This window comes from Epinephelus fuscoguttatus, linkage group LG5 (assembly GCF_011397635.1).
Source record: "Epinephelus fuscoguttatus linkage group LG5, E.fuscoguttatus.final_Chr_v1".
NCBI lineage: Eukaryota > Metazoa > Chordata > Actinopteri > Perciformes > Serranidae > Epinephelus > Epinephelus fuscoguttatus.
The window spans coordinates 36,859,278-36,992,444 of record NC_064756.1 but is presented as its reverse complement, the minus strand read 5'-3'; the positions used below and the strand labels follow the sequence as shown (position 1 = coordinate 36,992,444).

Below are 133,167 nucleotides of genomic sequence, written 5' to 3'. Positions count from 1 at the left end.
TTTGCAAAACGTTGCATTTTCAGGCACCCAAAACGCCACTGTTGTGTAAACGATCAGCCAAAACGCAACTAAAGTTTACCATTTACAGTTGAAATCATTGTCGTATAAACGGGACCTTAAAGTGAGAGTCGGCACAGCCAGACCTTTCTTTTCTTGAGAAAGGTCTGGTGAGCGAGACTAATGCTAAGCCTATGCTGAAGGTGTCAATTCAACACAGTAGTAACTCCTGCATAAGCTGTATGAAGATGTGATTGTCTTTGAGGTCACAGGTCAAGGAGGAAGATTTCTGTGTTTATCCGATGAACAGCAGGGTTAGGATAAGTTGGTGTTGTGGGTATGATGGCCTGTTGTCTGTCAACACCTTTTTGGACAGGATGAGGGGCTGGAGACCCTGAGGAGTCCTTAGGTAGACTGATCCTTTCAGATAGTACAGCCCAAACAGGATTTTAAAAAGTCAACTTCATGCTAAGTCCTTGTGTCATGTTTCGAGTGCATTTCATGAGTTATGTTGCAATAGCAACCACTCTACTGGAAAAAAAAATGCAGCCTCACATCACAATGTTTACAGTCCACCAGTTATGCATATGAATTAAACAAAATGACAAGCCAAACTGTAGGTCCATACTGATGTGTAAAGCAACCGCTGAAGGGGGAAGGCTTCTGGATACACTAACTATGAATTGGTCCTTAGGCTTTTAAAATACCTTCAACTTTGTGTCATTCAGACAATAATATATGCCCATGGTATGAAAGAAATCTAATATGATTGTGTAAATGTTCTGTTGGTCTAATATTCAATTAGCCCAGATTATTATGGGATGGATTCAAATGTGGCAGATCTATCATCGAAATGTGGTAGGGGGCACGAGTGCATCGGCCTGCTGCACACCCCTGCAGCAAGACGCTTAACTTTTACATGCTTTTGTAATTGCTGACCCTGAGCCTGTTATGGCACTTATGTTGGCTTCATCATTGAAGTTCACCTGTAGTCATTCTTGGAACCCATCGACTGTATTCAGAGTCTGACTTCCGGCAGATGGCGATACAGCCTCTGGGGGCAGACCCCCGATTTTTTGGAATTCCGGTTTGATTTGGACAGAGGAGGCAAATTTCTGTTTACGACTTCCGTTCATATATATAAGTAAATATGCTGAACCATTGCGATGGATTCAGAGTTTGCAGTGACGCCAATTATATTCCGCCTCGTTAGTTCACTGCATGGAACATTTAACCTGGCAACAACTGCAGCCGGCTCAAACGTGATTGGTCAATATCACGAGGACTACAAACAGCCTAGTCTGTAGAGTCTATATATAGAGACTAACCTGTAGTTAAATCAAAGTTTAGTCAGGTGTCACATAAACATTCATTCTGTGAACTCTACTCCAGCATAGTATAGCAAAAATGGGTTAAAGATTAATAAAGCTGTTTATGCCAAATTCCCACCCTACTTATGGTTTCAGAATGATGAAGACAGTTGGAGAACAATTAGATACAAAACAGGATGCAATCCCCTGAGGATGATTATTTTTTCTAAGCGCCTGTCATGTTTTCTGCTGTGAATGGCGGAATAAATCAAAGCAACTTTTTAGAGGTAACAGCACACAAAGTCAATGGAAAGACACAAGTGGACGCAACAGATCGGCTCTCTGCAGTCTGAGTTCAGGTAAAGACTCATCCACATGAGCTGAAAATGTTTCAACCTATTTTTGTCATCCAATCTACTTGATATTGTATAGACTTCCATGGGAACAGCTTTTCAATTTCCTTCTGTATGTTCTCCCAGAATAAGTTTACTTGCTATATACAGCAAGAAATAAACAAGGATTTGTCTCGGTAGCTTTTGTGAGCATTACAGGACATACTGACAACATAACAAGAAAGAAAGGACTTCCCATACAGTGCAAAGGAAGAGCGCGAGACATATGATACCCTAAACTTTAACACAATAAACATCGACCTTTAAGAACAGGGTGACACAGAGGACAAGGAGGAAAAACGCGAGCACTAAGGCTTCCTAGGACGACACTAAGCCTTGTCAAATATGGTAGACAACTGTATTACTAGTGTTTTGGCATTTAGAGGGTAATTATGGTTTGCCTTATCTCTCTCCTAAGGGGCAGGGGCATGCGCAGTGCAAGGAGTAACTGGGCATTATGGGCTCAGGAGCTTATTCTGGATCCCCATCCACTTTCCAGCCTTCTTCACACTACAATTATCCCACCTGACAAGGTGTTTACTGTGTGTTTACTCATTAGGTTCTGTGTCAACAATGAAAGTGCTGCACTTAGTATCACATGTCTATGGAAAATGTACAAGTTTGCAGTTTTGCACACCGCATGATATCTATACACACCGGGTCTGGTGCAAATTATCGATGTTGTCATGTCCCATTTTCATCAAGGAAAAAAGAGCGTCCAATCTATGTAACAAAAAGCTATCTAGACAGAAAATGGTATCCCAAAAACGAACTCCAATTGTTCTTAAGTCCTGTTTCAGTTTGAGTTTATTTTATTTAAGAAGGGACTGTGCAAATGAATAAATACACATGGTATGAAAATGTCTGAATTAGCCAAAAGACTATTTTTCATCTGCAGTCCCTTGGTCAAGGGGTTACACAAGGCTTCCTAAAATGCAACAAAAAAACAGGACATGCAAAAAGCTGGAATAGGACATACAATTTCCAAGAGCACCAGAAGCAGAAGTGACAGCTGTAGGCTATATAGGAATCTTAAAATGTCATCTTGTTGTGTTATTGAGGACCAGAATAGAAGGAGTCATGGTTCAAAACTCACATTTCATCAAATACCAGCCACCACTGCCTGTCAACAAAAACAAAGACAACCATAGTAAAATGTGATAAGACGAAAATACTGGACAGAGGTGATTATTAAAAATGCCCATGTGTCATATCAGGTTAAGGAAAAAGTATTTACTGTTGTAAGAAATTGGGGAAGTATTAAGAGGGATATTGGATTTCTCCATAACGCTTACTTTTTAGCGCATTAGCTAAAATCACCTTCGATAGCAAAACAAACCGGAGGAAACTGTTCAAGTGTTGTCTCCTTTGTAAGGTTGGCATAGTAACCGACCACTAAGCCGGCTATCCCACCCTCAGCAATCCTGTCAAATCATGCATCCAGTGAGAGCATACAGGTTGGCCAGTCTAGTCCTGTTGGTCAGTGTTTACTTATTCAAGTAACATTTGCTGTCCAGGAGAGTGAGTGACCTGATATGGTGCATTCATAAATGCAGTCTAATGCTCTACACTAAAATTAGTCCTGTTGGTTGAAGAAACCAAGAGCGTCATATTTCTACATTCATTAACGAACAGTTAAGTTTATCACACATTCACTCTGCTCTGTGCTCTGCTGCTCTATTTCCCAGACAGAGTGCCCAGAGTGCATTCTGCCACTCCAAGATTGCGGTGCTCTGGATTACTGAATGGTACATTCAGTGCTATAAACTCATGAACAGCCCAGTTTGTGCTCCGGCACTCAGAATGAATATTTCTGAATGCACGACTCGCATCATCTTTCTCCATTAGCTGTGTCAGTGTTTGTGTCTGTGTTTGAAGGACGTGGCCTTTGCAGTCCATGTTGGCCACATCCTTTGAAGGCTGCATCAGCCAAACCAAACAGTCTCTGAAATGAGGCGGTCTGGTCTGCGGAGGATTTCCTGGTTGCAACATCAGTTGTTCTTGCCCTGACCCATTGGTGCTCCTGTTACCTACAATAGCAACCAGCTGCGCTTGATGGAAGAAGGGGTAAGCTAGTAGTTGGCCCTAAATCATGGATTCGGAGATTGTTATTATATACATATGTATTTTATTTAATACTTGAGGAGATGATTCACTGCCAGAGACAACGCCATTTGATATATTTCAGGCTGATGGAGGACCGTTTTCAGGTAAACTTATTAAATGAGATTGTTAAAGCTGTGTGCCTGTAGCTAACTGTAATGTTAACAACAGTTAACATTAATTAGTTTATGGTTTACCACTGTTAGTTCACGTAATTTAATATATAATCATCACCAGCGCGCAATGCCTCTTGGGATAGGATGGGCCACGAAGGATTCATCCATTGCATCTTCCAAATTCTGGCAAAGAAGGCTGCATTTCTTGGCCACATTTGACGGAGCCTTTGAAATGGGACAGCCTTGGTCATGCCGATGTGAAGCAAGCGGTCTTAAAATGCAGCCATCGAAGGCTGCAGCCTCTCAATTGAGACACAGCTACTGTCTAAAACAAGCCAACAGAACTTGCTAGCGAGCACTAGCTAATGTCTGTGGAGAATTGTTTTGCCTCCAGCTAAGCCATGCCCACCAAAAAACATCATAGTGTTTACTAACAACAGCAAAAAATATGTTAGTGTTTACATGTGTTTATATTATCATCCATTGTTTTAATTGGCTACTGAAAGATCTGGCCAGCTTGTTATACAGTAATTCAGATAAGTGAAAATTATAGAGTGTAGAAACATCCTGGCAGCCTCTGTGGACATGTGCTTTCTGTTGAATTGAAAATTTGCAAGATTGAATTGGATATGACTTGTTCAGCTGGAGGCAGCACGTCATGCCACGTCATGACCTGAGCCACTGAACTGGTGAGCTTAGCCACAACATCTGCTTTGGTTTTGTCACATACAAATAAAACTGTGTCGTCTGCATACATTAGGGTTTCAACTTCAGGACAAGCCAAGGAAGGTCGTTAATGGGTTCATCTTCGTATCCCTCCTTGACTCCTTTATCCTTTATGCTTGATTAGATCACTTGACCTAGAAAACGATCAAGAAGGATGTCCCAGTTCCTTAAATGTGCTCAGAGGAGTGGAGGAGTTGAGGAGAAAGGAGGCTCTCAGAGGAGAGGGAAGTGAGGGTACATGAGTACAGCCTTTGTGGAAGCCTCCTACTGACCCACCTGCCTTCTTATTGCATATCAGTTGTTGGTTGGACACTGCAGCTGATGAGACTGATCTAATATATCACAGCATCAGTGGACTTTCATACCAGAGGGGAGAAAGATATGAGATTAAACTCAAATGTATCACTTTAATTTTTTGATTTTTTGATTTATTATATGTTCCTCCCCCCCATCAGCATTCACTATGGATACTATTAAAGTCAGAGACAGTCTGTCTGTCGGGAAGACACACTTTTTCCATCACTGATTCAGTCACAGATGAGGCTGATAATTCCTGGGCATCAGGTTGGTTAAGTCCTACCAGAAACATTTAGCCTAATAAATAATTTCCAGTGTTCAAAAGACACAATAACCATATTCTGGGTTATCAAATAATGAATTCACATTCAGAATATAGAGACAGATTCAAATAAGAGGCCTGAGTCAAATTCACATCCTGTGACCCTGAACGGGACACAGTACTGTATAAATACAGAACACAGCTCGTTATTCATGTGCAGGTGTTTGTGGAACAGAGAAAACTGCTGCTCTGCATACAGTAGAGAGATGACAGGGGATGAGGGGAGAGAAAGATGGGAATAACACACTACAGAGGTCACCATCTCCGGAACTCTCTTATGGATCTAAAATTCAAAAGATATTTGATAACCCACTTTTATTCATAAGCTTGTGAATTTGAGTAAAAGTGAAGGAACTGTACTTAAGTATCTTTTTACATGATGCGATATACTGATCAAAGTACAGAGATGTCAGTATGAATAAGGTAGTTGACTGAGTTAAAAACAGTTTCTCAGAAGTAACCATGCACTCCCTAACAAGCATTTAATTTGTGTGTGTGTGTGTGTGTGTGTGTGTGTGTGTGTGTGTGTGTGTCTCAGTACACACTGTGGCAGTGGGAGCATCAGAAGGAGTGCGAGTCATCATAAAGAAGGTTCTGCCCTGCTTTGTGTCTTTCTGTCATTTTCCATTACCATTACCATGTTACTATTCTTTTCGTTACTCACATGATCCTGCTGTGTGTGTGTGTGTGTGTGTGTGTGTGTGTGTGTGTGTGTGTGTGTGTGTGTGTGTGTTGTTTCTGCTCCTTTCTGCAGGAGAAACCGGTGCAGAACAATCAGAAGGCAGCAGAGGAAAAATTGGAGTTAGTCAACAGGGACAAACTGCAGACCATGAACTGGGAACTTTGGAAGATGGTTGGCAGTGACCAAGTAAAACCTCAACTTTAAACAAAGCAGTACAAAGCTTGATAATATTCTTGCTTGTGGACAGTGCCGTGCATTTTGTTCCACCAGCTGCCTTTCAGGCTTGATGTTCCATTGGTGGTGTTCCTGTGCACTGGCTACTTTTCAGCTAGACACAAGCAAGCCCAAAGAATGGATCGATCAAAAAGAGAAGCCTAACCAGCATCCTACCTTTAGTTTCAAGCATATTTCCAGCAAAGCACACCTACATTTACTCACACTAGACAAACATAACAACTCTGGTTTCCTCTGACTGGCACCCAAGATTTCCAAGATGAAGCCTAGGAGAATCCTGCCATTACTTTTAGTAAAATGGTCTACTTTACAATTTAGGGCTGCAACTGACTGATAGTTTCCTTGAAATATTCCATAGTATTGGCATCATTACATTTTTCAGTAACATACATACTAATAAACCCATTCCCAGCTTTCCATCTACTCCTAATACTTGACCTTCTTCTCACACATTTATGCTAGCGTTGCAGTGTAGCGTAAGCCTTTCAGAAATTTTGAGATATTCCACAGTATTGGTATTATTCTACTATTCAATAATTTGTATACATATTTATGCCAGCATTATAGTGTAGTGTCAGCTTTTCAAAAAATTACATCATTCATACATTCATGGCGTCATTCATTGTTTAGAGCCAGCATTGCAGTTTAGCAACAGCTTTTTAGCAACCCTTGAAATATTCCACAGTATTGGTTTAATTCAGCTATTCAGTGACATTCATACACATTTACACCAGCATTGCAGTATAGTGACAGCTGTTCAGCATGCAGCATTCACACCTGCAGCTTCTTCAGAAATTGCATTCTCTAGTTGTGTTTGTATTGCTGTATCCAACACCATGCCGTTAAATGGTCCCAGCAAACTCACACTGAGTTCACACTTCCGTTTTTAAGTACACTTTGCCATTATGGTTTTAAGCCTGTTTTACGCTAGCAAAAATTAACATTAATCGTAGGCTGTAAATGCACTATGCTGACCAAGCCAGCAGCTAGTGTTAGGGTTAGCTCCACCCTCTTATCCAAATATGGCCAAATATGAGCCCCAAAGTCCAACTTGGCAACGACCAAAATGCCAAGCTTCAAAACAGAGGTTCACAAACCAATGGGTGCTGTCACTCATTTGTGACTATGAGGTGTATGAACATATGTGAATCTTTTTGTGTCTGTCCACTTGTATACTGCATGCCATTATAAATATCTGTTTGTTTGCATCCAGGGCAGATAGTCCCAGAATTTCAGGAGATGAGAGGAGCAGGGGGAGATCAGACGGCTGAAAATGATTCTGTAAAGATTGAGGCCCTCAAGAAAGAGATTGGCTTCCACTCTCTCTCCTTGATGTACTGTTTATTGGGACTAGGAAATTGAAATGAATGATTCAAAATTTCTGTTATTTGAAGCATAATTAAAAAAAACAATCTGATTGTAATTCCCATCTTTGCTGAGCAACAGTTTTGTGTAAAAGGAATTAAAGGCCTGTCCCAAAGATACGCTGGTTGAGTTCAGGGATTTAAGCAAATAAAAGCCTGTGTTATGAAGTTTTACTGTAAGTGACAAAACATTCCAGCACAGTTTTCCCTCAGGAACCACTGGGGACTGAGAGACTGGAGCCACATGAAGGCTACTGTCTATGTTGACAGTCCCATACTGTAGATGGTGACAATATCATGGTGTGGATGCAATTTAGCAGCAGATGAAAGAAATCTGTACTTTGTGCCAAACGCTAAAGAAGTGGACTAAAGCAGTGAAGTGGATTTAATGCAAATCAAGCAAGACATGGGCTTGAATTTATTGATCTTTTCTGATAGAGAGCAGTCTGTTCTGGTTGCCACTTATTTCTTAACTGGGACAACAGGAAGATGGAGTAGGCTTCTTATTAGAGGAGATTAATGCAGTCATACTGTTCATTTTCCCCTGCTGGGACCAAAAGAGCAACAATATATTTGACATTAATCAGCTCAGTGGAGGAGAGCAGACCGACACCTAAGATCCCTTTGGAAAGTATTGATCCAAAAAACTATGAGATGAATAGATGTCAGATTTGCCACTTTGAAATGGTCAATTCTCATTACAAAAGGGCTTTATGTCATTTATATTGTGTTGGAGATGCTTGCTCATTGAGGGGAAAAAATGCAGAGGTGACTTAGTAAAACACATAAAAAGACGAAAGCGCTGTGGATTTGTGTTCTGTTTTTTTTTTGGGGGGGGGGGGGGTTGTCTGATGGGAGACGAATTGTGAGAACAGAAAACAAAGAGCTGTTCTCAGAGACACTTAATCAAATAACACTGGATGGAATTTTGTGACAGTCTGGGGTCTCAACCACAAAATGTACAACCCTGAGGCTGCCACACACACACACACACACACACACACACACACACACACACACACACACACACTTTTATTATTCTGGGACTGAAACAATGAAAAGACACATGCTGAAAGTGTTTCCCACCAGTCTGCTCTGGTACCACTACTTTGTCACAGTCCTCGGTGTGTGAAAACAACGCGAAAGGCAACCTTTGGCATCTTTATGAGATGCACCACAGTTTTAACCAACTCCAATGTATCTAATCCATGGCAGTATTTGATGCTGACATAGTATAAAGAGCAAGAATACTGACATTGTTTCGGGAGAGGGATTTCAGGATCTTTTGATGAAACTCCAAAATTCCAAGTTGAACTGCAGAATGAACAAACCATATGACATCACATGGGAAAACATAAAAACTACACTTGAAGGATAAGACACTTGCTCTCATCACACTTGGATGGACATAACTGGCCACACATGCTTATGAGACTGTCACAGCTCACTGTGTTTCAGACTCTTGGGAACTTGATAATTTTGTTCTGTGTGCTAAGGAGCTGAGAGGAGGCCACACAGCTGTCCACACTGCAGAAACTGCACGCTAGATTAATTTATTATCTCTGATGAAGAGCTTGTAGTTGTCGCCACAGACAATGCTGTGAACCATGTGAAGGCCATAAGTATGAAAAAAGGGTAATGTAAAGTTAATGAACTGTTTTCAGTCCAGGAGGGTCAGGACTGGTTGTACATATACATTTTTTTAGATAATCAAATCAATTACCACACCATAAATAACAATATGATAATTATGACCTTTCCATTTGTTTGCACTGGCTTTCATGCATGACATACTCTTTAGTGAGTGGTTTATGTAAACTGCAAATATTCTGTTTCTTCACTTGTAGGATAAAAAAAGGACGGAGGATCGTCCACTGTGTGCTTCTGTAGCAACATACCCCTGCTCTGCTCTTAACACCCAAGCCTGCTGTTTTTTGTGCTGAAAATGTTGAGCAACCCTGTTCTGCAGAGGAGCAAGGAGCAGACCTTCCTCTGCATCACTGGTGAAGAGGAACTACACTGAGAACTGGATGGAGCAGTGATGCAGCTATTACCATCTGGTAACAACCCCACACGTAAGATAAGTGTCTGCAGTGGAAACACAAATCAGATCTATGGTTAAGGTACATGTCTATATTGGTTATGTATGTAAGTGCATCAAACAGGACTGATCTGCAGAAGAATCTGACAAAGTTATGTGTCAAAGATTTCTAATCATCATCAGAGGTATTGGTGAGGACATCTTACTGGAGGGATCTGATCTGGGGATTAAATTGTGTGTATATCCAAGATCCAAATGCAAATGACTCCATCAAAAATTATTTGAATTGATATGATTAAGCATTTAAAGAATAAAATTCCACTCATGCTCTTAGTTATAACATCATAAATTGTTTAATATACACAATAGGAGGATTTTAGTACCAAATGTCATATCCTGCTTTAGGGGAAGTTTATTAGCAGCTCATACACAGAACTTTTGCATTGCACAACAGTTTATCATCTGTGCTTGTGTTGCAGTTTAGTTAATACACCACAGCCTCTGCCAAGATGTTGTGTTTGGAATAATGCAAACATCGATTAATATTCCAGACACAGTTTCATAACAATATCAGGCACAGAAAGAGAGCGAGAGAGTGAGCGAGAGTCAAAGGAGCATTAAATGAAAATGAGTTTAAAAAACAACCCGCTCTCACTTCCAACTTGTCAGAAAACAACACTTGGTCAGTGGCCTTAGCATCAGAAACCAATGCACTGAGGCATCCTTTAGTGGCGGTATGAGAGGCACCAGGTGGTGGCAACTCTCAAGTCTGTGGTTTCAGTAATCCACCCCCAAGACAGAGAATGTACTGTATTACATATCACCTCTTACAGCCCAAGACAAATTTCCCACATGTGGGACAATAAAGTTAATCTTATCTTATCTTAGTGATGTGTGTCACATGACGTAAGTCATGTGATGTTATATTGTTAGTAACGAACAATGCTTACATTAAGCCAAACCATTAAGTTTTCTTTTAAACCTAACCATCTGCTTTTCTTGCCTAAATGTATGGAAGTAAATCTAAAATAAAAGTTATTTTTCCCATGTTGTATGAGTATTTTAAAAAAGAGACTGTGGCTATTTAATGAGGGGAAACTGTACATTTCCTGCAAAAAAGGAAGTTAATTTTGAAAACACATAATGCATGTAATGAGTGTTATTTGATGCCACCCCTGAATGTCCAAATACAGAGTGTCATAGTTTGACTTGTAGGACCACTGACCATGTGTCGATAGGCTATTTGATGAGCTGGGGTGAGAATGTGTTGTAACACATGATGGTTTACCTGATACCTAACATTCATTTTCGCCCATAAGGTTCTTATCTTAGCCAGAAAGCTAACATTATGCTAGCAAGATACAAAGTCAGTAACACTGTGTAGCCTACAGCTGACAAACAGTAAATGTAATCTGACAGTGTATTGAAAAAGAAGACTAGCTAGCTATTTGCCATGTCATTGCCCCTAAATCAATACCAAGATTTTCACAAACGATATGCCAGGTGTCATGTTTCTGTTGGCTGCAGCCTGAAGCAGTGAGGGTGTGCTGCAGTCTGCCTTCTGTGGTGTTCAGAGGATGAGGCGTGTTGTAAATTAACTGTGAACAGATTACAGGTACTGATACTATTATTTAACAGACAGTTTCACTGAAACTACTTAGTAGGTGCCCATTATCAGTTTTTACCAGTCACCCTACAGCCATTAAGAGTCAAGTACTCACCCAGAAGAAATGTATCGAAAACAATTATTTTATGTACACGTTGGGTAAATTACAGTCGTTTTAAGTATACCATGTAAAATATCCTATTTTTTATAGAGACTGTCCTCCCAAGAATAATGACAGAATCAACCATTCCAAACAGACAACTGTTTATGACAAAGGCTACAGACGGAGGAGATCCAAATGAACACATGAGTCTTCAAAACATCAGACTTTAACACGGGAGACTGGTTGGCCAAATCCACAAGGTCATTTTTGTAACCATGACAACGAAGTCCCCCTAACCAAAGTATTGATTTTGACTCAACCAGGATGTTTCCCTAAACATAACCAAGTCATTTTTGTATCTACACCTAATCACATCATAGGAAATAGGACAAGTGACAACTGAATACAAAAAATACACCTTCACTATCTTCACTGTAGAATCTCAGCATCAACAGCACTTCCTCCTCATTATTTTGATGTGAGAGATGAGGAACCTCATAAGTGTAATAGTTCAGTGAGTTAAGAAGCAGATTTGGCAATAGCGAGGTTGTATATTGCATCCTTGTGTGTATTCTTTGGTATCATATTGTTCTTTCGGTATTGTTTTAAATACAAGCTTTAACAGTGTTGGGATGCATGGTCAAATATTGAGGATAATCTGGAGTGCAGAAGTTGTAGTGTTTGCAAACACAAGAGTGTTAATTTCACTCTGCAACATTCACAGAAACATTAAGCCTCGACTTATAAACCAGACTGTGATGCTTCGTGCAACTGCACTCTGTGTGTAAAGTTTACAGATGATTATGGATGTTTTTCTTTGTGAAAAGGGTCGAGAAAGAGAGCAGAAAAAAAAACACAGAAAGATGGAGACAGCTGAGGGAATGGAATAAAAAGACAGAAAGAGGGAGGGTAGGAGAGGAAGAGCTCAGGGAGAAGGTCAAGAATGCAGATTGTGTCTAACAGTCTATTCTCTGTACCACCAGGGTGTCTGAGCTGCTGCCGATGGCCTGTTGAGCAACGTGTTGATGTATGGGGCGTTGCTGAATAACAGCGGTTTGTCTGCTGGTCGTCCTGCAGAGCGGAAAAAAACCTGCATAAGAACCATTTTAATGTACAGCAGGTTCCCTCTGGCTGCTGTTACAAAAGCACATCAGAGTAAAAGAGCACATGTCCTCCGGCATAACTGCTGTGTAAGCACGTACAGCTGCAGACACAGATCACATTTGCAGTCTTTAAAGTTAGACTCACTTGCAGAACAAACAGGAAAAAAGTTTAGAACTTTTTCACACATGAAAGACAAACAGCAGAAGCGCAGGTGCCTTAAATGATTCAAAGAAATCCAGCTGCAAAACACGTCTTTCAACATGATGCATTATGTTAGTCAAGGCAGCAGTTTGTCTCTAATGACTCCAGGAGGTCAGACCTCCTTGAACTTGAGCAGTGTGAACCTAAACAAACTAAACACAAAAATACAACACAGTAAACTTCTCCAGTAAACTGTATGCACCCACATAGCTTCACACAGTGGCACTGATTTAAACAAAACTGAGTCTGCAATCTGTAAAAAGCTTTCTGAGGCTATATTTAGATACAGAGGTTTAAAGTACCATCATGTAGATGTTGAGATATCTAATTGCTTAAGGGAAAACACTGACCTGCTGTTTTCACTAGATGAAAAGGCAGGGGATCACCAACATCATTAGAATCCATGCTGCAGAGACCATGAATGTCTTCCAAACTTTAAAAAACAGCTCATTTGGAGGAAAGTGAGTGAGGCGGTTGGATTATCTGGTAAGTTGTGAACAGTGTTGGGTAAGGGTTACTTTAAAAGTAATCAAAGTACGTTACTGCGTTACTTTTTTAAAAAGTAACCAGTTACTTTACTGCGTTACTCCCTGAGTAAAGTAACTCGATTACTTTAAAAGTACTTCCAACGTTACTCCCTGAGTAAAGTAACTCAAGCACTTTTAAAGTAGGCTACTTTTGAGTATTCTACATTTCCTATTGGGCAATGGACCACAGGGCGCTAAGCCTACATTTTTTGTCTCCAAAATTAAAGTTATGGACCACTTGCCCTTCACTGAGATCCAATTCTCCCATCACAGCCGTCACTTTGACCAGTAGAAACACACAACGATCTGCTGCCGTAGACAGCTGCATGACAACAGCACCCCAGCATTTTTAATATTTCCTCTAGGGATGTTACCACACAGAGTAAAAGGGGGAAATGATGGTGTGAAACAGCAGAGGTACTTTGTCAATCCGCTGAGTTAACGTTACTGTCATTAGCATCAAGCTAGCAAACAATGGTACATCCTCACGGTCGGACATAAAGTAATAACATTAACAAATAGCGGCAGGGCTTTTACTCACCACAACTGCAGAGGCTCCCAGCTTCATTTGAAACAAACTACATTATAGACGCTCCGTTATTTATTAATCCCTCTGTGTGTTTATATATCTACTTTTTATCCGCTCCATTGTCTTTGTAAAGTTAACATATTGCACCATTATTTCAAACTCAACACTTGTTTCAAATTAAAAGCCCCTTATAACCTCGGCTAGAGAATCCCTCCATTTTCTAAACAGGCTTTTATTCTGAAACATTTGTCAGAACTTCCTGTGGAAGATACAGTAGCTTGATAGTTTACTTATGGCGCTTCAAATGTAGCTCCTGCCATCTGCTGATGCTTTTAGGTGACTACAACATGTCGGCTGGCACATGAACAGACACAGTTCTGGCAGTGACTCAAGTAATAGTGAAAGTGATAAAAATAGGACAAGAATAACCCGATGACATCACACATGCCGTGAAAGACGACCGGGGATAATTGGTGAGTACCAGCGTGTAGCGTGTACCAGGCATAATGCAAGTCCTGAGTCTGAAATATGTCTATCAGCGAGTCCTACTCCACCTATTTAGACTCCACTGTAGACAACGGCAGCATTTCTCCGACCACGTAGCGAGCCACAAGCTCCGTGGCTTCTTTCAGACTGATAGGTTTAACGTTATCTCCGTTATTAGAACCAAACGACAGTTGTTGCTTTTTCGGAGCTGAAGGACCAGCGTTCTAAAAGTAACGAAAGTAACTGATGTCTTGTTTGAAAATGTACTTAAGTATTTGATTACTCAGACAGCAAACTAACGCGTTAGGTTACTCGTTACTGCAAAAAGTAATCAAAGTACTCTAAGTAATGCGTTGTACCCAACTCTGGTTGTAAAAACATTTGTCTCTTAGGGCCTTTTCACACCTAGGTTGTTTGGACTTCCAGTTTGGTCCACAGGTGTGAAAACTAACCCTGGACCACGGTCCGGACCAAACGGATGAAATTTGGTCCGGCCAAAAGAGGTGGTATATCGGTAATATAAGGTGACGCAACACACGTAGATGAACGTAACTATGTCATGTAAAGTTCTTTAGTCCGCTCACAGAATTGCAATGTGAATGCAAGATGCAAGAATCCTTTATAAACTATCATACCCAAGGCCTGCCACATCGGTGCCCCCCCATCGCCACCCAGCAAAAATCTCACTTTGAACTGAGACCAAAACTCAAAACTCACATAACAGGAACAGGACGTGAAACGGACGCAAAAATTTGCAGTGCGTTTGGTGTGAACACATTACAGTGATCTTCTATGGATAACCTTCGACAATAACACGTAACATAAGAGCAAATTCATTTCCAAAATGCATTGTTGTGGGGTTTTTTTTGTTTTTTTTTATCATAATGTACATTTCTTAATTTTTTCCTGTGTTCTGTCAAGCTGATTATTATGTTTGAATAGAATTTAAATCTGATATGTATGAAAAATAATGTTCTAACGGTGTGATTTAACATGCAGAGTCAGTTTCCATACCTATGCTCCACTACTCTTAAACTGTACCGCATCCCAGGGGGTTCAGTTTGTCGGTTTGAAGGTACAGAGCATTCTCCTTATTTTATTTATTTTATTTTTTTCGCAAATTACAGCTCTGTTTTTGTTGTAGGTTTTGAATGTTCATGAAAAATGTATTATGGGTCCTTGAAAAGTTTAGTGTGTTGGGTCTGGAACCACACTTGTCCTGGGCTGCAGATGAATATGCTGCATTTCAGAGTATTTTTCCAGGCTCACCCACCTCACAGACAGTCTACCTGGTTGTCCTGAAAAAGTAAAAGAAAAATGCTGTGTGAAGCCCAACAAGCGTCATCTTTCATCTCTGCATGGTGCTGATTCTTGGATCCATTCAGTGTTTGCTCCACCTGTCTCAACAGAGTTGTTACAGGGTGATGGGTGTGGATACATGTTTACAGACACACTGAAGTGAGCACACTATTTAAAACAATGTCACATTCACTGCGAAGAGATTAAGTAGACTGAAGGCCAAAGTATTTAACAGTTATTTTAATTGTTGTCTTCATTGTGCACCATACAGTGGCATGCAAAGTTTAGGCACCCCTGGTCAAAATTTCTTTTATTGTGAACAGTCAAGTGAGTAGAAGATGAAGTGATCTTCAAAAGGCATGAAGTTAACGATGAAACATGCTTTTCAACATTTCGAGATTAGTGTATTATTTTTGTTTTCTACAATTTTAGAGTATAAAAAATTGAAGGAACACCATGCAAAAGTTTGGGCACCCCAAGACATTTGAGCGTTCAGAAAACCTTTACCAGGGTCTCAGATCATAATTATTTTGTCAGGACTTGCCAGGACTGGCTTGTTCACAGTCATCGTTAGGAAAGGCCAGGTGATGCAAATTTCAAAGCTTTATAAATATTCTGACTCCTGAAACCTTGTCACAACAGTCAGCAGCCATGGGCTTCTCTAAACAGCTGCCTAGCTCTCTGTAAACTAAAATAATTGATGCCCACAACGCAGAAAAAGACTATAAGGAGATAACCAAAGTATTTCCTCAGTTCGTAATTTAATAAAGAAATGGCAGTTAACAGGAACTGTGGACATTAAGTTGAGAAAGAAAACATCTAAACAAGCCTGATGCTTTTTGGAAACAAGTCCTGTGGACTGATGAAGTTGAAATAAGACTTTTTGGACACATTAAGTAAAGATATGTTTGGAGATACAAGGATGCAGAATTTCATGAAAAGAAAACCTGTCCAGCTGTTAAACACTTGGGTGGATAGATCATGCTTTGGGCTTGTGTTGCAGCCAGTGGCACAGGGAACATTTCACAGGTAGAGGGAAGAATGGATTCAGTTAAATTCCAGCAAAGCCTGAAAGCAAACATCACAGCATCTGTGGAAAAGCTCAAGATGAAGGCTTCTGATGATGGCTTCTACAACAGATCTCTGTTCCACAACAGAGAGGAGACGCAACCTTAAGGTTTTGCCATGGCCCTCACAGTCCCCTGACCTAAACATCATTAAAAATCTGTGGATAGACCTCCAAAGAGCAGTGCATTCAAGATGGCCCAAGAATCTAACAGAGCTAGAATCCTTTTGCAGGAAGAATGGCTGAAAATCCCCCAAACAAGAACTGAGAGACTCTTGGTTGGTTGGTTACAAGTGTTAGAAGCTGTGATACTTGCCAAAGGGGGCGCTGCTGAGCACTGACCATGCAGTGTGCCCAAACATTTGCTTCAGGCCCTTCTCATTCTTTGTTATTTTGAAACAAAATATTGAAATAAAAAAGTAGTCTTGCTGAAAATATTAAAGAAATGCGTTAACATTTTTGCCTTTTGGAAATCAGGTCATCTTTTACTTGCTTTGTAATTCACTGTGAATGTCATTTTGACCACGGGTGCCCAAACTTTTGCATGCAACTATATAGACAACCCCCTGTGAAATATTTTGAGTCTGCTGTACTTTGTGACTTTACAATGACCACCCTTACTGCAGTTTGAATTTCTTTTTTCCCCTTTCCATTGTGTCACTACAATATATATTCCTGATATTTTTGTCATGTTTTTAGTGTGTCATTATGCCTTGATGGTAATGCCCACCCAGTCTTTTCTAAAACAAGATCATTTAAAAGGTTTGGGAGCATCTTGAAACACTTACAGGGGGAGAGATCCACCTGAGGAAAAAGCAATAGGCTCAGCCACTTAAATAAACTAAAATAGAATAAACTACTTCAGAGGCAGATTGTCTGCTGTAAGTCTAAATCTCTCAGTGGCTCTGCACTCCTCGATTTCAGTAAAATCCCTGAGTGAATGAGCTGGGTGGTGTTTTTATGTGTTTTAAGGGGACATAATAGGTTCACTGCTGTGAGATGTTTCACACCAGCAAACTTGGCTTTTACTTGAGTGCTTTTTAGATATCACTCCCACTGGAAGCTGAAAGAACGCTGTGCTGACTTCCTGGAGGCTCACCCTATCCAACCACAACTCTTTCTCCAACTTCACTGTGTTCCTACCTTAAAGCTGCTCATATATTTTTCTGTATTAACAATGGATCAAATGAATACAATGAACCCATAGACAATTATCATTCCTCATTTCATCGTCCTCAGGAGGTTAAATTAAATCGTAATCAGCAGCTCAATCAGTCAGTAATATTAGTAAACATGTCAACTCTTACACAGGTTCAGTCTGGAGGACTACATTAAGATTGGGATCCCACGGGTCCCGTCAAACACATAAGTTAATGGTTACACACTTTAAGAGATACTTTGGCAGCCCCCAACCAGCTTTGCATCATCATAACAATGTGTGTAGTATGTGTAAATGAACTGGGGTAAACTTCCCTCCATCTTATCAGTGCCCAGATCTCCCAGCTCATTTCTCAGCTGAAATCCTCATACATTCATTTTTGCTGGCTCTAGGGCCGTTGCTTGAAGAACAGATTGTACTTTGGCATTTCTGTATGCCTGACGTCAGTGTACAAAGAGTGCAGAAGCAGATTGAGAGACAGACTGGCCCTTTTCTCCCTCAAACACAGATCAAACTGTAAAACTAAGCAGTGTTGATCAAATATATAACCAAGATTCTGTTACTGTATTTTCTATGTCTCACCTAAAATGTCTTTAGAAACATATTTCAGTGCACTGTTTGGCTGTAATACAAGAATTTGTGAATCGGAAATGGGCGCCATGCTGTTTCCTGTATTGTAAAAATGGAGGCTGAAAAAAAATGAAATCAATAAAACTAAGCAGCGCTGATCAAATATGAACCAAGATTCTACTGTATTGCCTCAAATGTTTCCAGAAACATATTAAAGCTTGCCGTTAAGCAGTTATACTGTTCCTGTCTTAAAACGACCAAGCTAAAATGACCTCGATTACACAGCGCATTCTGGTAGTTGAGTAAAAGTGAATGCTACAGCTCTTTCCTCTGTTTTCTCTAGTCACAAAGCACCAAATTTAAAACTAATTGCACTTTTCTACTGCATGGACAGTCTGGTTTCATGACAAGACCACTTTTCTGCAGTGAAAATCTTCTTTAACAGTCATTTAACAGACAACACAGCAGAAAGAGTGAAGCTGCAGACAGACAGCCTCCTCCAGGTTTCACACAGTGTGTTTATCTACTGCAAAACACATGGAGCCCATTCTGAGAAATGCAGAAACACGTCCACATCAGTTTCTGATTCTCCACAAAAACGACACCATTGCCTCCCACCTCCAGATTCCAGATGGGCCGGGGAGAAGTCTGTCGCCAGAGAACTGCATGTGCTGTCCAGACGACACTTGGAGCACACCAGTGCTGATATTCTGCTGTCTTGTATCGCATGAAAAGAAGCTGTCTAGATGTTCCACAAAATGACCCATTTAATACATCTGTAATCCTGACTGGACAGAAGACTTCAGGACCCTACTAGTAGTTTGTATCTTTTAGCCCACTGAATATTGTATATGTTTTGGTCCTGATACTAAGCATTAATTAAAAGCAGACATAATTACAGGAAGGGATTTTTGTAGTTCATGTTCAGAAAGAATGAAAAAAAAAAGTCAAGATTTGGCCATGTTCATCACTTTGTTCCTCACATTGTCCATATTATTATTATTATTATTATTTGCCTAAGATATTTTTCGGGCATTTTAGCCTTTAATTGATATGACAGCTTAAGTGTGAAGGGGGGAGAGAAAGAGGGAAGGACATGCAGCAAAGGGCCACAGGCTGGAGTCGAGCCCGGGCCGCTGCGGTAACAGTCTTGTACATGGGGCGCCTGCTCTATCCACTAAGCCACCGATGCCCCACATTGTCCATATAATTTTAAACCATAATGAGAAGGTATGTTACAGCAGATACAGGCACAGAATTTAAAACTTGGTCAAGACTGTTGAAATCAATCCAATAAATCCAATGTTTTAATAAAACATTTTTTCTTGAAGGGGGCAACACATTTTTCACTCTGACCTCGTCACATATTGACGCTTTGGTCATGGACTTTCCACGTCCACATACGACGTGCCCTGGGTGCATTGGCTGTTAATGTTCTGGGACACCTTGTCAAGTTCTGTCTGTTACTGTACATGCATTGCCTTCTCTCAAGATACACTTCTGATTTCACAGGAAATAAAGGCAATATGTCGGTACAACACCGTGAATTCATATTTTCTTTCCTTCAGCAACAAACACACATGGTAAGGTTTAGGCAACAAAAACACGTGGTTAGGTTTAGGGAAAAAAAAACAGTGCTGGCTTTAGAATATTACAGGACGCCAACACTACTCTCTCGGGTGAAGGTTGATGTTTGTTGGACCCCTCCACCATCACTCTCGCCCACCCCATTCGGACTTTCACCACCATAACTTTGGTCCTTGTTCTGCCACGTTTACCCCTGATGCTGCTGGGTGCCGTTTAACTATAACAGCAACCAGCTGCAAATTAAGCCAACGTTAAAGGATGCCTTTTTTCATTGGCTACTGACGCCTTCTTCCCAATTGATTAATTACACTGAAACAATTTTTTTTTGTGTCACAAGCCCCCCTAATATAATGGTAGGGGAAACACTGATACTTATTTGTACTTAATTTTCATGGAGAGAGAGAGAGAGCCACATCAACACACACACACACACACACACACACACTAGAGGTGGAGGAAATAAATCCACACAGCAATAGTATCTGTATTTTTTGTGCGGTCATATTGCGTCAAAACATGGATGCCAAGTATCATTCTTTTAGTATTATATAATACTAGATTTTTTTTTTTATATATACATTTACTTTTCCAGTCCACTAGATGGTGCTGATATTTTTTTTCCTGGTGAGGTCAGCAGAGGTCTCAGTCAGCAGCATTACATGCGAGTTGCAAGCAGTGTCATATGAGAATAGAATACTCTGGGAATACTACGAACATGAGGGCTCACCTCGCACTCCACCATCCAGAGATAGCGTTAGCCGCTGACGGACAAGCTAATGCTAAACCCGCTCTGCTGAAAAATCAACCAACACTGGACATACTTAGCTTGACAAAACTACAATCCAACTCTGAGACTGCGAATAAAATAACAGCCCATTACCTACTTCATGTGCAAAGATCTATAAACACTGAAACCCAGGTATGTGAGTCTGTCCAGATGTTTTTTCACCCACACAGCTGTACCCAAGCTGTACAGAGAAGTGAAGCATTAAGATGAGGAACCTTTGAGTACAGCAGGAAGGGTGGCATTAGCTTCTGACGCCTGAACTTCAAGGTCAGTGAATTCATGTGTGACTTTAACGACACATTATCTCACAGAGAACTGATGACGACAGTTCTCCAAACTAGAGCAGTACACTAAAACCATACTGGAAGAAACACTGCAGTACCCCTGCACAATCAGCAGAAGAATGAGGGACTGACGACAAAAACTTTTTTGTTGTAACAGACAATACTTCTAACATGGGTGTTGCCATTCAGTTAGCAGTATACCTGCATGAGAAATGTTTTGCTCATGCACTTAGTCTGGCCTCACAGAGGGCGTCAAATCTGCCCATAATTCAATCTGTCAGGTTTATGCAGCATTTCTGACTGGTTTTATGATGGTGTTGGTCAATGTGTCTGCTTTGCATCACATTCTGCTGCAATAAAAATGATTAGTCAGATGATCAGACAGAAAACTTTATGTTATGATGTCAGATGGGTGTTGACAAAGTTTTCCTTTGGGGAAATAAATTGCAGTTGGAAAAAGAGGTAATACATTGCAATATGTCACAATATATTCTATCACAATACTCAGCATTGTAGTATCACAATAATATCGTATTGTGACTTAAGTACCCACCCCTAACACACACACACACACACACACACACACACACACACACACACACACAGACATACACACTTTTTTTTTTTTACACTTAATACCTATGATTTTGTATAAATATACTGTTTTTAATTGATTCTTTATTGACCCTAAACAAACTTAAATTACTTTTATAGCAGATTTATTACACACACAGACACAACAACAACAACAACAACAACAACAACAACACATAAAAGCTGTAGTTCATCTTCTCACAGCTCAGACTGCCTTTCTCTTTACTATTTTATTCCATGTTTTTTTTTCCACACACAAACACACAAAACGTGTATGAACATATATGAGATTTATGAGATATGTATGTTCATATGTATGTCTATATATGTACTGTATATATATAATTCTCTTTTGTTTATTCATTTAATTTAATTACCTTTTTACTGACTAATACTGCTGTTCTTGTGATTAGTTGTTGATTTCATAATTGTCTTTTTAATGTAATTGTGCTTTAGCAACACATGTCAAATATCATGCCAATAAAGCCTGTTGAATTAAAATGAATTCAATTGAGAAAGAGAAGAGAGAGAGAGAGAGAGGGAGAGAGAGAGAGAGAGGGCGGAACAGTTACCAAGTCATGCAGAATGCTGCCTCTCTCTCTCTCCCTCTCTCTCTCTGTGTATGTGTGTGCGTGTCTCAGTCTGCCGGCTGCTGCCACTCTGTTCACACTGTACTGCGCTGTGGATCCTGTTTAAACTGACCATCACTACTGTTACTGAGCTTTTTTTGTGGAGGCTGAATGAAACAAAATTACTTTGTTTCTCTGGATGGATACACACTGTTTTTGGAGGTGACAGTGGAGACTTTGGAAGCTGAATGTGAGTACAGCCTTGTGCCTTTATTACTCAGCTGCTGTGTCTTTACTGTCTAGCATGCTCATTTCTTTGTACAGAGAGGGAGAAGTGAAACCCGCACCTGCCACAGGAAGCTATAATTCAGCTTTGTATGTTATGGGGACGAATTAAGTCTGGTGTTAACCTCTATATATGTAAACATGTATATGTGGGCTATGTGAGTTGTGTGTACCTAGACAGGAGTAATATGGATTACAATAAATAGTTTTACTAACAAAATGTAATTATGGCACATTATAGCCTACATATAATATGGGCTCTATCTATCTATCTATCTATCTATCTATCTATCTATCTATCTTTACTTATTTATCTTTATTCCTGGGCGTTGGATCACTAGGTCAGTATGTCAGCGTATTCACATCCCATAACATTCAGTCACACATTGCTTCAGTGTTTATAATCTGGATGAAACACTCCACAGTAAGTGAACATGCTGCTCTTACTGCACATGTTAAACTGTCAGAGGAGTCTTAAGCCATCAAAGAAAAAAAAAAACATTCAGAAGCTTCTGTACATGAACGTCTCCTCTGCTCTTTCCCCTGACTTTGAACTCAGCTTGTTTTCTACATCTGACATAACTTCCACTCTTCACACAGCAGGCTGGTTTTTGCCCCCATTAACTTGTTGCAAAAGCAAGTCAAATTGCATTTGTAAACGGATAAAGGATGAGCTGGAAGCACTGATGTTACAGTACAGCAGGCACTTGTGTTTCTGCCACAGCTCCAGGGGTTTTTGACTGCAGACAGAATTAATAAATCATGAGACTGAACAACTAAATCAGCCGTTTGTGACACTGAACCTCTCTGACTTTATCCCACACTGCGCAGGGAGCAGAAAATTGTTCTTTTATATGAGACCCTTTAAAATGTTGTTTATTATGTGTTAAACCAAGCTGCAGGGCTCTACACCGAGTCTTTGCCAACTTTTTAAGGAGATTATTATTTGTGGCAATTGAGTTGTAGCTCATTTACTGCCTATATCTAGTTGTAATTTTGTCATTTTGAAAAGTAGTCTGTAGATCTAAGATCTTTCACTCTGCCAGTGAAGTGAGGCAGGTTCAGTTTTCTGTCTGTCAGTTTGACATATCAGAAAAGTTAGTGAACAGATTGCATTTGGCTGACAAATTGATTGAAGAGAATTTGGTGGTGATCCAGATTCTTTTTTCACCATAGCAGTTGTGCTGCATTAATTTGCAGATGGAGCAGTCAGATTAAGGTCCGCCTCTTGATTCTGGAGACAGTGTTGTGTTCATGTCTTTTTCCATCACAAAGGGTAAACAAACATAAACCATAACAGTGGACAGGCTGCAGGTTTGCATGTAGACCAAGCATTAAAGGTTCAGTGTGTAAGATTCAGGGGGATTTAGTGACATCTAGTGGTGAGGACTGCAGATTGCCACCAGCTGAAACTTCTCCCAGTGAGAATACCTTCAGTGTTCAGGAGGTTTTTAGTGGGAGCTGAATTATCTGCAAAGGGTCTCTTCCTCTCCAAATGAAACGGACTTGGTAATTTAAACCAGTACAAACAGTGGCTGGTAGCAGAGTGTACAACTATAATAGCCGACGCAAAAATGCAAAAACGCGTCTGGCGCTGTCTAGAGCCAGTATTTGGTTTGTCAATTCTGGGCTACTGTAGAAACAACATGGTGGACTTTATGTAAGGGGACCTGCTCCCTATGTAGATATAAATGGCTCATTCTCAGGTAACAAAAGCACAACAATTCTTATTTTCAGATGATTATACACTAAAGAACATTATATTATATTCAATTTCTGCCAATACATCCCCCTAAATCCTACACAATGGACCTTTAATGGTGAAGACAGTGTTGTGTTCATTTCTTCTTCTGTCACAAATGATTAACAAACGTAAACCACAACAGTGAGGAGGCTGCATGTTTGCACGTACATCAAGTGTTGATTGTTAAGTCAAGCACCTTGTACTATAGTTTCATCTTGGATTGTTTTGTGTTGTAGCTTCAGTACTCTTTGGACTGCTACATACACTCTACATTAAAAGATGTGGATGTGAAAGTCAAGTTTACATGTCTTTGAAGGATTATCTCCTGGCAAGAGTCTTCCCTTTTTTAATGTCGGGCAGAAACAGAGAGAAAGAAAATACAGCACAGATATGAAACCCACAGCTTTAAGAAGGACAGATTGAGTTTGACCAAATCGAATCATTTTTGCAGGGATGGATTCTCTCGACCTATGGAAGTGGATTTTCATGCAGTACAATCATGAATGGCAGCCACTTGCCTCTCTTTGAAATGTTAAGAAGGCTTAGGAACAGCATTCAGTTTTTATTATGATTAGGCAATTTCCAGGGTTTTGATGCATATACTGCACAAATGAGTACATACCTTATATTGCTGTTAAGTGGTTGAGCAGATGAGCGACCTCCAGCAGAGAGAGAGACAGAGAGACTGTGATCTGTGCTTCATTGAGCTGCGGGGAAATGTTTCAACAGACCTTAATGGTCTTTTTAGTAAGCAGTCAGCACAATGAATCCTCTGTTCCTCCTACAGGATTCCAGCTTTCAACTCCAACAGTTGTAATATTAAAACGTATTCTCTTCTACTCTATGTCAGCGCTCTGTCCTCTCATTCCTTCCTTTCTCCTCCCCCCTCACTCTCTCTCTACTGTGAAGATCTTCCAGTTTGTCCACTTTCCTCTTTTATCTCATCACTCCCTTTCTTTTCTGTCAAACCCCCTCCTCCCTCCTACTTCTGTATTATGTCTCTCGTGTGATTACAGTAGCTTGTTTGCAATTACGTGACTATTACGATGCTCAATATTCAGATTGGGGCAAGAAGTGTACATCCATTCATAGCGTGTGCTGGAAATGGAGGAAAGAGACTACATGAAAAGGTTGAGTGAACAGTGATTTTCCCACAACCTGACCAGCTCACCAGGTGCGGACACGATCGTCCTCCAGACCTCCTAACATTACTTAGTTACACACCAAGCTGATGAAAGTGTACATGAGTCTATTTGAGTGCGGTTGGGTCCACGACTGAAACGACTGCTGTCTTGTTTTTGGCCAAATGAGTGAATGTGTTGTCAGGTTAATGTTACTAGCTAACATTAGCCTCCTTCAGCTACTATTTTCGACTTAATAGGTCAACTGTTCCCAGAGGTCTGGTGGAATGGCGTTAAAAATCTCAGTTGTAGCTTAAAACATGGTGAAGTTGTCACAGCACATTATAATTCCATCCAACTCTTGGCATATTTAAAACAACACTGTGTGTTAACCTTTGACATGAGCTGACTCTGCTCCCCCAGACTTAAGATGGAGGTTTTTGATCCACTTTTGCTACTGTTTCTTAGTGACTATTTTTGCCTTCTCCCCTGCATATCCTACTATTTTCAGGACTTAAATTGCTGTTGTTTTTCCCCAACTTGGTCAATGGAAATAACTGAATCATAAACAGCGCAAATTGCAGGCATTTGTGCAGTGTTGGTAGTCCTCATCTCCAGTTGCCTGCCCTCCATCTATACAGCGTACCGATGTGTGACTTCATATGCAGAGAAGCTATTGTCAGCTTTGAACTTGGTTTGTTGGCTGCAAAAAGAATATATCTAAAATGGCATGGTATATGAGTTAAATTTATGATAAAATATGCAGAATTTACCAAAAATACTGACTTTCTATCAGTTTTATTTCTGTATTTCATTGCATCATTTATAAAAACATGTAGGTAAACCCCCTTCTCCCCAACCTCCCCCTCTCCCTCCATCCCTTGTACTGAACTCTTTCTAACTTCTTTGGCAAGATAATCTGTGCTTTTTTTTGCTCTGACCTTGGGGGAAAAGGATGACTGTGGTTAGAAAAGAGCCCCAGCTTTACTTACCTACCGGTTCCTTTTACCACTCCCCAACCAATAACACACACACACACACACACACACACCACCATTTCCTTCTCACTCCCAACCCAGATAGATCTTTCTCCTCCCTCATGGTTCACCGTCTCACTCAGACGGTGGTGTGTCCTTTAGAAAAATGTGTTCACCCTTGGGTTTGGGAGACAAACACATTTTCAGCTTACTTTTCAACACAGTGCACTGTACCATCAGTCTCTCAGAACAACATACAGCACTACACTATCTGTTGACACAGGATGTGATAATATTAACGAAAGTACACAAACGTTAGTATGGACCAAACCAGTGATTTGAGAAACATTGTTCTCATCGTTTTTGTATTTTATCTATGAAATAGTTTTATTTCATTATTTGAAGCAGCTGGCTCTGGGGATGGCAGTGTCAGGCAGTCCATAACTTAGGTTCAAACTGAAATATCTCAACAACCATTGGATGGACTTCCAGTACATTTAGAACAGATATCTGTGGTGCTCAGAGGATGAATACCAATGACTTTGGTGATCCCATTACTTTTCTTCTTGTGCCACCATCCTGTGAAAAATCTAATAGATCAATAAGAGACAAAAAAAAGTGGATTAGGAAAAGAAATCCAAGGACAGGAGATGAGATTAGACCAGCTGGAAAGACGAGAAGACAAGACACTGCATTTTTTAAGGACAGTAAAAAAGAGAAGTGAGCTGAGCAAAAAGTAGCGGAGCAGAGGAGAAAGGAGAGGATAAGAGGAAAAGGGGATATTGAGAGACAGGCTAGAGATGAGAGAAGGTGGATGGATGAGGGGAGCGGGGAGGAGGATAAAAACAGAAGCTTCAGATGAGGCTAAATGTGAAAGAGAGAGCACTGATGGTGTAATTGCTCTCTAGAGGAGTTCTGATAAGCAGCACTTAAGAGCCTCTGTGGTTAAGTAATCACTGTGATAAAGGGCCAGAAGGGCTACAGCGGGAGAGAACTATGATAATGCCACACTAGCCTGACTAGAGGATTGACACCCACTGTGTTGTATTCTGACAGCTGTAGTGTAGCATAACATACTACATCAACACTCTGCACTGGTAATCTGTGAACTGCTGTGAAAAAAATTGACCTTATCTACTTTGCTTCCCATGTTGGGAGTTGTGCAGTTTGGATATTGCTTTTAAAAATGTACAGACACACAGCAGTTGTGTCATCATGTCTGCATGCAAAATTTGATATTGGAAAACAATTTATCTAGTGGTAAAATTATTCTCATTCATTTGAACAGTGAACAGTTGGTAAAATTACAAAATGGTCCTGTTTTTTGTTTCTTCATGCAAGCCACAGTTTATATTTACATATCAAGTGCCTTTTTTAATGCAACAGGTATTGAAATATTGCACACTTAAAGGGACAGTGTGTAGGATTAAGTGGCATCTAGAGGTGAGGGTTGCAGATAGCAACTGGCTGAAACTTCTCCCATTTGCCAAGTGTGAACTTGTGATTAGAATCTGCAGAAGTCTCTTCCTGTCCTGAACAAATGGACCAACTGATTTAAATTGGTAAAAACACTGAATGAAGCAGTTACAAATCAGTTTTCCTCCTACACTGTTCAGCTTGTCGCAGCAGGGCTGCTAACTACAGTGGCTGATGCAAAAACATGATGACTGTATCTAGAGCCAGTGTTTGGTTTGTCCTTTCTGGGCTACTGTGGAAATATATGTGTATATATAAATATTTACTTATTACATTATATTATATTCCATATCTGCGAGTATATGCCCCCAAAGTGTGTCTGATTTAGTTGTATTTATCGGGAAGGACTGCATATTGCAACTAGTTTTCAACAAACGTGAGCTCCCGGTTATGATTCCCTCAGTGTTTATTTTTTGGGAGGTTTTTACCGGGAGCTGAATTACACACAGAGATCTCCTCCTCTCCAAAACAGACCAGGTGATTAAACCTGGTAAAAACACTGAATAAAGAAGTTTTATGTTACATATTGTTTGTTTTTTTTACACTCATTGCAGATAGGTTGTTAGCCCAGCACCTGCTAATATTTGCTCAGTCTATTTCTCTGACAACTTAAGATCCAGACGTTCAGAAGGTTTATACTGGGAGCAGAATTATCCACAGAGGTCTTTTTCTCTCAAAAACAAACAGACCCAGTTATTTAAACTGGTAAAAACATTGAATAAAGCAGTTTCATGTTAAAAATCTGTGTTTTACGACAGTGTTTGGCTCGTCTGGGAGGGGCTGCAAACAACAATGGCTGACACGTAACGTAAATGGCCCTATCAGTGTTTGGTTTGCCCTTTCTGGGCCACGTTAAAAACATTTTGGACTCTGTGGATGAGGACCCCCTCCCTATATAGATACAAACGACTCATTCTAAGGTAACAAAAACACAACAATTCATTTTTTCAGGTAATTAAATACTAAATAAAACATACTAAATATATTATATTCCATTTCTGCCAATATATCCCCCTATGTGGGACCTTTGAAACTATAATTATTGATTACTAGAACTTTAATTTCTTAAAAGTTGACATAGAAGAGATGCATGGTTTTCTCTTCATAACAAAGGTGTGCAATATGCTCGACACTAACACTTAACCCTAACAACTAAATCAAGGTTATTGTAGTGCCTGTAGAAAGAGAAAACAATTAAGTCACTAAACAACAGTACAATCAGACAAAGTTAGTACAACATTTTGTAACTGTTTAGAAGTCGAACAAAGGAAGCACTTCGCACATCTATAAAACAAGACAGGTGCGTTGGAGAAAAAAGACCAAAAAGTAGAAGTGAAAGTTAAAATGTTAGCATGAAGTGCTGGAGTAATTGATCTACCAGGGAAGCTCTCAACACTTAATTGGCAAGGTCACCCTTCCTTAAGCCAAATGCACACACACATTGGAGTGATGGATGGACTAATAGATTACTTTTGTCCAGTTTTAAATAAGAAAAGTCATCCTGCTCACAGCTCGCCTAATTGAATAATTGTTCTGGAAACACAGAGAGGTGTGATGACCATGATTCTGGTCTCCTAATTAGAGGAATGACTCATAAGTGAAGGTGACAGTGGTTTGAGTCACACCCACCTCTCCACACACACACACACACACACACACACACACTCACACACACACACACACACACACACACACACACACACACACACACACACACACACACACAGAACAGTCCAGTGGTGAGCTTCATGCTTAATTGGAGGTCTCTGAGCTGAGTGGTGTTGGTGGGCGACTGTGCATCTATTTTTGAGTGTTGAGCGCTCATTTGCATTGGCAACAATACCTCCTGTCAGCCTCTGTTTTGTTTGTTGTCATGGCAATAAGACAATTAAATGTTTTACCGAAAATCCGTTTTCTTCACAGCTCGTCAGAGATAACAATTAAATATAAACGTATCCACTTGACTTTGAAGCTCTGCTGTGTGTTTTTTTTTACCTCACTGCCCTCATTCTACTGTTACCCTCTGTTCTGTTCTGTTCTTTTCTATTCTTGTTTTAATCGTTAAGTGGCCTGACATCAGTAAGGTGACATTTTACTGCTCCATCACTTCATTCATTAACTGACCAATGATAAGAAAAGGATTAGTGACTTCTAATTCATCACAGTGATAGGGGCAGGAATCATAACTATTTAATTAGCATCATTAGCTCATTAGGTTTTCAGGTCAGACAGAATTAATGTAGGTGTGTCTGTGAGTGTCAGACACTTTCACCATCTCAGAAATCAATGAAAAACAATCAGTGTTTTCATTTATTTTCAGATAAAACTCATTAAATTGTGTCTTTAATTCATTCATTCGAACTATTTTTCTTTTCGGTAATACCCCAAATTTAAAACTGGATTCTCATTATTGGGAGGAAATTAGTGGTTAATCAAATCTGGAAAGATGGGACCAGCATTTCATGACTGTCAAAAATGTTTTTCTATCACAGTTCCATGTGGTTGGTTTAGCTTAACTTAAAGGGAAATTTTGCTGATTTTGTCGCAGCAATTTTTAGCCGATCTGTTTGGAGAGTCAGCAAACAAGACTGAATAGCTTCATGCACAAGAGTTTATTCTCTATAGGAAAGGTGCAACATCAGGCTCAGAGGTCAGAGTTTGTGCCCAGAACAGTGAATACAGGGCATCTTTATACCTACACTCAGACGGCAAGATGTTGAGAAATCAACTGTAGCTTTCTTGGGCTTTCCTGATTTAATTATGTTCTCGTGACTACATCAGAGGAGCATACCTGATGACATCTAGTATATAACATGTTAAGTAATCGGCTGCATCTGTTTGATAGTCAATGGACTGTCTTTGAAGACGAGATTACAGTGAATGTAAATCTCTTGATGATGTCAAGTAATGACAGATGTTTACAAAAGGGGAATGCAAAGGCAACACACTAACAAACATGAAACAATAAAAGAATATGCATAAAAAAGACAACATTTCCAAGACACAACCAACTCTGTGTCATTGCTGTATGTGCAGTGTCTGAAGATGAACCCAGAGCTCCCTGCTCATTTGCCAGAGGACTTTAATGACACATTTTGTGTCACCTGGTAGATGGGCAGGGAGCTCTGGGTTACATGAAACAAAACCCCACAGCCCTTTCCTGCATTTGAATGGAGTTAGTCTATCAAGAGAGTGGCTGTGCAAATGCAGGGGACTCTAGCAAAACAGCGCATGTTCATCCAGCATAATATTTAAATCAGGCTAAACTTTTGCTTCAACATGACGTCACTGGCAAGTGCTGCAGCATTAGCCTCTTTATTTATTTATGTCAAATGGACGGTAGGCAACTGGAGACAAAGATGACCAACACTGCACAAATGTCTGTGATTTGTGCTGTTGACAGCTGTTCCATTGATCAAATTGGGGAAAAAAGGTCACTCTAAGTCCTGCAAATAGTATATCTTTAGAGAATATGTGTTCAGTCTGGAGGAGTGGACTCAACTAATGTCAAATGTCAACATTAAAGTACTGTGTTAAACATGCCTCAAGTTGGATGTGGTTATGATGTGCAAACTGCTGTGTTTTTAGCCACGACCCAGATTTTTTACACCGTTTCAACAGAAACAGAAATGGTTGACCTAGTAGGTAGAAAATAGTGGCTAAAGTTAGCTAACATATCAGCATATGGTTTTATCACTTCCTGCCCTCCACCTGAATTCCATGTGTCAAAATAGTCACATAATTGCAAACAAACATGCCGGCGCACACTCCTGGTGGATGACTATTTCTTCTGTTTGTGATTGCCAGTTGCAACCACTTTCCACTGTTGCTTTCATCTGTTACTCTTGGTTCATATTTTATGTCTCACCTGTATTTCAATTAACACGCTCCCACCAATGAAACTATCTGTGCTGTCTTAATGCAGAGCTGTTACAGCCTGACTCCCTGCTTCATGTGGACTTTCTCTTAAGCAAACTGCTGCCAGACTTGTTGTCACACAGTTTGCAGTAGATCATGGTTTCTTTGTTCTTAAAATGGAAAAAGGGATCCTGGCATCAACAAACTTTGATGCCAGAAACCTTCCTAGAACATTGCAGCGTGAGTTTCTGTAATGTAACAATGTAATACAACAGAGCCCATCTCTTTGTGTTGATGAAATGATACGGCTGATGGCCTGCAGACCGAGAAGGAGTTTTAAACAAAAGAGAGGGAAACAAAGATATGAGGGGGGGAACAGTGATCAGGAGTCTGTGTGTGTGTGTGTGTGTGTGTAAGACTCTTTCTCTCTCTGTATGTGTGTTTGTGTAACTGCTGACAGTCTGACGCCGCGTCTAAATGCACCCAGGGCATGATGAGGTCACCACTGTCTGTCTGTAAACACTGTTAGGCCTGTGACACACACACACACACAAACACACACACACACACACACACACACACAGATGTCTCCAGTGTGGAGACAGCAGCACCTGTGGTCAGCATTAGAGCAGTTTCAGTTGGTCGATAACATCTTCTCTGTTTGTCTTCCTTCTTTCTTTCCCATTAAACCTTTGTCCCTCTATCCACTTTCCTTTTCCTCTCTCATTCATCTTTCTATCCCCTTCTTCCTCCTCTTTCTTTATGTTTCTCAAAATCAGTGACTTTAACCTCTCTTTTTATTCTCTTATCTTCTCTGTTGTATATGTGCCTCATTGTTCCCTCTTGTGTTACCTATTTTCCACCTCTTCTTCTCTTTCATCTTCTTTCTGTTTTTTGCCAGGATCTAAAATTACTCACTCTCTCTCTATCTCTCCCTATTTGGCTCTCCCCCTTTTCCATCTCTCACATTATCTCTCTATCTCTGTCCACTTATCTCTCACATTTTCATTCTCTTTCACCCTTCCTCTCTTGACTTTCCCTCGATCAATAGGTTTCTTCTCATCGCTCCCCCTCTTATCTCTCCCTCCCATCTCACTCTCAGTTTTTAGTTGCCCCTGCTGGCCTAAAAATTGTCCACTTGGTATTGTGTTAAGTGAGAAAAGACTTTGAGTTTTTGCAGAAGATGTTGATTGGTCGATGTACTTTTCTCTCCCATTAGCTATAATCTGGTCCAGACTGTATGAGAGCTGTGCTGAGGCCTGCTCTAACAGTACTGCAAAGCTCCTTTCCCACTGCACAAAAAACCCCACCAACGCCCACTAACATCTGGTTTTTGAATTTAATGGCAAAGGTTAGGCTACAATTGGCATTCACTTCTAGGACAAATGACAAGTTTAGCAATCTCAGGTATTTACCTGCTCCAGCTCCAGCCGATGGAAATGTTACACCCGGGTGGATGGGCTAATTTTAGCCCCTTTGTCAGCACGATGCATTGACGGGCACCAAGTTTGAGAGAGAGAGAATGAATAAGTAACAATTATAAAAAAGATGTAACCATTGTAACAGTTTCACTGGCCTCTATGCTGCTTTCTACTTTTTACTAAACTCTTTTTTTCTGGTGCATTAATGAAGTTGAAAGTGAAACACCAGTTAAAAAAAACAAAAAACAAAAAAAAAGTTATTCACAAAGCATCCTAGACCTAGGAGCTCCCCAGGTGAAAAATGTTAGGAGCAGGGAGGAGGAAATGGTGAAAACACAAAGAGGTTGTAGAAATACTGACTCACAAAAGGGCATGTCTGTAACAACCAATCACACCTGTTAAAAGCAAGCATCATACCTAGCAACGGGGTCAGCCACACCTCCTCACTAGGATAAAAGTTAGTGTCCCTTCCTTAGTAAGAGTTGCTCTAAGAACTTTACTAAATCATTCCTAAGTTAAGATTCCTTACTAAAAATTCTTAGGCTAAGTTAGGAGCTCTCTGAGAGTATTCTCAGAATGTTTGTGAATACGGCCCCTGGTCTATTGGGAACTGAAAGCAGTCTATTGCCTATTTTTAATGGGTTTTCCTGCTTTTAAAAATACTGCATGTATGCGCTAATTTGTGTGTAAAAAGGGGTATTAGAGCCCTCCGCCTTCTGTGTGAACACCGGTCTGAAATGAAAGGAAACTTCCCCACAAAATGACCATTTGTATATTAATGAGTCATACCGTATCACCTTGAATTCTGTGGAAAACAGTGAACACACTGATTCACACATACACATATGTTTAAAAAGCTTGATATTGGAGTCTGGCTTTAAAGAAGGCAGGGATAAGTGCTACTTTCAGTTCAATTTTATATAGTGAGGTTTTAGTGAAAATCAATGCGTTTAGGAAGTACTGAGACTGGATAAATGAGACTCGGATGATACTGCAGGAGTTGTGTGAGAATTTTGTAAATGGATGTTTTGCTGTTTTTAAACATGAATCCCAATCAATCCATACCTTTTTCTATACTCATTCAAGGTAACAAGGAATTACTAATTGATTTGCAAATGGACATGCTGTGGGTGAAGTATTTCTTTAATGAGGGGGCTACTAATCAGTCATTCTTTCTCTTCTTAGTGTGGCATAGAGCTTTGGGCCAGAGAGGCTTTAAAACAGAATGAGATTAGTGGGCATTAGAAACTTGACTCTTGCTCTTGAGAGCACATGCTGACATGAGAACAAAGAGTTTTATTATTTAAGCTGCTACTGTACATTAATTTAATACGACTTTTTGACTATTACAATTTAATCAGGATGATCAATTGAAGGCCTCTTGGTGATGAGGTTACAGGTGCTCAGAGTGAATCTGAAACAGAAAGTCTGATGATGTTATGATATTTATCGGTTGGAAAAGAGGAGATGATATCCCTCCCTCTTCATCAGTCTCTTTGTCTCTTTCCCATCTTCCTTGTTCTTGCCACAGTCTCTCCTCAGGGCTGCACCTATCGACTGTTTTAGTAATGGAGTATGGAACATGATAAGATGAAACTTCAGTGATCTCAGAGGAAAAATGGGGTTGCTGCAGCAGTGAGAAGAAATATGATACATCAATTAAAAGTCAGACTATATTTTTGTGTGTGTGTGCATCTCTGCACATCTGTGTGCATGACTGTGTACACCAATCTCCCAAAACATTTAAATCACTGACAAGTAAAGTGAACAACATTGATCATCTTCTTACAATGTAGTGTTCTGTTGGAAAACCTTGGGTTATGACATTCATGTGGTTGCGACCAGACACGCCCCAGCGGCACTCCCCAGCAGGAAAGTGCATCATGCCACACCACAAAAACTGCTCAGGAATAGCCCGAGGAACATGACAGAGACCTCAAGGCAGTGAACTGGCCTCCAAATTGCCCAAATCCTAGTCCGATCAAAGATCTGTGGGATGTGCTGTTACCCCACCTCAAAACCCACAGGACCCAAAAGATCTGAAGCCAACACATTGGTGCCAAACGCTATAGGACACCCCCCAGAGGTCCTGTGTTCATGTCCAGACAGGTCAGAGCCAAGTCCAGTCCGAGGAGGATCCTGCATGGATTGGGGGTACCTCTGGGGTACGAGCATGTCCATCAAATATTTGATCAGATTGGGATCTGGGGAGTTTGGAGGCCAGGTCAACATCTTGAGCTCTTTGTCCGGTTCCTCGGGTCATTCCTAAGAAGTTTTTGTGGTGTGGCATGGTGCATTTTCCTGCTGGGGGGAATACTGCCATCGACAAGTGCCATTGGCATTAGGGGGTTTATTTAGTCTGCAGCGGTGTGGTGCATGTCAAGTGGCATCCACATGAATTTCAGGACCCAGCAAAACATTGTATTGCAGCAAGATGATCAATGTTATTCACTTCATCCGCCAGTTGTTTTATTGTTTTGGCTGATCGGTGTATATCAGATATGTATAGCAGATACAGACCTACGGATGAATGATGTGCAAGAAGTCTTGACTCTGTCATGTGCAAAGAGCAGTAGTGTTATTATTATTATGAGCAGAGTTTAGTTTGGACTGTTAGAGAACAAATCCCTATTTACGCACCCAGTGACCAAATTAGTCTAAATTCATTAGGTCTGGTCTCATCTCCTTAGCTACAAAATGCTTTACTGTGTTCACCTGCTACAGCAGTCACAAACTTCATCTGGCTGATCAGAGCGTGTTTGCTGAAAACCCTGAAGTTTGGAAACCAAAATGAGTTGAAAGCCGATAAAGGTGATAAGTGACCCCACTCATGTTTCACATGATCCATTAATAATACAGTGGAAACCTCTCATAGCAATCAAGGTGACAGTGATAAACTGCTTAAATGGATCGAAAAATTTGGGACAGAATAAGACATTTACAAATGCTGTTTAAATAATTTGCTTAAATAAAAATCAAATAGTTTGCTCACAGTCATCATCATTTTGGGTCTTATCATACATGACAACATAAAGAAGAACAATTTAAAACTGTGGTATTTCTTTTTTTTTTTTTTTAACTTCACTCCCATGATACTTTGCCTTGCAACCATCTGCTTCCACCTGGTTACCTGAGGCTGCTGCTGCATGCGTCTTCAAATCTCTCGATTAGGGAGGTCAGTTTCTGTTAATTTTGCTTTTGATAGCCAGACAAATAACTGTTTATTTATTTTTTAAGACAAAAATTCACAATGGTGAAATACAAGAGGTGCTTTCCCATCAGACCAGCACTCCATTGACACAATGAGTTTTCGTAGAGCACTTTGAGGTGCTATCCAAGGAGGAAAGGATAGCACACAGGCATGTTCAGACAGGTACAGGACAATATATGAAACATCTAAAATGAACTAAAGAGAATTCTAATGGTGTAAAATAAAAATCAAAGATTTTCTGTTTTGTGTACCAGTAGTGCTCTGAGGACTCATTTCTGTTAATCTCATCATCTTGTTCTCTTTCTCTGAGGACATGGATACAGGTAAACACTGAGGTAAATAATGATCTGATCTGGAGGAATACTATACAGTAGCTGCTGTAAGTAAAAAATACAATGTCCTGTACTGGAGTCTGCATCCTGCAGTGTGTTGTTGTTAGATCAGGATCATTTTTCAGAAACAAAGCAACATAAGCTCGTTTTGTTTATGTCTGTGATATTAGTCTGTAAGATTTAACTGACTGAAAAGGACCCAAGAGCTGTAAAGCTCACTAAGCACAAACTTTAAACAATGTTTTTGGTGACCACTAGAGAAGATGAACGTTTTACAGTGGTGACACTGGGGAAATTTGTTATGTTATTACTGATTTGATATTGAAAATGAATAGATTACTTGTGATCATTAGACCCTTCACACGCAGAGTTTTAAAAATTATATTATTGGACTGCCAGACTGTTTTGGCGGCAGGGAGACAGCATATATTTAATGTTTCACTCACACTGCCATTATATCTGAATTATTTTGATGCAAGGGTGTTCTTTTTGAAAAAGACTACAAGACAGGAGTCTAATCTATCAATACTATGTTGCTTTTTGATTTATCTCCAGTCAGTGTTTGGTTAGTTTGGCAGTGTCTGATTAAATACATTTTAATTTGCATCATGCAAGCACAAAACTGAGGATCTTAAGACTCTGTTTTCACACATAGGAACCTTCTTAGAGACACTCTATAAAGCAGGACCCACCTTAAAGTTACAATCCTTTACATCCTCATGAAATCAAACCCTATTTTTTTCATGCATTTTATCTCTGCAATAGCCATTTAGTGTGCTTACACGCAGTAATTACCTCTCTATATAGTAATTTCTATGGATAGTGGCAGAGTCTGCCATTCTTGCAATAGATTCACATTGCCATCTTGAAGGTCCTGTGTGCAGGATGTAGAGGAATATATTGGCGCAAATGGAATATATTTAATTAAGTTTGTTTTCTTTAGTGTATATTTAATTTAGAATAAGAACTGTCATATTTTCATTAAAGTAGAATGAGCTATTTATATCCAAATGGGGAGCAGGTCTTTGTCCATAAAGTCCACCATGTTGCACCGCCTTGTTTCTACAATAGCCCAAAACAGACAAACCAAGCACTGGCTCTAGATAGAGCTATCTGAGTTTTCACTTTGCCCACTGTAGTTAGCAGCCCCTCTGTCATGAGCTGTATCAAAAAACATTGATTCTCAACATGAAACAGCTTTATTTAGTGTTTTTATGCATTTAAATCTCCAATCTGTTTGTTTTGGAGAGGAAGAGACATCATTATATACTAATAATTAAGCACCTGGTAAAAATCACAGAGAAAGAAGGTGAGCATGCATTAGCAGGTGCTGGCTAGCCGCCCGTTGTCAATGAGCCAAAGCGTGTCAGAGGAAAATCTGATTTGTAACATTAAACTGCTTTATTCAGTGGTTTTACCAGATTTAATCACCTGGTCTGTTTGTTTCCGAGAGGCAGAAACCACTGTAGATAATTCGGCTCCCAATAAAAAAAACCTCCTGAACAGTGAACACAAGGGAATTCTGATCTGAAGTTTAAGCTCGTTGCAATCTGCAGTTCTCACTGCTAGATGCCACTTCCCCCTAAATCTTACACACTGCTCCTTTAAACACAAGGCATTCACTGGAGTTAATGCATTCAGTATAATTTAAACTAACCCATAACATTGTTCATTGTTTACTGTTCATTGTCAGTACACTGTATCAGAGTTGTATTAAGTACCTTCTATCGCAATCATTTCTAATTGCGTTTCAACCAGTGAAACCTGAGGTGAAGTAGCCACTGAAAGCGCAATGTGTGTGTCAACACTGTTAACACTGACAACAGTCATTGATTAAAAATACATCTACAAAACAACACAATGGTCATTTTGGCAATGGCATTTTTTTTGCCAGTGGATTTCTTTTCTTTTTTTTTTTTTTTCATTTTTATAAATGAGTAACGTAACAACAAGGAGCAGCCTCAGTGAGTTGTTAGATGAAGAGTTTCAACAGGCTGCACACCTCCAACTCCCCAGCAAGGGAACCAACCTTTCTGTTTGCTACTGCTGTTGTGTGGAAACCTACTCGCACTGTGTGCAGCATGAAATCAGATCACAGCTGAACTGTAGTAATTATTGACTGATTTCTGTATTAAAGCAAAGGGATGTTTTTGGCCGTGCTGTACCAGTCTTTCTTCTGATGAAGCCGTCTGTTGCACAAGGAGTGTTATTTTAGGCCACACTTGCTATTTCCATGATAGACAAAGATGATGACAAATCAACCACAACTGACATCCTTATCACATTACAACGGTCGTATCATATCAGTTGATATGTTTGCTTTAGTGATAGATATTCCCTAACAAAATTTCAATCAGCACAGAGCAGTTCTCACGTAATAAGCCTTAAACTTTTGGGCCCCTGGAGTTCTGGGGCTCAGGATAAGTTGCCCACTTTGCCTGGTTAGGTTTCTTCCTTGAGCAACAGCACAGAAAAGTTATACATAATGCTATCCAACATGGCAGCGTGTCCATTCTTAACCTGCTCTTAAAAACATAATCCATGTTCTGCAAGAATGTCTCGCCAAGTCAGTATTAATTTGCTGTTACTTATTTTTTCCACGATGGCAGCAGGCAGATTTGTGAGCGCTCATGATCTAACCTCACTGCTCGGAGTCTGACTGACTGCCAGCTACTGCCTCAACCAAGCTGACAGAGAAGCCTGTTTGTTTTTAATGAAATTCAAAATATACTGAATAATACTGAGAAGCACTTGGTTTACAAAAGCCTTTTCTATTCTGCAGAGAAGAGAGTTCTTCCTCTTTTTGGCGCATGTTTTCTTTTTTATTCTATCAATAAAATATGTTATTTGGTTGTTTGCAAATGTTGATATTGTATTACAGTTCAGTTAATACATACCACACACATAAAAAAAACTACTTTGGGTAGCTACTATTTTTATAGGGATGTCCCGATCTGATCTTAAAGATTGCTATCAAAGCTGATTAAGACATTTTTTTAAACTGATTTGGTTCAGCTGTATTAAGCTATATAGAGCCCAATCTGATCCTCTGTTTCAGCTGGTGTTTTTGTTTTGACCCATGAAGCTGTTGTGCAAAGCAACATTTTGAGTACAGCCGTCATCAACTCTTCAGCTCCACTGTCTTTCTGTCCTCTACACCGTTGAGCTCCTTTGTGTTTTTTTTTTTTGTTTTTTTTTTACACATTTCCAGTATAAATAAATGGCTACAACCAGTGGGTTATTTGATTCATGTCAGATGTTTGTAACCCACTTCAGCTCCAGTTCAAAGAGGAAAACGATTTTTAACACTTCAACCCTCTGTGCCCTTATGTCACTTGACACGACTAACCAGAATAGAACAGACCAATCAGACGAGAAGAGACAAAACAGGAAGCAGCACAGGAAGCAGCCACATCCTGGCAGCAGACTGGTGCTGGCAAACACACACAAGTTTGCAGTTGTAAACTAATGAGGACCCTCGTTGACATAAAACATTTAATAGCCCCAAACTCTTACCTTATACTTTATGACTATATACAACTGTTTATAATTCTAGCACTAAACCCTAGTACCAAATCATGACCCCCCCACACAGTCCTCTTTCCAGAAATGTTCTTATTATCCAGGTCTAAAAACATCACCACACAAAGAGCATATATGTATATAAAGAGATGTCTAAAAATCAGTGGATACATTTCTTTGAGCATCACAACCCCCACGAAATGACTTGTTTTGCTGTCAGTATTTGATCCATTAAGTCCAATAAGCCAAAAACAACAACAACAACAACAACAAAAAAAAAAAAGTCTTGCAATTCTCTGGAATGGCATCGAAGACATTGCACACACTGCTCCACCCGTTGGCGTCTCAGGTACTCGTCCTGTCCACCAGCTGTTTCCTGGCTACAGGGATATTTCAAGCCCTTATTACACAGAGATCGCACTATAGAGCCACTACAAAGTCCCTTCTTTATGCTGGCATTGCAGAAGCAAAAAAAAGGTGTGACAGGCGTGACATGTAACGCAACAGCATAGGCCTCTAATGTGACATATAACATACACACTGGCAGCACTTTATAAACAATAACAATGGCATAACAATCATTTACCATCCTGGTTATATGGTGGCAGATCTTTACCTCTGCTCGGAAGGTAAGGAGCTCCAGACCTCATTGTTTTCCCAGTTTGCAGAAATTTCCGGCTGATGCTCTTCTTCTTTGGGTTAGCTGCTAACTGCTATTTGCTACTTTTTGGGTCACACGCATAAAACATTGTCAAAACGTCACACCTATGATCCTGTCCTGCTGACTGTCCTGTTTACATAGACATCGTTTTGGTGTTGTTACTACCCCTGATGCTGCCTTAAAAGTGCGACAACTCTGTACCGTCATTGCGTGACTGTACCTTTTACACAACACAGCGAGGCAGAAAAGTGGCATGAAAATCCCACCTTGAAGCGGCAGTGTAAAAGGGGTTTCAGAGAGAAACAGCAGATCGATTGGGACGGTGGTAAGAACAAAATGCATACTTGTTCTGAATCTGACGGTAGTTTTGCCTGCACACTTATTTTGTGCACAGGAAGAACATTTTTATGCACATATTAGTGACTGTGGCTGATTGTCATGGATTATTGTTTTAGATTGGGCTTGGCTGGTGTGAATGTATTTGTGCATTGTGTGTGTGCATGCAGTTGGGCAGCTCGGTTAACTCCTGTCTATCAACGGACAAAGTCTCACACACTCACCCGTCGACACACCCACACATACCCTCGACTCGACAGAAATTCATATGCATACTCCCTCTCTGTGCCTCTGAAACACACACACACACACACGTACACACACACACACACACACACACGCATATGCACACACAAACACAGAGCTCTGGTGGGATTAGTCTGGCAGGCAGCGCCTCAGAAATGAGTGGAGGTTTTCTGCAGCCCGTCATTAAAACTGCTGACACCTCTACATCCAAACCTCCACTGGAATATCATTTGTCTGAGGTGCAGCAAGCAGGCGAGGACAAACCGCCGAGTACCACAGACATATGCAAAACACTGTATACATTGAACAAGACAGTGAGCAAAAGGATAGCTTCTCATGATCAGTTTGACTTTTTGGTGGGAAATAATGATCAGCTGTTTTTAAAAAGAAAAAAATGACAATGCATGCAATTTGAAAAGAAAGAAAATACCTACCCCACACAAACCACTGGTTAAAAACAAAACACAAACACAGCCATAACAACATATGGTTAGGGTTTAGTGGTTGAAGATGGACTGTTTGGGGACATTCGGGATAAAAATGACTCAATCCTCTTTTGTTCCAACTGTGGGAAAGAAGTTCAAACAAAACTTTAGTGGCACAAATTGAGTTTACATTTGTCAACGTGCAATGCAAATGCTTCACTTTGGGGGAATAAGGGGAGGAGAAAATCCAAAATGCTGACACTAAAAATGTGATCAAATGCACAAAAATTACCCTCTGGAAAAAACAACAAAACTTGCCCTGTCGCACACCGCCCTTTCAGGTAGACTACAACAACACAGGCACTCTGCTAAAAGAACACAGTATCATACATCATGTCCTGTGTATTGGCTGCTGCAGAAAGGAAAGAAGTTAGTCATACACACACATACACACACATACACACAAAGTGCCTCATTCATTACTCTCCAGACGTACAGTAACAAGCTCTGGTGATCTGATCAGAGCCAAATTAAGATTTGTCCAATAAAGCTCCATGCGGGAAACGTCACAGGAAAATGTGGCATGGTTATTGAAGTCATTAATTTTCCCTGCAGGGTGTCAAGTCGAGCCTACAAGGGCTTTGAAACATGGACGGCTGCACGGCCACCCGAGCATGAAATGAACAGCCAGGATTAACTACCTGCAGCCTTTCACTTTCCCTGTGTCTCTCTGCTGCAGGCCGTGGACTGCTTTTGTTTTTCCTGTTCAGTTTTCTTCATCTCACTTCTTTTCCTCCACTGTTTTCATTTTTTTCCTCTTCCATGCTGATGACTAACTTTCTCAGTGTACCAGATGGTCAGAGTGTCAAGTACAGACAAGCTGGATTCATTAGGAGGTGAAAGTGTAGCAAATGAGCTTCTGCACAGTGTCTCTGTAGCTGTACCAGAATCTCTGCCAGAGCTAATGTGCACCATTAAAAAATATAACAGCGCCTTGGGTCCACAGCAGATACAGTAACTGTTTTTGCAATCACATGACTATTATGACGTGTAAAAGTCAGATGGGGGCAGGAAGTGACAAATCCACATACTGTGTGAGTTGTAAACAAAGTGACTACATTAAAGGGTTGGATGAACTGCAGGCAGCAGGTATCGTTAGAAAATTGAAACTCATATTGGCTTTGATCCATACAAAGCAAAGAAAAGTGATTTTTCCCAGAACTTGACTGATTTGTCCGGTGCAAATATGAATGTCATTACAAACGACATCCTCCAGCCCTTCTGATGTTATTAACGATACACGGCGAGCTCTTGTGTGGCTTGGTTCATGACTGAAACGAGTGCAGTCTTGTTTTTGGACGGGTGAGTAAATATACTTGAGTATAACTATCATTTATATGTAAACTCTGCACATGGATGCACTGCTGTCAGGCTAATGTTACCAGCTAACATCAGCTAACTTTAGCTACTATTTTCTACTTACTAGGTTAACTGTTCCCAAAGATGTGGTGAAATGCTGTAAAAAATCTTGGTCGTAGCTAAAAACATATGTGAAGTTGTTTCAGCACATTGTAACTGCATCCAACATGAGGCATGTTAAAGACAACACTTTAATGTTTCCATTTGACATTAGTTTTTTTTGTTTGCTGCTCCCTTTAATGTCCTACTATTTTCAGGACTTGAAGTGACCCTTATTTTTCCAGATTTGATAAATTGAAACAGCAGTTTACAGTGTTAATCATAGGCATTTTGCAGTGTTGGTAGTCGTTGCTTCCAGTTCTAAGAACCCCTAGTTTGTTGTGGTTGCATGGCAGGAACTAGAAGCCATTGTTGTTTTTACAGTTTCATTTTGAAGGACTCTTTTACCTCCTCCTTCAGAGTAGGTACTCTCCCTGCACAAGAGCAACTATAGGTGATGCAAGTGTATAGTGACTGGTCGAACACAGTCAATGCAGCACCAGTAACCACCATTTAAAAAACAAAACTACATTTGCCGTGTAAAACAACAAACAACACAAAACACAAACAACTCATAACAAAGAAAATGGGAGAAAACATGGGCAAACAGATCAACAGTTAAGTCTAGACCAGTGGTTCCCAACTGGTGGGTTGCAGTCAAAAAGTGGGTCATGGGGTTATTCTGAATGGACCGCAAGTCACTTACAAACATGTCAGGTTTTTCAACAACACACTTTATTTTACTGGTACTTTACTGAATACAGTAAATTTCCTGCACAGACCTTTTATTTTGAAGTTCCAGTTTCTGCTGTAGAGTGAGTGATGAACTGAAAGCTACTTGACAGAAACCGCAAAATAGCTCAACAAAATGGCCAAATGCAAGTATGATGCTGAATATATTAAACTGCATGGACCTTGAACTAATGACTAAAGGGAAACCTGGACCCTGTGGCTGGACCAGTTGGGAACCACTGGTCTGGTCTTTGCTAAGCAAATATATGATGGTGGAAATACAATGCGAATTTGACTCACAAAGCAAAAGTTCCATCAGTTCAGTGTTTCTATTGGCGGTGCAAATGCAAACAGAGAGAAGGCCCTTGATGGTCTCAGCTCTCAGGGGGAGGTCTGAAGAACTGTTTGGTCAGAAAACGCTGAGTGTCTTGAGAACATCAAGAACTTTTGTTTTCAGTTCTTGTAAATCTCCTTAGTGCAGCAGAGGTTATAGGTTGGGCTGATAGTGTGTTTGTTTGTGTATGAAAAATGTGGACCTACCCAGTCCATCATGACAGTGTGTGTAGTAAAATTGAGACATTTGATTTCCTCCTTGGGACAACAAATCACCCTGACACACCCAGCCAGCTTTGCATTTGTGATCTACCAACATTTGCATCAGACAAAGTCTCTAACGATGATGTAAACCGAACTGTGTACTGTATACCTACATGTGTTTGCTATGTTAGTAAGCCTTAAATTTCTGCATTTGCATTATAAAAGTGTATGGGATCCAGTTTGTGGTTTGATCTTTGCATTAAAGTTGAAATTTAAGCTTATATGGTTTCTAATTTTCCCACTTCGTTATGAAAACATACAAAGCATCATGAAAATGACACATTCCTACAGATTTCTATATCAGTTATCCTTTTTAAAAGGTAAAGTCCTGAGAAATAAGAAATTAAGAGAGCAATAAGAGGAAACCTGGAAAAGGAAAAGATGATTTTTTGTAATATGCATGATGTCTAGTGAATTGTTGGCTGATTCATGGACAAAACAGTTGCACAAAGGATCAAAGCTCCCGTTATTGTGTCCAGTACACCTTCATGAATATCCCATTCCTTATCAGGCTCTCTTTGTTTCATTTTATGACTCTGTGTTACTGTAAACAGGCTGCTGGTCAGCAGAGGGGCCGTGGATGTAAATGGAGCTGGTTGATTAAGTTTAGGCTTCCTGGAGCCTGATATAGAAACAGGAAGTGAGACACATGAAAAAGGGTTGAACCTCTAAGTGTGCACTGTAGATTGTAGAGTGATATGAAGTCTGCAGTAAGTTACCCAGTCAGCACCTTAAATTCCTGAAATATTTCTCACAGTTATTCATGCCAAAGCACAGGAAGGAACATTTCCAGGCTGTGAACAAGAGCAGGTATAAATCTGGAAAGTCATGGGAGAGTTTAGGAAATCAGTTCTGAAGTTAGCATTCAAAAGAAAGTAAAGGAAGGAACTGGAGCTTTGTTTTCATACTATGTCCTTCTTTTCGGCCATATCTTTTCTGCTGCTCGACAGGTCTGAATGTTCAAATTTAGCTGCTTGGCATTCATTTACTACAATTTGTTACAGGAGCTGCTACCTTGAGAACTGTGTGTCGAAGCTAGGGATTTCAGTTTCAGTTAATTTTACTTTTGATAACTAGACACTCATTAAACGGTAACTAACCTTTTAAATTTTAAGGGGAAAAAAAGTAAAAAACACAAAATGCTCATAGGCGTGTTATAAGACTAAAGGCCCCTGGGCACTGATATGCAAAAGGCCCCACCACCTCTCCTAAGGAGGAGGAAAACACACAGGCTTTATGGTGGTTTTGTCTCCTAATATTATTATCTTTTTTTTCCTGTTTTACATCTCTTGGTGGTCATTTTGTGCCTCCTTGTAGTGGTTTTGTGTCTCTTTGTGGTAGTTTTATGTTTCTTAATAGTTATTTTGTGTCTCTTTGGCTGTTTTGCCCCTTTTGTAGTAAATTTGTGTCGTTTGGTGGTTCCCTTGCATCTCTTTGTGGTCTTTCTGTGTCTCAGCTTACAGACTTTACATTGCAATGATATCACAGCTATTTAAATCCATTTTCTTGGCTCAAGGAAAGTTTTACAAATATAAAGCCCCTGTGGATTAAAAATGTATAAAAGAAAGAGTAATAATTGAACTTGTTTGCAGTTTGAGGTGTCCTGTCAATAGTTTTAAAAACATTTTTTTACAGTGGTGGTCTATAGGGAAAATGCTTTTTGCTACAGGGGAACCTTTTGCTGCTATACTGCAAGTGGCCACTGGGAAGATTTGGAAGCAAGGCTGAGCTGCCTTTCTCTGGGCCTGTGGTTATGCTGTGGAAACATAGTACCACCCTCCATTCTCTGTCCATGTAGTCCCTTTGAGTAAGCGGTTTCATTTTGAGCCGCAAAGCCCCTTTAGCACTGATAACTATGTTAGTACCACTAGCCATGCTAATCAGCTAATGGAGCTGACAGAGCACTTGACATTGCTAAAGGGGATTTGCAGCTCAAAATTGAACCACATATTCACTGAGACCAGAGGGTGGGCACAGTGTCTCCACATCAACACTGTTGAGTCAGAATGGCGTTACTAGTAGCTACTGCCTAATGAGCAGTGCTGCTAACTAGCTCCCACAAGACCCGGGTGGTGCACAGTCCAGTAAACTGAAGAGTAGCAAAATTAACCTGTAGATAGACATCAATAACAAGACAAAATATTTGTCAGCAGGTAACCAACTAAGGTAAAACCATTGAAAAAAAGGTAACATTAATCATTTTTGTTACAATGCAATGTTTTGCCGCTAAACCTTGGGTCCCAGCATTCATGTGGATGCCAAGTGACACGCAACACCAACCCAATCACCATTACAGATCAAGTACCCCCCCCTCACGGCAACAGCACTCCCCAGTTGTTGCCCCTGCAGGACAATGCCACACCACATAAAACTGTGCAGAACAGCGCAAGGAACATGACAAAGAGCTCAAGAAATGATCTCCAAATTCCCTAGATCTCAGTGTGACCAGGACTGGTTCCCAGAGGTACCCCCCAGGCGCTGGTGGTGTATCCTTGAGTCCTGTGGGTTGTGAGTCGGTGTACAAGCACATTCCATGGAGGCTCGATCAGACTGGGATATGGGGAATTTGGATGTCAGGTCGATGCCTGGAGCTCTTTGTCACATTCCTTAGGCCGTTCCTTAACATCATTTACAGTGTGGCGTTGCCCTGCTGGGGGGGCACTGCCATGGAGGAGTGCCGTTGCCATGAGGGGGGGTACTGGGTCTGCAATTGTGTTTCGTCAGGTGGAGCATGTCAGGAGGCATCCGCATGGGTGCCTGGATTCAAGGTTTCCCAGCAGAACATCACATCGTAGTGAAATAATCAATGTTATCACTTCATCTGCAGTAGTTTTAATGTTTTAGCTGATCGGTGTATATTGATAATAATAAAATGTTAATATGCTGAGAGACGGTGCTGTTTAAGAAACAAAGTCAAAATATAATGACAGGAAATACCATACTACAAAAACAATACCATTAAAGTAATGGCTAAATGATGACATAGAAATAGCAAATAATGAACTAAGAAGAGACACATTTCTTATAAATTCTCATAAACAAAACAAAAAAACATTGACTCAAAACTTATGGGGGATATACATGAAATTCCCATGGTAGAGTTTCAACACAAAGTTGGTGGCCCTAGGAAAGAAACAACCACAAAATGGCCACACAGGAAGTTTGTTTGTTTACGTACTATAGGGCTAAAGAGAGCTTGAAAATCACGAAACAAAGGAAGAAATAGAGCGTCATGTATTTCCATGGGAATATCTTTGGCATAACAACCATATGTGTTGCAGAATACTGTGAAAACTTGTAGTCACAGTCTTTACAGTGTTAAAATGTCAACATCTGAATGTTAGACTTTAGAAAGTCTACAGACTGAATAGTTCTGTTTGTGTGAATGAAGTGGGCATTTGTTTCAGGAGAAGCTCTCATCCATCTTTCCTTCACTCTCTTCATCTGTTTCCAATATCATCTATGATAAATTCGATTTCGTCTGCTGCCTGTTTTGGGAAATGGGTTGTGTCTCATCTTTTAGCAGATTGATGACCAGGAAGACACAAATATACTGTACTTTTCAAAAAATAATAATTGATTTTTTTTGTTTTGTTTTTTTGTCTATACTGTTTTCTTTTGCTACTTTTGTTTGTCTCTTTATTTCTGTCCATTTCATTCTTGTCTTACTGTTATTAAGATTGTACTGTATGTTTGTTACTTTCAGCAGACGTTCTTTGTTTTCTCTGCTGTACAGGGTGTTGTTTAATGAATAAATACACAAAAGTAGTGGTCCTCTCTCTCTCTCTCTCTCTCTCTCTCTCTCTCTCTCTCATACACACAAACACACACACACAAACAAAGGTGAGACAGCCACATGATGACAGCGTGGGTCCTCCGGCTTCAGTCTCATGACTCAGCTCAGGAGCTGATGACAGACTGGAAGCTGTTATCATGCGGCCTCTCTCTTGTTGTGCTCTGCTGCTCTCATCTGCACCGTCATCTTGTCTAACATGTACTGTGGTGACAGACACCGTGTTAAGGCTGTGCCATAACAGCAGCACATCCTGTCCTGATGATTATTTTCACTTATATTATAGTTGTGTGACATGATTGCTTACATGTAGTCATTAACTTTCTCATTGGTGACCTTACGTGGAAAAACTGACACACAAGAGTTTCTTTTGTTGTTCTACACAGATTAGGAGCCAAAGGGTAATCAGATTATTATCAACACGAGCTAAGTGGTTATATGTAGGATTGTTTTGTCTCCAAAGAAGCATCCTGGTGTTGCATTTTACATAGATCGCACAATTATGGCATCAACTGTCTGAAACATATACACAGATCCCTCCGCTGCTTGTTTTTTTACCAGAGTTTTCATCTCTATCAGGGCGTATATGGGTAAAACCATAGATATGTGTGAAGGTGTCCAACACATCATTGCAACCATGTTTCAGTTAAAAATGTCAAGCAAGACTCATGATACTCAAATCAGACTAAAACATGTGTGCACACTTTATCCTTTTTTTAAAGGAGCAAATATTACCAGCCCAGTCGCCAGAAGAAAGTGTTTCTAAAGGTATGCAGTTAATGAGCTGACTTTATCAATGTGAGGTGGAGGGGATGGTGGATGGCATGATACCTAGTCAAGAACCTGACCAACAAACATAACAGTTTTTGTTTTTGGTGATTCATTGCTGTGTTTCCTGAGGTATTTAGCCACCAAATGGGGGTATTTCATAGCAACCCATCACTGCACTTTCACTGGAAATAGTGCAACGAAAAGCGACTGTTTTTTATAGAGACATCACTGCATTTCCAGGGGGGACCAGGAATTTTAGGCCAAAGCATAATCTTTTCCTAACCCATACCAAAGTGGTATTTGTGCCTAATCCTAACCACACATTAACCACAGCATTGTTGAAACATAAAGTTTCAATGTACATAATAACATACATATGTAATGTATCTGTGGTTTGCAGAAACATTCAATGCCAACATTTATTCTGGCGATCACGCTGAAGATTACAGAGTAGCATAGACGGCGGTAGTTTGGGGGCTCTCTGAGCAAGATGTCTGATGCTGTCCCCACTGCTCCTTTTAGTCCCGCTGTATATAAGGTGGTCTAGTGGTGGTGAGCCAGTTTCGGAAGTATTTTCAACCTGACTCGTAAGGATTAGTCAGGTGACAAGTAACAGTGCTACTCTTCTCAATTTCCTTCCAAATAAGTCAGTCCAGACAAACGCCCACACTCAATAAATATAGTATGCAGCATGCCAAATGGTGACAAACACTTGATGGAGTAACTAAAAACAAATAAATGGTGTGCAGCAAGAAGCTCTCTTCCAGCAGAGTAGTGCCAAATTGCAACAGATGGCGTTATGCGAATTATGACGTCTCAAGAAACATACACCTCATCATGGACTGGTAGCATTCATCACTAAGATGTTTGTGCAATTATGAGGGTATGCTGGATCCAACTTCAAACACTTACGTGAACAGGCCTCTTTGAAAAATGCAAGTAAGGTTTAGGATAAGAATACCGAAATGTTCTCGCCTGAGCCCCATAGCTCTGGAAATAAATCAAGGTGTGGAGGTCAAACAGTAAAGAGTGGAAACCACACTGCACTCACACACGACATATTCCAGTCACCTTGCTGGGACCAGTGCAGGTCAATATGACACACAGTGTACAACAATTTCCTGCTGAGCTTTACAAATATGACACAGGTGAGACTGTCTGACAGACATGTTCTGGGCTCAGATGATGACATACACTGACTGGTGCAGTGTGCTGACTCACACTCTGCAGGGACACTGAAGTCAGATGCCATAGTAGTGCATTTTACTCCAAAGATATTACAAAAACTGATTACCTTGCTGGAGACTGAGCCTTTCTAATAATACAGTCTGGTTGTTTGGTCCAGATATACCCAATCATCTTCACTGTAATCTAATCTGAAGTCACTGTCTGTTGTGACTCACCTGTAAAAGGATTAGGCCTTTGATGGATCGCTGTAATAACTGTGACCCTGGGCAGCAGCCGCACCGCCGGTGACAAATGTCTGTCAGCACTTCCTGTAACAGAAAATTGAAAAGTGGTATGGAAACTGGAGCAAATCTGATCATCAGCAAACTGTAAAATAAGTCAACTTTAATTCAACAATTACAGCAGGGACTCTCAAACCTCTCCAGCACATAACCTGATTTTGAGACAACAAAATTCTTATTACCACAATAAACAGAAAGCTTCACAAACTCCTTCAGGGAAACTCCACTCTTTCACAAACTGCTAGAAGTTACATAATTATCAACATATAATGTATACAATGGTCATTGTGATCATAACAGGATACCTCTAAAACTGATGACCAGATCCCAGTAATCATCAGCTGGAATGTTAAGCTAACGTAGCAAGCTAACATGCTAAACAGTGTATGAAAGAAAGCATTGTACACCAAGGCTTTACATCATTGTTCATAGATTTGAATATATGCAGAGGATGCAACATAAAAAAAGCATAACTAGACATTGTTCCGACTGTAAAACATTCCGAAGCCCCATTAGTCTTAAAAATGTTACACTGGAAGGAAAGCCAATTTCTCTGACAGCCAATTATCCCAAAAATTAATTCCCAAAAATACACACTCACAGTAGTTGGTTTCAGTTTCCCAGTGGCATCTTCACTGTTCTCATCTTCTCATGTTCTGTGAGGAAGGCGAAGAGGCTTCATTATTGTTATTTTAGAGCTGTTATTCTAGAGCATTACTAAAAGCAGTGTTTTAAATGTTGCTTGGACAAATGTTAGTGGTAGTAGGAGTAGCATGTTGCTTTATTATACTGTATGTTGTGCAAGCACTGTTCACTGTACAGCCTTTCCTATAGCATAACTGATATATAAGGGTAATTTCATTAGAGGCCTGACATGTCTAAATCAGATTTGCGAAATGTTTTACTGCTGGTTTAAGACTACAGCCAGTGGCATAGTCAGCGACCCTCTGTAGCTGCAGTCCTGCCACATACGCTCATTTGTCTCTGTGTAACATGAGTGCTGGTGTTACAGCTGGTGGCCTGCCTCCATGTGACGCAGCAGATATGTCTGAGTTCACACAGATGTTGTGTTTACGCTAGCAAACTTAACGGGCAAACGCTGTGACTATCAAAGGGATATCACTTTTTCAGGCCTCAGGCGAGCTGCCTGTGAAGGGCAACAAACAGAAACTCACACACAAACTCACGATAATCTGTTTGGGGAACTATGATGCACGAAATCTTGTTTGGACAGAGAGGCGACAGTGTGCAGTTTAGTGCAGATGATGTGTTTGAGCAAAGCACGGCCCTCTTTCACTTATTCAGCCTTATCAGCTGTCATAGACAGAGCAGGTAAAAAGTATCTGTCTTTTTTCAGCAAACAATTTTAGTCCACATGAGTTTTTGGGGTCCTTTTGGATCAAAATGGTATTTCTTTAAAGGAATACTATGCCGGAATTGTCATCGACTGTTGGTAGGCTACTGTACTGTTATATGAATGTTATTGTAATGGGAAAGCCAATACTCAACCAAGCTAACTAAGCTAACTGGCCACTCTAGGGACTGTTCATCGCTCCCAGAAGGCAAGTTTGTGCAAAAAATGTCCCATTGGACCAAAAGCCCATTTTTCCATCAGCCCATTAACCAAAAAACAAACTCCTGTTGCTTTGAAGTTTTGTTTCTCAATTTCCCGAAAAAGAAAACATTCTCACTCACTCACTTACTGCAGTTCGACAACCTAATTGCCAGAAAAAAATGTTCACACGGTACATTTCTGTTCATGTTTTTCAACAGCACTGTGATGCACATGTGGTTAAGGTTTAGGCACAAAATCGACTTGGTTATGAGAGGAGAAGATCCTGTTTTTGCTAGAAACATCCACATTTTGGTGGCACAAAAGCTGCTGCAACAGCAAGAACAGGTTGTTGAAAAACACCTGGGATTGGTGGCTCAAACGCAGCTAAGAATGCTGCTTACCTTTTTATAAAGTCCTGACCTCACCTGCGCGCTGTTATTACATCCCCATAAACGTGTCAAACACAGCAAGGAGAGGAAAATAAGAAAATACAGGCGGAGGGCAGAATCTTCACAGATAAATACACCACCACACACTTGTAGGGGGTCATAAGTGATGACGATTGAGGAGGGTTACCTCTATATCAGTCTATGCATTGTTTTTTTTTTTCAGATAATCCTGCATAGTATATACATTCAGCTATCGTTATTAATAAAAATGTAGTTTGTTTTTGCAACTTAACCTCATTTAAATTGATGACTTTCCCTTAGCGAGCTCTTCCACAGATAGTCATATAATTGTTGTGTAACTGGTTTGGAAGGATTCTTGACAAAAATATCATCTTTTCAATGAGCTGGAACTTAACAATAACTTAACTCACTCATGTCGACAACACAGGCAGACAATCTGCAGTAGCATCAGTGGAACACAGTCAGAGAGTTTCTCTTTTACAGCATAATATCTTCCATATTTGCAATACAATTAATGTAACAACAAAATACAGTTACAGTTTGGATGATGTTCTTGTAAGGTGTTCAAGAGGAGCATATTTACAAGATCTCAGCTGTACGTGTTTATTGATGCATTTAGTGTTTTTATGCAGTGACAGTGGTCAGGGGAATTACAGTAAGAACTGTTAAAGCGGCACAGACTCCCACGGGCCCTTAAGGATGGAAATTAAATACAAACAAGCATCAGCCATCTGGAGGCTGCTGTGCTTGAACAACTGACGTGTAACACAATTAATGACATTATTTTTTTTTTTTAAATATATGTACAACAGTGTGCGCACACACACACACACACCCACACACACACACACACACACACACACACACAGGGTGATTGCTCAGTTCAGCCTGACCCAGTCACTGTGTCTGCTCTCTGTAATGAAGATGATATGTCAACTTTCTCCCAACAAACCTCCTCTTCTCTGTGTGTTTATTGTTGTGGGGTTCGACAGGATGATGTCGAGGCTTTTCCCACCACACTTATGGGAGCTGACACCGAGCCGTCCTCCCTCTTGTTTACAACTCATTATGACAGTCGAGGCCCTCTGGGATGCCTGGCTCAAACTCTGAGCCATGAAAACCAGAGACGCAGGCCAACTGTCATTTCTGACGCTGCTGGCAGTCATGGCTGTTTTATATCATTTCATCTCTAATTCCCTGAAAATTGACAGAAATAAAAACCTAAGATGCAAGCTGGGTGGGTATGACCGACTTGTTTTTGCAGTTTTGGTGAAAGAAGGAAAAAGTCCTGCAGCATGGCACTTAGTAGAAAAGTATCCTAAATTGTAAAAAATGGGGTGGACATAATATCAGACACCTCTCACCTCTTAATATAATAACACCTCTCAGTATAACACAATTTAACAGCACCATTAACTGCAGCCTCCAAAATGACCATCAACATCTGACTCAACATCTATCTGAAACAAAAACTGAGTACTATAACTTTCATGAAGGTAGGATTTATTTACAGTAAAAGCCCAATGTGTGTAAGATTTAGCAGGGTATATTGGCAGAAATGGAGTACAATATAATCAGTAGGTATTCTTTAGTGTATAATCACCTGAAAATAAGAATTGTTGTGTTTTTGTTACCTTGAATGAGCCATTTATATCTACATAGGAAGCAGGTCCTCGTCCAAGCAGTCCGCAATGTTTCAGTAGTGCCAGTCAGTAGCCCAGAGTGGACAAACCAAACGTTGGCTCTAGATAGAGCCATGCGAGCTTTCACTTTGGCCACTGTAGTCAGCAGCTCGTTCATGCCAAGCAATGCTGAGAAACACTGAGGCCTCTAGTTTCTCGGCGCAGCACAGGATGGCGCAGGGTGGCGAACCCTGCGCAGAGCTAGTTTCAGCGCAACCTGAGGTGCGCTCAGTTTGGTAGTTTGGCAGCAGGGGGAGGTGTCGACACATCTAGCTTGGCGCAGTAACAGATTCGTGCCAAAAGGCTTCACCGAAGGTGCGCTAAAAGTTCGCCAGCTGAAACCAGGTCTACTGTCAGCAAGGCGGAGCACAGCCGGTGTAAGTGGAAGTTTGGCTGAGCGGCGTACAGTGCGCTCACGTCACCAAAACCTCACAGGCTGGTTTCCAGAATGTCAGGCACATTAACAATGCAATAAATACCCAAAAAAACACTATTCAATGCAACTATCTGCAATCAGCACATAAATGTATCTCTATATCGACTGTCCCGTCACATCTGATGTCAGATCAAAGGGGATTGGCACCGTTTGGCACGTTTGGCACGCGTAATGGAAACCCAACCTGATTTGATTAACACAGCTGCAAATTAATGAGTTCACATCCCTCTCAGCCAACCACAAACAGCCACAGCATCAGATAGGGAGTATATATTCAGCATCTGTCATCTTAGAAAAGCCAAAAGAAAAGAAACAGAGTGAGACTGTGAGAGAGAGAAAGAAAGAGCGCGCACACGAGAGAAACGCAACATTGATTTACAATTGTGGTGACCTCCTCCCAGGCTACCTTTGCATCACCAGCCCGTGGAGGTCTGCTCGCAGTTCCGTGTATTCGGACACTGCGAGCTTGGACCTCCTGGACCAATACATCAGTTTCCTCCTGGGAGAAGTCTGGCCGTCTGACGCTGCTGCTCTCTTCTGCCATGGCGAATTGAGTAAACTCATTACACCTTCATGCGGCGCATTTAAGGGCGAGGAGAGGTGCTCATTTGATTGGTGTGATGTGTGTAAAACCCACTCCACGCCTTCTCTCCTCCCTCTTTCCGACTTGCGCAGGTAGGAGGGACGGAGGTGGGAAAGAGGAGTAGCTGCACCAGCGCGCACGGTGTGCCAAACTTGCAAAATCCGCCTGGCCACACCCAGTTGGCGAAGCGCAGGTGCGCTGCGCCTCCGCCTCGCCCGGTCTGCGAAACTACAGGCCTGATTGTTAACATGAAACTGCTTTATTGAGTGTTTTTATTGATTTAAATCACAGTTTGTTTTGGAAAGGAATAGACATAATTATATGATAATGAGTCCTTTCATCAATATAATGTCACAATCTCGGAGATCAGAGATTACCACATAGAAATAGAAGGAGGGTCATCTCTGACCCACTTAACCATGATGACTAAAGTGTTTTTAACAGATTAAATCAGCTGGGGTCTCATTTATAAGTGTTGCATTTGCACAGAACGAGGCCTTCTCAACAAACTTGACGTGAGAATGTGCACACCTAAGTAAACTTTGACCCATGCGTACAAACATTTTGGAAATGGGAAATTGGTGATACATATGGCAAGGTGTTGAATTGAAGCCAGATTGTAGAAATTAAATGTGAGAGGTATCATTATGAATAATGATGCCGCACATCATACTGTACTCACAGATGTAATTTATCATAAACATTCAATCCAACTATTTTATTTGTGCTATTGAGTCAACACTTTCCCATAATCACCTTTGAGTCGTACAAATGATCAGCCAACTCAAATCTCAAATTGAATTCCACTCATTGTTTTATCAGCGCTGTTTTATCATCACATTCCCCAGAGCGCAGAGCTGAGGGCTGGACTGCTGCTGACACTCAGGTTTGTTCAGCTGCGTGCATTGCAGCTGTTGAAATGCACACATAAAATAGCATTACATAATTGCAAAACAGAGTGTCAACAGTCTTTAGTGATACCTTCTAATACTGTAAATATAGATCACCAAGTACGCTGCGGTGACTGCCACACACACCCTCCAGTCACTTTATGTACAGCTTCACCACATGTATAGACTGTGTCATTTAGCAAAGTCTGGAGGTTAAGCTAGTTAAAGTCCTCGCATCATTAAACTCAATATCCTCATTATGAATCCTAATCATAATGCAGGCCAAGATCGCCATAACAAACTGACATGTATAAATAAATTGTTGACCTATAAACTTACATCTTCCAATTAAATCTCAGGTTTAGGGACACCACTGATTGTCAGGATCAAGGTGTAAAGCAATCAGTCTGATTCCATAAACATATAAACATCGTGATGGCACTTTATTGTTGCCGTAAAGAACCATTGATCCGCAGGCGTATTTCTATGCATCAACAATTATGAGGTGCTTTGCACTGTTCATTTATGGTTAAATGTGGACATGTACAGTACAGGCCTAAAGTTTGGACACACCTTCTCATTCAATGTGTTTTCTTTATTTTCATGACTATTTACATTGTAGATTCTCACTGAAGGCATCAAAACTATGAATGAACACATGCGGAGTTATGTACTTAACAAAAAAAGGTGAAATAACTGAAAACATGTTTTATATTCTAGTTTCTTCAAAATAGCCACCCTTTGCTTTGATTACTGCTTTGCACACTCTTGGCATTCTCTCCATGAGCTTCAAGAGGTAGTCACCTGAAATGGTTTTCCAACAGTCTTGAAGGAGTTCCCAGAGGTGTTTAGCACTTGTTGGCCCCTTTGCCTTCATTCTGCGGTCCAGCTCACCCCAAACCATCTCGATTGGGTTCAGGTCCGGTGACTGTGGAGGCCAGGTCATCTGCCGCAGCACTCCATCACTCTCCTTCTTGGTCAAATAGCCCTTACACAGCCTGGAGGTGTGTTTGGGGTCATTGTCCTGTTGAAAAATAAATGATCGTCCAACTAAACGCAAACCGGATGGGATGGCATGTCGCTGCAGGATGCTGTGGTAGCCATGCTGGTTCAGTGTGCCTTCAATTTTGAATAAATCCCCAACAGTGTCACCAGCAAAACACCCCCACACCATCACACCTCCTCCTCCATGCTTCACATTGGGAACCAGGCATGTGGAATCCATCCGTTCACCTTTTCTGCATCTCACAAAGACACGGCGGTTGGAACCAAAGATCTCAAATTTGGACTCATCAGACCAAAGCACAGATTTCCACTGGTCTAATGTCCATTCCTTGTGTTTCTTGGCCCAAACAAATCTCTTCTGCTTGTTGCCTCTCCTTAGCAGTGGTTTCCTAGCAGCTATTTGACCATGAAGGCCTGATTCGCGCAGTCTCCTCTTAACAGTTGTTCTAGAGATGGGTCTGCTGCTAGAACTCTGTGTGGCATTCATCTGGTCTCTGATCTGAGCTGCTGTTAACTTGCGATTTCTGAGGCTGGTGACTCGGATGAACTTATCCTCAGAAGCAGAGGTGACTCTTGGTCTTCCTTTCCTGGGTCGGTCCTCATGTGTGCCAGTTTCGTTGTAGCGCTTGATGGTTTTTGCGACTCCACTTGGGGACACATTTAAAGTTTTTGCAATTTTCTGGACTGACTGACCTTCATTTCTTAAAGTAATGATGGCCACTCATTTTTCTTTAGTTAGCTGATTGGTTCTTGCCATAATATGAATTTTAACAGTTGTCCAATAGGGCTGTCGGCTGTGTATTAACCTGACTTCTGCACAACACAACTGATGGTCCCAACCCCATTGATAAAGCAAGAAATTCCACTAATTAACCCTGATAAGGCACACCTGTGAAGTGGAAACCGGCTTCTGTTTTTTAAATGCAAATATTCTGGCTGTACTATTGTTGTCGGTGAGATTATTTGCTTTAGATTTATTACATATAGCTCCTTTAAGCATGGATCCTACACACTGTTTTATAAATAAGACCCCTGTTTTTGAGAGGAAAATACTTCTTTAGATTGACCACCTTCCAGACAACACCTCCTAAACATCTGGGGATAGTTGCACAAAGCACCTTAAGTGAAGTTTTTCCTTTTAATCTGAGTTAAGGTTTCCTTTAAATAAAATTGGTTGAACAAAATATCAATAAGTCTTCTCCTTGAGATTTCCTTACTTTTTCTTTTAAATTGGTCCTATACCTAATGCATTGCTTAAAGTTCATTGAACTGTTGCACAGAGTACCTTAGCAACCAAAGTAAGGAAAAAACACACGGTTCCTCTGACTGCAGCTTAACTGCAACATGGCTGAGTTTATGGCAAAAAATGAGGAAAATGAAGGCATACCGAGAAGAGTGACCGAAGAACCCGATGGATGCCCTTAATTATGAGCAATTGATTTTGCACTATAAATTTGACCGCAGTTCATTTTATGATTTGTTTCAATGCCTGTAGTTCGATCACCAGACTTTGCGAAGCTGCACTGCTCCAGCCCCATTACAGTGTCTGATTGCTCTGCGGTTTAATGCAAGGGGATCTTCCCCATCAGTAATTGACAAGGTATTTCATGTACACAAGTCAACAATGTGCGTTGTCATTCACCAGGTTTCAAAGCCCTCACTGAACACCTCACTGCTGAACACCACGGTGAAGTTCCCAACCAAACTTTGCAATTTCCTCTTCATGTTTGCTGTTATTTTCAGATCACATTTAATCCTCAGTATTTTCTTTCTTTTATTGGATTCCTCTATAAGTATGAGTTTCTTCTTCCTCCAACCAATTTGTTTTTTGTGCATTCTCTCTTCTCCCATTTTTTTTTTTTTGTTACTATTAGGCCATCTTTTTTGAGAGTATACTTAGTTGCAACAACAGGTAACCTGGGCTATCACAAGCGTAGGTTCAAGCAAACAGTCAGTCTCCATGGAAACAGTAGAATTTTACTGCTGTTAAATCTCTTTCAGTGCAGTAAGTGCCTTAATGTCTTCCATTGACTAAGTAAACCTTAAACCTAAACAAATGATGCTTTCTTGCATTGCACAATGATGTAGGATATTCTTTGTTCAAATTAACTCTCCACTGCTCTACTCTGCATTCAGTCTCCTCAGTTGATTTTTATGCATTATCACGAAAGCTACACTAAAAAAAGATTACCAAGAGCTATTATGTCTCCCTTATTTAATTAACTATTAGTATATTGTAAAGGAGTCACTAAATGGATGAGTAGAAACACCTTCTCTCAGGTGGCTACACCAACATGTGCCACTTATTTACACCAGCATTCAACTCAAGCATACAGTGAACACGCGTCCAAAAGGTACTAAGCTACAACACTCCCCCAGGGCACATGGAAACAACAAACATCCCTACCTAAGAGGAATCACATTGATGACACTGATGGCTCCTTCATACATCTCCTCAGTTCTCTCCTCTCTGTAAAATACAAATGACAATGGGAAATAATAGTTAGGCTACCAAATAAACTCTTCATATGTACTGCAGTTCTCATCATGAAATAAATGTAATTTACCTCTTAAAAACAGAGGGCTGACACTGCATCCTTTCCACTGCTCTACTCAGTCTCCTCAGTTCTCTCCACTGCTCTGCTCCCCACTGCATTGTTCTCTCTTCACTGTAAAAGACAAATGACAGCCAAATACAAAAAATAGTTAATATTAATAAACTATTTGTAGGTTACCCTAAGAAATCCAATTCAATGTCAATATATTCTGATTACAGGAGTGTAAAAGATGTGCCCTTGGAAGTAAAGTGTCTCATATTCTATAGAAAACCGTACCTTCCCCCCCCCTTGTCTGCATTGGTCTTCATAGCTTAGCGCCACAAAAGGGTGTAAGCTTCTTGTGAAGACTGATGCACTGTTAATCTTGCAGTCAAGTATTTTATACCCATAATGCGTGGTTGTGACCGTCACCCACCCTCCCTGGAGACTAGCCTAACAGCCTTTATTGGAAAAACTTCTTAATATGAGTCAGAGAGGGCCGTGATACACCAAAGTGTGTCAAGGGGGAAGTAAGGAAACAAGCAAGGGGGAGAGGGCAGGTGCTCAAGTCCTGACTTGTATAGTGACAGTGCATGCGGAGAAGAAGGAGGAAAAACAAACAAAGAAATAAACAAACAAACAAAAAAAAAAACAGAGGAGAAACAGGCAGTGTAGCTGATGTATTGTGGCCTTGAGGTGGTTGTGCTCCATGCAGATTATCAAAAATAAACATATACATGTCTACTATACTGTACTGAAAAACAAAAACAAAGAGAAGTCTATACCGAACACCAAAAATGTGAGAGTCTTGGTGGGGGGGGAAAGCCCGATTGTAGAGAAGAGCTGCCAGCGTGGTGTGTTAGGTTTGAGACACAAGTGGGCCCCTTTGGAGTGATCCCATCGGTTCTTTGCGATGCGTCACGGAGCTGAAGTATCAAACATGCATGCATGTATTTGAACCCTCCCAATGTGTTTATGAAAACCATCACCGGGGTCCAGGGCCAGTCCTGCGGGGGAAGGGGGGCGGTATGGCACCCCAAGACTGCAGGGGCGCCCAGACCTCAAGACCAGGGAGCCGCAGAGGCCGCAGGACACCACGCAGGCCCAGAGACCTGGGGCTCTCTGGGGTGGCCGGCACCCCCAGAGAGCCAGAGACACGCCCCAGGCAGGAGGGAACACCCACCCACCATCCGACGCGGACCGCCCCCCCCCCCAACCACCACCAAGGAGTCAGGCGCGGGGGCCCGGCACCGCCCCCAGGGAAAGAACCAGCACTGCACCGGACGGGCCCGCACCAGGAGCCGGCCACCAGCAGACGCCGGACCGGACGGTAGTGAGAGCCCACCCAGGCCCGGGCGGAGGGCAAGGAGGCGGTGATGCTGCAAACAGGCGCCAGGGAACCAGGGGACCGCGAAGGGCCACCCACCCGAACCCCCCAGGACGGGCCCCCACCAACACACAGGAGAGAATGGCCCGCCACGAGCAGTCAATCCCCCATCAGGACCCCCTATCAGAGGGCCCAGAAACCACAGCCGGTCAGGAGGCAGAACCCAGGCAGGAACCCACAGAGCCCCCAGGGCGCCACCCGGCCCACCCACCACAGGGCCACGGGACCCCCCAGACACCGGGAACCCAGCAACACCACCATGATGTAAATGGGCTCCCTGGCTCCAACCTTCAGCCCAGGAGGGCCGGGCCCCCTGAGCCCGCCACATCTATCTACAGTGTGAGACCACCACCCCCTTACTATGATTCTCCACCTGACGGAGAAACATTAACCCCACCGTGAATGTGAATGTGAGTGCCCATAAGTGATGTGTTGCATTAAAATTGGGGACATAGAAGACAGGTGGGGCAAGGCTGATGGCTACAGCACACTGCTGTCCTGCAGGCCGTGCAGCCATAGGCACCTGGAACCTGTTCCCATCTGTCCCACAAGATGTAGGTGTATGTGGTGCTTTAAAATTGGAGAACAGATAAGGATGGGCCGGGGGGCAGCATGGAGGGCTACCGGACACCACTGTCCCACAGACTGCCCCATCATGAAGCCCCCAATCCATCAGTGGTCTGCACCTCAAGAGTGAGTGTATGTGGCGTTAAAACTGTGGAATGTGTGGTGAGTGAACTAAATGTGGTTTAAGGCACACAGACAACAGTCTTTCTTGAGTTGTAATATTTATATGTAGGCTGAGTGGAAAAACCGTACCTTCCTTCTTTTCCCATGTCTCCCTCCCTTGCTCCTCTCCTCTCTTTCTCCACAGTCCAAACCTTCCTATTTATCCCATAGGGAATGGTGACACCCTGTCAATGCCATTACTGTGCTGAGTGATTTCTATAAAGTAGCCTAATTCATATTCAATTTCACATAGAAAACAAATACAACTGAATATACTCTGGTTACAGGTGTATAAAAGATGTGCCCTTGGAAGTAAAGTGTCTTATACTCCACAGTAAACCATACCTTCCATCTCGCCCTCTATCCCACTCCACTCTCCTCTCTTCCTTTCTCCACACTTCCTCTTTATCTCGTCTCATTTTGCTATCCAACTGGAAGAACAAAACACTTACAAATTATGCATGTTGCCAAAAATATTCATTGCAAATAAATCTAATATCAGTTTAGGTGTTTTCATTACAGACCATATAATATTAATTAACAATGATTTGGCTGACTAAACATCAGTACCTAGTAACTTAACGTTACCTCCCAACTGTGAACTATTCCTGTAATTATCTGCAGCATTCTCTATTTACTATATAACAGACCGTGCATACAGACATGAGTGAACAAGCTAGCTAATGAAAATAACATTAAGTAACGTTAGCTAGTCTAAAGCTTTCAGTCCTCTATCAGCAGATAAGTTAGTTCACCTTCACAGAGAGTAACTGGCTAAATATCTCTGACTAAATTAAACCAGCAAGGCTTGCTACTCTATGTCTATAACAGCTAACGTTAGCAAACATCTTGGCTGGTATATTGGATGCCATATCAGGCTGTTACCAAGGCTAGCTGGTAAGCTAATGTTAACGTTACTAACAAGCTAGAAAGCGTGTTAGCTAGCTAGCTTTAACACACAGTACAAAATACCGCGGGCCATATGCTACAATAAACACAAAATCATCAAACAATCAAGATTAACGTTATTTTAACAAGACTAGATATGTCAAAGACACCAAAAATGTATGAGGAAATTCAAGCGAACTCCCACCATCAACAGCTTCATAACTTACCTACTGTTGGCTACCGTTACTGTTCGTCTGTCTGTCAAGTTCTCCTCAGACAACACACTTAGGAAAAAATGCCGCTGTCTCATGCTGGCAGGGATGAATTCTATTGGGGCAGCAGATGGATTCAGTGCGCTCAGGTGCTTTCGGCAAAAGGAGCGTGCCGTTGAGAAACACTGTAAAACAGCTATAGTGATTTACCCTATAAAAAACACTGAATATTCTGTATTTTCCACATCTGCTGAGAGGGAACGTTCCCCCTCGACTTTTACTCCTGGAACGACGTTCCAGCGTGTTCCCCCCATTTCCACCACCGATCTTAAGTTACCAGAAAAAACAAGTCCAGAGTTGGGTATAACGCAAAGTAACGCGTTAGAGTACTTTGATTACTTTTTGCAGTAATGAGTAACCTAACGCGTTAGTTTGCTGTTTGAGTAATCAAATACTTAAGTACATTTTCAAACAAGACATCAGTTACTTTCGTTACTTTTAGAACGCTGGTCCTTCAGCTCCGAAACAGCAACGGCTGTCGTTTGGTTCTAATAACGGAGATAACGTTAAACCTATGAGTCTGAAAGAAGCCATGGAGCTTGTGGCTCGCTACCTGGTCGGAGAAATGCTGCCGTTGTCTAAATAGATGGAGTAGGACTCGCTGACAGACATATTTCAGACTCAGGACTTGCATTATGCCTGGTACACGCTACACGCTGGTACTCACCAATTATCCCCGGTCGTCTTTCATGGCGTGTGTGATGTCATCGGGTTATTCTTGTCCTGTTTTTATTACTTTGACTATTATTTGAGTCACTGCCAGAACTGTGTCTGTTCATGTGCCAGCCGACATGTTGTTGTAGTCACCTAAAAGCATCAGCAGATGGCAGGAGCTACATTTGAAGCGCCATAAGTAAACTATCAAGCTACTGTATCTTCCATAGGAAGTTCTGACAAATGTTTCAGAATAAAAGCCTATTTAGAAAATGGAGGGATTCTCTAGCCGAGGTTATAAGGGGCTTTTAATTTGAAACAAGTGTTGAGTTTGAAATGACGGTGCGATATGTTAACTTTACAAAGATAATGGAGTGGATAAAAAGTAAATATATAAACACACAGAGGGATTAATAAATAACCGACCGTCTATAATGTAGTTTGTTTCAAATGAAGCTGGGAGCCTCTGCAGTTGTGGTGAGTAAAAGCCCCGCCGCTATTTGTTAATGTTATTACTTTATGTCCGACCGTGAGGATGTACCATTGTTTGCTAGCTTGATGCTAATGACAGTAATGTTAACTCAGCGGATTGACAAAGTGCCTCTGCTGTTTCACACCATCATTTCCCCCTTTTACTCTGTGTGATAACATCCCTAGAGGAAATATTAAAAACGCTGGGGTGTTGTTGTCATACAGTTGTCTACGGCAGCAGATCGCCAACACCTGGGGCCTGCATCACGAAGTGAGATCAACCTTTCCTGGGTTACCCAGACCTATCCTGGGTGGACTAACCCTGACAATGGCAATCAGAATAATCGGTATCACAACGCTGGATATCAACTCGGTAACTCAACCTAGAGTTGCTTTATCAAGAGCCGTGAACGCGCACGCAGCGGACCAATCACAATCATGAGAGAAGCACAGCGTCACTGAGCGTCCTCACAGAGCGCCGTCTGTGAGGGAAAAAAGTATTTCTCTTGAGGATCAGAGATTAATTCTACTAAAATATGAGGAGGAGAAAAGCAACATTAGAGAAAAGGCCAACACCGTGGCAGCTGCTGGAGGAGGAAACATGCGTGGCAACGCATAACGGGATGAATAATGTTTAGTTTTAGTTTAGATTAGTTTATTTGCACATAATGTTAAAAACAGACAGTATAACATTTACAAGATTAAAAAAAGAAAAGTGCCGGAGAGGTTAGAAGCCACTAAAAGCTTATCAAAGAAATTCCCCTGTCAAAACATCAATGAAATCACATAATAGAGAAGAAAAAAACGAGTGAGGAAAGAAGAAATAGAGGAGGAGAGAAGGAAAAATCAAGACAAAACAAGGTAGCAAATAAAATGATGTGTAGGTTAAATGACTCATCACTGGTTCAAGTAGCTACAGTACCTGTACCTGTACATCTGACACTGATCACACCCTTGAATCCCATGAAATCAATGCTGCGCAGATGAATTGCGTGTATTATCGTCTAACATCATTGCATCTGATAAACTGGTCTTCTTTGTCATAACATTATATATGCTACAATAAAGCTTGAAGCTGACGCCACAATTAAATCATATCAACACCAAACTGATAGTCTGAATAAAATCATCCTGATATTGAGCTGTGTTAGAAATTAACAGCTGCGCAAAAATATACCAAGTCTCCCTCTTTAAAAAAGAAAAAGGAAAATCCCTCAAACACCATGAAGTGTAGACATGATAGGCTACTTTCCACATTTCCAGCAGCAAAGCTGTCAGTTAGGCCCATTATCTTTAACAGGGATCATTTCCTCCAACAAAACAAATTAATGGCACTAATTAATGGTGCTATTAAGTGTCCGCAAATGATCAGTTTCTTTCTTATGAAGGGGTGGGATGAAAGTTCGACTTCTTTCCACTCCTTTTTGAACAATCTTTTCATTGTCTGTTGTTGGTACTTTCTTTTCTTTTTTAATGTTCAAAATAAACTTTCAAATCAAAATCAATCAAATGAATTAAACTTCCTGTCATGACTGGGCTGCATTTCTGTCAGCGGAGTCATTTTTTTCCGAACAGCTGATTGGCCAGTGGGTGGTGCTTTTTATAGGATCAGATTCAACCCTGAACTTACCCTGCTCCGGAGCAGGATAGCCGTTCAGAGTAAGTTACCATGGTGATCTACCCCGATAAGAACTGAACCGACTTTGTGAGACCGAAAACCCAGGGTTAACCCTGAAGTTAATTCGCTAAGACATTAATCCTGCTTCGTGATACAGGCCCCTGATTGCTAAGTGCATCCACTGTCACTGTCACTCTCTCTCATATGTGTGTGTCTTGTTATTGATGGTTATTGGTTAGAATTCAGTGAACCTTGGCCTCTACGGCCAACATAGTTGCTTCAATACAGTAGTTCTGAGCAACTTGTGTCATCCTGTCCAATCATACACTACCCGTATTTCTGTTGTGCCTTTTTTGTGCAGTCCTCACCACTACACACTCTGCTCCTTTAGGGACTATTATACCAGACTGCATTGGGTTTAGTGAGGTGGACCCAATAAACTGGCAACTGAGAGTTAAGCAATTATTTGCAATGTATTCAGCTTTTTCAGTGCTGTAGTGTACCAGTACTTGTTGCTGTAACAGCTCAGTATTCCTAAAGGGATCACCAACGTTTTATCTAATCTCATCTCTTATCTTTACTGCTGTACTGGATGTAGCTTCATGGGAGAGTCAGTTGTAAAGCTGTTAAAATTATGTTTTCTTTTCTATAAAGGTTATCAGTAAAAGTGAAAAGCTGGTATCATACAAAGAGAGCGGCCAGTTTTGGTGCGTTTTACATGCACCATCACTGATGGGGTTGTACATGTAGTTAACCATCCAGATATTTCCCATAAACTACAACTACTGGAGCTGTCTTCTGTTGGTTTTCCACTGTGCAGCTGTTGTACGGATCTCTTAACAAACAAATCTGGCGCCATCAGGGAGGTCCATTGAGGAACTGACTGTGTGGAAGTAATGGTTAAATATACAAGCACTGGGTTAGAAGAACAGATTTACCTGATGAAGGCCCTCATCACAGAGGATGGCAGAGCTTTATCCTGACAAAGTTCCGTTTTGTTTTTTTTTTGTTTTTTTGTAATCACACAGAGATACACAGAGTTTTTCCTCTTCCACAACAGTTTGATAGTTTTCTGATTTACGGTTGTTTGACTGCAGTGTCAAACACAGACATTACTAGAAAAGAAATAATATATTTCCCAAACTTTATTCTTGAGACAGGAATAGTGGGCTGAATGATGGTTCAAGGCCCCTCCACACCGCACGAGTTTGGCAGTTCCATGTGAAAGTTGACAGTTGTGGTGAAATATTTATTAATCCTATTAATCTACAATGGTGGTCCCGGGCAGTACTGTGAGACATGTCCATGAACAGCTGATTTAGAGCTTTGTGACAGGGTCAGAATTTTAGGACCAAATTCTCTCATTGTGACTGCAGCTGTAATCTGAGTATACAAACCAAACAAGGGCAATTTGGTTGGCTGATGCAACATTGTTGTATTAAAAAAAATGCTGTTGCTGCTGTTGCCATAGCAAAAGGTTGTTTTGCTTTTGCTGCATTTTCACAACATGCGTGGTGCTGATGGATGTTGTGAGAAGTTGATGTCTGTCCTTGCATGTTCTTTTTAATTTCCATTGCTACAATTCTCCGGGAATTTATGGCTCCATGTGACAAGCTTCAGAAGAGATATTAACTACCCTGACACAGGTTGTGACGAAGAATTTATTAGACCCATGCTGGTGACATAATGTGGCATGCAAGAAACCTGCAACATCACCGTTATCACAGTGTTTCACTCGAGTGTGTTGAGGGTTTTAGAATACAGGACCACACATTACAAGATGCAGTGTGCTGGCAAGTACACAAGCTTGTTTAAAAGTCACATATGTTTCCCTTCAGGCAGAATCTCACTTTATTTTCCTCATCAAAAAAAGCATTTACACAATTCTTGACTTCTGTGGGAACGCTCGCAAAACGTCACATCCTTTTATGCCGAGGGGGAAATCATGCTGAGCAGTTCCTGTGTGGCTTTCTGCACGTCAAATTAACTTAAAATTCCAGAGTTAAAGGGTATTTTTCAACATGGATCCTATTTTCCCATGTGTAAGTGTGTAAGTGAATAATGGGAACAACATTCTTTTAAATTGGTCCAGTATTGAGCGAATAAGTCTACAATGTAAACACTCAGAACATGTTCGCACCGTCGATTTACGTCCACTAAAAGTGCTTCTTTTTGCCACTGACAGTTGACCACCTTTGGTTTGGATGAAATAAATCCTTAATCCACACGGTTAGATGTGAAAATGACGCTGGCTCTATACACGCTAAAATTACTGTTTTATTAAATGGAGTCTGGTGGGTTTGTCAGTAGTGATTTTGGAGCTGTATCTGGTTAAACAAAAAGGATCTTACTCTTTAACAAAAAGGTCTATCTCTGCAGCGATCCTTTCCATAATGTTGTCAGACACTTAAAATAATAATCTCAGTATGCCAGTGGCAAAAGTAAGCACTAATAGTGGACGTACATTGACAGTAAAAAGTCAAAACCGTTTTGACGCTTACTGGACCAATTTCAGAAATTGTTGTTCCTACAAGTCCCTTAGACACAAAAACATGGGAAAATTAGGTCCAGGTTGAATAATACTGAGGTTACTCTTTAAATGCTTCTTGGAGTAGTCTTAACCATTTTATTAGTTCTCCGAAGGAAATAATGAAGCCTTGTAAAGTACATCAGCTTGTAAACTGTGTTAGCAAGAAGGCTTAGAGTACTCAGTCTGGTGGGTTTGGCAATGGCCATTTCCGGGCTGTGTCTGGTTAAACAAAATGGAAAGACTTTATCCAAACACTGTTCGATTGTTTAGCCATTGGTTAAAACACTGTGAGTCTCTAAGGACCTGTAGTTCTTGAGGTTGCAAATCCCTGTGTGATAACATTATAGCACACTGTCAAAACAAAAGCTAATGGCGTTGAGTCTTGGAAAATGCATGGAATTCACTAAAACATGCTAGTTCATCACATCATAGTTTTAATGGCTGTAGGGTGTTGATATCATGATAAGTTTGATTAATCATATCTATAGTAAATTTAATAGTGTCTCTTGACTCTTGAGTTTAAAAACAGCACTTTCCCAGCATTTACAGGCTGGGGAATGACTGTTTCCCCCTTAACATCAATCATTCTTTATTTAATTGAGGCTATTTACTTAAATAAAAATAACACCAGATAAAACTCTGAGCAACACTAGTTACTGGTGACAGACACTGCTCAAATTTCATTGGCCAGACTGTCACAGCCAGTAAGATATCCTATTGCAAATATCATATCAGATATGCACGGGGCTAACTCTACACTGCCTGTGTAGCTGAAGCAACACAACAGCACTCAGATTACAGCGGTGCATTTGTTCTGCTGCTGTCGTGTGTAAAGCAAAAGTAGAACATGACTACATTTGAAGCTGCTTGGTCTTTATATCTGAGAGCCTCCAGTGTAGACATGGTGTTACTTGAGAGTGCTTTGTTCACTGCTATTTTTGTACAAACTGTATGAGCATAAACAGTTTCTATTGAGTGGCTGAGCTATACTGGTGAGATGACATGTTGGCCCACTAAATGTGATTTAAATCTGTGGGAAATACATAACTCATCCAATATCTTTCATTCTATGTATACAGTACATGTGTCTGCTGTGAAAATGATATCATCCAGCTTGAGCTGTGATAAACAGAGAACAAACACTGAAGGGAATCAAACCATCCATGCTTTCAGTAAGAACTGTGGAGGCGGCCGCATCCTTTTGTAGCTGTCAGTGGCTGGCTGCTGAAACTAACATCCACATCCACCCCTTTCCTCCATCAGCCAAACTGTCCCTGTTGTTCTGTCTACATTCCTGTGGACATGAGGAACAGAAAAACACATTTTCTCCGTTTTCTTCTGGAGAAGCTCTTCTGCTCAGTTCTGTGACAAAATGGTCAGAACTAAATGCTCTGGTTTTACAAGCGGATAAACAAGTGACTTGCCAGGTGACCATGTTCCTTTAATTCATGCATATCAAATCCTGAATGTTCAAATGTAGGTTGGTGCACACTCTACAAAACTAGGTGGAAACCTAGTAAATGGCTGAACCTAGTTTGGTCAATTGTGTCACAGGTGTAGTCAGACGTGTCCATAATGGAAATTTCTGGATATTAAAGGATCATCTGCAATTTTCTGTACAGTAGGTGTACAGTAAGTAATAACTGTTCTTAAAGTGTACTGAAGTAGCATATCATATGACATGTTACATTATCAAGCTATGACCATTGGTGACTATAGGTCATCATGTCATATGATATGCTACTTCAGTATACCTATGGTCATGAGCAATGGGTAATGACTGAAAGAATGAGATTGTGGATACAAGTGGCCAAAATGAGCCGAAAGGGTGGCTGTGCTCAGCCTTAGAGATAAGGTAAGGAGCTCAACGTCCTGGGGGAGCTCAGAGTAGAGCCACTGCTCCTTCCCATCGAAAGGGGCCAGCTGAGGTGGTTTGGGCATCTGATCAGGATGCCTCCAGGGCCCATCTCATGTTCTGGGCATGTCCAACTGGTGGGAGGCCCTGGGGTAGACCCAGAACTCGCTGGAGGGATTACATATCTCATCTGGCCTGGGAACACCTCAGAATCCCCCAGGAGGAGCTGAAAAGCATTGCTGGGGAAAGGGGCATCTGGCAAACTTTGCTCAGCCTGATGCCCTTGCGACCAGGCTTTGGATGGATGGATGGATGGATGGATGGTTAAGCTATATTTGAGTCAATTAAGGACTGCTGTAATTTATCAAAGCCCAGGGCAGGGAATCTTTAGAGGGAGATAGCAAATCAACAGTATCTGTCACATAGAAGTAGTATACATCTACCATCTACATCTGAAAGAAGGGAACCTGAAGATTAATTTCAGATGCAGTTTAGCACTATGTGTCAAGTTGTTCTAGTCATAAATGTGTAATGAAAATTGTTTTGGATTGGAGCCTATTCAGACCTTTATAGTTGAGAGTCTATAGGGCCTTAGACCTTCCTCAAATATGTCTCATAAGTTGTTGTTGTTGCAGCAACAACGTTTGTTACAAAGTTTTGATGCCAAATTTAAGTATTTTTAGTACCACTCTTGAATCAACAAAAATGGTCAAAAATCTCAACAAAAATACCACATTAAGACGCCAAGACCTTGAGGAACACCATAGAAAAATCCATGCTGTGATGTGATATTTGTAGATTCTCTGGTTTGTGATTGTAAAATGATGTGATTATCCTACAGATAAAAATAAGGCATTTTATACAGTGATGTCTGTTTCAAAAAAATGTTCTCACTACATTTAAGTGGCTATAGGAGCAAACACATGAATATAGTTGGGCTAGAGTAGAATCTCAACTTTCCAGTAATTCCAGTAATGCAATTACAAGACTGTTTAGGGACCCCAGTACGCAGTATGCCCCAAACTACACGAGACTAGTATAAGTGGGCATGTCTGTAAAGGGGAGACTTGTGTACAAATAGAATCTACTTTCTCTCACATATCTTGTGGTGAGAGGTGAAGGGACCTCTGTGAAAATGGCCATGGCAGTTTTTCCCTCACCAAAATTTAGCGAACTTTAAAGGGCCAGTGTGTAAAATGGGTTGAAAACAGTGACATCAGTGGCCAAATTCTAGATTGCAGGGCTCACTCGCTCACCCCTCCCGTCGGGTAAATGACGGCGGCCACGTAGGGACAAAAAGCCTTGCGCACAAGTTTTTCAGGAGTAGGTCTATCTAGCAACGAGGTGTATGTTTATTTAGAAATCTAAGCCATGTTACAATATTGTAATGAATCCCTCACGAGCAGGAGACCAGAGGAGCGTTCGGGAAAAAGGCCCGTTATTTGAGCACTCCAGAAACTCCGGTAACACTCCAGGGGGTAAAAGACTCCGTCCCAAACTCTGACTCTTCTAGCGTAACAGACACACTTCATAACTTTACACACATACTCGTTTACCATACCGAGTGGGGACCCCCCCTCCCCTCTCTGCTCAGTCTCCAGCCCGCACACTGACTGACAGCGTAGCCGGTAAACAGAGCTCAGCTGTTTATTTAGCCTAGCGATATCTCCGGACTATAGTAGCTGCAATGGACGACTTTGAACGCAATTTTAAAGAGTTTCTTGTAGCGGACACAGACCCAGAGCCATACCTGTTTGAGCCGGAGCACACAGATGAGGAACTCCATGTGTTTGATGCTAAGCGGGCGAGAAGAGAGGCTGAATGCACAGAATGGGATTCGGTGCTACCATCTTTGGGGAGATATATCATCAGGAGGAAAAGCGCCGCAGAGAGTGCATCACAAGGAGTGAAGTTGCGTCTTCTTTTCCTTGCAGATGACGGTTCGGGTTCATTCTCTCCTGTTGCATGGTAAGTGTGGTCCATTCGCAAACTTTATAACTAAAAAAACTTTTCACTACTCTCTATCGATGAACTGCTAACACTCTCTGCTGTTTCCTCCTCCTTCCTCCTTCCTTCCGCTGTCTTCGTTGGTTCATTTATAGACGCGAAACGCGTTCTCTGGCTGGCTGGATTGTCCGCTCGGTCTGCTGTACATACATGGCGGCGCAAGATGGCGACCTCTCTAAAGCAAGGCCCTTGCTATATATATATATATATATATATAAAAGCATAACTATAAGGCTACGAAAACCAAATGAATTTTATTTTATAGCGATTATACACTTATATAAACATATTAATGGGTAGAAGATTCAGATTCAGATTGACAATAAACCATGCCAAATATTACACACTGGCCCTTTAAAGTGTTATTCAACCCTCCTTCTGACAAGCTGGCAAGATGTGGTTGGTACCGATGGATTCCTCTGGTCTTCTAGTTTCATATGATACAAATATCCTACTACAGCCTTTGAAAGACGGTAATGGTGGCTGAGATCTCTGGTGGTCCCGCGGGTCTCTTAAGGAAACATAGCAACATAATGTTTCTGCTTCAGCTTGCAGACCGTGGCTGGGAAGCACAGCGGGGTCTTGTGTCTTCAGGAGCTGCAGCATTTATTCATACACAAACTGAAACCTGCACGGTACATATACTACCACTAGAGCATCTCTCACTCTCTCTTTCATGCTCCACCACACACTTGCTACACTCACACTACACACTGAGCTATTCATCCTATAACACATGCATCAAACTGGCAACACTCTGTTAATATAAGATTGGGCAGCAACAACTGTTTTTGTATTAGTCGATCGAAGGCGAAGACATTAACAGTTGAAACATCGTTGCAGCTTTTCACTTTGAAAGAGTAATGACCAATGGGGAAACACAAACACTCTCACAACCAATGGTGTAACTTCACCAGTCAGTCAGACAGTGACAGACTTTGGTCCCTGTAGGGCTGGCGCTTTGCCTTGCTGCAGTGTAGCCAAAAAGAGAGGTGCAGGAGAATACATTTTTCACAGATTTTTTTTCCTCATATCAGACGCATAATGCATCATAGATGTTTGGCATCTACTCATGTACACACAATTAAAAATGTACAAGTGGGAAGCCAGTGAGGTGATGCCATGCCATTGGTCCTACACCTCAAAATTCTGAAGCCCCATTTAACCAAAAAATGTCCCACTGGATCGAAAATCCATTTCTCTGACAGCCCATTATCCCAAATACAAACACCCATTGCTTCGATGTCCTGTTCTTCCCAACATATGGTAAGTTTCATTTTCCCAGCTGAGTTTGAGCCAGCGAACCAATATGTATAAGATATATATCCATCAACTTCTGTGCCACCAAAACTGGGTGTGAAAACACTACCTTTTCCTAACTATAAGCAAGTGTTTTTTGTGCCTGAATCTAACAATATATTCACATTCACCACAACATACCTGCTACAAAATCATGTACATATTTAACAAACATTTTTTTCTGATGATTGTCTAACTGCAGGGAGTGTGAGTTTTCAAAGACCGAAACTTTGGAATAATGGGTGTTTGTTTTTGAGATATTAGGCTGTCGGAGAAATGGGTTTTCGTTCCAAAGGGACATTTTTGAACTAAAGGGGCTTTGGAATTTTTGAGCTGTTGTGACATTGGCCAGTCCCCAGTGAGGGATAAGGTTTGTTTCATGTTACAGTTTATTCAGGCCAAGAGTGAGAGTTAGCACTAAGAAGAACTGGGGACAAAATGGAAGATGCAAAAAACGAAAAAAAAAAAAAAAAAAAGGAAAAGGGTGGTACACAGATGTTTTCAGTACAGCTTAACAATTATATCACTGCTTAAAGGTAGATTTTGGCCAGAGTACACATAATTGCTTAATATAGATGATAAGGGTGCAAGAATTGACTTGCAAAAAAGTGTACTGTTACTGCTCACATGACAGGAAGTCAGTAACCCTTGCATAAAGATCAACAACCAATTCGTTTAAGGCTGCATTTATATTGTTCGTTTATCTACGTGCTTTGCCTCTCGTTCACACACACTCTCACCCATCGATGGCAGCAATCATTTATTCAGACGTGATTAGTTTAAAAAACATTGCATAACTGAACTTTCCTTTTAGATGTTCCCTTTGATGATATCACAGACTGAGCATATGATAGACGAGGGTGAGAGCAGACTGGACTGTATTTATTGGTAGCGTACTCCACTAAATATGTCAATTTTATAGAAAAATGTGTCTGCTCTGGGGTACAAGTCATGACCCAGATGTGAAATATACACAGAGGGTTGTATAAAAAGTAATAATCAGTGACACACAGCCAGATGAAAATGACATACTGCAGCTCCCAGTCAGTTTGACTGAAACAGTATAAGCTCTGTTATGACCTTTTTGGTGTGAAAACATAGAAACCGGCAGTGTTGGGCAAGTAACTCACAAAACATAATATATTACATATCACTACTTACCGTCATTTAAATGGAAAAAGTCACATTACATTTTTATTCTCTATGTAGAGAAATAAGTTACTGATTACATTATTTTTGCGGCACTTTCACCAAAATGAGCTCAGAAGAACTAATGTTCGTCTTAAACGGATGAAGGTCATGTAGTTCCACAGCAGGTAACCAAAGCACAGAAGCTCCAGTTTATTACAGTTCATTTTAAATCCAGTGCTGCGCAGGTCTGACCCATTCATGCATGTTACCACTTTGTATTAAAATCCCCTGCTTACATTAAAAGCAGCGTAATGATATAGAACAATTAAATAGTCTAGACCGCTTTAAATAAACGTTTAATAATTATAAATATTTATAAATTTAGGTAAGCACAACAAATGGAATGGCGTGCGAGTACATCACAAGCGCAAGTTCATACAATGGAGTTGGAGGACCCACCTTCTGGTTCCCTATGTGCTGGGTAGCTGCGGCAGCACCGGAGAGCGAGTATTGCTGAAATTGACTTATTACTGCAATGCGTTACTTTTGTGTAAGACTGGACACTAGTACACTGGAGATCAGTTTGGCTTCTCTGAGATTTCAGTCCTCACCACCATCATTGTGTAACAGTGGCAGTGCCTGTCAAATCAAACTTTTCAGATGGGAAAATGATGCACCCTTCACCCTGTACCAATATTTCTCATAATTTCTTTTAATTCCTCTCTGGACCATTACATTCCTCCTTAAACAATCCTCAGTAGATCTAAATCTTTTATTCTTTTTTCCAAAATGCGCCAGTCTCAGCAGCCTTATCCCAAGGGAAGGATTGTGACCAGAGGGTTGCCAGTTTGAGTCCCCAGGAGAGTTGGTGAAATTACCCTCCTCTCTGAGCATTAACTACCACTGAACTGACATTTTCAATAACAGAATATTCCCTGCTGTTTTAGGAGTGCTGCAATCCCCGGCAGACAGTTTGAAGAGGTTCCTGGTAGGAAAGCACCAGCCCCAGCTGGGTATATACAACACAGCACTGAATTACTTGAGTAGACAGGATCCAAAACAGAATATTATTTTCACTGTGTGAAGCATTTTTACATTATTTTCACGTGCAAATCAGCAGATCTGCAGATTTTTTTCCTCTCACACAGATTTACATGTTGGGTGAAAATATTCGTATTCCTTTCATCCAGCACAATTTTCTCCTTCAGGTGGCAACAATTAACCTTGAACCCTGATATATTAACATTCCAGTACCTGACTTTGTTGACTAGAGGATCATTTTAAACAAAAGTACAAATAAAGGAGAGTATAGGTAATTAAAAGAGAAAATGATACCTTAAGTCCTATTTTACCTCTCTTATAATACAGTTATAATTATATGTTAACCAGGATATCCTGAAGGGTGGAGACCTTCAGGACTGTACCAAAGAGAATAGGCAGCAATTATATATTTCTGGTTGGAAGACAGGTACTTGGTTGTCACGATGACTGAAAATGTCATAACAGTGGTGTGTGGCAGTGTGTGGGTCGCTGGTGAACAGTATTTGCTTTACTAGTTGGTGTAAATCTCATAAACTGGGAAACTAAAAAGCTCGTATGTATTAATTTTTAATTAGTCTCCAGAACAGTTTAAAGCAATTTCATTTGGTGCTGACTGAATTAAAGTGCGTCCATCTCAGCTATTACAGAGCACTCAAAACCATTATCTCATTGTTTGTAGACAATTACAGTTCATTTCACTTACTGGATAAACAGCGGAGTGCTGCAGGGTGAGGCTTGCCTTTCCCAATGAGTCCGAAATGACTGCTCCTAATGTGATACAGGGAGCGCTTTGAATTAAAGAGCAGATATAAAACTCAATCACAGTCACTCGTCAGGGTTTGATTCACTTATTCATTTAGCTGTTCAGATGAGAACACCGCAAACTAGTGAGTCTTCTGCACAGACAGATGAGCAGATAAACACAATCCACACTGACTGTACAGTGACAGTGCTGGAGGTCTGATGGGACCCACCGTCATTCAGAACAAACAGGTCACACAAAAGCATTTTGGGTTATTTGAATTGAATAAACCAGCAAAATCACAGAGGATGAGCTTAGACTGAGGAGTGTTCTTGATAAATAAGACTGCTGGGGAAGTACTGTTGCCAAACATTTTGACATGGCTAATGGAAGGGCCTCACAGAGAAAGTTTGACGTCATCTGGTTTGCTTGAAATCCCAAAAGCAGTCCCACAGGTCAGTGAACAGACACGTCATCAGCTGGCTGCTATACTGCAGCACAGAGAGCAGGTTACAGTGGGGTGACACAACATGTCTCTTTTTCTAACCTTCAAGGCTGAGTCCTTGGTGCACTCTAAAGGTAAACTAGATTATAATGAATCTAAAGGGATACTTTCTCAATTTTCAACCAGTTTTGTTTCATAACATTGCAGGCAATATGTGTAGATGAACTGTGGGAAACTTCCTTCCATCTTACTAGCACCCTGATCTTCCTGCTCACCTCTCAGCTCAAATTGTCTCTGTTGTTGCTCGAAGTACGTTGTACATTTTTGTATGTCCACCAATGCAGACAGGAAGAGTATAGAAGCAGATCGAGACAGAGTGTACAGATTAACAGATGATTTTTGCTGATCAAGATTTAACAGAAGTCTGTGGACTTTTTTTGGACGCCAGAGGGAGATATTTTGAGATCGAGGGACATCTGAGCAGCAGCAAGATAAATCCCCCAAGGGAGTCCATACACTGATGGTTGTGGTGGTGGCTGCTGACTCTGAGGCGTTGGATGAGGCTGATGAATTTGTAAAGACTAGGTGAAGGGCACGCACGACTGCAGCAAAAAGAACTATGTCAGAGAGAGAACCAGATTTAAAATGAGGAGCAGTAAGATGATGGGCTGACAGAGCTGTTGGTCGATTGTGAATCAGCTGAAAAACAACTCTACAACTCAACTGACAGACCTGAACAATGACACCTAGAGATAGCGAGTGAGCATTCATGCAAAGAGTGAAAGGCAGGGTGAGAAAGAAAACTTAGAACCTGAGCATGAGTATTGTCTTCCTGACCAAACTTTGGCGAGAGCTTCATTTCTCAGCTATTTTAAGAAACATTTTTTAGCTTATCGTTTACCTGTAATTCAGGATCATTTGTTACCAGCCAGCTGACATATTATTTCCTGTGTCAAACCTGATGACTTGCACTACATCACCTACCAGTGGGAGTGTTAATTGGTCTGGTGCGGCACAGTGCATTCTGGTAGTTGTAGGTTTCTATCTCTTGAGCAAAGGCAAATGTCACAGCCCTTTTTTTCTCTGTTTTCTCTGGTCATATAATACCAAATTCAAAAGTATTTGCACCGTTTTACTGCATAGACAGCCCAGTTTGATCTTTCCGGCAGTGAAAACTTATTTGAATAACCTCAGCGCATGCTAAAAGACTCCTGATGAAATTATCAAAAATATCTAAAGTGTTATAAATGCTGGGAGGTTGAGCTCAGGAACATGAGTTGGCCTAACCAGAGAGGTTCAACAAGGCCCCATAGTGACCCTGCTGACATCAGGTGCCAGATGTATAAACAATGCTTACACACACACACACACACACAAACACAGCCATGCGTACGTCTTTTCCCACACATAAACTGGTATTTATAAAGAAGAATGTGCGGAGAGAATGTGCACACCTCATGCATTCTTCAGACCAGCATAAACACGGTTGTAGCTGAGATAACTGTGGATAATATGATGAGGAGGAGATTAAAGTTGAGAGATTGGCAACATTGTCTGCCAATTTCATGTATTGTTATTATTTTTGCAGGCCACATAGCGCTTTGTAAAATGTCAGTGAAAGACACATTCATAAGTTCATTTGAAATCATTCACAAGTAAGGTTATTTCTTTTTATTTAGATCTTAAAAGTCATCTCCCTGTTAACATTTAATTTTATCCTGAATCATGAAGACTGAGATTTTACTGTGATGAGGGTTTGCAGAAACGATGAGATAGTGGTGCAGACGCCACGAATATCCACAGCCGTGCGCAATGACAGCTGCTCTGGCACTGTTTGAGAACCTTGTGATGTGACAGTCTATTAAATTGTCTCTTCATTACCGTACTTCTCATTGACAGGTCTAATGAATGGTGGAGGGGCACAAGTATCCATACACAAACACTTGTTTGGGGGTATAGTTTAGGTTTATGGTGACCTGTGCATGTGGAAATGAGGTTCTTCCATGTACACCCAGCTCCACAATGACTGAGATTGTTAAAATAAAAACATGCATACCTACAGCTTTATAAATCTGACAAAAAGAATGTGTGTGCATATTTCTGTCTTTGCGCATACACACAGTTTTATTTGTGAATCTAAACAGAGCTTATGCATCTGGCCCCTGCGATCCTGTTGTCTGGTGACTGTCTGGCTGTAGCTCAGGCTTTTGTCCGTATTGTTTCTCCAAGAGAGCAAGAGGGACTTTTAAAAGGGCAACAGAGACTTGGAGGGGAGAGTGAAAGAAAAAATAATTTGGCCTGTGAGAATTTTATCACAGCTATTTGCATCAGATGAATCACACACAGAAAGTTAAAAGCAGCCCTGACCTATCCATCATGCTCAGTAAAGTTGCAGTGACTGGAATCACATCTGTTTTCTATCCTTGCTGCCAAACCTCCAAGCTGGCACCCAACAGGTCACCTAAACTTGCCTAAACAAGTTGGTTGTGACTCTGTGTGACTTGTGTTTGGTTCATCTATAATCACACTGTGAAAATCTAAACAAACCAAATATGCAGTAAAGGAAATTTTTCCACTGTTATTTGTGCCAAAGGAAAGGATGTGTGGGCGTGATGACACCCTGGGGGTCAAACCTCAAATGTTACTGATGCTGTTAATGAGGGTTGGTCACAAGGCTCAGAGAATAACGTCAGTCATTTGGCCATCAGCGTTCAAATATCCAAGAACTCCTGAACTAAACTGTGCGGGGTCATTAATGACGGCAGCACTTGGAATGGGAAAACGGATGTGCTGCCTTTTAATGAGTGTAATTTCCCCTCAAACTCCCCTGTGACCATAGTGCCCACTCTGTGTGCCTTATATATCTGCCAGTAATACTGCTAGTGCCTGACATTATCGTTGTTTTGGAATGTTTTCAACTGTTTTGAGATTTGATTGATGGTACTGAGTTTACTGGATTTTGTGTGTGTGTGTGTGTGTGTGTGTGTGTGTGTGTGTGCAGTGCGTTTACGAAAACTAGGATGGAAAATGTTCATCAACAACTTTTTATTCCATGACGAAGACAAGACATTGACAAACTAAAAACTAGATCTTTGATAATAAACCATGACAAAGTGTATGTTAATTTCCGTTGACGAGATGAGAAGGGACTAAAATATTACAGGCGGACTATCAGACATTCAGAGTGATAGGATAAACGGATAGAATGATAAATGACTTCATGAAATGTAATAGAAAAATTTTGATAACTAGAAAGCCTAGAACAGCCATGATGGTAATTATTATTTTGTAATGTCGTATAAATGGTATGAAATAGAAACACCAGCAGGATTGTAAATGCCAGTAAATAGTCAGTGCTTTGCTAGCCTGCAAAAAGTTACACCACAGCAGCGTCAGCTGTTAGCACGAGTTGTGAGGTGTAAATCGGCAGTAAAAAAGCAGCTTTGTGTGTCTGACTGTGGACAGTGGAGCTGTTGAATGGATTTGTAGAGTTTGTTGGTTGCAATGGTGGCTGTTAGCAGCTAACTAACTGCTTGTTAGCTGATGAACCACAGCAGAGTGAACGGATTCTGTGAGAGGACATGAGTTTAAGCCTAACATGTTGCATATTTATAAGGAATTCAGACTGAAATAAAGTTACTTTTCTACTTCTTAACAGTAAGATCAATAAATCAGAAATTACAATGAACCTGGGTACAAATAGTTGTCGAGATGTCACCATTAGTAATTGCTGGTCTCAAAGTTTGAGATGATGAGCTTGTCAAATGATGATCACTATGTTTGAGCTTGTAAATCATCCTGTCAAAAACTCTGAAGGTATAGAGTAGGGGCTGCTCATTAGACTGTTTCAGTCTAATGAGAGTGTGCAGAAATTATTTGTAATTGTAGAAAAAAATTAAATTTCAATACTTTCTACAATCTGGCAGCTTAATTACAATTTCTGATACCTGTTTCAGTCTAATGAGAGTAGTTTAAGAAAAAAAAAATGACACAAAGTAATGACTAAAAGTTGAATAAAATGCAATTCCTGTTCCCTAAAATTGGACTAAAAGATTTAGAGTTGCCATTTACTAAAACTAGACTAAAACAATAAAGGATAAAATGGCTAAAACTCATGAGCATTTGTGTCTAAAGGCTAGGACTAAATCTAAAATAGCTGCCACAACAAAGCTCTGTGTTCGTGTATGTGTGCATGTGTGTGTGTCCTGGAAGTGACCGAGTTGTAAGAGGTGTGTTGACATGTTTGATAGTGTAGCATTACCGTCTTCCTGCCTCCACTGTTTGACTGTCAACAGGAATGTTTGGCAAACAGCCACACAGATACTGCCAACTGAACTACTGAGACCTGGAAATGTGGCAGCATCACTAAAAGTAAGTCAGAAGTAAGATGGGGAAGGAATAATGTATAAAAAAGTACACACATCTGATGGGTATAATGTCCAAAACAATAAAAATTAGACCTGAGTTAGAATACACCAGAAATAACTGTTAACCTTCAAACAGCTTTATCAAGGAGTGAGGACCGCACCTCACATTCCAAAAATGTCTTTGCTCTCAAGGTCGGAAATTCAGTTTGGACACTGAAGTACAATACACACACACACACACACGCACGCACGCACACACACACACACACACACACACACACACACACACACACACACACACAGAGTCCCCTTTTATATCTTTCTAACAGGGTACTCATTACTGACCCTGGTGTTTCCGTTTTCTGAGACTCAGGTCAAGTTCTTGTTTGTGTCGTCTTCCCTCCTGGCTCCACAGTCTGAAGTTTTCCTGCACGGCCACAGAACAATTTACAAAACCAGACAATTAAATGGATATTCTACCATAAAAACAAAACCAGTAACCTATCAGTTCATTTATAAAATGTGAATAATCTACTTCAAAAGATCCAGCGGTAGCCACTATGGCCATGGCCATTTTGCCATGATATTTCAACATCACAGAGCTGTGGTTGTAGTCTTATACCAGTTAAACATACAAGTAAGTAACTAAGTAATCTGATTGGCACTAAAATGAATTTAGAAATATTCAAACATGTTCTGTCCAGCGTGCCAGGGATTTGTGTCTCCATTACAATAGGACTACCTGCTTGGAGGTGTGTCTGTAACTGATAATGTGTTTGTCTTGAGTGATGACGTCAACAAGCAGCGGGCTGGTCCTTGGCTAAAGGTCCCCCATTACTTTGCTATGAGTGTTTTTCCATCATACAACAGAGCCTGTTGTCTGCTGCTCCTTATTTAACATCTCACTGTGGCTGTTTCTGATTGTACTCTCCTCCCTGCGGTGTCAGTAGACTTGTTTTTACTAAAGAAAAGTCACTGGCAAAACTCTGCCAATTTGTTGATAAACACATGTCATATCCTATAAAGTCTTCATTATGCTTGAAAGCTTTTATTTTGAAGCAACAAAAAAAATGTTTTGTTTTCATCAGCAGTAACTTAGCATGACTCCTATACAACTGAAAGCAAACATGAAACAGTAAAATTAAGTAGATATCTGAAGTACAAACAGGGACACAGGAAAAAAACACAGAGATTCAGTTAGAAGCTACAAGAGTACTGAAAGCTGAACACACAGAGACTTTTAAAAATATCCTCCTCTCTGGTCTCTTGCACAGACAAACATCAGTTCAATCTCACAACACACGCTTGTTTGAGGAAGAGAAGGGAGGGCGTCAGGGATTGGTTGTGGTCAGCGAGATGTCACTGCTATCGGACGTGCTTTTGGCCCAACTCCAGTAATGGTCCATTTTGAGTGCGGCACAGCTTTGCGTGTTTAAACTGACAACTGAAACGCAAAACGGCACAGCATCATTTGATTCAGTGCGACCAAAAGTGCTGCTGGAAAAGCCTGATTAGTGACACAGCCTGATTCTCCTTCCCTGTCCACGAAAGAGCTCCATACGTGGAGTCTGGACGACATCTCACAAAGTACAGTACGTTATCATGTGGTGATAACTTTCACTCATTACAAGACATGTTTGATCACATTATTTCAACTCAACCTTATCAAAGACCAAATTTAAAGACTTGTGATGTTGCTCTGTTGCCTTTTGTGTCATATCTCATGGTTCCTGGTTGCTGTGGGAGTTTACGCAGGTTGAGTGGTGATATGCAGAGTTGAATTACCTAGATCAAGACCATGAGAGCCAAGAGTCTGAACAATAAGGAGCGCAGCAGGGGAGTGAAGGGAAGAAAAGTTCTTCTTAAGTGAAGGACAGAGAGAGATCTAATGTTTGTGTGTTTGGAATTATGTCCTATAGCATGTTATTTGTAGATTTTCTGGGCTATGTGACAAAGAAAACACTTGTATGTGTTATCTGAAAGAGAAAGTACGTGTGTTTATATGTGTATGTATATGTGTGTGTTGATAACCAGCACGTCATCTGCACAGCTGCCTTGACCTAATCTCCTCTGGCAGCAGATCAGACGCTGCTGTGTTGCACCGGACAGCACAGAACAGGTTGATGTAGGCCTCCATTGTACACACACACACACACACACACACACACACACACACACACACACACACACACACACACACATATTCCTAATTCTTAATCACTAATAAACCTCTTGAACTGCTTTCCAGCTATGAACAGTGGCCTCAAACCTTCAGTTACAGTACGTTCCTGCACAACTGTACCTACACATTGCAGTTGCGTCAGAAATTCAGCGTTCTGGTTACTTTTCAGTAACTGCGCAGCTGCGTTTTGTTCTTGGGCGTGTGTGTGAGTGTGTGTTTGTGTGTGTGTGTGTGTGCGGCTCTGCACATCAGTCTGATATGAGTGCTGACTTGTGATGATAATGAATATGATGTTGATTTAGATTCAAGGCAGCAAGATGAGTTTTGGTTGTGGTTGTGGACTGGATGTACTTTGGTGTTTGCTATAGTTTCATCTGTGCGTTTGTGTGTAAACAGGCTTGGCCTGTTGTGTGTGAATGTTAGAGTGGGATCAGAGGGGTTAATCTGAGCAAGCATGTGTTCATGTTCATGCGTGTACTGTAGATGTGACTGTGTGGCGTTGGAATAAAAAAAGTTCTCTGGAACGTTATTTAATACATCAGTAATATTGTCTGTTTCAATACGTATGCCCCCCCACCCCCTCTGCGTGACTTGAAATTATGGCCCCCCCTTGTTCAGATGTGTTCCGCGGTCCATGCCTCTGACACTTTTTGATGATCATCTCTGTGTTGGCTTCAAAACGCAGTTTGTCATCAATAACAGTGCCCATGTATTTGTACTGATGTACAACTTCCACTGGTTCCCCATGGATTCTGTCTGCAGTCCTCTGCACTCCATGCTTGATGAAGTCCCCAGACATCACCTTTGTTTCGGTGACATTCAGCTCCAAACAGGAGCTGCCAGTCTACAAACTCAGTGTAGGGAGTTATTGCCAATATTGGAATAGGAACTTTCTCTGCAGGATTCTCCACCACTGAATCAGGCTTTCATCCAAGAGAACGTGCACATCATCTACATTTGCAAAACAACAAAAAGGAATGCCCTCTCTCTGACAGACAGGTAAGCTATCCAATCATTTCACTCGATCCAGAGAGAATGATTGGATGGGCTTATTGCAGGCCTGTGACAGCCACAGATACTGGATTTTTTCCCTGTTTTTTCCCCATAGCATTTCATTTATTAATAGATTGTCAGGATGTAAAGAGAATTTCAACAAAAACAGCAAAACTGCTTTAAAAACAAGTTGTGTACCTGAACTTTAAAAAGGACAAAGCAGTGCAGGTCTAAACAGTCACTACTTTACAAGTGTGTGTGTAACACAACAGTCCTCTGTGACTGTGATTGAGTGTCATGATTCCATCTGAATGTTTGACTGCTGAGGAGCCTGTCAGCCGCTGCATACTGACCTGACAGCAAAAGGGAACCTCCCAGGAGGACAAACACACACAATGTCATTCACATCTACACAGACATGTGAACACGAGCCACGACACCAACAGAGAGTTGAGTGCGTGTTGCCGTCGCATGCAAACTCTGCGTGATAAGCATCTGTAATTGACAGAGCAAACCACATTTCTGGGGACAGGGTGGACGAAGATAACACAAGTGATGTTTGCTACACACTGGGAAACAAAGTCATGTCACTGTGTTAGTCATAATGCTCAGGCAAATTAGGACTGACAACATGCCACTTAGTGAGATACAACAACTACTACAAACTACTGCTCTGTAGCTGATGGACGGGGTGAAGCTATACTGTTGCCTGAGCTGACTAAAAGTTCATCACACCCTGTCCTACACACATACACACGCACACACGCACACACACACACACACACACACACACACACTGAGAGCACACTTTACAGAGAAATGATAAGGTTGATTGGCAGTGGTTTTGTCATTGGCATGTGGCCCTACTGTTTAATCTGATGAGGAAGTGATTCCTTCTGTTGTGTTCATTGGTGGCAAATGTGATCTCAGCTCTTTGATAAAGTGCTGCGACTGAAGGGTGAAGCAGAGAGACACTTCGATTTGAGACTCACTTGTCTTTCAAGTCCTAAATGTTCATGTTCTGAAAGTTGCCCTGATTACAAACATCAAATTGAAAATAATAAGAATCTTAGTACATACAGTATATTCAAGTACTGTTCTTGCAATTTAAAGGTACCGTACCGTTTTAGTTTATTCAGCTTTTTAACTTTAAGTATTACCCTTGCTTTTTCCTTTCTCTTTCCTTGATATCTTTTGTCCTATGTCCTTCCATCTTTTCATTCATGTTTCTTTTTTTGACGTTGGATCTTTCCTTTTCTTCATCCTTTGCTCTATCCTCCTCCACATGAAAGGATAAAAATATCCAAAACTGGAGATATTAGTGAATATAAACTCTTCACTCTAAGTACTTTGGAAATGTTTATGGTACTTTAAATACATTAATGCTACACTTTTACTTGTAAAGGATTATTTTTATATGGTCAACAAAACACAAGATTAGAATACTTACCCACATATTAAAACTGACAGTGAAATAGACTTTGCGTTTTCAGTTTCACAGACAGTGCCATATCTGAACAAAGTGTGGATTTGGTTTCAACACTGGGGAGCACACGTATGAAGAGGTGGAGGTTGGAGGGTTAAGCATCAATCCATCAATTAATCAATAATTTCCTGCATTCTGGTGAATTTTTTTGCACACATTTTGCCTTTTCTGCATCAATTTAAAGTGGAAATATCTTTAATTTCAACAAAAAAAAAAGAAATAAAAGTCTTCTGGTACTTTTATGTTTTTTATTTTGGGGATCAAATGCACATGTTGATGTAGATATAAAGGGGGATGTGTGACATAATCAAAAGCAAGCACAAATGGTTCTTAAACACATCAAAGAGAAAGAGTGAAGTTTCCCTAAAAGGCTAAATGCAAGAGGCCTTTATAGACTTGCCAGTGTTTCTGTGGGAGGCAGCTGAGGCACCGCTCACTGGATGTGGAATTCTAACAATACAAACAAATCTTAAGAGGGAATCTGAAGGACAAACAAGACAATTTACCTCCAACATGGCATGTCTCTGCAGTGAAACATGGACACAGTTAAAACGTGGAATGCTGACAAACCAAACAAAAGTTTTTGGGAGGTCAGTGGGAGGTTGATGGTACTAATCTAAACTTTCAATGTGAGACCTTTTTGCTAAAGAGAGTTAACCTAATAAACATCCAACAGTCAAATATCTCTGTACTGTGGTGCTGATGTGTGTGATAACAGATTACAGCAGGGTTGTAACCCAGTTGTGGTTCAGTTTATCAACAGGGATGTTTCCACCAACAAAGAGTTATTTGACAAGGTTATCATAGAAATGACCTTAACTAATCCCTCACGTGTGTATATGTGTTTTCTCACTTTTGTCTATATGACTATGGCACTGGGTCAGCTTTGTCCAAAGGTACTGTTCCACACCAGTGACTGCCACCTTATCACAGGCTGAAGCTGTTTCCCCCACAGATCTTTAAATTGTTTTGATGTGTGGTGACAGACATCTCTGAGTCCTCTTGCTGGGATTTTATCCAGGAAGTGAACACAGTGAACAGTTTGCCTTCCTTTTCCTTTGGCAATAATCTACCCTGCTTCATAGTGGGAGCTGCCCAGTGCAATCACAGTCTTTGTTAAAACCTTTGATCATGAACCAAAGCATCACAGAGCTAATTTTTTGTTCGCAACACCCCGTATCTGCTTGGTTGAACCATTATTGGGCTGATATGGTGTAGTCTTATCACAGCCAGTTGACAGTCTCATTTCCACAAGTTTTTTGGGCATGTTCATGGCCCCAAAAAGTTGATAGATAGATATTTAGTAGTCCTTGAGGTACTTCGTTGGGTGCCATACAGCATTTGTCAGATACACAGACAACTATAATAACGCCGACAACAGCAACACCAACAACAAAAAAAACCCCTCAACACCAGGATTCCTCCTCCATATAATAGAGCTATTCTAATGTTTTTGGTAACCTGTTTTAACCGGAATGTTTTACGTCTTTTTTATATCTGTTACTTATTCATTCTCTCTTTCAAACTCGGCACTAAATTTTTAATTTGTCTAGCCAGCAAGTGGGCTAAAATTAACATGCCCACCAGGGTGTAGTATTTCCTGGTGCTGAACCCAATTGGAGCTGGAGCCAATTAATACTAGTCGTATAGAGTCACTTGTCGCTGGAGTCAATGCCAACAGTAATGTTTCTCACTATAAACAAAAGCAAGATGTTAGTGTGTGTTAGTGGGTTTTTTTGTCCAGTAGGAAAAGGGCTTTAAGCCCATCATGGTCTCCAGAGGATGAACCCTTTAGGACAGTGTATGAATAATTGTCATACATTGTCATATGACAGTTTTGATGTACATGTATGGTCCTCAGAGAAACCTGCCTTTATTGCCACCATCAGATCATCATTTTTGTTTTTACACAAAATTGTAACGGACATATTCAGCACTGTCTCCTGTACAGCCAATTTGAAACAGCAAATACATTTTGAGTTAAACATAATGCTGAGCAAATACATTTTCTGTTAACATAATGAGGAAATGTTGCTAATTAACATGCCGGGCAAGTTGCAAAAATGTTGATACTGAATGTACCAACAAAATGATCATTGCAAACATTTTTCAGTTGTTTTCAACACAACCAGTCATTGTGACTACAGCATTATTTTCATAATCTTTTTATGAAAATGTTACCAAATCACGATCTTTCTCTAACCTTAACCAAAGTGCTTTTGTTGCTTAAACTTGAGACAGGTGTTTGGACAGGAACCTTAAGTTCTGCTGTCAAGCTCTTGCGTTCTATACGTCGTCCACAATAATCAACAACAATCCTTCCCAACCACCTCCTTCTGAAGCCTATGCAGTACATGAATGTAGTCTTTCCTTACCTCAAAGAAACCACTCCAAACATAATCCAGGCAGCATTTATATTGCCACACTGTTATTGAGAAAGAACTTTCGCAACATATAAATGTAATCTGGGAGTCAGCGTTGGCATATTTTATTGAAATTTATCTAACACTTTCATGGTCCCCAGAGGATAAACTTACACCAAACATTCACTCTATAAGAGAGATTCTGACTCCATGAACCATTGTGTATTGCTAAAGATGATGAAAACAGTTGGCTGTTCAGGCTGAAAAATATATTGATCTGAGAGGAATGAAAAGAAGCAGAAAGATACATAAACTCTGTAAAAGGGCAGTTCACAGAACATGATAACGTGATTGAAAACACATGTGGAATCATATCAGCCATATGCAAAAATATTGAGGTGATCCAAGATATACAAACAGAAACTGGGCCAAGGGTGGAAAGTGAGAAATCGAAGAGTGAAACAGAAACTCTCTCTTTCTCTCTACTGTACATGCATATTCAGGTCATGTTTATATGAAGGCTTACATAATGCTTATCATATGTCCTGAATTTTCCGTTTGCACTCTATGCAAGGTCTTTTAGTGCCTGCACTGTGTGTCAGCATGTTCTGTTATCATACCAGATGTTAGACAGTCCCTATACAAATGTCACCCAGATAAACTTCACCTGTTCCGCTGTACCCGCTGCATGAAGTCTTCCTCTCTGTGCCTCTTTCTTTCATTTCTACTGTATCTCAGCCCATCGTGGCAAAATTCAATATATTAGAAGAAAAGGGTTTGGTATGTGTTGAGAGCGTGAGGGTGTGCTCATTCCATGCAGTTTTGAGTGGTTTGTTTTCACTGCGAGAAGGATTCGATTCACTTCGAATAACCAAACAAACCAAATGCCTAAAACTGCAGGTCAGAGTTTTGTGACTAGAAACCACAGTGCATTCAAAGTATATGTTAACTAAATGTAGAGCACAGCAAATAAAGACAGGAAATGAGCCTGAAACACAGAGCTTAAAGTTCGGGTAAAGCCAAATCAGTGAGTTCTTTCTAAACACATTATACATATTGGAAAATATCTGTTGAAAACACATTAAAAGACAAACTATGTAGTAATGAATTGTGGATTCAGACAGCTAAACTGTTTTCTATTCAAACAACTGTGTGTCCCTGTATATCATTCTGTGTCCCTGTGTTTAAATTTTGGAGGTTTTGTGGGACTGTGAACACAGCACAGGCAGAGCTCTCCACAAGTCCTTCTTTTCCTCAGCAGCAGCAGCAGTTTGTGATTCGCGGGTGGCTAAGCAGAACTTATCAGATCAGACTGATGGATGAGAGGAGCAGCTGCTGCAGAGACAAACATTTAGACCCAGCAGAATTAACCATTAAGTTTCACTGTTAGAGCGCCTGACCTGCTGCTCCATCTCTGCCCCAAGTACGCTCTGCGCTCCGACAGTGTGCTGCTATAAATAACCGAATAGTTTATATATTTCAAAAGCGCTCCTAATGAACAGTCCAGCTCCAAAACTAGAAAGTCTATTTGTGCTGGCAGATGTTTTAATTGTGGTGGGCTGCCACAAATAAATAAATGTGTGGACTTTGGACTTTGGTAGAGGTGTAATGAGGGCTTGACATTTGACAAGGCAAGCAGGCAAAATGAAGGACAAACTCTCTGATTCTAATTCTGCATTCCTGATTGAAGTGAGCACCAGAGAATATAAATTACTGCACAAAGAACATTGCATTTAGTGAACTCTGAATTAAGTTATACAGACTCATGCTGTTTGGCTTGAATATTAAATCCAAAGATCTTTTCATTTGAATTCCACTTTGCAAAGATGTCCAAAACTGTAAACGTAATATGTGTAAAATGCACAATACATCGAAAACACTGTAGTTCTGTTAGTTGGAGTTCTTTGAGTTTGAATAATTCAGCTTTGATGAGGAGCTGGGACCAGATCATTCAGAGTCTATATGATCCAAAAGATTTGCATATAGATTAAATAGCTAGAGGTCACAAACATGGATGCAATAAATCTGTTTTTTCCCCCTTAAACAAACAACACTAAACAATTTTTTCTGTTTGTTTTGTAGGATGTTTGAATTTTAAAGCATCATGACTTAACGCTCACTCTCTCCCTCTCTCTGTGTCTGTCTGTCTGTCTGTCGCTCTCTTGCAGATGTTTAGCAGTAAACAGATGGCCTCTCGGCTCAAGAGTGGTGAAGCTCTGTAAAGTCATTCCCGTGTTTTAGTGCGAGCGTCCCTGAGGAGTTTTATGTGTCATCAGGACCTTGAGACACACCCACTCAGACACACACTGATGCTCAGCCTCTCCTTTTCAGAGTAGACCTGGCAGACCTCTAATCTCTAAAAGATTGATGAGGTCCTGTCCAGGCGCAGGAGGCCTGGCACAGCGTCGATAAGGCAGCCTTCATTTCACCACATTTTATCCCGTGCTCCTTCCTCTTCTCTCCTCTTTTCCTCCATGCGGAGGGACGCGGGGGCTGCCTTTGAAGTCTGAGAGAGGATTATGACATGTCAAGGCCCCTGGGCGAGAAGGACAGTGTTTTAAGCAACAGGAACCATGAAATTCCCAGGAAATGACAGTTCTCTTTTCTTCTGTCGCTCCATGTGGGACAGCTCTGTGGTAGCCGAGCAGTACGCCAGAGTCGGCATGCCACTGTCAAACTGCTGGAGCAGGAATATACTGAAACTACAGAGGGACACTCGGAGCTGAGAGTAGCTGAACACACACCACCCATCCGCACACACGCACAAACACACTCAGAGTGTTCCACACAGGACAATGTGCAACATCTCGTTCTGTAATGTGGAAAGTAAGGTGGACCAGTTCTTCCAGCCCACGCTCTACATCATAGTCATCGTTCTGGGGCTGCCCACTAACTGCATGGCCCTGTGGGCTGCCTACATGCAGGTGAGGAGGAATTCAACGCAATACAGGGCAAACAGTGTATGTACACATGGTCATTTGGGGGGGTGACGTATTCTTTTAAAGCTAAACCTGAATAATCTTTACAGGATGCAAAATTGTTTGAATACAATAAGCAGATTCAATAATGATTCTGAATCAGACAGATAGTACATTGCATGGACCTCTATTTGTATTGAAAGGAAATGGAAACAGTTTGAAAAAGTTGGAAGGAGCTTATAAAAGGGGCATGAAAAATAAAAAACTCCTATATGATGCAGCATTAAGATACACCACTGACACACTAACACTGTAGTCATGTCAGTCAGCAGCAGTGCCATAATATCATGGCATTATGCACAGTGACTGCATACTTTCCATTATCAGCAAACAAACTATTCGGTAACATTTACAGGAGCAGCCTCAGTGTTTTGGCTGATTGCTCATTAAACAACATTGTTTTGTTTTCGGTAAATTACGGAAGAGAGGAAACCATATAATGAGTCATATAACTACTATAAAGTGATGGGTAACATGATTTTTCACAGTGTAAGAACAGATTATTAAATATGACATGGCTTGTTACTTACATACATACAATCCAATGAGCACTGGGGCTGTTTTCCCATACAGCATCAAACATTTCCAGTGTTTCCCACGGACTTTCAGTTTACTTTGGCAGCAGCAGACAGAATTGTTATTGACTTTTCATTCAAGCAATTTCACTAACTCATAAAAGTGAGTGACATTTCAAGATGAGATTATTGTTTTGCTTCCATCTCAGCATCAAGGCCACTTCTCCAACTCTAAACTCCAACTGTCTACATGCAGTCTGAGCCCTGGCCCAAGCATATTATAACTCTACAGGTGCACTGTGTCAAAAGCGCATTATGGTTACTGTAATTCCACCCTTCAGTGTTGGCAGCATTAACTGCACTGATTAGAGCCACCAGCTTTGTGACAATACCTGAAATGAATCCAAAACTTGAACGCTTAGCGTGCTGTTTATTTAGGGCAGTTCTGTCTAAAGATTAACATTGTAATATGAATACAGCATGGTAAACAGAGCTATCTCATAGTAGCTGGATTTCAATCCAAGAGCTAAGAAATCAAATTGGAAAGGTGCACTCAGTAGAGTGCAGATATTCGTTAGGCAGCGGCCTGATCGCAGCCACTCCAGACAATGCTTTTAATTCCAATAGACACATTTAAGAAACTCCCAGACACTAAAACGAAAAATGCGCCTTATCTGTTATTGATGGAGCCGCAGCATAATTGGATTTTGAATGACATTAACTTTGTCTGAAGGCTACAGCACAACAAAATAGGAAGTAACAACAACAAACACAATTCAAATGGACAAAGAAAGACAAAAATTAACAACGCACAGTGGGTAAGGCGCCCCCGAATCTCATTGTTTCTCCAATTTGTGGACAATTTTGGCTGTAGTTCTTCTTCTTTGAGTAAGCCACTGACTGTTAACGGCTAAGGTGGGCTGCACGCATAACATATCATAAAAATGTCACAACCATGCTGCCCATGATCCCATCTTGCAGGCTGTCCTATTTATACAGATATCATTTTGGCGCTGCTACTCCCTCCTATGGCAGCTTAAAGGTGAGACCACTCTATCCCCCCATTCAGCAATCGTACCTTTTATACAGAACAGTGAGGCAGCATGACAGCGCAATATTCCTGCCTTAACAGGCAGTGTAAAAGAAGCTTGTAAATCTACAAAATCTACCATAACCAAACTTTTCTAAAGATGTCAGTTTCTGAGCCACAACAAAGGCCAAAATGTGGCCTGCAACAGACATGAGGCTTGTTGTTTTACTGTACTGGTCAGTTGAAAGGAGTGAGGGGTCAGCCATCAATAACGGTATAAAACAATCAATAAAATAGGTTTTTCAACAATTCTGAATCACTGCCTGCAACCATGAGAGGTCCTTAAGCATACACACGTGCACACAAAAAACATTAAGCTGATTGGATTGAGTATTTGACATTAACTGCTGACAAACTGACTTAATGGAAGCTGTCCAGTGGACAAGTTAAACTGTTGCCGCCAATATATCTGTTTACCTCTCTCTTACTTACAAACCCTTGTTGTAGTAGTATGTTCCTAAATTGCTCTTTTTTTTAATAAGGGATGAAATATATTGATCTGTATGAGACACTGAGCAACAATAAAACAGTCAGACCTAATGAGTCCTTTAAAGACTTTGCATTTGTTCTATGTTTTGACATTCAGGAAGGAAATGATTTGCAGCTGATGGAAACATACACACATCTTTTGCGTTTTATTTCCTGTCACGTATTAAGTTTGCATAAAGTGCAAACACAGACACTGTTTGCCTCATTATCTTTTCACTGACTGTTTAACTTGTATACTGTACAATAGCACAGAAGCTGAACAAAACACTGTTATACCTCTGTCATTGGACGTGCATATTTCTCTTTTGATCCATTTGCTTATCTAAATATATAAATCTTCATCCCTTTAACATTACTCATTCCTGTCTCCTTATCTGCTCTTTATCTTTCCTTTCCTTACCTTCATCACGTTCCTCTTTGCAGGTACGGCAACGCAATGAGCTTGGCATCTACCTGATCAACCTGTCGGTTGCTGACCTCCTCTACATCACCACTCTTCCTCTGTGGATCGACTACTTCCTGCAACGCGATGACTGGATCCATGGGCAGACGAGCTGCAAGCTCTTTGGCTTCATCTTCTACACTAATATCTATGTCAGCATCGCCTTCCTCTGCTGTATATCACTGGACAGGTATCTGGCCGTGGCATATCCTCTGCGCTTCGCCAAGGTTCGACGAATCAAAACAGGTATGTTGGGTTAATTTTAGCATTTCTTCTGAAAAAATAAAAGATCCACCCTAAAACAAATTCACAAAAAACTAATTATTGTTTAAAGCCACAGTGTGTAGGAATTTCTCCCATCTAATGTTGAGATCATATATTGCATTCAAATGGATAGCGCACTCTAGCACCTCACTGTTTCAAACGTGTATTGCAACAACGGTAGCTGCTGTGTACCAAAAAGCTATGATAACAATCACGTCGAAACAAACCAATCACGTCTTGTCTTTTGACGACTGACAAGTCTCTCAACCTCACACACCTCATCCCTCTCCTCGCAACATTGCGCCGCTAAGAGCTGTTAGCGACCAGCGCCGCTAACAGCGCTAACAGCTAACAGCGCTGCTAACAGCTGTTATTGGCCAGTGCCGCTATTAGCCGCTGTTAGCTGTTGCCACTGTTAGCCACTGTTAGTTGTGATTGCATTACCTTTCTCCTTCAGCAGCTCTCTCCACCTGGGAAAGGCTACCCCGATGTTGACCCTCGTTTTTTGAATTCGCCAGTCTCGTTGCCTTTTTGATTCCCTTTTGTGCTTTCTTGGCAACGAGGATTCCGTCTCCCACCTTATTTTCAAACACGAAAGTAAATAGTGATCAACTTCCATTTTTTTTGTGCATGACTTCCAGTCAGCCACTTTCCCTCATGCTTTCCCTTACTGGAGCTAACGGTGCAAGCTATTTTTTTTTTCAATTTTCAGTTGTTTATTAGGCAATCAGTTAGTTAGTTAGTCTGTGTATTTTATATAAATAACTGTGCCCACGTTTCAGTTATAACGGAAATTTATTCCCTCTAAACGCGAATATGCACGTCAATCAAAAACTATGAACCAAAAAAGCACAGTCTATCCAAGTGAGACAAACTGCTTGATCCCCAGCTCCAGTGTACCAGCAGAGAACCTGTAGAACCGAATCAGCGAAAAACACACTGGGCTACACAGCCTCTCTACCTGAGCAGCTGAAGCTGCGGCTTGCACCCTCAGCATACAGACACGCAGACGGTGCTTCTGCATGCCAGCCAAATGTGTGCACAACTGTGAGAAATAAATATGTGAGGTGTACGCTGCTTTTCTATCTTTTTTTCCTTTTCTTTCTTTCTTTCTGTCAGCGACATACACTCCTAACACAGGACGGGTTGTTTTTGTTGACTGAGTTGATTATTAAGCCATAGTGATGCGCGGATCGGCTCTGATAGCACCCGAATCAGCATGTACGCATCAACCATCCAGCCGTTACAACATGATTGAGCTAGCAAAGCAGTTTTGTGTTGCTGTGTGTGGTATTTATTCAGTTTTGGGAAATCACAATGTCTAGAAAGCATCAGTGGCTGCAGCTGACAGGGACAGCTAACAGCCTAACGGCAGCAGCAAGCCTCCCGTTGTCGGATACGACATGAAAATACTCCAGTTCGCTCAATCATGTTGTAACTAAGACATCCTTTGGAAAAAATATTTTTTTCACGGACCATTTATTGAGTTATTGAGTTACAGACACCGCTAACAGCTAACGGCTAACGGCTAACAGCTAGCCCAGCTAATCTACGATAACCATGTTATTAATTACAAAGAAAATGTGCACTCAGAAATAGTAATGTTTGTTCAGTCATTGTGTTTATAGACTTTACAAATATCAGATTAGTCTACACGGTGATATAGTGACGTGAAAAATGTGACATACATATATACATATATATATATATATATATATATATATATATATATATATATATAGCTAAACTCAACAAGGTAAACAACAAGGCGATTCCCATTTACACAGTGGTCAAGAGTGCTGGACCAGAAGTGTCGCACAAAAAAACGGAAGCTGGCTGCGTTCTGTTTTGCCTCCATGTTTCCATGAAAAATAAGGTGAATATGCATGATCCTGCATTATGCTCAAAGAGTGGGACTTTGTTATGCTGCAGTAGTGCTGAGGTAGTGGTGAAGTGCCTCTTGCTCCTCTCCTTCGGCTTCTCAGTCACGCAATGCTGGCCTGGCTCTCAACGAAAACACCGAAGGCGGGGCTGTATGTCCCTTGCTGGCAGATGTATTTTCAAGATGGCGGAATGTTATGGAAACCCCCAGACGACTTGCCCGCACAATGTACAAACAAATCCGAAATTCTCCCTTTACGAGAATAAGTCAGATTATTGGTGGAGGTAATAGTACACCAATGATGACATATTTCATGAATGTAGACATAGAGTTTTTTCAATAAACAACTGAAAATGTTACACAATGTCCCTTTAAGAGGTGTAACTGTGTCATTAACATTTGTGATGGATGAATCTAAAATAAAGATTTATGGGAGGAAAAGCAACCAACTTTCCAACAAAAAAAAGAGTAAGTACTTTCAGATCTGACATACGGGATACTGCATCTAGTACTACATAAAAATACTGTATCTGAAGATTAGTTCTCCAAACCATGCTGCTGCTGAGCCTGGAGGTGATGCATGTCTTCAAGTCTGCCATTCCCTGACATAACAGGAAATTCATTTTTTGCAGAGATAAGATCACTTCCATGTCAAGAGAACTTTTTATTAATAACTAATTAAGTCCCTGTCTACACATACCCTGTATAGATATTTTTGAAAACTGACATTTTTTCCTCTGTTTTAAAAACGAATTCTTTCCACACAACCTTCATCTCCATCCACACTAAAACACAAAAATAACCTATAACATTCACTAGCGTTACCTGTCTTTGTAGTCTCCCTTGACACAAAGGCTGTAAAGTGCACAGGCCACTGTTATCTTTTTCAAAACACCTACTGGAGCTCTCATCACCATTTATTCTGGTTTGATATAAGGACGAAGGAGCTCTGGCAATGCAAAAGTTTTCCGTCTGCTCCTTATCAACACTTATTCCACTCTGGTTCATACTAGTCTAATCCAAAACCATTGTTTCTGGTGGACTAAAACACTGTATAGCACACGCCTTCATTCGTCTGTGAAGTGGTAAAGCAGTACTAAGTTCAAGTGTATAGTCATTAGACTAAGCAGTGCCTACAAAACGTTAGCAAATCAGTAGTTGTTTCTGGCATATGCTCGGCGATGTCATCATTCCCAAAATGCCCTGTTTTAGATGTCCACACAGATAAACAGTAAGCGGAGTTTTAAGAAATCTGTGCCTTAGAAGATATTTAAAGAATCTGTTCTATTGACCAACTCCATTTGCATGTGGACTAGAGGCCAAAACATAGAGGAACACATCCATTTTCAAAAATCTGTCTACATTTAGACAGGGCCTAAACGAGGATGTCTGCTTAAGTAATTACTTTTATTAAACGTAATGATGCACTGCTTAAGCCCGGTTCATAAATGTGGCCCCAGACTATACACAAAGTAAGTTGAGTAAACCCCAAAAAAGCATTTTAGAAGAAAAGCTTCATATAGGTGACAGTGAGGCTCTACAATACAATATCATAAAGTACTGTTTCCTCATGGTAACATGTTTGCCCATTTATGAAATGAATGATTAATCAGGGTTGGTCAAATAAAAGTTGAGGACTCTCTATAAGCTATTTCTGTATCCCATTCCAAAAGCACCCTATTTTCTTTCAGTACAGTACAGCATTCACAAAGTTACTGCAAAGTTTAACATTTCTCACTCTTATTTTCTCCTCTCCTGAACTTCCTGCAGCTATCCTGGTCAGCGCCATGGTGTGGATAATTGAGATTGTAGCCAACTCTGCTCCTCTCTTCCATGATGAGCTCTTCCAGGATCGGTTCAACCACACCTTCTGCTTTGAGAAGTATCCCATGCAGGACTGGGTGGCAGGGATGAACCTCTACAGAACATTTCTGGGCTTCCTCGCACCATGGACAGCCATGCTTGTTGCCTACCGTGGGATCCTGGCAGCAGTGCGCTGCAACGTCTCAACAGAACGCCAGGAAAAGGCCAAAATTCAGCGTCTGGCATTGAGTCTGATCCTGATCGTTTTGCTCTGCTTTGGACCGTACCATGTCCTCCTCCTGGTGCGGAGTATCATGTTTCTAAGGAAGCCATGTGACTGCGGCTCAGAAGAGAGCTTGTTTGCAGCCTACCATGTATCGTTAGCGCTGACCAGCCTCAACTGCGTCGCTGACCCCATTTTGTACTGTTTCGTCAATGAGGGGGCTAGACACGATGTTGGCCGAGCTCTTTCAGCTTTACTCTCTGCAGCTTGCAAAAGAGGCTCCTCTTCCTCACCATCACACGCTGACATACTCAACGCTGGTTCAGTGACTATGGACACACCACTAGCAGCAAAGAAGCAGCCTTGTGTGTACGCAGATGGAACCAAGACAAGCAGCTACAAGACAGAACTGGTGGCACTGAAGGAGGAGTGTCTACAGATGACCATCCTCAGTAGGAAGTGACTTCTATCTGGAGCATTCAGTATGAGATCCAAACTGCTCAGCTCAGTGGATGGAGGAGGTTCCGTACACTGAGAGGGTCTGATGTCTTCTGGCTTGACAAGCTGAAGTCAGATGCATTTATGAGGCTGTAGATGTTTGGGGTCAAAGCTTCCACTAAATAACATTAACAAGCCAGAATGGAAATGAGATTTATGACATATACAAGACATATTGTCTGTAGCCATGGTAGCAGCTCTTGTGAGATTACTTAGACACCAGAAAATTATTTTGGTGAATGAAAAAAATGGGGAGACTACTTGGCTAATGTTAGATCCTTACCTGTGGTGGGGCAAACAGGGTGGCACTTGAGGACTTGCTGTTAATCAAAAGAGTTTATTCTTTGTACAGCGACCCCTTTGGCACATCTGATACTGACAGCTTGTCTAATGTTAGCATTTAACAAGCTGTATTATCATCAATCCCAGAGTGCTGCTGAGGCTGACAAGGATTCTGTCATTAGCTTTAAAGGTATCGTCATTAAGAGCTGGACCAGAGGAAATTTTGACCCACTGGTGGCGCTGTGTAAAAAGTCAGGGGATCACCAAAATCCTCAGGATTCAGCCTTTCACCCGCTAATGTCTGTACCAAATTTCACTGCAATCCATCCAGTAGATGTTGAGATATTTCAGTCTGGACCAACAGAAGAATAGACCAGCTGACATTCCTACAGTCATCTCACTGGTAACTGATAAGGATCTCCTCAAAGCCCGCTTGGACAAGTACCTGGAGTACCAGGAGTAATTTCCAATGCCTAGAAAGACGTTGAATATTTAAGTGGAATTATTTAAACAGACCACATTTTGCATGGCTGGGTATCATTAGTGTCTGCATGGACACCCATCTAGACAAAGGGCAGATGTAGAAGACTGGGGTTTGCACCCAAATTCACCCTTTTGGAATATGGAAGAGGAGCAGAAGGGTAATACAAAAGATTGTAGATTACTGGTCAAAAACATTTTTAAATGGTAACTTTGGTATTTTTCATCGTGGACCCTATTTTCCCATGTTTTTGTGTCTAAGTGTCTAATGGACACAACCTTTTTTGAAATTGGTCCAGTATTGAGTGAGACTGCTGCAGCCAACAAAACAGTCTACAATGTAAGACTGATGGGCAACTGTGCATGTCATGTCAATGTATGTCCGCTAAAAGTTGCTTTGCCACTGACAGGCTCAGATTATTGTTCTAGGTGTCTAACAACATTATGGAAAAATATATTTAAAGAGATAGACCTATATGTTAAAGAGTAAGATCCTTTTTGTTTAAGCAGAACAGTCTGAAAATTGCTATTGCCAAACACCACCAGACTACATTTAAATAAACAGCAATTATATCATCATAAAATGCAATTCATTTAAAATTGACAGACACAAAATGAGACTCATGAAACCATTTGGGTTTGTTTCTTCACTGTTTCAACAATCACCAACTCTGGTTTGGTTGAAATAAACCCATAATTCACTCAGTTAGATATGAAAATAAGCTGTCTCTATACACGCAAAAATTACTGTTTAGTAACAGGAGTTTGGTGGGTTTGCGAACAGTGACTTTGGTGCTGTATCTGGTAAAACAAAAAGGATCCTTTTAATTATATTGTCAGACACTCGCAAAAATAAGCACAAACAGTGGACGTACCTTGATGGTAAAAAGATGACCAAAGTATTTACATTGCTGCCTGTTTTGTCGCTGCTGGCTACCGCACTCTTACTGAATACTGGAATAATTTCAAAAATTCACTCAGACACAAAAAATGGGAAAAAAAGGGTCCAGGTTGAGAAATACCTAAGTTACCCTGCAATGCTTGTTGGAAATGTCTAAACCATTTTATTCGTTTTCTGAAGGAAATAATGAAGCCTAATAAAGTACCTCAGCTCGTAAACTGTGACAGCAAGAAGGCTTAGAGTAGAAGTGTCTCTAATGTTATGTGAGCAACATTTTTTACTTTTACTACAGCAAGCAAACAGCAAAATAATCAAAACTCAGTCCACTGAAATAACAGAGCCAAAACCAAATCCTGCATTCAGCCCAAGTTCAATTTATCAGTAATTTAAACTACATTATGTGGAGAGCACTGTCGAGCACAAAAATATCTCAACCTCCATGAATCCAAACAACGTGCTTCATGTTTGGACTTTGGTAAAGGCACCTGATACTGTTTACAATTCTATTTGCCTCCTAACTTTAACAGTCCCGAACTTCATAAATGATGCACAGAAAACATTTTTTTTTTTAAATTTTCAGACAGTTTTTCCTAATTATTATGCAACAAGTTTTCAGATCTTTTATCCCTAAAGGCGAGATTTGTACATTCCTTCTTGAAGAAGTAACACTCCTGGTGGGTCCATGTTATTGGTCCGACATTCCATTAGTCTCATGGTCCGCGGTGCTGAATGGGTCCTGGTGGGCGTATTTCTGCCTTGATGGTGTGCTGCGACTGGTCAGCTGGGAAAGGCTTGAGGCGGAGCAGGCTCACAGCTTATGTGTTTGTCACTTTCTTTTTCATTTTAACCCACACCATGATCTTTTCCTGACCCTAACCAAGTGGTTTTTGTGCCTAAACCTAACCAAACCTTAACCATAAGGCATCATGATGATTTCAGAACAACGGGACTTCGGAGCAATGGGTTTAATATGGTCGGAACAATGGAATGTTGGACCAATGGGCAGTTCCCCTCCTGGCTGCTAACAGTTTGCCATATTCAGAAACAAATTAAGAGACATTTCTCTGTAATGTCAAAAGAGTGAAGACATAATTAAGAAATACTTGTACTGGATAACGAATATCCATGTAAAACCATCTCCAGTGGTCAGGAGAACTGTGGGAGCATTCAGAACAGCAGTGCAACACTGCTCGTTTTAATGATTTATTTTTAAGAAATAATGATAAATATTCACAACAAACATGTCTCTCCTTTTGTACTTGAAGCTGATTGTTCTTAATGTACATATAACTGATAATTTCCGATCCGCCATGACTAAATTAGCCATATTGTGCCATATATTGGCTACTTTCCTTTATGTGGACAGCTGTCAGGACCTGGCAAAATGGAAATCTTAAAAATTGTTGCTGCGCATTTTTGACGTAAAACTGACATGCGTGACCATCCTTTTCCTACTTGGCAGCTTGTTGTTACAGTAAATCAACACAAAGTGACCAAATACAGCTTTTTTCACAATAGTTGGGATCTCAAAATTTAATGGTAGCTTCTACAACAAAGCGTTGAATACTATACATAAAGAAAGTACAGGTATAGGGGTCATTGCAGACTGGACACAGCTGTCAGGGTAAAGGAAACCTCAGCTCATAAAATCAAGTTTGTAGTTGTCAGCTTGGACTATAAACTTCTTTTTTTTCTTTAAATCATTGGTAAAAAAACAACAACAACAACAACAACAACAACATTTCAAACAAATTGTCTGTTTACATACAGAAAGTCCAGCTATGTGTGCAGATATATAACAATGACATACAAACTTTCCATGTATGGAGTGTTATGGCTCAAGACAGCAAGTGTCCATGTTGTAGTTCCACTGGCCAAAAACAACATTGAAAGGGACAGTTTTGAAAGTGTGTAGGTGATTCCAGCAACATGTTTTTTAATTTTTTTTTATTTTTTTTATTTTTTATGTTGTCTGGCATGAAAGCATTCCTTTTTATTCAGTGCAATGATGTTAAAGCAGATTTTTTTTTTTTTTTTTTTTTTTCTTTTGGACACTTTCAGCTCTCCAGTGTTGCCCTAAACGCTGCTGTGTGGCATTGCTTTTGTTGTGCATCTGCATGTCATGTCTGAGAGAGGACGCACCGGGCTTCAAAATAAGTATTTGTTCATCAGCAATGTCAGTGAGAAATAAATTATACATACAAAATGTTGGGTGCTGCTGTGTTTGTATGTTTGGCACCTACAAGCTGAAAAGGCTGCATGGCAGAAGCAGCTGGATGAAGGTACCTTTTTAAATGGAAATGAATTGAAGGACAGAGACCGTTTATCATCATACTCTGTCTTCCTTTTTCATCTATTGGATTTTCTTTTTCTTGCCCCCATAATTTCCCTCAGTTCTAATAACATTTTACTATTGCTGAAATTGCTAAGATTTGGGAATGCTGTGACAGAGAGGGTGGTCAGATAATCACACAATTTCAAAAGGTTTAGCCAAACTTATTTTGAAGAGAAAACAAGGGCAAACTGTATACTTAATCCCCAAACTGTGAATATCAACATGACAGCTAAAGGCTGATGTCCTTGTCCAACTGTGACTGACTACACTGGCAGTGCTTGCACAGAGGGTTTATTACTGCCTTTTTTGCATGTACTTACTGGACTTTTACATTCAAATAAAGGTCCAAAATTAGCACCTGCCACTCACCAACTGGCTGAAATAGGCCTGCTCTACTACAAACTCTCATCACTACAACATATGAACTGATCGACCACATTTTGCTTTGCATCGACTCTGCACACTAGTGACTGTCAATAATTGTATCGCAATTGTATCCACCATTGCTACGGTCACTCTTACTTTATCTAGCAAACTACCCAACTTCTAATAATCAAGCCAGGTACAACAGAGGGGATTTTTTCTGCAAAGAGACTGCAAGTTTGTGGCCATCAGGCCTAAAAGGAAAAATGAAGGACTTGGTGGTAGAACTGTTAGAATAAATTTTACCGCTCTTACTTCTCATAGAACAGTTTGTATGACATCCTACAAAAATTGCATGCACAACAGTTCTCATGATATTCTACAGATTTTTACCCTATGAAGGACATTACGTCTTTAACATACAGTTACGTAACTAATGTATAGTTACAGACTTACAGAGGTTAGGTTTAGGCAATAAAAGTTACCGTGGTTAGGTTTAGGAAAAGAAACATGGTAAGGACGTACCTTAAAATGGCTTAAAAAAAGTTCACTCAACGTTCACATGGATCTGAACATGCAACTCCAGGGGAAAGTCTGGTTTTTAAGTCTGTTTTTTTTTGTGACTCATCCAACACTCGAACCTGCCTCCATACAAGCGCTCAGGACTTCCTCTTTGTTTACTGCTGTCAGTGCATTGGTCACCTGATTGGAGCCTTTTAAAATATGCGAGATATGTACGGATTTGTGTGCATTACTTTACTTATGGATTAAAAACTTAGTTTTGGGCCCTGAAAATGAATAATCTTGCTAAATTACTGCAAACAAGCTCTTGGTTTGTTGCATCTTCTTGTTTTGTAATCTTCCAAAACAGACAATTCAACAATCACACACACTTTTGGAGCACTTTATGTAGTGATTGGTCAAGTATGAAAAGCAGTTTGAACTTCTGTCTTTAGTTCTCTTTTTTCATTCTTCACATAATTACTTCTACTGCAGGAGAGACTGCTTAAAGGGAAATTTCAGTTTATTTCAACCTGTCTCCTATCGTCCTAAATTTTTTTCAAGTGACTAGTGACATAAAAATAATAGTTAGCATGTTAGCCGTTAGCCTAGATACAGCCGGGGCGCATAGACCTTTTAAAACGTAAGTGAACGGGCAACCTTCAAGTGCACAGTTAGTCCACTAAACAGGCTTTTTTTCCACAAAGACTGCCTCATATCATTGGGATAAATGTCAGAGAACATATAGAAAAGACATAAACGTGTTGTCTTACCTCACCGGTGTGCTGCCATGATTGTTTACATTTAGCTCTGCTTTCCAAAGCGCGGCCGAAATGTATCTCGCGAGCTCTAGATAAAGCCCAGCTGGATACTACTCCAGGTGGAGGTGTCTCGTCCTCGGTCACATCCAGACCTTGAAAATAAGGCTGCAACCAATCCCATTCCTTGCAACAGAGGCATTCCTCTTCTGTGGGCACTGGGGCACAGCATTCAAAGGTACACCACCAATCTCCAGAGCTAAAGCCTTCCAGCAGCCATTCCTCCTCTCTTGTCCTCTACCTGTTGTGCCTCTCACTCTCTCCTCCTCCATTCTTCAATTTCACGAAGCTCTTCGTCAGTGTGTTCTGGCTCAAATAAATAAGGGCGGCCATCAAACTCTGCAAAATCAAATTCCTCCTCCACAAAGTCGAAGTCTGGCAAAAAGTCAGCCATTATTCTATAAATCTTTCATAAAATAAATGAATGAATGAACTTTTCAGGCTACTGTCCGGTTCTGCCTTCCAGCTGTTGCTGTTCTCGCGAGATTTCAGGCACGGTATGAGATCGCTGCTTGTTCTCGCGATATTTCGGCCTCGCTTTGGAAAGCAGAGCTAACAAACATGGCACCACACTGGTAAGGTAAGACAACACGTTTACATGTCGTTTTCTATATGTTCTCTGACATTTATCCTAACGATATGAGGCGGTCTTTGTGGAGAAAAAGCTTGTTTAGTGGACAATCTTTGCACTTGAATGTTGCCCGTTCACTTACGTTTTAACAGGTCTGACACTACTATGCGCCCCGGCTGTATCTAGGCTAACGGCTAACATGCTAACTATTATTTCTATGTCACTAGTCACTTGAAACAAATTTAGGACGATAGGAGACAGGTTGAAATAAACCGAAATTTCCCTTTAAAGGGGAACAGCGTGCCAATGGCAGGGTTTTCGCTCAACAACTATGAACATGTTTTTGCTTTAGACTGGGTAGATGATGCTGTTTGACCTTGCCAAGATCTTAAATGTAGCCAAACCTATATCATAGCAGAGAACACTCATGGTGGTAAATGGACTTGCACTTGTGTAGTGCCTTTCTATTCCTCTGACCACTTAAAGCGCTTTTACACTACAGAGCCACGCTCACCCATTCACACAATTATAGACTGGTGGCCAAGGCTACCATCAAGGTGCCACCTGCTACCTGCTACTCAGTTACAGTGAACATTCATGCGCACTCACACACCAGGAGCAATTTGGGAGTAAGTATCTTGCCCAGGGATACTTCAGCCTGCAGACTGGAGGAGCCTGGGATTGAACAGCTAATCTTCTGATTGGTGGACTACTTCCTGGGCCACAGCTGCTCGTGTGTTGTTCTAATTAGGAGTCCGCAACTCCTCCTAATAGGCTTGACAACTGGGGGTACTTGCACTATGTGCTACAAATCACTCTGCACCAAGAACTCTGCATACCCCTGCAAAACTGCAAGTATCCCCTGGTGACAGATCACAGCACTGACCAGCAGAGAGAGCAGGTCTGGGATGTTGCCAACACAAAGTCACCTTCCTTTCGCTTCACTTTATCCTCTTCCAGACTCCCAGAGCAAAACTAATGACTGACATGAAGGACAAGCTATAGGGTCTCTAAATGCATGTCTGTGGGTGTGTGCATGTACCTACAGTGTATTTGCATGTATTTAAATGAGCGCATTTTGTGTGCGTGTGTGTGTTTGTGTGTCTGTCCTTTCTGTTGTCACCCTGTACAGCAGAGGGAGCGATATATTTACAGCCTGTGCTCATGGGGGTGGACACATTCACACTGTGTTATACAAGTGTAGGTGTGTATGAGGAGGAAGTAGGAGTAATGGAGCTAGACAGAAAATATATATATATTTGTATAACACACAGGAATGAGCATCTGTAAAGGCATACTATAGATATGTGTTTTTGCATATACCCATGTGTGTCTCACTGTATGTGTATTAAAGAAAAAGGCTGGGAAAAGGGAGTGCTCAAGCGAGCCTCTATGTTCTTGAGAGGAGTGAAAGGACATAACTCGCTGTCTCTGAGGGAACATTGTCTCTCGCCCTCTATGCTTCGCTGGTCACCTCTGCTATAGGTCTATATATAGCAGCTCACCAGAGGCCAGGCTGTCATTACCAACAGCTCACCTGATTATGAGAGTGATTTATTATCAAGTTAAGATACAGAAACACCTCTGGGCTATAAAACACATTTGTGCTGTGATGTCCATGAGATATTCAAATTTATTTCTGTCCTGACTATAGCTCAGTAAGAAAGGTAAAACTGGAACATACATTTTGGCTTTATAAAGCTAATGGTAATTGAATGAGAGGGTGGAAGGATGCACATTCTCTCTGACAGTCTTTTCGTACAGCTCATTCAATTTAAACAAGTCAAGTTAAATCAAAAATCTAAGAAAGGAGATAAGTATTCATCCTATAGTGTTTGGTTGATACGTCAACAGGGTTCCTGTAACTGTAAAGGCTTTATTCAGCTACTTTTATTACATCAGATTTGTTTTAAGGTTGATTGAAGCTTTTGTTTTTATACACAGACCTGCATGAGCTCAATTTATGACCACATGGGGGCAGCAGAAACAATCAGTAGATTAATCAGTAATAAAAACTAGTATTTTACTAGAAAAGTGCACTTTCTGATCGTGGACACTCTAGACAATTCATTTAGTCTCAGTAAACATGTTTTAGCAGCTTCCAGAGGCTAAGAAAAATACACGCCTCTAGGGCTGTACCCAATTCAGAATGATGTCACTCGAATCAGATTTGTCTGTTCGTTCTGGGTTGTTGTTTTTTTTTTTTTTTTTCATGAACTTTAAAATTTAAATGGGGCAAAGCAGGACATTCGGTGTGACAGTGGCATTCATGTAATATACGAAACAAGCTAACTGCACTAATGACGGATCGGAAGAGTGTGGCAACATTTTTTGCAGACACTACATATTAAACAAAGGCCAGATACTGTATTAATTTTCTGTGAGCTGTAAATTCACCCCTTCTAAGAAGAAGAGAGAAGATAATGTTATCTCAGAGTCTTACGTTGGAAAGTCTCTACAGCCATCTCTTCCAAAGAGTAGTATGACAGTCAAGAGAGCTCATTCCACTTCAAAATCTGGGGACAGAAATGTCCCCAGAGGTACACTGTATAGCACACTGGCTAGCAAGAAAAAACAACAACAACTGTTTGACTTGAAGCAATCTCACTAGACTGAAGGGTCTTGGCTCACAATTTGAATCACATCTCTCCACTTTCTGCATGTATAGGTCCTGTTTGTGCATGTGTGTGTCTTTCAGACCTGTGTGTAATTGACAAGCAAGAGTGAAAACATTGAATTTCCCCTCAGTGGATTAATAAAGTAAATAAACTTAAACATAAACTTAAACTTAAACTTAAACTGAATCTTCGACTTTCAAGGGGCAGCCTTATAAGCCTCGCCTATTTTTGATGGAGCTGCAATATAAATGGAATTTGAACAGTATTAACTTTGTCTGTAGGCTACAGCACAACAAATTAAGAAATATGAACAATAAACACAATAAAAGTAGACCAAAAAAGAAACGATTTAACTACATGACCTGCTGTCTTACTTATGGTAGAAGCATAAATATCAAGGAAAAACTACCAAATGACCAAAATCTGTAAGTCTACATAATCGGGTGGGGGGTGGGCGGGGGCAAAATGCTCTGCTTCTGAAACACTACCGGTGTGTTATGAGCTGTGCAGAAGCCGGAACAAAAGCAGGTGGCAGCTGGACTGTGGAGAGCTGCAACCTGTGGAATTTTCCCCCGGCTCCCTGACAGCCAAGATGTAGGCAAAGACAACAACAAGGACTAATTCATCTCATAACGTGCCAAACTTTAGTGGATCACAGCATATTAAGTATGGAATTAATCTGCAGATGCTTCAATTCAAAGTGAAAACAAACTTTTCTATGTCAGTTTTTGAACCACGACAAAGGCCAGACAGTAAAGCTTGTTATTTTTAGCGAGGACGATTTCCAGAAGCTCCTACCGGCTGGTGAAGAGGAGTGAGGAGTCAGCAGTCAATGACGATGTAAGACAGTCAATAAAACAGTTTTTTTAAACAATCGTGAATCACTGCAACCACAACAGGTCTTTGAGCACACAGTCATACATGTACGCACAAAATATTAGACCAATTGGTTCAGTGGTATTTGAGATTGGCTCAGACAGATGGATTCACAGACTCACACACACACACACACACACACACACACACGACCAATAGTATGATCCTCCAGGCTTATGCCTGGTTGAGATGAAAAAAAAAAAAATTGAAACCCTAAAAATGGATTTGTCTGTTTATTTTTAACAGAAGCAATATGAAATTGCACAAGACAGTAAAAAATAGACACTTACATTTATGAGTCTACAGCTTTACCATCATTGTATTATTTATGGGAACCTAAGGAATTCTGGTTTTACATTGTTCCTCTGCTCTCCTCCACACTGGCGAGTTTCATAATGCTACTTTGAAGGGTATTTGACTGAGTGCACGATGACTTATCTCTCTGTGTTAGCTTCCCTTCCCTTTCTGTGTTAGTCAGTCAAATAATTCCATGTTATAAGGTACAAGTATAATAGCAACCTGTTTAGGTTTGGAATTAAAAATAAGAATATACGATATAATAATTAAGACTTGTCTATTCATTCAAGTACCATGCACAAAAATATTCTTGGACCTTAGACAAATCCTAAAGTCCTACAGAATTAGCTCCATTGCAATCTCATGCCAACTCTCTGTAGCACTTGGTGAGCTGTTTATGCCTCCTACAACTGTGACCAATGTGACCCAGAATCCATTTTTAAGATGCATGTCATAATCTAATTAGTAACTCATTCAGTTGTTTTTCCATCCTGACAGAGGAAGCAGGTCATCAGCTCCAGACAAATGTACAACACTGTAAAAATAGACTCAAATAGCTTTGGGATGCAAACCATGTATCGTCAACAGTGCAGGAGTCAAGAATGAAAGCCCTAATTCTGATTGACAAGCGTGCATGTTTTTAAATGTTATCACATGTTTGGAGAGGCGTTCAGGGTCCTTGTGGGCTAATCAAAGTCTTTTATTAAGCTGGAAAAGACCATATGAATTGCTTGGTTGTGTAATACCACCACAGTGAGAATCACACTTAGGATCCTATTATAACAATCTATAACACATAGTATAAAGTGCATGGCGCAAGTGCTTTTAGGGCGTGTCCAACCCCACATTTGCTAGTTAAATGTCACATAATCTGGATGCAAAGTAAATGGCAAGGGGCAAAGTAAAAAATGAATTTTGCCAGGGGTATTAATAAAGTATTTCTTCCTCTATAGTGCCAACAGGGATGTCAGTTACAAACAATACAAACAAGAAAGAACCATAGAAACAGCAAATAGTCCTGTATCTGCAGAAAAGGCAGAGTTATTTCTAAAAAGTGGATGCTTCAACAGAAAAGTCCAACACTTCGATATATTCTTGCTGATTGCAGCTATAAACAGACCCGTGTCCATGTCAAGGTGAAATTGCTTCAGTGATTTACAGTTTTTTTCTCCCAGTATTGAGCGGTGAGTCACCAAGCAGCTACAGTCCAAAAGATGCACAGGAACTGGTGTCATGTCCTCTGCGTGAGTGTGTTTCTTCCATCTTTGAGAGGACCCAGAGTTTGAATTTATTTATAAGAAACAAGCAAGGGCATTTTGTCCAGTCTACTTTTCTGTTTGAGAGTTAAGACTTGGCTTTATAGTTAAGGTTAGACTCCTCCTGCAGCTCTCATCTCTCTGTCCTAAGCCCCTCCCACAAGAAGAACATAGCATATGCACATGCTTCATACAGTAACCCATTGTTTCCCATACACTGATTTATGTAACCCTATTTTATTATGGAGTTGCATGCAGCTCATTCATGCAGCCACTCCTTGCCCTGCTCTCTCCCTCTGTTTATCAGACCACAAATGAGACAACAATTAGCTGGCTAACATTAGCCACCCCACCGCCCCTTCGCCTCGCTCCCTGATGCTGTTGACTAGGCTGACGAAACATCCTCTTTTGCCCGGACATGTCCACTTTTCACATCCTGTCCGGGGCGTCCGGGGGTTAAATTGATGATAATGTCCGGTTTTCCTTGTGTGTGTGTGTGTGTGTGTGTGTGTTAGAGTGTGGCATGGGCTGCATATTTCTGTCCAAAACCAAACTGAGCCCGACATTATTTAATGACTAAAGCACTGAGTTTGTGTCACACAGTTGTTATGGTTACAAGCTATTTAAGAGGCCGGGTGTGCGCCGTGGGTGCTCAGCATAGAGGGAGACCTCTGTATTTGAGACGGGAGCGGGCGGTGGGAGGTCCAAGGCTTCCAGCGAGGGGAGAGGGAGAAATATAACAAAATAAGATAAAATAGGAAAACTTGTCTCCCTCTTTTATTTTATTTTCAATATTATTAAATATTAATATTATTATTTTATTTTATTTATAATCAAGGCAGAGGCAGGCGGCGGGAGGTCCGAGACTTCCAGTGAGGGGAGAGGTAGAAACAAATAGCCAATGTGTGCATGTGTTTAAATATATTAAAATTATAAGGGATCTTTGAGTAAACTGCGAGTATCATTTAAGTAGGCTATCTCGTGGCCGGGCCGAGTGTCCTCTTTTTTGGAAATCAAAATATGGTCACCCTACGTGTTGACTGTTTCCCCGGGAGGAGAGCTGGCAGCAGCTTAGGTAGACTCACAAGTCAATCTTTAGACGCTTTGCTTAACTAAATCAGAAGGCGGAGATCTCTGATTGTCTGGTGGCGAGACTACAGCTTAGGAGACAAACATTCAGTCGGCCACTGTAAGGGCTCGAATTTGGCCATTGCAAACCCTAGCATAGCAGGCTGCAGGAGTGCCAGGCCTAACCTGTTAGCTGATCCAGCAGGGAGTCGGGGCTGTCCAGTCCCCCTGAGCTGGGGTTCGTGCTGGCTGGATTTGTGTTGCTACAGCCCCTGACTGGAGCTCAGTCTCCCCAGCTGCTGCTCGCTGTCCTCCCAGTGAGGTGGTCTGTGGTCTGTAGTGGTCGGGAGTGAGGTGGAGGATACACTCTAGCTAAAGTTGGCTATATTAACGTGAACATGAAGCCTCAGCCATGAGCCTTTGGCCCCGGTTAGCAGAGGGCTAAAGCATTAGCACCATTTTCTCTCCATCTGTGAAACACCTTGTGATATTAACACGTGCTTTATTGCGTTTATTGCCAGACCATCTTTTAGACTCTTGTAGAATGTTTGATTAGTCCGTCTTAATCTTTTGGGTTGCTCTGCAGTGTAGGCAGTTGCTGCCAGTGCTGGAGTAGCAACTTTCTCTGCTGGACTCTCTGCCATTGAATCAGGCTTTCACCATAGGGATGTGCATGCGCATCTACATTTGTAGAACAGCAAAAGGAACGCTGTGTCTCTGACACACAGTTAAGCTATCCAATCATTTAATTCGGCCTGAGTGAAATGATTAGATGGGCTTACTACAGGCCTGTGACAGCCACAGAGACCACTTTTTATTCTTTTTTTCAGGGCATTTCATGTATTGATTGCTATCAGGATGTAAAGACCTTACACCTTGGCGATCTCTTCATAGTTTTTGGCCTCCACACCATGCTTCATGTCCAGATTGACCAGCTGGTCAGGCACTCTTCCAGTCCCCATGGGTGATTTGCTCTCAAAGCACACCTCAAACATGTCATAGTCCTCTGTGGTGAATGCAAACTTTCCTTTTGTTGCATCTTCCTTGGAATAAAGAGTGTGGCTGGAGGAATCTGTGATCTTCAGAGTTCTGCACTAAGCTGGTTTAAATCTTATTTATCTGATCGTTTTCAGTTTGTTCACGTTCATAATGAATCGTCCTTACGTACCAAAGTTTGTTTTGGAGTTCTGCAAGGTTCTGTGCTCCAACCAATCCTATTTACTCTATATATGCTTCCTTTAGGTAACATCATTAGAAATCACTCTATAAATTTCCATTGTTATGCGGATGATACTCAGTTGTATTTATCAATGAAGCCAGAAGAAAGCAATCAATTAACTAAACTCCATAACTGCCTTAAAGACATAAAAACCTGGATGAGCACCAATTTCCTGATGTTAAATTCAGACAAAACTGAAGTTATTGTTCTTGGCCCCAAACAACTCAGAGACTCTTTATCTGATGACATAGTTTCTCTTGATGGCATTGCTCTGGCCTCTAGCACTACCGTAAGAAACCTCGGAGTAATATTTGATCAAGATTTGTCTTTTAATTCTCATTTAAAACAAACCTCACAGACTGCATTTTTTCATCTGTGTAATATTGCGAAAATTAGGCCTATCCTGACCCGAAAAGATGCAGAAAAATTGGTCCACGCTTTTGTTACCTCAAGGCTGGATTAACTCTCTATTATCAGGTAGCTCTAGTAAGTCCTTAAAAACGCTCCAGCTAATTCAGAATGCAGCAGCACGTGTACTAACAGGAACTAAGAAACGAGATCATATTTCTCCTGTTTTAGCTTCCCTGCACTGGCTCCCTGTAAAATCCAGAATTGAATTTAAAATTCTACTGTTAAGTTATAAAGCTCTAAATGGTCAAGCTCCGTCATATCTTAGAGAGCTCATAGTGCCATATTATCCCACCAGAACTCTGCGCTCTGAGAACGCAGGGTTACTCGTGGTCCCTAAAGTCTCCAAAAGTAGATCAGGAGCCAGAGCCTTCAGCTATCAGGCTCCTCTCCTGTGGAATCATCTTCCTGTTACGGTCCGGGAGGCAGACACCCTCTTTGATAAAGCTTATAGTTAGGGCTGGCTCAGGCTTGCCCTGTACCAGCCCCTAGTTAGGCTGACTTAGGCCTAGTCTGCCGGAGGACCCCCCTATAATACACCGGGCACCTTCTCTCCTTGTCTCTCTCTCTCTCTCTCTCTCTCTCTCTCTCGTATCCTATTACTGCATCTTGCTAACTCGGCCATTCTGGATGTCACTAACTCGGCTTCTTCTCCGGAGCCTTTGTGCTCCACTGTCTCTCAGATTAACTCATATCACAGCGGTGCCTGGACAGCGTGACGTGTGTGGTTGTGCTGCTGCCGTGGTCCTGCTGGATGCCTCCTGCTGCTGCTGCCATCATTAGTCATTAGTCATACTTCTACTGTTATTATACACATATGACTATTGTCACACATGTATACTGCCAGATATTAATACATACTTTCAACATATTGTACCGCAGTAGCCAGAACTATAACTATAATATTATTACTTTCAATAATGTTGTTGTAAGCTACTGTCATTACCTGCATCTCTCTCTCTCTTTCTCTGTCTCATTGTGTCATGTGGATTACTGTTAATTTGTTATGCTGATCTGTTCTGTACGACATCTATTGCACGTCTGTCCGTCCTGGAAGAGGGATCCCTCCTCAGTTGCTCTTCCTGAGGTTTCTACCGTTTTTTTCCCCCGTTAAAGGGTTTTTTTGGGGAGTTTTTCCTTATCCGCTGTGAGGGTCCTAAGGACAGAGGGATGTCGTATGCTGTAAAGCCCTGTGAGGCAAATTGTGATTTGTGATATTGGGCTTTATAAATAAAACTGAATTGAATTGAATTGAATTGAATTAAAGAGAATTTCAACAAATACAACAAAAAATAGGCTTCTAAAAGAAGTTTCATACCCTAGCTTTAAGTAAAGATTACAGGTTAGCGGCTTGAAAATGTGTAAAGAATCCAAAAATGTCATGAGTGGCATGTTGTTATTTGATAAGAGGTGAAGGGAAATGAAACAATGGCTGTTTCTGCTTTAACATCATGAAGTCATAATGTTCTGAAGCATGACTCACCTCTGGAGTTGTATCTCAGTCATCATGTCCTCAACTGCCTCCTAAACAATGAACCTGAGAGACACAGAGAAATCATGATACACATCTGTGTGCAGTCTGGCCCAGGAATATAGACTGTACACTGTGAAACACAAAACTGTATTTTTATGATGAATTAGGAAACATTTTTGCTTATTTTAAGCTGAAGTCACTCAAAATTAGACTAAACTGAAAGAAGTGACAGAAATAAAAACACTGCTCACTGGTTTAAAAGAATGATTAAACTGTTGAACAAAAAAGGTTTGAGTGACCTGAAAAATGATTTTTTTACACACACCTGCCAGCAAATTAGAAATTAGTATTTTTTATAGCCATGGAATATGATTATTACACAGCATACACATGTATCGGACATGCTGTGAAATATTTTAATTACCTTAAAGAGTTTCCAAGCTAGAGAAATTGTGTTTATAAATGACTTACTGTAAATAACAATAAAGAGACAATTTAAATCAAAACCTCCTAACAGGGATGACCAAACATGTTCAGAATCACATTTAACGAAGGTTTTATCTGTGAGTACTTCATGTTTGAGAGAAAACCCTCAGAGTTTCTTATTGTGCTTCAAATGTCTGGTGAAAGAGAGGAGGAAAAAAACAAACAACCCTATCCTTATGTGAGAAGAAACAATTCATTGTTTCTTAATATTTGTGATTTGGTTTCTCGTGACATTGTTGTGTCATTATCTCATGACCCTGTGACCTGGAAAGCATATTTAACATCACATGATTGTGCGATATACTACCACTGTCTCTCTGTTAAATGTTTGAATGAGAATAACTGACTCATAAGGAAGGATGTGTGTCAGGAAACCAGCATTGTTAGTGTTGTACAAGTGTACTAATATTACTGCATATATATTCATTTCCTAAATTTCTTACAAGGGAAAATTGCAACAGGTTCGAAACAGGCACTTTCAGAGTTGACATACACTGAGCGATTAGCTGGGAGGAAACAATGTTACACTGAATTCTCTACAATGTTTATATCTCATAAGTACCTCCTTATGGTTCTTTAAACAACTTAAAGGGAGGCAGATTTTCAACCAGTTTTTTATCGCAACAATGTGGGCAGTATGTGTAAATGAACTGCTGTCAACTTCCCTCCAGCACCCAGATCCCCCTGCTCATCTCTCAGCTCAAATCTGCTGGCTCTAGAACTGTTGCTCGAAATGCAGATTGTACTTCCGTATTTTCACATATAGAAGCGGATCAAGAGATACCCACCTCTTTCTCTCTCTAGGCAAAGTAGGCAGTGGTGGTCAAACATAAACCAAGGTTCTGTTAGTGTATTGCCTATATCTCATCTTAAATGTGCCATACTGTTTCCTGTATTGTAAAAAATGAAGGCTGAAAAAAATCAGATCAAATGGTAAAACTAGGCAGTGCTGATAAAATATGAACCAAAATCATGTTATTGTGTTGCCTATTTCTCAGCTAAAATTATTTATAAAATATATTTTTAGCTTGCTGTTTAACTGCAATTCAATATCGTTTGTTACTGAAATGGATTTATCATGGAAAAGAACTGAACACAGCATTGGAGGCGGGACCCTGTTCATTTCTATAAAAGTTGCTCAGTAGCACATGAAGCCAAATTTCAAATCGACTGACATAACAAATTTAGGTAGGTTTTAATTATGTATCTAAAACATTCAGAGATAGCCTCAAGAACAGCAAAAACCAGTATTTATTTACAGTCAACAAGAATTGAAGTAATGTATTGCAAATTTCACAGGGTTCAGCCCCTCCCACCTCACAACCATTACATATTTAAATGTACAGCGCATACACTGCTCACCTGTGGGAAGTCCAGAGTATTTCCCATCCTGCCAGCTTGTCTATCCGCTTTTTCCTCCAGTCCTCTGGTGTTTCCACAAAACTCAAAGGTTGTTGTATAAGGCAACTCATGCATAAACTTCTGACTGACATTGATAAGGTAAGCACCTTTATAGCAGGGAATCAAAGCTGGGTCTTCTTCTTCTTTTATGATTTTATGGCGGGTTGCAACCAGTACTTAGAAGTTGCATAATGCCACCTACTGTACCAGAGGAGGTAGTATGAGATATTGACCCAGGACACTTTGTATCATTAGGTAAATAAAGTTACAAATAAATCATAGTAATAATAAGTATTAAAGAAAACCTGACAAATTTCTTTCTGTGTGTCCTGTAGCCCATCTCCTGTTGTTTGCAGAATACCCGAAAGGTCCCATTTTATGGTGGCCCTGTGAGCTCAATCCACTGCAATCAGAAAACATGCAAATACACAAGCTAATGAAGAAACATCTTCCCCATTTTGATGACGCATGTGCAGCATTTCAATAAAGTGCTGCAAGAAGCTCACAACCAAGCAGCAACCTCCAGGGCTGACAGGTGAAGCCAGTGTGGAAGTGCTAAAACTGCAGTTCATCGACTGGCCACTTGGGGCTGGTTGAGTAACTATTTCCAGGGGACACTGAAAAGTGTTAAAAGTGGCTGGGACATGCAGTGCTTGTTTTTGCAGTTTGTGGATTGTTCTTTCACCCAGTGAGTCATGCTCTACCCACAATTCAGTGAGAATTATCAGCCATTGCTTTGGAGGGGCAAACAGGCTCTAAGTTTGATTGTTTGTTACTCTGAAACACTGCTATTTTCTTCTGTACCAGTGTGTAACTATGCTGAGTAGTATAGTGCAGGACCTGCAAGAACCATCATTTCATGAAAAATGAAGATGAGAGCTCAAAATATTTGTTTTTTTCTTAAATTTCCATGCCTGAGAGAAGAGCACTCTGGGTGAAAAGTTGTATTAGAAACACAGTGGACAGTCAAACCCATTCATTGATTAGGAGTCAGATTTTCTCAGAAGTAGTCATCTGCTAAATGAGCCCCTAATAGTGCAAAATAAATCACAAGTGAGGAAAAAAGGAGTCCTTAAAGTTAAAAACAGTTAGCAATAAATGAAAAGTCATTTAACCAATCTTAAACAGGTCTAACTATAATGTAGTATCTGCTGTGTATTGTAGGCTACAATATTTTATTGTATTATATTATAGGTCAGTAAAATTATTTTATTGTTTCAGGCCTTTTATTTCCACTCTGGTTTTAAAACAGAGCTTTTAACAAATGGAGGGATTGTTTATGACACTGAACACATAATGAGAATGTTAGCTGCATTTTAATTGTATAAAGACTATTTATCCCCACAATGATAGTTGACAGAGTGGCTGATTTTACACTCTGATTCCATCACTGCAGCTTAGAATAACATGAGACATCTGTGTGACCATACCTGGAAATGAAAATAAAAGAAAAAGTAACACTTTTGGCTCTCATGATTATATGCAACATTTCGGTTTGATAGACCTCAGTCATTAGGTACTTTCCCACTCTTTGGAAGCAAAAACAGTCTGACATTACTTAAAGTGTTTTCATATGACATACTCAAATTAGTTCTATAACTAAATAACTTGATTCGTTACGCAGGCATCAGGAGTGTCTATTAGGAAAATGTTTCTCAGGTCAACTCGTACATTCATGATTCAAACAAACATCACCAGACACCAGGTAATCTGTACAGACAATGTTTCAGTCCAGTTCAGGTGTTTAAAGCATGCCACAGTGCTTGGCTCGAACTGAGAAATGTAATCAGATGACATTTACCAAAGAAATAGTGATACAAAAATAAATATCATATCCATATCAAAGAGTTTGGGTTTTAAATGACAACTTCAGTATTTTTCAACCTGGGCCCTATTTCCCCGTGTGTGTGTGTGTGTGTATGATTAATGGGTACAACTCGTTCTAAAATTGGTTCAGTATTGAGGGAGGCGGATGCAACCGGTAGCCGTGAAATGAGCTAAAACGGTAACGGGGGCAAATGCGTCCCGTATAAGTTTGTGCATTAAAAGTGCTTTTTTTTTCGCCACTGACCACGTCAGATCACCAGTGCTATGAGTGCTATGAGTGGAGTCAGCTGTCAGTCAGTGTTGGAACAAAGAGGGGGAGGGCTGCCCCGCTGGGTACTGTAAGTGAGTATGTCTGTATGAAGTGTGTGTGTTACGCTAGAAGAGTCAGAGGACGGGGTCTTTTACGTGCTACCCCCTGGAGTGTTACCAAAGTTTTTGGAGTGCTCAAATAAACAGGCCTTTTTCCCAAACGCAAGAACAGGATGTTGCGCAACACCCTGTACAGCTTTCATAGGCTGCCTTTGTCAGACGGCAAGATGCTGAAGTTGTGGCTAGTTGTGCTACAAATGGATGCTGACACTCCTGTCCAGACACTGCGCCTTGCAGACCATCGGGTCTGCAGTGCTCACTTCTCCCAAGATGACTACTGCCAGCCGAAGAAGAGAAGACATCCAATCCCTAAACACCTCTTCCTCAAGAAAACGGCTGTCCCACGAGTAGAGAGAGCTACAGACACAGTGGAGCAAAGCTCGTGACATCACACAGCCCAGAGGTAAGGGAAAGGCTAGTATGCTATTTACAGAGATAGCACTGGCAATCTGAACCGGTCCGTGGTGAAAAAAAGCACTTTTAATGTGCAAACTTATACGGGACGCATTTGCCCCCGTTACCGTTTTAGCTCATTTCGCGGCTCCGGCTGCATCCGCCTCCCTCAATACTGAACCAATTTTAGAACGAGCTGTACCTATGAATCATACGCACACATACACATGGGGAAACAGGGCCCAGTTTGAAAAATACCAAAGTTGTCCTTTAAGTTTGCACCTTCAGCAACATGGTGGCTTGGTTGCTGCCCCCAAATGCCCATATGTATGTGTGAAATAATTAATTTATTGAAGTCGGTTATCAGTCAGTGGTGTTGGAAAATGACTTAAATTGTAAGTTTGTCTGGCTTATTTTAACATAGAGATGGTATTACTCAGTTATATCTGCTATTAACTCAGCATTAGCCTTGTGCCTATTATTGGGATATCATAACCATATATAATATATATGATGCAATTTGCTTCATTATTTCTCACCTCATTAAGCAGAATAAAAAAATCAATTTTAAGTTGAAATGAGAGATCATTGGTGACAGCTTAGCCTGACATTTTTTTCACATATAAGTGTGTTTATTTCCCAGATTTAAACTAGTCATCCTTTTCTTTGACTCAGCACAGTGATCAGTCACAGTGGCAACACATAAACAGTGGGGCCAAATGTCAATAAAAACAACACACATATTTGGTTTTGTTGATATAGAATGTAAACCAACACAATCTAGTGACTACTTAAGAATTTAGACAGTTCAGAGATCAGTCATTTTTTAAAAGTGTCCCTGTTCTGTCAGCAGGTCAGACCATTAGCAGTTGTGACCCCGTAGCTTAAATTATCTTGAGTTTACTTGAAATGTGTCTGACGTCCTTGCTAACCCCTGCAGATGTTTCCCGACAGTCCACTGAGCTGGTGGTCTGTTCTCAAGTGTGAATCCTACGCTGGTTGGTTGGCCTAAAGAGGAAATAAGAAATTTAGCCCTGAAGCATTAAGTCAGCCTACTTCCTGTGAACAGATAGTCCCCATGGTGGTGACAGATTCCAGTGTGAGTCCAGCTGTGTCAGCACAGGGTCTGTGAATTTTGTAAGAGTAAGGCTGAGATTAGAGACTGGGAATGGACAGAGCACTGAGGGCTAGGTCTGAGTTCTAGGGACTGATAAAGGAATTGAAACTGGGATGAAGAATGATGATTGAACTGGAAGCAGGTACAGGAGAGCTGGACTGGATTTAATACGAGACTGAGAGTGGGATTTGTGATTGGACCTAGAGTTGAGGATTGAGATTGATATTTGGATTGACCCCAGGATAAGACTGGGAATGGGGCTCGGCCTGCAGAACAGGAATGGTTTTACTGGGAGTAAGACTGGGATTTTGATGCCTACCTAGGCTTGGAATGAGTAGAGTTTGAATTTAGATCAGTGAAAATAGGGCTGGGTGGAAACTTGAAGAGAGTGTGGGATGGAACTAGGATTGCTGGGATTGGGATTAGAATTTTTACAGAGAATGGAGCAGGAATGCAGGACAGCGACATCAGGAAGTAAGTTCTTAGACTGACACTGAAATTAAAATGATTACTGAGGTGGGCACCTGTGGGTGGGCAAAACATGTCTGCATTGGAAAATTAGAATGTCCATATTACAGTTTAAATAATTACTTGATTATTCCATTAGTTAATTGGGAGAAAAATAATCAGCAGGTATATCTTCTAAAATAACCTTTTTTTTTAACTGAATTCTCTGTATGTGTTTCCCCAGTTTGTTGATCTACAGCAAAGAGATTATGACAAAAAGAATATAAACTTTGCAAGATCCCTGCTTCATTTGTCTAACTAACTGATTTATGGATATTTGGCTGAACTTAAGAATTATTTTTTGCACAAAAATACGACAATGGATTTTGCCCTCAATCACGTACATTGATACTGCTTTAGGACAGGAGCTCTTTGTGGTCTGTATGGACAGAGAGAACAATTAAAGTGACCAACAAAGGTTTCCATGTGATATGGGCATAAGAGTATTGTTTACGGACACACCTTTCCTTTAACAAACCCACCCACACACACACACTCACACACACACACACACACACACACACACACACACACACACACACACACACACTAAAGGAGAGCTTGGGTGAGTCATTTTTCGACAGTACCTCATCAAATACTTTGTCAATGGAAACACCCATATTATTGTTCAGAAGCATTGCTGAGTCACAGCTCTGCTACCAATTGTTGCTGCCAACAAAACAAACAAAGAAAAAATACAAAAAAAAAAGAAAAAAAAAAGTATGTGGTTAGATTAGAAAGAAAATCCTGTCAGTATCTGACACCAAGAGGCACTGACAAAGCATTGGTATTGTTGGGTTGGTAAAATAAGAAAGTCGGACTGACCAGTGGGCGACAACTCGTGTGTCACTCAACCTCTTCCAACCGGGCGGCTGGGTCACAGACTTTCTCATTTTACAGCTAAACTGTTATGTAAACATCTGAGACGAGAAATAGGCAATGCAGTAACAGAATCTTTATTTATATTTGATCAGTGCTGCCTAGTTTGACAGTTTAATCACAGTTTATGAGCAGTGACTGACATGATTGACAGCTGCAGTTGAGACGCCTCAGCTGTGACTGGTTGTTTTTGATGCACTGTAGATTCTTTGACTTCTTTCAGGACAAGTGCATTTCAAACAGAGAGAATATGCCTACCAACAGCTGTAAAACTAATTAATGCACACAATATATCATGTTTACTAAAGCTGACAGTTCTGAACTCCAGCTAGAAGGCTTCACTTTCCAAAATTTGGACACAATCTGAAAACCTACTGTACCATCCGATCCGGCCGGGATAAACCAGATGATAATCATGGTTTCATTTACTCTTGCAGGAACCCCCAGCAGCCCTTTCTGCTTTTGAGATTTGAGCCCATAATATTGTCAGGCAGGAGTGGAGGTTTTACCTCTGCAGAGCTGCAACATTTGTCTATGAGCAGAGGGTTCAGCAGGAACATCTGCACACTGGACCAGTGTAAACCAGTAGGCACAGAGGAGAATGTCCAAAGTAAACAGCATCAGCTCGAGAAAACAAATACCCTCAGTCATCTGCAAGTGACACAGGCAAAAATCCCATCCCATTCACTGTTTACAAACTAAATTTCCCCTCAGACAGGGCTCCAGCTATTCTCTGATCAGTGACGCTGCTTTAGTTTATTTTCTATTCAGAATGATCTAATCACTAGACCAATAACCACGCTTATTTTCAGCGAGTGATATAATTAAACTGGTAAGCCCACGATGCTTTACAGTCTCACAGTCCCACAGTTGTGGGACTGTGAGACTCAGGAGTTCAGTCTGCACTTCCTGTCTGTATTCTGTATTTTCAGCCTTCAGAATATATAGGGTGGGAAGTTTGGCTTTATTCCCTAATATTTATTAACTATAATTTGTGAAATGGAAACAGGACCACACAAGTTTATATTGCTGATACAAAGTCAAATTGATGTTAATAAAATTTATGTCAAACAAAGATAGTTATGCAAAAAAGCCAAGAAGAGAGGCTTTATCAATGATAAACATGTAACTGTATATTCTAATGCATGTCATTTCCAATTGGAGGAGATTAACATGCAACACATCCATCGAATCATGTCTCAGCTCCATATAGGACAAATGTGTGTTCTTTATTTGTTTATGTGAGGAACCGACAAGAATTAACTTTCTCACGGTACCCAGACTGGACCGACTGAACAAACAAACTGGTGTGGTAAAAGAATATCATCTACGTGACCATCATGTTTACCTTCCCTCCAAAGGATGGCCGACAGCCTATACTACACTGCACTACATCAACAGCATTTATGTAAGGGCTTCACAGGAGTCATCTTACAATAGATTTATGAGTTTAATCTGATTACACATTTGATTGAACAGAAGAAGAGGGAGGGAGAAACGCAGGATTGTCAGATCCTTTACAAAAATGCAATATGAGCGCATTTAAAATGGTGATTGTTTAGGCTTTAGATGTTTATACTTAGCCATACTGTTTGATTTATCAAACTATTATTCATTAACATAACTGTTAGGAAAAAAGTTACCTCCTGTGCCTTTGTTACTTCTCTGCTCCTTTATGATCTTTCTGTAGCACTTCAACGCTCACACAACCTACTGTATTACAACAAGACAAGTGATGGAATTTACTGTATGAGGGACAATATATTTGAATGAAAGTCAATTCTAAAACAAGTGCAGCCTTTGCTTTAGGTGAATCTCTCTAAGAGGAATACATACTAATGGAATAAACAACCAACACAATTTGGTGGGATTTTTTAAAGGGAAATGTTCTTGGTTCGTGCTTATAGAGCATTGTAGCGCTGTACTCAGTTGTTCAGGTTGGATACATGATGAAGTGAAAGTTAGACAAGAGCACCATCCAGTGTATGCAGAGAACAATGACCATGGAATGCAGTCAGTATGGATTTAGTGTCATGTGTGGCTCAGTCATCCAGAGGATACACAGTTGGTACTGGTTGAAGCGTTAGTATCTGTATTGGTTTTAATTTAATAATTCAGCTTCTGGTAAAAACCTCCTGAACAATGAACACTGAAGGAATCCTAACCAGGAGAAGTTTCAGCTGGTTGCAATCTGCAGCCCTTACCACTGATGCCACTAAATCCCCCTAAATCTTACACACTGTTCCTTTTAGTGCAACTCAGTCAGTTGACAGTAAGTAGTAGTCGCTAGATTTAACTAGTTTTGACAAGTGGGTATTATGTACAGTAGCAGCAGACCGCACATATACAAGTGGTGGCTGTATTTACAGGCAGGAGTAAATGATCCTGCTGACTGCTAGCACAAAACCAACTCTTTATTCAGTTCAGCCGGCTGTTCTCATCTCCACATGGAGAACATGTGTCTTTTTCAGATACCCCCTTTGCAAATCTCATTGCTATATAAAGACATTTATGTTTCCGTCTACAGCCAATTCTCTAATGGATTTCCAAGATGCTGCACATGGGCTGCTGAGAAATTCGTGATGCAACTATAAAGCTTCTATATAAATTTGATCCTGCCAGCCGCTCTAGTATCACCACCTAAGCCTAATTACAGTGTCACTGAACAAAAGGATAATGTCAGAAAACACAGAAAAACACTCAATCAGATGCTTGTCAGTCTGTGCACATCAATCTGCTGCAGCAGAACAGTGACTGTGATGGCAGCTGGCCAGACACATGAGCTCCCGCTCTTCATCAGTTGCTCTCAGGAGGGGAGATGGAAAAGTCAGATTTTTAATATGGAAATGTGTCTTCCTCTTCTTTGCAGTCATATTGCGAAATAATGGCTGTTTTACCTGCCTCTTGGCTTCCTAGCACAATGAATCAAGTGAAACAACCCAAGTCCTTAGCTCTCTGCCCTGTGCATGTTCATTTACACTGGGTGGTCACAAGAACAAAGAAATTCCTACTTGGGGGTTGAAGCCCAAATGATTTAGAAGCAGGGACCAGTTTATCCCTCTTTTCCCCTGATTTTCCAACCCCATTATCTCTCCCACTATCTCTTCCTGTCTCTCCCTCACATACACTTAAACACCACAATTATGTTTAAGACAACTAGCTGATGCTGGAGGGGCCAAATTACAGCCAGCTTCAATTAGTGATCATTACAACATTACATAAAACAGTTTAAGAGATCAGGGGTCAAAGTGTAGATTTGTGGAATTCAAGACGGATCATGAATGGTAGAGAAACAGGGAGTGGAGGACCACCTATCTCAAACATGTGCAGAGTCACACACAGCAGTTTTTTAAAGGCAGATTTATGCAAAAGCTCATAAAACTCCACCAGAGGTGGTGGAATGATGGGTTTTCACCCAGCCACTCCACCATCTGTCCAGAATTACCATAACACACACACTTACACACACATTTCAACAGCAATTTGTCCATCAAGTGTCCAGTGTTGCATCCAGAGTTACCAGTACACCTTTTGTCAACCCGGTCTCACTCCCAACTCATCAGATATTGACTCTTGGTGAGTGTCCATCAGTGTCAGATACCGATGTGCCCTTAAGTGGCATTATGAGATGCACTGGGCAGTGATATTTTTTGATGCTCCAGGCAAGAGTGAAAAAGTCCACATAGGGTGGGTGGCAGTGGAGGTGGATGGGTCAAACAAAGGCCAAATCCAAATGTCAACCCTCTGGTTTTGCAGATTGAGCCCTCTTGGACTTCACTTGTACGTATTGTTCACCGTCTTCAAGTAAAGTCTGCGAGGGCAGAGACCACAAACCATTGATAGACAGCCCTCGAGACTGTTTTACTTGTTGCCATGGAAACATTTGAGGACGATTCCAGTCATTGTAAGTGTTGTCCTATTCTGTCTCCTCATCTGTTCCTGCAGATGAAGAGATATAAATCTCATGTATAGGGTTGTTTTGTGAGTAAACAAAATCCTACATTTCTGTATAACATATAGGCTGCAGACATTCAAATACAGAAATGTTTGTAAATAAGGACTGAGCTATGACTAAATAAATTGGGCAGGTCTATAAGTTACATCAGAAGATCTTTTGTTGTTTTTCAGCCACTGTCTAGTCTATAAATTTTGGCATTACACCACACATCCTATAGAGTAGGCTGCAATAATACAATGATTCCCACTATAGCCTATATTTCTACTGAATCATAATGTTGTTGAATATTATTTCAGGCCTATACGATTCAAGTATTGTTTTAATAGGCTACAGTGACTGTTTTATTAATTAAATCAGTGGAGTGGAGCAGCGGTGCCTGGATAGCGTGACGTGTGTGGTTGTGCTGCTGCTGTGGTCCTGCTAGATGCCTCCTGCTGCTGCTGCCATCATCAGTCATTAGTCATACTTCTACTGTTATTATACACATATGACTATTGTCACACATGTATACTGCCAGATATTAATACATACTTTCAACATATTGTACCACAGTAGCCAGAACTATAACTATAATATTATTACTTTCAATAATGTTGTTGTAAGCTACTGTCATTACCGTCTGTCCTGCATCTCTCTCTCTCTCTCTCTCTCTCTCTCTCTCTCTCTCTCATTGTGTCATGTGGATTACTGTTAATTTGTTATGCTGATCTGTTCTGTACGACATCTATTGCACGTCTGTCCGTCCTGGAAGAGGGATCCCTCCTCAGTTGCTCTTCCTGAGGTTTCTACCGTTTTTTTCCCGTTAAAAAGTTTTTTTTGGGAAGTTTTTCCTTATCCGCTGTGAGGGTCCAAAGGACAGAGGGATGTTGTATGCTGTAAAGCCCTGTGAGGCAAATTGTGATTAGTGATATTGGGCTTTATAAATAAAATTGATTGATTGACTGATTGATTGATTGAAGTCTGCCCTCCAAGTGGACTTTCTGTAAGTCTGCAGAAAGTCCACTTCAAGCCCCTTGTGGACTGGATGAACTGTGGATTTAGACAGCCCTCAGCACTCACGTATTTCTGGGGAACGCACCCACAAAGTTCACGAGTCTGCAAGTGCGGTGAAGACTGGATATTTGGATTCAGCTAAACTCCGGACTCTCACCTGGTAGACTACTTTTTATTTTCCACGTAAAACCAAAAGTCAGTCAAGTAACTTTAATAACAGTGTAGTGCTGCATACTCTGCTAGTGAAGTGTGTCACGTAAGATGACATTTTTATTAAGAAATGTACTTATTTTAAGCCAAACCTGTTTTTTTCTTAACCTAACCACATGCTTTTCTTGCCAAAATCTCAGAAAGTAAACCTAAAAACAAAGTTTTTTTTTAACAAATGTTGAAAGTTTATTTTGAAAAGAGACTGCATGCTTATGAGTGGAAACTGTACATTTCCTGTGAAAAACAGAAATTTATTTTGAAAAGATGCAGTGCATGTAACAAGTGTAAACTGACATGTCGTCCGTAAGTGTCCAAAACTGATGCAGGAGGGGTACCAGAGCGCTGTAGTTTGGCGTGTAGGGCCACTGGCCGGTATTTGACGAGCTGGGAGAGAGAATGTGTTGCATTTGTGAAAAGAAATGTTGCTGTTTAATTTTTCAGGTGTAGATTTTTTAGCAGTGTAATTTAGTGTCTGTCTATAAAGGTGGGCAGTGTGTCTTCTCTTACTCCCACTGTACAATAATAAAGCCAAAATACTCCAGATATGGCTGCTGTCATCTTGCACTGGTGATGTTATTTGGATCCAGGGGAGCTGTCATGTTGTCCACCTATACAGTCCATGGTGAAATCCACTCCCCTCCATTGTATTGCTATGGTAACAATGAAAATTTCAGCAATAAAGATGCAGAAACCTGGAGACATTAACCCAAAATGATATCTGTGGCTACATACTACAGCAGGTGAGAAAGATTTTTTTTAAAAGATGCATTAATTCCAATTTTTTTTTAATAATTTGTGTGAACTGACCCGTCATGGCCACAGGTTAAAACGTCTTTCAACACTGAATCATTTGCACTTCTGAGATACTGAAGAATGTAATTATAACACCTCAGGAAGAATCAGGAAGGTTTTCTCCTAAAGACAGCTGGCACACTGCTTCGGTACAGCAGTTTCTAGAAATACTTCTGAACTGATTTAGAAAAGTAATTAATTCTTAACCAACTCACAGTTTTAATCCAGTTTCCACTGTTGCAGTCAGGTCGTGTTGGTTTCAGTCATAAATCTCAGAGTGGTGGCACGAGTGAGGTCAGCAACCACAAAAACAAGGAGGAACACATCTGTCTCTTTCCAATCTCACAGAGTGGCCCTCCTGCATCGACTTTCCTATTGATTTCTGGGATAAAACTGAGGGAGTGCCGGGTGGGAGGACAATTATGTAAAAGGAGACATTGGAGGGGACAGACTGGGATGTGGAGAAAGTCCTTTACTTACGCTGTTGGGAAAACGTGACCAATGAGCTTCAAGTTATGGCTCTACATCTCTTAATATGTGTAATGTTTTAGAAATGAATGCATCAGTGAGGTGATCATTATAAAACCAATACTGGGTTCATGAAGCCAAAGCTGATGCGCATAGTTAAGAATAAAAAATCTGATATGAGTCAAATGAAAACAATACTTACCAATACTAATGCCCATATTTGCATTGAATGAGTTTTAATACATGACATTTACTTGAGCATCTTCAGGTTAGCACTTCCAAATAGCTACCATGATAAAATATCTGCCATATATGAAAACTTCAATTTAAAAACATTCAGTCCAAACCTTCATTTAAGTTCAGATCTTGAGGATCCATGCTGCTTTTCCTTTAGTTTAATTTGACTCACCTTTCGTAAAAGCAGCAAAAATTTTGATGGACCAATTTTATCTTGTAATTTCTAATGCCAGGCCATCAGTTTTCTTTTTTTTCTTCACCCAGTGGCACACACACATAGGGGATTATTGGAAGGCTATTAAGGTGATCAGTTTGTGCGCCTTTGTTTGTGTATTTGTTTGCATAAATATTGTCTTCTGGCTTTGTATATGTACATGTATACTGTTACCTGGCATTTCTGTTTCTGGTCGTGTATTTTAGTGTGATTGATTTATATCACTTATATATGTTTTGTATATGATTGTCTAATAATAAAGTATTAAAAAATACTTGGAGGAGAATAAGTAAATAACAGAAAGAAATAGAGATTTTTAGTATTTGTTGAAGGTATTGCAGCTGGTGATTCAACTCAGTGGTCATTTTGGAGGCAGTTGCATGGTACTCTTATTAAACAAATATCTCCTTAGGTGCATCTCAGTCAGTGATGGTTCTGAGTCAGGTGTGTTCATTGTCACCAGCTGCGACAGTGAGACTGGTCTTGTGTTTTTTTCTTTGTGAGTCTGCATGTGTGCATGTTTGTCATCATAGCAAAATGTGGTCCAGATGACGCCAATTGGAAGAGGAACTAACACAGAAGCCTTTTTGAGTATTTTGCCAGGTGTTGATATATCTGTCTGTCTGTTTGTGGGCAGATTTTGTCACCATGAGAGCGCCACAACATGCAGTGACGAAACAGGTGTGTAGTTGAGATCACAATGAAGGCGGACTTCAAAGGTGGGTGTCCCTGGACCACCAGCACACACACACACACACACACACACACTTTCATTTTCATTTCAGGGAAGGAATACTTCACCATCAGAATGGCCATTTGTAAATCATTTAGTCATGCCGTGTTACCTTGAATTCATAAAGAAAAACTAAAACACTGGACTAGGGTCCACGTTTAACAACAGCAGAACTACATCAAAATATTCTTTAACTCACTCCCACACAACTCTTGCAGTATAATCCACATCTCATGTATCTAGTCGTATGCTCAGTACTTCCCCAGACGTGCATTTTCACTAAAACCTTACTATTTACAACTGAACTGAGACTGAAATTTATCTATGCTCTCTTCAAAGCCAGACTCCACTACAAAGGGTCTTTTGAAAATGCATGTGTTGTAAGGTACTGAGCACACAAAAGGATGAATGAGACTTGGATCATACAGTAGGAGTTGTGCCAGAGTTTCTAAATGTATGTTTTAATAAAATTTTGCTGTTGTTTAACATGGTCCCTCATGGCTATACTCATGGCATACTCAATACATTTGCCATTTTCTGTGGAGGTGTGCAAGAAAGCAAAGTTTCTTCTACGTGACAAATTTAAGCCACTGATTGCTGTATTGTGGGGACTGTGATCCCATATAGTTTCTGCAGTGTTCCCATTTCTGGAATATGAAGTCGTGATTTTTGTCACAACTTGATTAAATTAGGCACATATTGCTTGCTACTACCTTTTTTATTGTTTTGGGGACATTGAGATGGGCATTGGGAAATGACATGTAGCAGTACCCCGTTCCTCTTCCCAGGCTGGACCCCAACCTTAACCCCAAGACCACCAGAGTAACTCTCCCAGAAGGAGTCACCAGAATTCAGAAATGTTCAAATCTGATATATCAGGGTTTGAACAAACAGCAGCCTCAAAAACAATCATGAAGTTAAAGGCAGACCTCTGACTCAACAGCACCATCAACATAATGCTCTCAGTTCATGCACTAATGTACATGGATATAAACCTACCCAAGTATGACTACACATAGAGCACACTTTCAATCACGTTAGTGCCAGAACTGTTGGTAACACTTAACTGGAACACTAATTGTACTCCAAGTCACTGTACTTGTAGCCAAACAACACTGATAATGACTGTCTTTTTCAGTGTTGTTACATAAAGACATCCTGAACACAAATCAAATTTCTTTTTTTAAGGTTTTCTTTGGGGCTTTTTGCCTTTATGTGATAGTAAAGCTTAAGAGTGTCAGGAAAGAGAGAGAGAGAGAGAGGATGACATGCATCAAAGGGCCACGAGCTGGCCCAAACGCTACTGTAAGGACACAACCTTTGGACATGGGGTGCTCGCTCTGCCAGGTGAGCTATTGGGTGCCCCCACGGAGACAGTAAAAACAATGGACGTAGCTACTATGAAGGCATCCATTGGTTCGTGGACTGCTGTTTTGAAGCCTTGAGTTCGGCATTCAGCCATGGCCATCTTGTCTTTTTGATGCCAGAGGTGACCATATTTGGTCACTTGGTCCATTTAAGATGGTGGTGTACGGGGATTTACTGAGCCAGCCTCAAGTGGCCGTTCAATGATCCGCAGTTTTTGGCACTTCCACAGAGGCTTCATTTCTCAGCCTCGGAGGTTGCTGCTTGGTCCCCCCCCCCCAGCAGGAATTTCATCTGCACTTTAGTTATTTGTGAATTTGCACCTCTAGCTGTCTACAGCCTGGACTGATTGATTGGCCATTACTGAATCTGGCCCGACTCCACCTGATGATGCTCCTTCTGATGATGCATTGTAAGTAACACATTTATGTGCTTTTACTTGCCATTGTGCCTGTGTCCAGTTTCAAGACAATAAGGGATGAAAAAAGATTGGGTTTTCAAAACATGTTAATTGTGTACCTGTGATGCCAGTGGAGAAATTATTAGAGGGGAGGATATGATGAAAAATTACTTAGATGACTCCAAAAAGGCTCGGGCCAACCTTCTAGGAAAATGACTTTCAGAAAAGTAATCAACAGTCTCTCTGCTTGTTTCTGGGCTGTGATGCCATTTGTCTGTCCTGGAAGACTCCTGACTGCAACCTAGAGAAATGTCAGGATGTAAACTATAATTGCAGCATGCTTTAGTAGAGTAACAGCATGGACGGATTGCACTGGATTAAAACCTATTTATTTAACCATTTCTACCCTACAGCACCCACTGGTTGGTCACTCATTACAGATGAGTGTTAGCTCAAATTATTATTGAGAATGTCAGACCCAGCTACAGTGAAATGTGTATAAATTGATGGACCCTTTCTGCTACAACTGTCTTATTTGGCCACGTACGAGTGATAAGGACAGAAAAAATACATGAATGAGACATAAGTAAGCTGCACCAGTGAAATTCAAAGGAGGATAATGACGGTAAAACAGAAACTGGAGTAAACTATGCAACTATGTGCTGCTCTTCTACCAGGCTGAAAGCAGGGGGCAGCAGAGGCCCAGCATCTGTGAGCAACACAGCTGATTTTACATCCTGAATATCCATTTAGCTGCAGTCAGCCTTGACCCAGTGTTGGAGAAACAGCCAGAATACTGTATGTACAGTACTAAACCCTGCAGGGAAAACAGCTGCGAGCAGGTCACACCTGCTGAGGATGACCTTGTTCTTAGAGGAAAGCTCATTTCACAAGACTTTATTTGAATTATTGGAGGGTAAATTAATCGTAACATTTTTTTAAATTACAGCTCATAATGACCTTATGATGAAATGTTTGCGTGAATGTTCATCTCATTTTATGCACCGGGTCAGATCTAAGAACCTTCTTACTATCTCTAGAGGAGCTGACGCTGCAGCTGGCTCGTGTCTCGGATCTTCTTCCCTTTTGCTTTTGACTCACTACCAAACATTTTTGTCACATAACTGGGAATTTCAGACTTTGGTTCCAAAATGAAAAATCCATCTCTGGAAAATCAGCTCTTCCTGACTGATTCCATGAGAGTAAAACTGAATAACATTTACTGTTGGCTATGCTTTTGCATTCAGATTATGACATAGTGGGAAAAACTGAGTTATTACTGCAACCTTGCTTCTTCCAAACTGCATGCGGTGTTTCAGAAAGCTGCTTTAAGTGTTTGGGGTCACTGTCCAAAGCTGAACAGGAGTTTTCAGAACCAAATCTCTGAAAGCCATCTCACTAACATCTGCTCATAGCCCCAGCCTAATAAAAACTCAAGAATGCTGCTAGTCTGTGTGCTTTACTGCTCATGGAGCTACTTCACTTTTTCCATATGCTGCAGAAGCAGCTTGGACGGTCTGGCAGTGTGGGACCCTCACAGTTCGGCTTCCAACAGATTTTGTCTCTGCTCCAAATGCATAAATGGATGTGTCCAGCTGAAACTGTGCTACACTCCACAGGCTGTGCAGAGTAACTCATACAATTAGGTGCCGGCGTCCAGGCCTTTTGTCCCTCTGAGCAGCGCATGCTATTTGTGGTGCAAAATCTGTTTCAGACTGCAGCCTGGGATCCATCTGCCTCAGATTTGCCACGTATATCCAGAGCAGGAGACTGGCTCACCGGTGCATTTCTCATGGCGATGTGAAATAGTGTGAGATAGCTGCTCTCTGCGACTCTGTCTGTGTGTGCTTGTGTGTGCGTGCGTGTGCACAGGCAGCACAATGTCACCTTGACTACAATCTACAGGAGGCAATGAGGGCGCACCGCATCTGTACGGCACTGGACAGAGGAGGAGAGAGGGAGTAGAAGGTATTTGCGTGTCTCTCGGAGCGTGTGTGAGAATATGCCAAATGTGTGAGTGTGTGTGTGTGAGAGAGAGAAAGACTGAGGCGGGTATAGCTCTCTCAGACAGCTCACAGTGCTGGAGGATCCCTCTTCACATCCAGGCAGAGCGACGCAGAGATGTCAGACGCAGCACACACAGGTGGGTCACACAGCAGCTGAGGGGACAGGTGAGACAGGCCGGTGCTCAGGTTTCATGCTTCCTCGATCGTAGGGATGTTTTCAGATTCAGAACTGCATTGATGTCATGCAAAACTACCAAACGTCAAATTTGGTTTTGTTTTTTGGTGCAGGTAGAGGCTGAACAGGCCTGCAGTCTGGCCTAAGGGTCATCAGTGCTGGTCAGGTGCTTTGGAAACAAAAATCTATCAAATTTGAGATTGTGAGGATCACAATGAGGAAAACAACAACAGATATTAACAAAAAATATATTAAAATTTTGAAAATGCTACTAATTTGTGCCTTTTCCACTTGAATACAAACACTCTCTTTAAATTGTCACCAGTTTAATTCACTTGCTGAATACTAGTATTTAAATTTAAGCCAGGAAACTGTGGGCGAGCTCTCCTCCTGCAGATCTCCAGGTGAGTTGGAGGCTTTCTTGGCCTGCTGACTGGCAGCTTCAGACCTTCAAACAGCCGCAGCGGGACCTTCAGGCTCCGGTTCAACCTTAATTGCATTTGCCGGGACTGTAACGGAGTAAAAACCCGCCGCCGCATCCTTTCCTCTCCGTCATGTGACCCCACCGGGCGAATATATCTGTGTCCTTTTCGTTTTGCCGGAGAAATGCAGCCTCGGCCAATAGTGTCTCGACTGAGGCGTCTCTCTCCCTCATTTTCTCGCTTTCTCTCTTATGATGCCTTCATGAAACGTCGAAAATAAGAAATGCAAGGGTTGATTCTCATTTCTGCGGCTACCACATGGCAAAGCCGGGATTTTATGCTTTAATTGAGCCCAAGAGACGACTCGTAAACATGTTATTTGTTTCACTGTGCTTTGCATAAAAACATGAAGAGTATCGGGGCCATGAGATGGTTAAAGACCACTGATTTGATGTAATGTAAGTTGATCTAATCAAACGACCTCTTTTTTCCTTCACTACAATATAGCTCGATCAT

At 40.8% G+C, this 133,167-nt stretch overlaps 2 protein-coding genes across 2 annotated transcripts; both read left to right on the top strand.

Moving 5' to 3' along the window:
- The first annotated feature begins 22,145 nt into the window (after positions 1–22,145).
- Positions 22,146–98,511, top strand: gpr4 (G protein-coupled receptor 4). Its single transcript, XM_049577523.1, has 4 exons — positions 22,146–22,305; positions 90,217–90,972; positions 93,544–93,808; positions 97,479–98,511. Exons 2-4 carry the CDS (start codon positions 90,844–90,846, stop codon positions 98,195–98,197), a joined length of 1,113 nt encoding a protein of 370 aa, XP_049433480.1. The 5' UTR covers positions 22,146–22,305; positions 90,217–90,843; the 3' UTR covers positions 98,198–98,511.
- Positions 59,131–61,377, top strand: LOC125889045 (proline-rich protein 2-like). The gene is made up of 2 exons (XM_049576695.1): positions 59,131–59,135; positions 60,588–61,377. The coding sequence occupies exons 1-2, from the start codon at positions 59,131–59,133 to the stop codon at positions 61,375–61,377; spliced, it is 795 nt and encodes a 264-aa protein (XP_049432652.1).
- Positions 98,512–133,167: the final 34,656 nt, after the last annotated feature.

Coding starts and splice junctions, on each gene's coding strand:
- gpr4 (XM_049577523.1), top strand. CDS start 90,844: ATGTGCAACATCTCGTTCTGTAATGTGGAAAGTAAGGTGGACCAGTTC. Junction 90,973..93,543: donor TGTGGGCTGCCTACATGCAG/GTGAGGAGGAAT, acceptor TCCTCTTTGCAG/GTACGGCAACGCAATGAGCT. Junction 93,809..97,478: donor GGTTCGACGAATCAAAACAG/GTATGTTGGGTT, acceptor AACTTCCTGCAG/CTATCCTGGTCAGCGCCATG.